The 130,087-nt window shown below is 38.8% G+C and overlaps 2 protein-coding genes across 2 annotated transcripts; one reads left to right on the top strand and one right to left on the bottom strand.

Moving 5' to 3' along the window:
- Window positions 1-48,016: 48,016 nt before the first annotated feature.
- On the top strand, window positions 48,017-93,603 carry LOC140231225 (uncharacterized). Its single transcript, XM_072311370.1, has 13 exons — window positions 48,017-48,484; window positions 66,436-66,487; window positions 80,298-80,369; window positions 81,184-81,219; window positions 81,955-82,008; window positions 86,042-86,128; window positions 87,089-87,886; window positions 88,476-88,946; window positions 89,327-89,437; window positions 89,679-89,807; window positions 90,036-90,182; window positions 92,492-92,664; window positions 93,142-93,603. The coding sequence occupies exons 1-13, from the start codon at window positions 48,017-48,019 to the stop codon at window positions 93,601-93,603; spliced, it is 3,060 nt and encodes a 1,019-aa protein (XP_072167471.1).
- A 7,650-nt stretch (window positions 93,604-101,253) lies between these two features.
- On the bottom strand, window positions 101,254-120,665 carry LOC140231226 (sushi, von Willebrand factor type A, EGF and pentraxin domain-containing protein 1-like). The gene is made up of 18 exons (XM_072311371.1): window positions 120,623-120,665; window positions 119,645-119,659; window positions 117,038-117,220; window positions 116,159-116,335; window positions 115,096-115,353; window positions 113,133-113,321; window positions 112,215-112,496; window positions 111,657-111,806; window positions 110,905-111,099; window positions 109,005-109,184; window positions 108,152-108,184; window positions 107,464-107,553; window positions 105,191-105,283; window positions 104,310-104,500; window positions 103,363-103,757; window positions 102,916-103,012; window positions 102,180-102,393; window positions 101,254-101,458 (listed from the first exon to the last, which is right to left on the bottom strand). Exons 1-18 carry the CDS (start codon window positions 120,663-120,665, stop codon window positions 101,274-101,276), a joined length of 2,970 nt encoding a protein of 989 aa, XP_072167472.1. The 3' UTR covers window positions 101,254-101,273.
- Window positions 120,666-130,087: the final 9,422 nt, after the last annotated feature.

The raw sequence follows: 130,087 nt of genomic DNA on the forward strand, positions 1-130,087 counted from the left end.
ATGAGTTGTACACCAATTGGCTATTAGACAAAATGAGCTGTAGACTATTTTATTCATAGACCTTATGATTAATAGACGAAATGGTCAACAGACATAATGGGTGTTAGACGAAATGTGACTTAGACAAATTGGACATTAGATAAAATGGCTAGTAGACGAAATGACAATTAGACTAATTGGCATATAGACAAAATGGTTGACAGACGAGTTGGTAGTAGACGAAGTGAGTTTAGACAAGATGGCATTAGACTAGGTGGACAGTGGACAGGGTGGGTGTAGACGAGGTGCCAATTTACCAAATTGGGAACGTTTATAAGGTGAAAAATGCATCAGACCACATATCGTAAGGGTGTGCTTGAAATGATAGTGACCTTTATCATTCCAATTGTTGATTTCTTAGTATGAAAACTTTGACATAAAATTTACCTCTGACACCATTACCTCTGCCACTGTTCACTAGGGTTCCGCTGACATTTTCACCTCTGACATTTTTATCTCCAACACTGTTACCTGGCACCTCTTGGGTAATATTAGATTAATCGGCGTCAAGTAACGTAGAGGAAGTCAATACGTAGGTTTTACAGCCAGTTAAAAGCCTGTTGATATGGAGTAAAATGTTTCAATTCTTGATGTAGGAAGGGGTATTTAGTGTAGGAATAAAGCGTGTGTTACAAAATTTCCAACAGTATTTTGTGGGCCACAGGGTCACCTTCTCTGTCGCTGCAGTAGAATAAAAATGACGTAAAGGGGGGGGGGGGGGGGGGGGGCTTTCCCGATCGGTACTTTGCCAACTGGTCAATGAGACGTCGTTTGGGAATCTCCGTCTGTGCGCATGGGATTCCCACCTCGGCACGTTGCCAATAGACTGATGACATGTCAAAGTCGAAAGGAGGAAAAAAAAATGTTCCAGCTACCCTGCACATCGACAGCTCTTGCTCAGGTCGGGTTCAGAATATTAATATCGACAACGCTGAACATGGAGCGTGTTCGAAGCTCCAGTCATAACGATCTTACAATCGGTTTTCTCTCTATATCAGCAGAAAAGGCTGTAGATCAATTCATTTGTTATGTACAGAAGGCCACACCAAACCTGTTGTGTACTTTTAGAAAACTATCGTCGAATGATCTTCTCGGTGAAGACAGAAGCCACGAACCCTTCGACGCTGTGGTGCTAATACACTCCATCACACAGGGACGGAACTCCATTACAGATGTCGCGGGCGCAAGATACAATGAACTCCTGCCACAACTCAAGAAAGAATTTGGTAAGTCGAATGGCATACTGAAGAGAGAAAAGAGACAGAGCAAGATAAATATTGACAGCGGGAAATAGTAAAGGAAAGAGACACAGAAAGGGGGGGGGGTGGGAGTAGTTTGCAGGCACAAACCCTTGTCGGTCGTAAAGGAGTCTCCGCCAAGACTATTGCATGCGCCACTTCGGCACTGTCCCATCTACCCTGTGTTGTAGTTTCTCCCATTGGGAGAGGCTGCAGTGCGAATCACTTTTTCATGTCGTCGCTCAAAATAATTCACTCTCTGTGAGGGATTTCGGCGCACGCTGCCTGCAAAGTCTGAAACTGAAGATTTATAGTGATCTAAAATTTCTAGCTTTTCCTGGCCAATTTCGCGCCTCTTTTAGTCCTATTCCTTATTGCTGAATTCGATTGAATAAGATTTAGCCTATAGATAACATGTTCAGTATGTCAATTTTATGATCTCTTCATTCCGATGTATTTTAGAGCATTCGGATTTAGTACCTCATTCTAATCAACGCGTTTTAACTGACATTTGTAAAAAAAAAAAAAACACCACAATTTCGCTATTCGTTTATTTTATTTATAGTCAGGTGATCACATATGTGCTGCGCTATAGTTCATTCGAATGCATTTTTCGGCAGCAAGTTTAACATGTACTGCAGTCAATTTAGCAGACATTCATATGCTTTTATTCTTTTTTGATTTTCATTCATCATAGTTATTATTTTATCATCATAACATTTAATATTTCATTCATTGTTCTTATATTACCTTGGCAACAGTTCTTCCAATGTTCTTGTTGCGTCTCCTGGTCCGGAGCTATTTGACCACAAATGCTCTGGCCGTTGAACGCTTTAGTCCGAGTGTGTCGATTCGGATAAGTTGTAGGTAGTCAAGGTTATGACCTTCAAATGTTTCAACAATATTCTTTCTCTGTCTTGACTCTTGGTGAGATATACGCCTGTATCAGTCTTGTGCTGCTATGACTGTAAGTAGATGAAGTGAATCTATAGCACTGGTTCCAGATAGTAGGCCTTGTTTCGTGTATATGAAAGAGGCAGGGGGTGCGTTCCTGAACAACAAACTCGAGTTGGACATGCTGGACATCGCTGGGCATGCGCGGCTTATTAGTCCACTAAGTTAAGCTTTATTCTCGGATAATGTGGCTGAAATGACGCCTGAGAAATAGCGTTCAGCCTGGCGTTGACGATGTCTAGCATAGGAAACATCGCATAAGCGCTTTTACCACCAATTTTGTTTGGGTACCTCAATTCGGTTGGAATTTGTGAAGACGCTCACGAGTAATGAGTTCGACACCAGGCAAAAAAGAAAGAAAGAAAAGGAAAAGGCTCAAGAGACTGGCACTACGAAATCAAACTATGCAAAAGGCAAAGGAGGCTCACGAGATAGACACAAGGCGAAGAAGAGTCACAAGACCGACACTAGGCAAAGAAGACCCATGAGACCAACAATGAACAGCGTCGTCTTATTATTATAATATATGTCAACTACAAGTATGTATGGTTACAGCTCGTTATTCCGAAGGTTCGTTATTCCGAAGGTTCATCGTTCCGAATTTCATTTTCGGATTAACCAATCTTCGGAGTAACGAACCTTCGGAATAACGCCACAAATTTTCGGATTAACGAACCTCGAGGTATAGGGAATTTGCGTGTTTCGGATTAACGACCCTTCGGAATAACGAACCTTCGGAATAGCGAACCTTCGGAATAACGAACAGCACCCGTATGTATCTGTGCAGGATGTTACAATGATGTAATTAAAGGGGAAATGGGAAAAATAGCAAGAATGGTGTATGGCCTCAAGATTAGGTCTTTCATGATGGAATTGTACGAAATTTAATAGGCTTTTCCCATCTCTAGCTAGAGGATATATTGACAGGATGAAAGATTTTTCCCTTTTTCATCGCTTCAATAGTTAAGTATTTTGATATCCCATCTGACTGCTAGAGAAGTTTTAGAGTACCAATATGTCTCTGTAACGAAAATGTATGAAATTCAAATGGTGAAAATTATATCCCAATGACGCCTACTTGATTTGTGACTTGTGTTTGTAATATCATTATTTTCCTCAAACGGTAAATTTTTGAATTAGTAAATAGCTGTTTTCATGGATGCATTTTCTTTTCCGAAAATCATAACAAATACCTCGATAGACCTTTACGTTATTTTCCGTGAAGCATACTAAATCAGCACTTTGCTGATTAATACGCCCCCATCACCCATTATGTGAAGTAAGTGTACACTGTGACATTGATAATTTTGTGAAATATCTCCTTGTGAACTTGATTCACAACTTATCGGCTTATTAATTGACTGACCCCATTTTTTTCCAGAGTGAGTTTATGTAAGCGGGGACAGGAAGGCTTCGGAGATACATTCCGATAATCCTAAAGCTAAACAAAATAAAACAAAGCAAAACAAAAATCAAGAAAAACAAAAATTAACTGCGAAGGTACAATTTTCATTTTATTTAAAACTAGCACGGGAAAATTTAGGGAATTTTGATATTGATAGCAGTCACATTTTCTTTAAAGATCCCACTAGACTGTAATAACCATGGCCATACACATCATTTTTTTATTATTATCAAAGGGAGGCCATCGGGGAGGAGGAATATTTAAAAATGTCGATTGTGGTTTTACAAGGACATGTAAAAAGATCTGGTTTACGCTTTTTACAAGTTTTACAATATTTTTGCACAAACACTCACACAAGCACACACACACACACACACACACACACACAAAGATCTTGAAAATTCGAGGGAGTGAAAGCTACTTTCCTTTCCCATCACTCATTTCTTCCTTACGCCACTATGAGGACACTTTAAATAACTACGCACGCTTCATTGGTTTATAGATGGCGCTGTTCATCCTGTCGGTCTCTGACTTGACAGGGCTCACACGGGTAAACAATTCCCCATAGAGACGTGTGTAAAAATAAAATAAAAAATCTCTTAAACAGCTGCGAGAAATGACGTGTTTCATCTTCACTATCCTGGATAAGTGAGATATACCCTTTCATCTATCAAATTTCCAAGGCGGGTTCTTCAGCTCAAACTCTGTTCAAGCGTCCGCAAAGCCAGACTATAAGTTCTTTTCACTAAAAAAAAAAAAAAAAAAAAAAAAAAATCACCTCTTTTCTGTACATGCACCCAATGAAAATGTGGTCCCTTCAAATTCCATGAGAAAAGCTTTCATCTTCCAACCAAACTGCAGTTTGTTGAGGAATTCATACTAAATATATGCAGCTATTCATTTTTTTCAAATTGTATTACTGATTTTTCATTATTTGTTCTTTATTTATTTTGGTATCTTTGGTACGATTTTGTGAAGGGGTCTGGGACATTCCATTTTATTTACAGGTGTGAGCACTGGATTTTTTTTTTTTGGCCAGTGCCCAGTGTCCGTTTGGTGCTTACTTTCGAATTCATGGGCGGTATAAACTCTTGAGCTTATTTTACCTCATGCCGAACTCTGACACTAAGAACAAAGCCCATAACTCGTGGGCTGTATAACTAGTTGGCTGTATGACTTGAGGGCTGTAAAACTAGTGGGCTGTACGACTTGAGCTGTATAAATCACGGGCTGTATGACTCGTGACCGTCTGTCTTGTGACGTGCACCCGGCAACTCTGGTGTAGATGTGGGTTCTATTGGTCCTGAAGGAAGTTTAGCTGGTCAATCAACCGACACCACGGACATTATTACACCAAACGTGATATCGGAAAAGGAGCTGTTACCAAAATGCTGTCATTTCTAGAGTTGCAATGACAACAGAAATTCCGGTGAGCTTCTTGCCCCAAGAGATGAAAAATGCTTGGATAACAACTATCACAATGAGACATTTAGCCATACTAAAACAAATCCTATTCTCAAAATATTCATCAGCTGAAAGTATGGATACTGATTCAATAATTTCAGTGCGATTTGAATTCAGGGGAGTGTATGTTTCACCTTCAACTAAACTTTTTCTATTTGGAACCCTGATTTCAATAAAAATACCCTCAATAATTTCTAACATTAAGTTAAGTTCATATTAAAAAAAAAAATCATAATTCAGGTTTTGAGTGACATAAAGCTCAACTCCACCACTTTATTCTTACTTGCTCTGTTGTTGGTTAATAGTGTGAAACCATTGATGGTAAATAGAGAAGAAGAGATGTTTCCTTTAACCAGGTTTCACTGATTCCGATGACTGACTGTCAAACTTGGTGTGGTTCACAAACAAATTGAATTGATCAAAATTTTTGTTTAAACTATTAATGTCAAAGTGTGGAATAATGAAAAAAAAATGGTTTGATTTAAATGACATGACGAAATTATGTCGTTTTCAAAGTGGTATTTTGTGGGTGGCATTTGAGGATTGGTGTCATTTACGTCAGTATCAAGTATCAATTAGTGAGTTTGTGAGTTAAGAAAAAAAAATTCGGGGTTATCACCTTCTTCGGTTTTTGTGGTATGTTCCAGTATCCTCTTTGTCTGGTGCATAAGTAGACGTAACAACAATTTTATCACTCATTTTATTCACACTATTTGACATAGCCATTGTGAGAAACACTGTAAACAGTGGGTATTACATAAGATCTGCAAGACTCTGCTCTGGAACTTGTTTACTTCTTGCTGTTTAGAGACAAAGAAACATTCGGCTGGTTGACTTATATACAGCTGTAAGATGCTTAGATAGCTGACAAAAGAATTAACGTTTTGTCCATAAAGCTTGATAGTTAGGCCATTTTAGAAAATTTCTGGACCATCTGTGAAAAAATTGCTTACCAATAGCTTTCTTCACCAGTGTGTTCATAAAGGTGTCTACTAACACCTCTCAATTAGTTCCAACCCAAATCCTTGTGGAAAATTCTTGGTAGGCAATCAAAGTTGGGCATCCGGAGGGGGGCGGGGCAAAAATTGAAAAATATATATTTTTCCCAATATAGGCGTGTGAGATGTCTAACTAGGGGTTTCTGGGGGTGCTGAATCGATTCCAACCATTAGTTTTGAGTAAAAACTACTATTTAACAGTAAAATAGGCCACGCCTCCTTTTTGCCCCCGCCGAAATACGTAAATATTGGTATTTTTATACATATCTCATTAGGTTGATATAGTGGTTTTTTAGGGTGCACTGAAAACATTTATGTGCAATGGGAAGTAGTCGTTCCCATTTTTCTTATATCCATTACACCAAATATAATCCTATTTCTGCTGTAAATACTTATCAAATGTTTGATTCTCAATGAGTTCGAACCAACATCCGTGTGGAAAAAAAAAACTGGGGGGGGGGGAGGGGTAGTTAAACCTAGGCAACAAAGGGGGGGGGGGTCAAACAATGGGAATATTTTTTTTCCATTGTTTAATAGTAAGTGAGATGTCTAATTAGGGGTTTCTGGAGGTGCTGAATGGATTCGAAACATTAGTTTTGAGTAAAAACTACTACCTGACCATTAAAATAGGCCATGCCTACTTCTTGCACCCGCCGAATAATGTATTATTGGTATTTTTTACGTATCTCAATGAGTTTGTAATTAAAGTGAGTTCTTTAGAATGCTGAATTGAGGTCTATCATTGAATTTGAGCTATACCCACTCTAAAAACAATGTGCAAAACACTGCAGCATAAGTGTGCAATTGGAAGTAGTCGTTCCCACTTCTCTTACTTCCATTATGCCCCATTATAATCGTTCAGAAATGTATCTCAATATTAAAACCATGCTACTTTTCACCCTACTCCCCGACATCTCCCTTACTGCTCTCATCAGATGTTTGGCTGATATTCTGGCAAGAGTTACCATGACATGTGCCGCAAGCAGAAAAATACTGGACTCCTTGCTTTTTCCAACAGCACCTAAGTGTGCTGCAGTCCCCTCACAGTTGCAGCTGACAAACTTCAGAAGATAGTCCTTTGCGATGGGGTCTGTTGAAGGGACCGGTGCGTAATCTTGGTCACCGAGCTTCCATCCGTATTCCAACACATCCAATGATGGAGTTTGCAACATTGGCCAATCTCTGGTTTGGAGATAAGCTCGTAGAGAAAGCTGCGTTGCTGCTTCTGTTGTCAGGGGCAGTTTCTCAGGTTTGATGCTCCCAGGAGCAGCCCACTTGCTGAAGATGTCAAATGTCAAGTCTCCCAAGTCTTTGGGTGGTTTCCATGGAACATGATGTCCAGAAACATATCCACGGCCCTTTCCGCCTTGTCAGTCTCGCAGAGCTTGTTTATCAAAGTTGATTTGCTGAACCCAGAAATCGCTGACACTGTATCGCAACCAGAGTAGCTGTGCAAGAAGATCAGATACTTTTGGTATCTCTCTGGGAGGGCCTCCCTGATCTTTGCGATATCATAAGATGTTTCTTTGGCTGTTGTGAGGAAGATGGGATGGTTTGCAGCATGATGAATCAGCAAAACCATGATGTCGGTGTCCTCAACCCTCACCTCAACAGGAGAGTATTTTGCCTCATCATCTAGAGCTGCCCGAACTATAGCAGTGTCTGCATCATCGTGACATTGCTGTACACTGATCCCATCTCTACTAAATGTCTCAGCAAGCAGCAGAGTGAGCTGGGCCTTGTTGCTCTTGTTGTCGTGGAACTTTTCTCTTGGAACGAGGCTTTTGATGTCTGGGCGAATCAGAATGTCGCAGCATGCATTCTTTGTTCGTCTCAGGTGACCATGGTCCTCAGTGGAGCTGCCGTATCCATCAAAGACACAGCGATTTGGAGAAACTGGCTCCCCATGGACTTCACAAACTGAAGGTAGCTCTTGGCAATGCCCTTCCAGGTGAGGTTAGCCTCCCACTTGACGTTGTGCAAGAGCCACCCGCCATCAATCACCAGACTCGTGCAGGGGTTTATTCAATGGGTTCCACAAATGCCTTCAGAAATCTTGCTAGGGTAGCCTTGTCTGGCTTTCGCAACTTCTGGTCTTTGTTAAATAGAGACATTGGTGTTAACTCAAATCCAGAACCAGTTCGTCCATTCATCTTGGTAGCACTTCAGCAGCACTCCAGAGGACCCAGTCAACGCTGATCAAGCAGAGGAGGTTGGCAGAGCCATGCAGGCCAAGATGAATGAACGAACGGTTCTTGATTCAATGGAAACTTAGCACAAGGTGAAGTCATTAGCCTCAGAAGTGGACCCAAAGTCAATTGAAAGAAGCTGGTTATTGACTCACCCAAGCTCTTCAACAGTCTAATCATCATCAGTGAGCGTGAATTCAAGACGAAAGAAGCTCTGTGATTTGAGTTGACGCCAACACCAATGTCTCTATTTGACAAAGACCAGAAGTTGCGAAAGCCAGACAAGGCTGCCCTAGCAAGATTTCTGAAGGCATTTGTGGAACCCGTTAAACATATCTCCTGCACGAGTCTGGTGATTTATGGTGGGTGGCTTGGCATGCATAACTTCAAGTAGGTGGATAACTTCACCTGGAAGGGCATTTGTCGAGAGCTACCTAAAGTTTGTGGAGTCCATGGGGAGCCAGTTTCTCCAAATCACTGTGGTCTTTGATGGATACGGCTGCTCCACTAAGGACCATGGTCACCGGAGACGAACAAAGAATGCATGCTGCGACATTCTGATTCGCCCAGACATCAAAAGCCTCGTTCCAAGAGAAAAGTTCCTCGACAACAGTTTAGAGCAACAAGGCCCAGCTCATTCTGCTGCTTGCTGAGACATTCAGTAGAGATGGGATCAGTGTACAGCAATGCCACGATGATGCAGACACTGCTATAGTCCGGGCAGCTCTAGATGAGGCAAAAGATTCTCCTGTTGAGGTGAGGGTTGAGGACACCGACATCATGGTTTTGCTGATTCATCATGCTGCAGACCACCCCATCTTCCTCATAAAAACAGCCAAAGAAACATATTATGATAGCGCAAAGATCAGGGAGGCCCTCCAAGAGAGTTACAGGAAGTATTTGATATTCTTGCACAACTTCTCTGGCTGCGATACAGACGGTCGGCGATTTCTGGGTTCAGCAAATCAACTTTGATAAACAAGCTCTGCGAGACTGACAAGGCGGAAAGGGCCATGGATGTGTTTCTGGACATCCGAGCCAAGAAAGATGATATCATTAAAGTTGGCTGTGAATTAGTTAAGCTCATGTTCCATGGAAAACCACCCAAAGACTTGCAATGGGAGACTTGACATTTGACATTTTCAGCAAGCGGGCTGCTGCTGGGAGCATCAAACTTGAGAAACTGCCCCTGACAACAGAAGCTGCAGCGCAGCATTCTCTACGAGCTTATCTCCAAACCAGAGATTGGCTAATGTTGCAAACTCCATCATTGGAGATCTTGGAGTACGGATGGAAGCTCAGTGACCTAGGTTACGAACCGGTCCCTTCAACAGACCCCATCGCAAAGGACTATCTTCTGAAGTTTGTCAGCTGCAACTGTGAGGGGACTGTAGCACACTTAGGTGCTGTTGTAAAAAGCAAGGAGTCAAGTATTTTTCTGCTTGCGGCAAATGTCGTGGTAACTCTTGCCAGAATATCAACCAAACAGCTGATGCGAGCAGTGAGGGAGATGTCGGGGAGTAGGGTAAAGTACCAAGGTTTTAACATTGAGATACATTTCTGTTGGATTATAATGGGGCATAATGGAAGTAAGAGAAGTGGGAACGACTACTTCCAATTGCACACTTATGTTGCAGTGTTTTGCACACTGTTTTTAGAGTGGGCATAGCTGAAATTCAATGATAGACCTCAATTCAGCATTCTAAGGAACTCACTATAATTTTAAACTCGATGAGATACGTACAAAATACTAATAATACATGATTTGGCGGGTGCAAAAAGTAGGCGTGGCCTATTTTAATGGTCAGGTAGTAGTTTTTACTCAAAACTAATGTTCAGAATCCATTCAGCACCTCCAGAAACCGCTAATTAGGCATCTCAGATGTTAATACTGAAAAATATTTTTCCCATTGTTCGACCCCCCCCCTTTGTTGCCTATGGTTTATCCGTCCCCACCCCCATTTTTTTTTCCACACGGATGTTGGTATATTTAGTATAATGGATGTAAGAGAAATGGGAACGACTGCTTCCCATCGCACATAAATGTTTTCAGTTCACCCTAAAAACCCACTATATCAACCTAATGAGATATGTATAAAAATACCAATATTTACGTATTTCGGCGGGGGCAAAAAGGAGGCGTGGCCTATTTTACTGTCAAATAGTAGTTTTTACTCAAAACTAATGGTTGGAATCGATTCAGCACCCCCAGAAACTCCTAGTTAGACATCTCACACGCCTATATTGGGAAAAATATATATTTTTCAATTTTTGCCCCGCCCCCCTCCGGATGCCCAACTTTGATTGGCTCCCCAGAATTTTCCACAAGGATTTGGGTTGGAACTAATTGAGAGGTGTTAGTAGACACCTTTATGAACACACTGGTGAAGAAAGCTATTGGTAAGCATTTTTTTTTTCACGGATGGTCCAGAAATTTTCTAAAGTGCCCTAACTATGAGTTAACACTATGCGTTAACCAAACTTTGAATACGAGCACAATTTTTCTCTGGAGCTAAAAATTTCGCGGAATGGTTTACAAATAAGAACATCTGTGCTGATGAGTGTAAACAGTAATAAAAATGCGTCAAGGGCAGGCAGAGATACTGAAATTACTATTTTTTCCTTTGAAAAAAAAAGAGGCACATTTGAATGGTAGGCTTCCTGTGATCAGTGGTAACTTTCAATTGTGAAAGATATTTGAATGGTAGGTTTCCGGTGGTCAGTGGTGATTGCTAATAATAGTAGAGCGGTTAAAGGGTGTGTACAGTTCTGGTCGAGGTGACAATTTAGCTTTTAACGTTTTGTGAGATATTCGGAAACCACTCTATGAGATGTCAAAGAGCATGCAGTTCTAAGGGGTATCAAAAGTTTATTCGATGAAAATCGGTTTTGAAATGGCTGAGATATCCAAAAACAAGGTGAAACAAAGAGATACTAATAAAGTTGGGGCATGTCGCCTTTTATTATTAGCACTTTTTGGGATATCTCAGCCATTTGAAAACCAATTTCCATCAAATAAACGTTGAATACTTCTTAAAATTACATGCTCTTTTTTATTTCATAAGAGGCTTTTCATTATCTCACTTAGGAATGTTCAAAACATGAACGCCTACCTCAACCAGTACTGTACAGTCCCTTTAAGCCCTCAAAATCACGTGAATTGTGCAAAGTTTGACTAAAGCATGAAACTTTCATACCATAAGTATTATTTTAAGATCGGGAGGTAAGTCTGATTTGACCTCTGATGACCTCCAGAGGTCAATGTACTTTAGATATCAGAATATCGATGTTTTTAGACATTTGTGAATGATATATGTGGTTATGTTGTACTAAACATGCATTTATACCACAGAGAAATCATTTCCAGATTCAACAGAGCACTGACAAGTTTTTACCTTTGACCTCTGATGACCTCCAGAGGTCAATGAACTTTAAATATCAGTATATCGATGTTTTTAGACATTTGTGAATGATATACGTGGTTATGATTCACTAAACAAGCATTTATACTTCAGGGAAACCATTTTCTGATTCCACAGAGCATTGACAGGTTTTAACCTTTGACCTCTGATGACCTTAAGAGGTCAATGACCTCAAAATATCATATTGATCTGTGATGTCATTGGTTAATGGTACCGGTAACCATTGTTATGATGTACAAAACAAGCATATCTGTCTTATAATGAAATTGTCTTGATATTCTAAAGAGCAGACAGGTTTCTACCTTTGACCTCTGATGACCTTGAGAGGTCAATGACCTCAGAATATCAGAATATTGAACGATGACATCATTGATGAAAGGTCAAACATGGTAAAGATGTACAAAACAAGCATATCTGTGTACAATGACATTGTTTTCATATTCCAAGGCACACAGACGAGTTTCTGCCTTTGACCTCTGATGATCTCGAGAGGTCAATGACCTCAAAGTATCAGAATAGTTTGGCTTCATCAATGGTAAACATGATGAGAGCACTCGTAGGCCCTGCTTATTAACGAGCCATTGCCTTTAACCTATGAAAATCACACAAGGTCAAATACCTCTAATGAAATGTGAAAATATTAATATTGATATTGCGATAGTTAGTACATGTAGTTAATTGTTTATAATGTAGGGCTTACAAACCAAGCATTTCTGTTACCAAAAAAGTGGCTACTCATTCCAAAGAACTTTTCAGGTAATTATCTAAGTCGGGTATGTGCACAGAGCATGGGGTGTCGATCTGTTTTCACGTGGGGGAGGGGGGACTTGGAAAATATGTGTAAGCATGCATAAGTTCATGGTGCAAAGGAATGAAGCGGAGGGGGAGGGGGAGGGTGTGGATGGGGATTGGATTTTTGCAGGTTTAGACCTGAAATCAGTGATTCAGTGTAGCTCTTGTTTAACGTGTGCGTCATCACTTATATGGAAGTTGATAGGGTGTGGGCGCATCTCACCTACCCCCCTCCCAAAGGCGAAGTTTTTGATTTTTTTTTTTTAGAATCTGATGCATACGTTCTGGGGAATATTTGGAAAATTATGGATCGCCAAAGTGTACCAAGTCTATATGGATGGGAACCCGGCAAGGGCAGCGTTGGCGAGGTAGGGCATTCCACTCCCATTCGAGAGAGCTCTTGTATTTTGAGAAATGAGATTCAACGACCTGACACACATGCACTTTTGAAGGAATACCTCGAAATTTGTATCAGAAAGGTGTAGTAAGTCAGCCATCTATGGAGGGAGACCAATTAGTCCGGGAGCCAACGGGGGTCAGCCTGGCTGGTCATCGGTGGTGGGTGTGGCCAGGAGGGCCACAAAAAGGACCCCCCAAAATTAGGCTAGCCTAGCTGGAAAAGTAACCCCATGAAAACCACTGGAACTTGTTCGTTACACTTACAGGATAAATGAGTGACCATTGCCAGACGTTTTAAGTGGTGGGGGGTAGCCGCCAGACGCTCTTAAAGACCCAACTCCAGCTAGGCTAGCCTAGCTGAAAAAGTAACCCCATGAAAACCACTGGAACTTGTTCGTTACACTTACAGGATAAATGAATGACCATTGCCAGACGTTTTAAGTGGTGGGGGGTAGCCGCCAGACGCCCTTAAAGACCCAAATTTTTCCAGCTAGGCTAGCCTAGCTGAAAAAGTAACCTAATGAAACCCACTGGAACTTGTTCGTTACACTTACAGGATAAATGAATGACCATTGCCAGACGTTTTAAGTGGTGGGGGGTAGCCGCCAGACGCCCTTAAAGACCCAAATTTTTCCAGCTAGGCTAGCCTAGCTGAAAAAGTAACCCCATGAAAACCACTGAAACTTGTTCGTTACATTTACAGGATAAATGAATGACCATTGCCAAACGTTTTAAGTGGTGGGGGGTAGCCGCCAGACGCCCTTAAAGACAAAACTTTTTCCAGCTAGGCTTGCCTATATAGCTGAACAAGTAACCTAGTGAAACCCACTGGAACTTGTTCTTTACATTTACAGGATATATGCATGACCGTTGCCAGACGTTTTTAGTGGTGGTGGGGGGGGGGGGGGTAGCCGCCAGACGCCCTCAAAGACCCAATTTTATCAGCCCATAGACTATATAGCCTATAGCTGGAAAAATAACCTCCTGAAACCCACTGGAACTTGTTCTTTTGATACACTCAAAGGATGATTGCCAGACAATAGCTGCAGGCCTGACGCCCCAAAGACCAAACTCTTACCAGCTATAGGCCTAGGCTAGCCTAGCTGAAAATTAAAGTAACCCCATGAAACCCACTGGAACTTGTTCTTACACTTACAGAATAAATGCATGACCGTTGCCAGACGCTTTAAGTGGTGGGGCGTAGCCCCCAGACGCTCTCAAAGACCCAATTTTACCAGCTATAAGGTTCACATATTTCAGAAATGATAGCAGTGTAATCCCATTACAATACTGCTTGCTTGCGAGTTCACCTGTCTATAATCTATGCATGCCTTATTCTTTTGGTCTGCTTCCTTGAGCCCCAACTCATGCATTCTTATGGTGACTCTCCCATGTCATCATCCTCGTTCATTGCAGTTTGTTCTATTTTTTGAAAATATTCTTATTCTTCATCCCAATTATCACAAATTCTGAAACTCTGTCCTCAGTATAACTAATTCATAGTTGTACAAATGAATAATCTGAGAATCACCCGGAGGTCTCCTTTAATGGGGGAGTTTCTTGAGCGCACAGGGGATATATGCTTTGAAATATCAATAGGGCAAGTGTTGAGACGAAATACTGTAGAAATATGAGAATATACAGTGCTGTGGTTTTGGTAGTAGAAATAGGGTATCTGTATTTGTCCTCAGTGATAACCCAAAAAACTTATTTTGGAAAGTATAATAGACAGCAAAAAAGAATTGCCCAATCAAACATGTCGGGATTTTTCTCAAACATCTGTCTTCTCATTTTCTTTGCAGTGTAAAACAAAAATAAACAACAACGAGAGATTGTAATTTGTCATCACTGACAAATTAAGGTGATCCGATTTTTTTTTATCAATGATTCGAGTCCTGATCGCAATAGGCATGACCATACAAGTTTCATCTGTGTTTAGAGACATTGGCCGTGTGATGTTTGGATTCTCATTTAGCAAAGGGAGTCATATCTGCCATGTTTGGTACGGTACCAAATTCTGTATACACTATAACGAAGAAACAGCAACATTATGACCTTTGACCCACCTTTGCACTCCCAAGATGGCATCTGATGAAATAGTGGTTATTTTGTAAAATTATTCTTGCGACATCGTCTATACGTGTGAAAAATATGGGAAAGATAGGACAGGTATTCACTAAGATACAAGATGAAACATTTATGACCTTTGACCCTAATTTACATACCCAAGATGTTGGCCGATTAAGTAGTTGTTATTTTATGAAATAATGTACCTGACATGAACTAAACATGTGCAAAATATGGGGGTGATAGGGTTATTTTCTTGAGTTATTGCAAAGAAAGTAGCAGAAAGAAATATCTCAATTCATAGAAGATAAGCTTTAATTTCAACCAAGTTTTTTAAAGTGATCCCGACATCGTATGAAAAACGAAGGGCACCCTAGCGATAGCGCAAAGTCTTAGCTACAACATATTAAAATCTGGGAGAAATTCACCGAAGGGTATTAAAGTGAGCTAGTGCTCGATTAAGACAATCATGTCAATTTACACATCTAGAGAAATATCTTCCCATAGAGATAACACGTCATAACGAAAATACAGAAAGAAGTACATATGACCTTTGACCCCAATTTGCACAGACAAGATGGCATCTGAGCAAAAAGTGGTTATCTTGTGAAATGATTCTTGTAACATGGTCTTTGTGTGTGCAAAATATGGGAAAGATAGGACATGTATTCACTAAGATACAGGATGAAACATCTATGACCTTTGATCCTAATTAACATACCCAAGAGGGCGTCTGATCAAGTAGTTGTTATTTCATGAAATAATGTTCGTGACATGAACTAAACATGTGCAAAATATGGTGGTGATAGGGTATGTTTTTCTTGAGTTATTGCACATAAAGTTGCAAAAGAAAGAAATATTTCAATACATCGAAGATAAACTTTAATTTCAACCAAGTTTTTTCACGTGATCCCGACAACGTATGAAAAAAAAAAAGGGCACATTACGATAGCCCTACGTCTCAGCTACAACATATTTAAATCTAAGAGAAATTCACCGAAGCATAAGTGAGCTGGTGCTCGATAAAGATAGTCATGTCAATTTTCATTTCCATAAAAATTGCACTCCCATAGAGATTACACGTAAACTGGTCAAATTTGACAAGGTTACTTTCAATCAATTTTTTCGAGGTGATTTCGTCATCTAATCAAAATTGTGTAATTACACTCATGGAAGAACATTTCATAAGCTACAACATATTGAAATTTGGGTGAAAATTAACTAAGGATAAGTGAGATACGCTCGAGTAAACTTGAAATTTGATGACGTCATTTTAAAAATTTACTTTTTTTTACTTTATTAAGAAATTTGACATCTTTTAATCATTTTGTCAGCATAGCCAGCCCATGAAATGACATGTACAACTCATCAGCTTTCAGAATATGTCAAGAAAATGGGGGGTCACCGTCCATCCTGACGAGTAAAATCGAATTTAAAATTGGCGGTTTTTTGGCATAGTTGCACTGTATATCCCCATTGACGCACGCGCGGAATTTTGAATTTGACGGGCCCGTATGACGTCATATTGAATCGGATCGACTTGAAACTTGGTAGAAATATTTCTTGACATTTCGGACATCCCATCCGTGTGAAAAAATTGAAAATTTCTATTTCATATTAGCTGTGCGTGCGAATATGTGCGCGCGCGTACGCGTCCGTCCAATTTTTTCAATTTTTCCAAAAAATGCTCCAAATGATCTGAAACGTCTGCAAAAAAAAATTTGAGCTCGATTTGAGCATACAAATATTTCAACGCGCGCGTACGCGCGCGTTTTGAGATAAAAATGAATTTTGAGAATATGAGTAGAATCCGCTTGACTCGAAATATATGTGACGTAAATTTCATTGAAATATTCCATTCCATTAATGAGATATGCGTGAAAATGTGTTTTCATATAATGACGTCATGGTGACGTCACGGTCGACTGATCACTATGATTTTACTTGCGCTGCCGTCTTTGCGACATGATGCATGTATGGTATAATTTTGACATTGAGAGGCAATGAACTTTCTGAGCTAACCTCTGCACAACTTTTGTCCAGAAATAAACAATCAGTACAGATACAGAAGGTGATCCGAAGGATATTCGGATCACCTAATAAAAAACTGGGTCGGGTACCGTATCCAGATGGAAATTGGTGGGATGGGCGTAAACCCGCGGGTATTATAACATATAATACTGACGTGGAAAAAAAAGGGCAAAAACTGCTTTCCTTCTGTGCCCTGGGGAGAAATATTCATCAACATCAATTGCATTTTGGAAATGTTGAAAATCACAACTTTTGATGAAATTGTGTCCTACTGTATCTCTTCTTATATGAAGGCTTTTTTTAATAATTAAGTTTCTTTCCTCTATGACCATGATAAAACAGACCCCTGATGATTAAAACAAAAGACAATCAAAACTTGGCAAATTAACTCTTTGGACACTAGCAAAAGGGAATACATTAACAGTTTTTGCAAACACTTGATACAATTGTCTAATACTCCATCAAGCTCATAAAAAAATACAATTCTACTGCAACGAGAAATCCATTCAGCAAGACTCGTACTCGGTGTACATAGCTTAAAATGCCAACTTTTTAAAAATAATGCCCCAGCTCTTAAATTTACTTTAAAAAGGGGAAGTAAAGCTCAACACCTTTGGCCTATGACTTTTTAGGTACCGTATCACCTTACGGTTGAGGAGACGGGTAAAGAAAAATTATTAACGAAATAAAACTTCTAGGAACATGCTTCACATGACCTCACCGTTTTCTTCTCTTCAGAAAGAAACGAAAACTGAAAAATTTTCAAGAGTGTTTTTGAACATAGTACATTGCAAAAGCAGAAAATGTCAGTGTTTTTAAGAAACATAACTCACAACAACAATGAATTCCTGTCGTGTCTAGTATTGCACGTTTTTGGTTTGGAGGGTTTTGGATGCTAATATTTCAAGACAAGTTTATGCTCCGGCACTTCAATGAACTTAAATGTAAAGTAATGATCAACCTCTCTTGCCAATAAACCCAACATTTGCTGTTCTTCAGTAAAGCATATGACAGAAACATATGAGAAACATGTCTAAAATTCATATGAATAAGCTCACAGCAACAACAAAAATATTATGTTATCTATAAACTAATACTGCATGTACTTAGTTGCGAGGGATTAAGATGCAAAATGTTATGACAAAAGCCCCTACGTGGCTACCAGCAATTAAACATCCTTCAACTTCTTTAGCAAATGAGCTCATGTGTATCATCTTCTTGTTGAGAAGACGAAGATGAGTAATGATAAAATAACCAAACTATCAACTTTCCTTAATATGTTTTACATGAAAGCATTATTACCTTCTCGTAACGAAATTGAAAAAAAAAACCAGAACATCTGAAATTGTTCAAAAGCGCTTCTTGATAACGATGAAAGCAAAGGAAACTTAGTGTTTGTAACCACTATGACACGTGTCTACAGATCTGTCATGCTCATAAGAAACGTAACTCACAGGAATATAATTTTATACAGTAAGTACGTGGTTTGGTGGACATTTAGATGCCAACTTTTCAAGAATAATACTCCAGCACTGACATTAACTGATGAAAAAAAAAAGGAATGCTCAGCTTCTTTATCCAATTAGCTCATAGGTAATTCCTTGTAGTTGAAAAAAAAAAACGAGTACACATAAAAATATAGCCTTCCCGTAACATGTATCACAGGTCATGATCTCCACATTTGCTCCTCTTAACTTAAAAGAAAGAAATATATATAAATTTGTTTTAAATGACCTTTAAACAATATGAATAAAAAAAAATTCTGTGTCTGCAAAGGCTCATATTAAACGTAGCTCACAGGAACAAGGTGTGTATAAAATAATACTGCAGAGAGGGTGCAAAGTTGAACCCTTTATTGAGGGTGCGAAAATGTTCCCTTGGGTACATCTTTCCACCCACACTAAATGGTGCTAGATTTCACCTCTTCTTGACGGTGCATCTTTCCACCCACACTAAGTGGTGCTAAGTTGCACCTTTCTTGAGGGTGCGATCTTGCTTCCTTTACCTTTCGGCGCACCTTTGCACCCAGTGTATGCCTTTACATCTTGGTGCAACTTTACATCCTTTCGTGAGGGTGCAAAGAAACACCCAAAGTTCCAAGTTTGTGCCTTGTTTTGAGGGTGCAATCTTGGAACTTTGGGTGCTGCTTTGTACCCGCAAGAAAGGGTGAAAGTTACATCCTCGGGAGCAACTTTGCCCCCTTGAAAAAGGCGCAACCTCGTACCTTTAGGTGCAACTTTATACCCGAAGGTTGCAAGAATGTGCCCTCTCTTGAGGGTGCAATCTTGTGCCTTATTGGTATGATGTTGCGCCTATGTGGTGCTTATTTGCTCCATGACTGCTGCAAAATTGCTCATTTAAAGGAGCAAGTCAGTGTCACTGCCTGCTCCTTTATAGGGGCAATATTGCCCCTCATCTCAAGGTGCAACTTAGCATCACATAATCGGGTACGATTTAGTTCCTTAACTACTGTAAACCTTGAATAGTGTGAACTGATGTAAGCCTATTTGCTCAGTATATAACTTATGTTGTTGCTGCACTCTGCAAAGTATATTAAGGATTAATGTAACTTGGATTTTGTGAATCATGAAAACGTGTGTGCGTGTGGAATTTGTGAGTTGTGAAAATGTTAATGTAAAAGTTAACTTAGTTGTGAAAATGTTAATGTAAAAGTTAACTTAGTTGTGTATGAATAATATACTGAAACCAAAAATTTACCCAATTACCTTTTCAATAAGGTGAGCACTATATCTATCAAACAAACCTTCTCGGCAAGAGTATACATCTGCATGAAGGAAGAGGTGAAAATATGATATGCAGTTGTCTGCATACGTTTTATTCAAAACGTTCTTGAATGCGTACTTATTCACATAATCTATAAGAATAACATATGCTTCTTACCAGTACTCAAAGCCTCTAAAACAAGAGCATGCTTCTTACACTTCTAAAGTATACACCATATCTTAAAAACAAAATGTAAGAGGATTTAAGAAGATGTTTGTATGCATTCAAACGAATCCATATTTTTATCTAAAATCTAAAACGTGTCTTGTAAAAGGGAAATTCGTTTTATAATGACGATGCCAATTGTCTTAAAGTCCTTATCACGACATGTCTTGGAGTTCACGCTTATTGAAAACATGAGATTCTTGGCACGTAGATTACAACTATGGTTTAAGGAGTTAACTGAGATACGCATACCGTATACGGCATTTCGATGAAAACATTTAAATATAAGGTACTGTAAATAATATGAAAATCAAACTTGATACCAGCCCTTATCGGCAACCAATAGAGACTATGGAGGACTGCAGTTATGTGTTCAGGTATTGTTTTGGGTGATACACGCATTCCGACTGATTTGGGATCAATTCGAGTCCCTCGAGCTGAGATTCTGGAACTGCAATGAGCTAACCATCATTATGAATAACAAAGTGACTGGGAATAATGCATGCACCAGTCTCTGTTTCGTTGTTCTATACACAGAAAGTTGTTTCGTTTTCCAATCCTGTGCAGGCACACAGAGATTTACAGAATTCAATCATCTTTGGCTGTAACGCCATGGTCGCGTGCAAAATAAATGCAGCTTATCTAACTTAACCTGTAGTTACTTAATGGGGGACTACTGTATATTCAATTTATACATTATTAATCGGATGATAGAACCTGTCAAAGAGTAAATTGCGGATATCATATACCATTGTCAAATTCACTTTCTGTTCTATACATAGTATCAATGGAATGTTATGAACCACTTTAGCATTACCAAATCATGAAGTGATATACATATATCATAATTATTTCCCTGAAACGGCTGCATTTGTATGAGCGGGAAGAGTTTGGCATCATACATAGCAAGAGTCGTGACTACAAGACTAAATACATGTATTATACAAGGTTTTAGGACACTTTGAATCATGCCCCCCCCCCCCCCAAAAAAAAAACAAAAAAACAAAAACAAAACAAAACAAAACAAAAACAACAACAAACAAACAAACAAACAAAAAACAAAAAACAAAACAAAACAAAACAAAAAACAACAACTAGTGAAATGTATAGCCTACTTCCATTAACCTATGATCTTTGACCTTTGAATACATGGCCCGCATTTTTTCAACGAATAGGCATTTGGATGCAACGTAGGTATATATAAAAGAAAAAATGTTTTAGGAAAATACATTTAAACACTTCAGAAATAATTATGGAACAAGTAGCAAAATATTGACACGTTCACATCTTCCGTAATGACATGACAGAAAACTTTCCTCACCGAATCGTTCTGCCGTAATTCATGAGCAAGTCATGGATATAATTATACTTAGTTCGATTAAAAGTATACATTGAGTCATTGCAAAAGTATCTAATGAAAAGTATGCTTCAGAACTACATCATTGTCATTTATTCTATAACACTAATAATATAGAACTATTGGTCCGCCATATTGCCTAAGAGATCGTTGTCCTTTTACGACGTTTGTTCAGCAAATAAGGCACAGAATTCAATTTTGCACTTCGGCCAAAGACTCTAATCTTCTTTACCGCTATTCTCAGACATGACAGTATGCTGGTGTCGTATGAATTAGAAACGGAAGCTTACAAATATTCACCATCTAACAAGGCAAAAGCGAAATGATGTCTCGTCCACGTATCGACTTTGTGATTACAGAGATTTTCAAATGGTATAGTTCATTGACTTTTTGACTGTTGACGTAGTCGGACTTCACCAATATTAACACTTGACAGCAATCGTTAGATAATCTGAGGAGTCAATTTGGAGGTCACATAGCTCAAAATTTATTGAAAGAACACCAGAATACTATGTCGACAGTGTTTATCAGGTGAGATACAAACATAGAACAAGTTCCAGTGGGTTTCAGGAGGTTACTTTTTATCTAGGTTATTGTATATAGGTTATTTTTTTTTAGCTAGGCTAGCCTAGCTGAAGAAGTTCCTGGCGGCTACCCCCCACCACTAAAAACGTCTGGCAATGGTCATGCGTTTATCCTGTAAGTGTAACGAACAAAATCCAGTGGGTTTCATTAGGTTACTTTTTCAGCTAGGCTAGCCTTGCTGGAAAAAGTTGGGTCTTTGAGGGCGTCTGGCGACTACCCCCCACCACTTAAAACGTCTGGCAATGGTCATTCGTTTATCCTGTAAGTGTAACGAACAAGTTCCAGTGGGTTTCATTAGGTTACTTTTTCAGCTAGGCTAGCCTAGCTGGAAAAATTTGGGTCTTTAAAGGCGTCTGGCGGCTACCTCCCACCACTTAAAACGTCTGGCAATGGTCATTCATTTATCCTGTAAGTGTAACGAACAAGTTCCCGTTGTTTTCATGGGGTTACTTTTCCAGCTAGGCTAGCCTAATTTTGAGGGGTCCTTTTTTTGACCCTCCTGGCCACACCCACCACCGATGACCAGCCAGACGTGCATTTCCATACTCAGGGGCATATGTACTAAATTGCTATACACATAAAAATTGGTAACCTTTTCAGCTAGGATGACCCCCACTGGCTCCCGGACTAAATCGACAGAAGGATGTGGGTGGAGGTATCCCCTCCCACATTATGGAGCTTTTGCATTCTTTTGTTTGCAATTCAATGATCTCGTGCCACTCTTGGTTGAACTACCATTTTGAAAAAAAAGTCCATACCCAAATGTGTAGCCATAAATCAATGCATGGAGGAGAGGTTGATACAGCGAGAGGAGGGTATGAAAGGGGCTGTCCCCCAACCCTTCCCATGGGAGGGAGCCTTTGCAGTAAGAATAGAAATGTAACAAAAAAAGATCTTGTGTACACATTCATGATGGAATATTTGGGAAATTATCAGTAAAACGAGTGTACTAAATCTAAGGGTAGAAACCGAGGAGGGATTGTTAATTGAAAGATACACTACCCCCTCCAACAAGAGGGATTTTCTTTAATATGTTGGAACTGAAATTAAAGATCTAGTACATACTTTTTGATGATATAGAACAAAAATGGGACAAAAGCACTGAGCGTATATGGAAGGGGACCTTCCGAAAGATAGTGTGGGGGAGGGGGTATGCACAGGAGATTTTGCCTTTTAATTTGGCGCATACTATAGCTGAAATGTTCAGTGACAATTCATTTTCTGTCAAAAACGTGACAAAAAAAAAATCTGCATCTTAGGAAATACTTGGAGGCAAAGTTTTATGTTCCCACCATTCCCCTCCCATATTTTCTCAGGAGGCGGGGCAAATGTCTCTTGCCCTCCAAAATGAACACTCGTGCATATATAGGAAAGCCTTTTCATCTTTAGAATTCAAATAAAGATATCTCTTAAAAACATTTTTCTTAGAATTAGGGAAATTATCATTCCCCAAAGCATGTTATATCTGTGGAAGGAACCAAACAAGGGGAAAGAGTCTATTGAAAGGAGATATCCCCTCTCACAGAAGGGAGATTTTGCATTTCAGAATTAAATTTCAACAATCCGATGGACACTTAAAGTGAAAAACTTGGGCAGTTTTCTGTCTAAAAAGCAAAAAACAACAAAACAAAACAAAAACAACAAACAAACAACAACAAAACAAAACATAGTCCACATCTCAGAATTTAATGGGGTGGGGGTCAACTATCCCTGCCACCACCCCACCCCTCCTCCAAACTGATGCCCCGGTATGTGCATGTGTTTTATTCCACTTGTTGAAAAGAAGAGAAAGTTTTAAGAAATAATATTGTTCAGTGGTCGCTATCCCAGTCAAGTAAATTGTTTATCAATAAGGTGATTTCCATCACCTGTATACCTTAAGACGATGTAGGCCTGGTATTTGCTTTGCACGTTATTACATCTATTTCTTTTTTAGTATTCTCGTTTATATTTTGATGTGAAAGTTGTTTACTTTGCCATGATTTTATTTGTACATAGAATTAAATATTCCAAGACTGAAAATGAAACTGATACATTATTTGTGACCGTGCACCTCAAAACGAACATAAAGTCGCACACACTGATTTTGCGTGAGGACTGAAAATAAGTGAAATGGGTCAACCTAGCCCAACTTGACTTTTTCATATTTTCTGAAAGAGCGGGTCTTCTTCTACATTATGCTAAAATTTGGTATCATAAAACGGGCAGGAAAGTGTGTTTTTTAGCAGTTTATCTCGAACATTTTTGGCAGAATAGAGTGATTAGGTGCGTCTTTCGAATCCCTTTTTCATTTCTGAAAAACCTTGTCCACACTCTTCACTTTCAACTCTAATAACTTTTGAAAAAATGGTGCCACTGCTTTAAAAGTTGGCATTAATTATGGACAGAATGTGTTAATGAGGCATGCCTAATTTCAATTTAATCTGATAATCCCTTCACTGTTGTTACTCTGGTGGTTTACTTCCTGTTTTTTGTCCCATTCATCGCACAGCCAGCATGGTTTGATAAAGATTAAGCGCTTGAATAGACACTGTATACTTCAGAGCCTCTTTTCTCAGTTCACACTTTTCCTGAGTTTGTGCTTTCTTTCCAATATTTAGATAGGTTGGGAGAGTCCATTTGATTTGAGTTATACATCATTTTAAAGCTTAAAGTCTGGTCTTTCAGAATATGGTCTTAACTAAAAATTCATATCTGGCGACTTTTTGTTTGTTTTGAGGTGCACTGTCACATTTAATGATTGACTTGATGCACATATTGTGTATTTCTATAGCAATAAAAGTGAGCAATTCAAAAGGCGTGTACTCATTTCACATGAACATTAGCGATGATCCTCTGACCTCTGGAGGATATTGAAAGATATGCATCAAAATGTAACAATATTGATGTCTGGTCTCATTGGTTTGTAATGGCCAGCTGCTTATGAAATGATAATTATACCCCCCCCCCCCCAAAAAAAAAAAAAAAATGCGTTGTGTGTGTGTGTGTGTGTGTGTGTGTGTGTGCAAACTTGTATGCAGAGTATTCCACATACAGTTCAATTTTGACTTCCATCTAGGACAATGAGCAGTTACTCTTTTTTTCTCAACTACACTGTGATATCAAAATCTATTGAAAAAACACGGTGATGGCTGGGTCTAACACATTATCATTCTTTTTCGTTGGAGATCCATGTCGGACTGTCGGATGGTCAAAACAAACATTAAAAAAAAACAGATATCTCAACCCTAATTCTTATAACAAAGCATCATATCCTCATATATCCAACCCAATCCTCTATGCCCAGACAATGTAAACCAGCCCATGGACTTACTTGGAGCTTTAGAATATCCTTTGCCAACAGAGACATCCGAACCTTTGCAGTGCCGACTAAGATCTACCATGGAACTGATTGGTAATGGCTCTGCATCATTGACAGCAGATTTCGTTTCCTATTCTCTTTCTTCTACTTCTTCTTTTTACTCTTCTTCTTCATTATACTGTGTAATCTTGTAATATTCTGCCATGGAGCCTTTTCTTAATTGGTTAAAGAAGGTATCCAAGAGCTATATGAAGCAAAAAACAACAAACAAAAGCAAAAACAAAAAGAGAGGCATCTGTATCTTTAGTAGCAGAGCTAGATGTTGAGTATCTCTCTCCTGAAGTGTTTCAAAGAGATTCAAGAGACAGTGGCCTAGAGTAGCGGCCACCTTTTTTGGGAGTAGGCCTACTTTGTGCTCTTGCAAATGATGCCTGACATATTTGGTCATTGGCCCTTTTTGAAGAATGCAGCAATGGAGCCACAACTTGCTGCGGAGTGGATGTTGTGGAGTTCTTGATGCAGAACATCATCGCTGAATTTGCCTGTGCTGTACTTTCTTACAAGGATTGCCATTGTAGTTTTGTTTTGTTTTGTTTTGGTTTTTTTTTTTAAGTGTGGCTGTAACACTGCTTGTTTTACATGTGATGGTCATTCAATTCAATTCAATTCAAAGGTTTTATTTTCAATTCTTTCAACAGAATGTACAAAAAATATAGATTCGACATACGTTTGAAGGAATGACACATAGATAGCAAAGGATAACATTTGTCAATAGTCATTACAAATTTAGGCATTTTTCATACAGACATATTTATACATTCTGCCAAAAAAAGTGGAGGTACCCACTCAAAAGACTATGCTTGTACAACGTGGGCACCTCACAGGAAAAAAAAAAGTGAAAACTTAACTACAAGTGTGCGGGATGAAAAAAGAAGTGGAAAAGGGGAAAGGGAAGAAGCATAAATACAAGTAAAGAGACGAGACAAGTAAAAACAAAAAGCCTAGATCAATCGGTACATTCAAGATCAAACCAACAGAGACTATTAGTCATATTAGAAGTGTAGAGCCTTAAAAGCGACGAGAAAGTGATATATACAATTGTATGGAATTGCTGGTAGCAGAACACATTATCTGTTCTGTGAAGGCACGTAAGTTTGCAATAGGAAAAACAGGGGATGCGATGCGGAATTCCGCGAAAGACGCGACCTAACAAGTCTATGAAAAATCAATAGCATCCTGGTGCTTACAATACCTACTTACTGAAAAAGATAAACAAACAAAATTAATTTCTTTCTGTTACATTATAAGACTTAAGAAGGAATGATTTCAATCTTTTTTTGAATGAAAACAAAGAAGGAGCATTTTTTATATCTGGACTAAGGGAGTTCCAGAATCTTGGGCCTGTATATATAAATGTCTGCTGAGCTAAAACCGTTCTAAGCAGGGGCAAATGAAATTCATTAGACTGTCTTGTTGGGTAACTATGGTATGTCAGGTTACGAGGAAACATAGAATCGAATATAAACGGAAGACAGTTATTATTATAACTATACATAAATTGTCCTAAATGAAATAAAAACAAATCCTTAATTTTCAGAATCTTATTTTCAGAAAACAAAGAAGCTGTATGAGAGCAAGGAGCGGCATTACAAATGATTCGAAGTGCCTTCTTTTGTAACAATAAAACCCTATCTAATAATGTTTGATGCGTGTTTCCCCATGCCAAGATTCCGTAATTTAAATAAGGTAGTATCAAAGACGAATACAGTATGAATAATGAATGTTGGGGAAGAAACAATTTGAACCTGTTAATGACGCCTATATTGCGCGAAATAATTTTACAAACATAATCTATATGAAATTTCCAAGAAAGTTTATCATCTACTGTGATTCCAAGAAATTTTGTATATGAAACACTTTCTAAAACAGTGTCATCAAAATAAATATCCATATTCAAATTATCTAAAGTGTTACAAAAAAACATATACTTGGTTTTATTGATATTCAGGGACAGCTTATTAGCTCGTATCCAATCTCGTAAATTTTGTAACTCCGCATTTACTGTGTGCACAAGAATATTTGGATCTTCATGTGAATAAAACACATTTGAGTCATCGGCGAAAAGTATGAATGATAACACTTGGGAGGAAGCACATAAATCATTAATATAAACAATAAACAACAACGGCCCCAATATACTACCTTGTGGCACGCCACACATTAATTCTCTCATATCAGAGTTATAATTGTTTATTGAAACATATTGTTTACGATCAGTTAGATAACTCCTGAACCACTCCAAGGCCTTCCCACGTATACCATAGTGGGACAACTTATAAAGCAATATATTATGATTAATAGTGTCGAAGGCCTTGGAGAAGTCCAGGAAGATACCGATCAAATGAGAGTGATTATCTAAAGCATGTGCTACTTTATCAATAAAATTCAAAAATGCATGAGAGGTGCTATGCTTTTCTCGAAAACCAAACTGGGAGTTTGTCAGAACACAATGCGTCTTCAAAAAATTCATTGTTCTTTTATATATAATTTTCTCTAAGATTTTTGATGTACAAGATAATAAAGAAATAGGTCTATAATTACTAATATCCAGATTGTCACCATTCTTAAATATAGGAATAACTTTTGCTATTTTCATTTGTTCCGGAAACTGACCGTTTGACATTGACAAATTGAAAATATACACCAAAGGATCCACAATAGAATATATTGCTCCTTTTAAAATCATATTGCTTATATCATCATAACCTGCACTTTTTTTATTTTTCAAACCAGAAACAATATCAATAACCTCATACCTAGTGGTAGGAGTAAAGAATATAGAATGTGTATTATACTGATTCAAAAAATCAGTTAAATGTTTATCAGTATTGGGAATTTCTTGAGCAATATCTTCTCCAATAGTTGTAAAATATTTATTGAAAATATTTACAATATCTTGAGAATTATCAATAATCTTGTCATCAAATCGAATTTTTGATATACCAGAGATTTCGGTAGATGTATTCATAGCTTGTTTTAACACATTCCACGTACTTTTTATATTATATCTATATCTCTGCAATTGCTTATGATAATACTTTTTCTTTTCTATACGTAATATTTTTGTGAGGGTATTTTTATATGATGTGTATTTCAAACGTGCTTGCTCAGTACTTTTCATCTTAAATGAATAAAACAATTTATTTTTTCTGTTAATAGATCGCAAAATGGACTTTGTAATCCAGGGAAGCCTTGGTGTTGTTTTATAATTCCCCCGTTTGTGTTTTCTTTTGGGAATACATATATCCAAATGATTATTCAAAACATCAAAAAAATTATTCAAAGACAAATTAATGTCATCTGTATCAAACACACATTCCCAATTAGCATTATCTAAAGAAGCACAAAAAGAAAACAAGTTTTCTTGAGTTACTCTACGCCTTTCCTGACGAAGAAATGAATTAACATTAATATGATTATACTTAAAATGCGTCATAACAGGAAAATGATCAGTAATATCAGACAAAATTATAGAAGAATCTGGGAGAGTTAAAACATTACAAAAAATATTATCAATCAAAGTAGCCGAATGACTAGAAACACGAGTTGGTTTGGAAATAAGGGGTAAAAAAGAAGAGGATAAGAATGTATCAAGGAATTCACCCGGTATATTGTCTGTTGTATGTTTTAACAAATCAATATTAAAATCACCGAGTATAAAGGACTCTGAGTTAGCAAATAAAGGATCTGTGAGCAACTCGGTGTGATATGATAAAAAATCTTTATTATTAGAATTTGGGGGTCTATAAATGATACCTATCACAATATTTTTACTACCAGGAACATTAATTTGAACAAAAAGGGACTCCACAATGTCATTCATTTTACTCAACTTTTCACAAACAATACATTCAAAACTGCTTGAAACATATAAGGCAACCCCACCACCAGAACGATCGGGTCTGTTATTCACAAAAACATTATATCCTTCAAGCGAGAAAGATCGTTTGGGGCATGAAGATAACCACGTTTCAGTTAGTCCTATCACAGTAAATAAAGGGTTATTTGGGTTATCCAATAATAACTGTAATTCATCAAAATGCTTACTTAAACTTCTTATATTCAAATGTATCAACGAAAATGTGTCTTTACATAAACCCTTACGAATTTCTTTAAATTGATTCATAGTAACATAACTACATAATGGGGCTTGGGTTAAATCATCAAGATCATACTGCATTTCTTCAGCTGTTGAGTTCATATTATCGGCAACTAACTTATCATAAAAAAATGTATGCGAATTAGAAACATCATCTAGGAAATCAAATTCTGGTGTAGTAGGTCTAAATAGATCAAAAAACTCATCATCCAATACGGAACGAAAAGGCGCATTTATCCCCTCAGCCATTTTGAATGAGAAATTCTCTGACAATTGAGCGCGCAAATGATGCTAACAGGAAGAAACCAGCATAGGCATAACAGCAAAGTCGACGCGGCAGATACCGCACCGGATTCTGCGCAAAGTGAAAAGGTAGGCTGGCGCCATGTGTGACAATGAAGGGTAAGTGCCTCTCACGGGCATACAAACAAAATGTTCGGGCTAGTTGGCTGTCAGCAAAACCAGGGGTACTAGAGTAGTTAGAGGCAAGGAAATAAGAGGAACAGTGAACAATCAAGAAAACATAAAACATGGCTAATGTCTCTGTAGGCTTACACTTCGTTATAAAACACAACATACATAGAAAAGAAAAGAACAAAATGTTGAGAATACACATAATGGACAATGATCTTACACGATACACTACAGTACAGGTAAATTTCTCGTATGAAACGAGGGTGTAATCCCAGTTGCGGGTAGAGCTCCCGCCAATAAGTGCTAAAAAAACATCAACAGCTGATTTATAACGAGATACACGGAATGAGGTAGGCCTTTGTGAAAAGGATAAAAAAGAGAGTGGGATAATCGATCAAGAGGGTGAATAGTGAGCGAGCATTATCAGAGCACCTTGTATTTTGAAAAGAAATAAGTGCGGCGGGGAGAGTCTCGTCTCAGTGGACTTGAAATATGCAGAATGAAACCGAATAAACCCAAGAGCTTCAAAAGGGTAAAGATTTGAGAGACTTTGACGTATTCAATAAAAACAGAAGATCAGGTTAAGAAAGATGTGCATATATCATGAAATAAAACATGTACATCGGAGCAATTTATCGACGTGTTGACATCAATCAGCGATTTTTTAATCAATGTGCAGCTGTTCAAAAACTTACTCAACATCAGGGTCAAGGACTTACGTAAGACATAATATGAAGAAAGAAAAAAAATAAGAAAGAGAAAGAGAGAAAAGAATGTGTAAAGGGAAGGTGTCAGCAAGTAAAACGTATAGAACCGCATACTTCCGAACTGGGTGTGGACAAAACAACACCAATTGAACCCGGTAATCTGCTACATCGACAAAGACTTAACAAGGATAATGAACTGAGGGAATTTGATCTGTTCCTAACTTGTAACAAGACAAACAAAAATCGGAGAAAAATTCCTGTGACAGGGAACAAAACGTTTGTACTTGAACATTGAATCTATTAAAGGGAATGTGTATCGGTTCAAAAACTTGCTAAGCATTAGCGTTTAGTCAGAGGACTTGCGTAAGACAAGAAACTTGCATATCAAAACGAGTGGTAAGTGTAGAATGAATGCTAGACAAACATCAGCAAGAAAGAGAAAAAATGTACATATTATATTTTGTGATAATGCACGTAAAGCTGAATATTCTGTCGATGTGTTGACATAAATCAACGATTATTCTATCAGTGTGCAGCTGTTCAAAAACTTACTTAACTTCAGGGTCAGGGACTTACGCAGGACAAGAATATCAAGAAAAACAGAACAAAAGAGAGTGAGAAAAAAATGTTAGAAGGGAAGGTGTCAACAAGTAGGATACGTTGGTATGAATAGCCAGAAAAGAATAACCATTTTAAAATTGCAGAACCACATACTTCCGAACTAAGTGTGATGGGCAGAACAACTCCAAGTAAACCCGGTAATCTACGACATCGCCAAACAAAAGACTTAACAAATCTGGGACAGGGAACAAAAAAGATTGAACCTGGGTATTGGGTCAATTAAAAAGAATGCGTATCAGTCATGTCGTTTCAAAGACTTGCTAAGCATTTGTTGGAGGGCTTACGTAAGGCAAGAAACTTACATGTCAAAAAAGCATGTAGGAAGCATACATGACAATGAAAGCTAGAGCAACAACAGCAAGGTTGGAATTCTGAAATTGCATACGTTGAAATGTGCGTAGGAAGTGAAAAGTACTGCTTGCCGACATGTTTACAAAGAGCAGTGACTTAAAAAAGAATTGATACGTTTTCTTGTGTGTAACAGAAGGCTCGCTCAAAAGAGAACTGCATTCGTGAAAAAATATAGCGTGTGCTAAAAAGCATTAATGACATGTATACAGAGACGCAAAAACAAAAAAATGTGCAGCAGTTCATGATGGGGTAACAGAAAATTCTTATCTGAGCTATAGTATGCGTAAAGCAGCGAGAAATTTGAAAGGAAAACACACAGATACACACCAAAATTTGTACATTTACACGACCCGAAAACCAAAATCCAAAAATTGCAGCTAAAGAGTGCATATCTTCTCTGGATCATTCCAAACTTCATGATGTTTCCCTGGGTGAATGGATCCCAGATGATGCATGCATATTCAAGGACAGTCCTGAGCGGCATGGAGTAGCAAAACACCTGAACTTTATGATATCTTCGTCTGGAGAGAGTCTTTGGTTGAAGTATAGCCTTTTTAAGCTGCTGTGGCGATGTGATTCCAGTTGAGCTTCCTATTGGAGTAGACTCCAAAATATTTTGCACAATCCGCTTTCTCCATGGTTTGTCATGAATGCTTATCTATTCCCTGGGTAGGTCTCGGATGGCAATAGCTAGTTGTAATACACAGGATTGCTTCATGTGGAATGCATGTTGGGCCTCACAGTATGTCGAAGTTTTCAAGATGGTCCATGATGTCGCAGCTGTGGACTGTATACTCCAGGACCATGAGTCATTCATCGCAGTCATACTGTAACAACCCACCAGCTTTACACCAGCCAATACAGGCCCACCAGCTGGAAACTATGCAAATATTGCCCATGAGCTTGACATTTAGGCAAACCAGTCCCATAATGAGTCCGACACATGGGGGAAAAGATCCATGACACCTACACTTAGATTAAACGCTCTGTATATCAGTCTCGTGGGCCTTGTTTTTCTCGAGTGTCGAGATAATGGCCATATTTGCCTATATTCAGTCCAAGCAAGTACCCTGTGAGGGATAAACCTGAAATACCCTCTCAGGGCTATTCAGCGGCTCAACGAAGCGTTGCGATCCTTATCTCTATTCTCATTGCCGGTCGTTCCGATTTATGACTAGAAATTCTGCGGATTTTGCTGGCTCGTGCGAGCGCTGCACGTTCGCCATGAGCTGGGTGGCCCTGTACACCCACATGCAGGCCGGACAAGTCGCAGCGTCACATACCAGCCGGGGAGATACCACACACAGTCTTCACATCCACCAAGTATTGTACAGTAACTCGCGCTAAGATGGATTGCAACAATTTGCACAATTCCAAACTAATTTAAACTACACTAAGTACACGTCGTTGCAGGATGATATAAACACAAAAAATAAACAAAATACACAGTTCCCCCACACTCATGTACACACACAAGCACAAGCACCCACAGCAAACACAAGGATGTCAACAACATCAAAAGCAAAAACAAAACGAAAACTGGCATCATTCAGAAAGTGTTGAATTCGAGTATCTTATATGTTATCAAGATAGTTGTGAATTGTTTCTTGAGAAGAACGTATAACTATTTTTTTTTCTTTTCAAATCATTTCATGATGTATCAATTATTAAATCTGTATTTAATAGTCACATCTTGTATCATAGGCAGTGTGGATATTAGTATAATATACGCATCTATAATATAAGAGTAAGAACATCTTCTATAGACGATCGAACGCAATTTCAAAACCCAGTTTTGGCAACTGAATGGATTTCGTTCTCCTACCTGCCCGTGGCCGGTACACTTGCAGAACTGTAAAGACGATGGTATCACACATCTCCTCAACTGGAACTACAGCTGTATTTTCAGTTATGATTCTCTCACAGTCCCAAGTAGATATAACACAAAACGCCATCTTAGTCTTCATAAAATGTTATCGGTGCAGTCATGGCAGCGTATATTCCATAATTCAGGGAGGTGGAAAGAGAATTGAATAATTATGCCTAGTTAGTGCACAGGGATAGACTGTACCATGCTAATGTAAGGTCTCAGTGGCAGCTGACTGGTATCGAGGAAACCCCAATAAGGAATTAAGATAAAAAAAAAAAACAACATCACTCCCACACCCCATCGAAGAACCCTGGCTGGTATATGTACGTAACTTTCCACAGCAGACACTCTGCCGAGCGAGACTGCCTTTTCAATGTCACAGCACTTTCCCAACGACGCAGGGACGTGATCAGTTCACATTTGATTTTTCTGATAAACTGCGTTGATACCATCTTCTAATGTCCCCTGAAGTTCATACTATAATGATGTAAGCATCGATTTCATTCTACATAATTCATTTCCAAAATTTACAGTTGTGATTACATGTACATTACATCAAATGTGAGATGAGTGAGGTTCCTTCGTACAGCAGCGAACAGCGGCAACCAAGCAAGCAACGCGAGCCAGAGAGCAATACGATAACCATTCCACGTGGGCTAACAGCACGGAGGCACGCGGTGTGTGCGCGTTTTTCTCTTTTTCAGTAGCGATAGCCTGACAAAATTCAGACCGGATTGAATGAGACTAGGTGGACAAAATTTTCGAACATGTTGTGCTATGACAGAGAGCGTGTGAATTTTGCTCCCCGCGGATTATCCTGCAAAATGGTCTATGAAATGAAAGACTAATAATCTTCACTCTGAGGGAAAAGGAGCGCAATCCGCGGGGAGCAAAATACACCGTGTGTGTTTAAACACACGCATGTCGAAGCGGTTTTGTCGGTTCCCATAGACTTTACATGTGAAGGCGATTCGCTTGGCACTGAGCCAGGTTCAGCGAACTCGCTCGGTTCTCCCGTTTTATCCTCTATAGGGTATTTCGGCGTTATCCTTCACAGGGTAGTTGCCTGGACTGATATTTGCTAGTCTGCATAACTAACCCAAACATAACATATATTTGAGGTCACTGCCATCACTCAAGAAACTTTAGCTTTATTTCTGAAGTAATTGACCTCTCACATTCCAGAGACCTGTTACTATAAACCAATGCTCTGTGGAATATGCATACGTACTTTGATCAAAACGTGAATGCGTGATTTGTACATGATTAAGCATTTACGATTAAACCAATGAAGCCAAACATCAATACAGGTAAGCCTACACCTATTCTGATATTCCTTGGGAATTACAGTAGATGATAAATTTTCATGGAGGCCACATATTATTAACATTAGTACAATAATTTCACGTAATATTGGTATCATTAATAGACTTAAGTTTCGTATTTCATTGTCTTCTTTGCTGACGTTATATTTCTCTTTAATTTTACCTTATCTTAATTACGGTCTTTTAGCATGGGCTAACGTTCATCAAACTTTATTAGATAGATTACTGTTATTACAAAAAAAGGGCACTTCGTGTTATTTGTGGCGTCCCGCCACGTTCCCATACAGATCCATTATTCACTAAATATAAGATTTTAAAAATTAAAGATTTGTATTTTTTTCAACTTGGACAGTTTATGTTTTGAATAATTTCAACACAAATGTACTTCCCTGTATATTCAATTCAATGTTTACGAGGAACCAATTTTTCCATAATTATCCCACCAGACAATCTACTGAGTTTCATCTACCCCTTCTGAGAACATTATTGTCTCAGAATACATTTATATACACAGGCCCTAGATTCTGGAATTCATTAAGTTGTGAAATAAGTCTTCTTCTTTGTATTCCTTTAAGCGTAAGTTGAAATCCTTTCTGTTATTAAAAACCCTCTCTGATGTTCGTTTTTATTAACCAAGTCCCAACAACCACAGGGTTCATCATCCAACCATCAATCAATTAATCTCTGAACTCATTAATTCATGAAATAGCCATCATATTCTCTAGACGGCTGTATGCAACCACCGGCTGTTTAAAGCATCTCTCAATTCCCTCTTCAATTCCCTCTTTTGTTTCTTTGATCAGCGTGTAGGCATTCTCTTTCTTCCTTCCCTCATTCCATTTTCCACCTTTCTGTCTAATCGTGTCTTGTTATTGTGTGTCTCCTGTTTTGTTCCGTCTTGTTTAAATCATACTTGTGTTTAGCATATACAAATAAGTATTTCGTTAGAGTTTCTTGAGTGGTTCACAATCTACAAGCTTGCTTTCTAGTGGACCTCTCAGTTCTTCTTTTTGTTTTCCAACTGAAACATAGACTTGTATTATTTTGCGTATACATGCATATATATGTAACTTTATTATTGTATCATTTGACATCATTTCCAAGTTGTGTGTATACGATTGTGATAATAACCTAATTCATACTGTGTTGTGTTTTATTGGAAAAAAAGGAGAATGAAATAAAATGAAATGAATGAATGAATGAATGAACGATTTGCGAAGGACGCGAATGGCAAAATCCAGCATTCGTATTCTAGTCTGCAAAAGATCGCCAAACTAACGTGAGGGTTCGGATGCGTCGTCAATTGTTCGCGAATGTCGTTTTTACTTCGGTGAGAATTTCAAAAAAGTTTGAAATTTTTTGCGAACCTTTTCCGCACATTTTTGGTCGTGATTTGCTCGTGAATTATTCTCGAAAGTGTCTTTAAAACCTCGTCATATGCGCAAGATCTTCGCAAGACACGCGCGATGGTCGCAAAATGTTCGTGAAACCCCAAACAGACTCCGAAACTTTGGAGAATGTCTCGCGTATGTTATGCGAAATCTGCGAAGTTTTTACGATCATTTTACGACGTAATCCCAAACTGTTCGCGTACCTTTTGAGACATTCTCGCGAACGTTTAGCGCATGTTTGGGGGATGTATGACCTATATGAGAGGGGATGTATGACCTATACGTTTTCTACAGATAAAAATCGTAGCATACATCTAAACAACAAACAATTATTAACAACTACAGTATCAAAAGAAATTAAAGACTAGCAAAGAGAAAGACATGTTTAATATACAAAAAAAAAAATCGCAGAATACACTTAATATTAATCTAAAGTTTGCAAAATTTCATTTGAAATATAGTGATTATGTGTTGGAGGAACTGAAAAAAAAATCAAATGCTTTACTAGTGGAGATGGTTCCTAGGGAAAAAAAAATGTACGCAAGCACACGATAGAAAAATGAGAGAAAAAGAAAGGAGAAATATAGGAAAGAAAACAGAAAATCAACTCAAGACAGCTTCCACCTCTATTTGGGTACATGTCATCCCATGATTATTGAAAATTTTTCGTTATTCGCATTTCCGTCGCGTGTTCTTCGTGTACGTAAGATGCTGTACTTTAGCAATGATACACACGACATTCGCACATACGTCGTGGAAACTTCGCACAAATTGCGCAAGAATAGTTTTCGGTTTCATTGTCGGAACGCATTCGGAGAAAAACTTTTCCAAATGTTGGATTTTGTCATTCGCGTCCTTCGCAAATCGTTCGCGTGCTCCGTGAAATCCCACCATAAGGAGGCAGTAGAATCCGTTCTTTGTAATGTCCGTTACAAGTCGGACGAGCAGTTTGTTGAATCCACATATACTTTGAGGTAACTGTCTCTGTATATAAAGAGCTTGCTTCCCAAAGGCGCTAAATCCTTGAAAACTAATGGATTAAGCGCCTTTTTGAAGCAAGCTCATTATCATGATAATATGGCATGAATTTTCTATGCGATGCGATGATGGGTTGCTGGCATAATTATTGTAGAAGTCCTCAGTTGAAACGATTGTTTAATATATCAGTCCCGGCGAATGTTATTCATAATATACACGAAGCATCACACAAACACAGGAAAATACGTCTACTACTAATACAACTACTACTACAACAACCACAAGAAAAAAAAGACATAGCAGCAGAAATGAAAAAAAGAAAGAAACAAAACACACGACAAGAGATTATTGCTGGTATTGCAATCATTGTTTTCCCTTGGCGTGTTTTGTTCAAAATTATCGAAGGTGTGTTTCAACCTCAAACAATTTTCCTCCTCAATCATGCAGGACCCAACCGAGTAGGAGTCATCGTTCATTCCATGCCAAGCTTTAACACTGTAACCAAGGATGCCTTGATGATGGTATTCAGGAAATCACAACCGACAACCTTCTACTGCTCCTCCTGCGTCATCCAGTGTGGTAACCCAGCTGAGATGCCTGTAGAAGAATTCACCAGATTGATCGATTTTCTCGACAACATAAAAAACCACCCTCTGCCTCTGGTGAAAGAATCCACTGTTCAACATGAGGATAATTCAACTAAGGGTGCTTCGGAAATATTTCCAACTTTCCCTAGGAAGGATGAAACGAACTCATTTCATTCTCCTAGCCCGGTCCCCCATGAGTCTTGTCTTCCGGTAGCCCTCATAGACCTGTCACGGCCTTCGCTCGGTGACACTCTGGAAATCAAGCAATTACCTGCGAGGTGTATAATATCTTCTCCAGATCTGAAGGTATTCTCAGGCAACTGGCATTTGTTTGAAATCGTCCTTGTTCACGTTGGTGTCAGAGGCAGAACTGATGACCACGAGATTCATTTTATTGTGCAAGCAATCATCAAAGAGCTGAACCGTAAGTGAATTTTTAAGAAGTAGTTCTTTGGTAAACCTTTATTCTTAAAATTTATCTTTAAAATTTTAAACGGTGTTAAAGTCAGAAAAAAAAAAAACCGCCGTTACACGAGCTGTTAAAAATGAATAGTTTGATTCTGAAGTTAAGTCCCGTATATCTAAAACTATCTTAATGATTAGTAATCCCCTTCGTTTTGATCCTTTATAGGTTGATTCCTTTATTTCATTCAGGGCATCATTTAATAGGTTTATTGTGACCTCGTCTACAGCCACTCGGTCTATTTTCCAAGTGGTCTACTGGCAAATCGTCTATTACCGAATCGTTTAATACCCATTTGGTCTACAACTTGTTTTGTCTAGTACACATATTGTCTAATAGTCACTTTGCCCACTACCCGTACTGTCTAATACCCAACTCGTCTAAGGAGTATTTCGTCTACTGAGCAATTGATCTAGTAGCCAAGTCGTCTATACTCACAATGTCTACTTGTCATGTCGTCTAATATCCATTTCGCCTACTGCCACTTTGTCTACTCCCACCTCGTCTACAAGTCATCTCGTCTACATTCACTTTGTCTAGTTATCATATCGTCCAACCCTTAGTTCGTCTATACCCAACATGGTCTATACCCATCTGGTCTACACCCAACTGGTCTACACCCAACTGGTCTACTCCCAACTGGTCTACTCCCAACTGGTCTACACCCAACTCGTCTACTCCCAACTGGTCTACTCCCAACTGGTCTACTCCCATCTCGTCTACTCCCAACTCGTCTACTCCCATCTAGTCTACTCCCAACTCGTCTACTCCCAATTGTCATAATTAGAACCAAGAAAAAAATTAAAACCAAATGTAGCACCAAGAGTATACAAGTTATTTCAATGGGAAAGGAAACTGGATGAAGTAGACTTAAGTAAGGAGGTTGGAGTAGACAAAAAAAAAAAGCCTATATAACAATTAGACCAGTTGGGAGTAGACGAGTTTGGAGTAGAGCAGATGGGAGTAGACGAGTTGGGAGTAGACCAGTTGGGAGTAGACCAGTTGGGTGTAGACCAGTTGGGAGTAGACTAACTGGTTATTAGACCAATTGAGTATTAGACAAGGTGGATGTAGACCAATTTGCTATCAAACAAAATGAGCTGTAGACTATTTCATTCATAGACCTAATGATTAATAGACGAAATGGTCAATAGACATAATGGGTATTTCACGAAATGTGACTTAGACAAATTAGAGATTAGAATAAATGGTTAGTAGACGAAATGGCAATTAGACTAATTGGCATTTAGATAAAATGGTTGGTAGACGAGTTGGTAGTAGACGAAGCGAGTTTAGACAAGATGTCATTAGACTATGTGAACAGTGGACAATGTGGTTGTAGACGAGGTGCCAGTTTACCGTTTAAAGCAGAATACTAAAGGAAACGCATATTTTGTTGATTATTCCCCCATTTCAAGCATAGAGCATGTTAAACACACCGGCCTTTAATTCATCCATTTAGAAAATTGCGTCTTGGAGAACGGCTGCTTAGAAAAATTGTATCCTGAATCATGCTCAATCGGAAGATCCGAGGTTATTTTGGGGGCGTGTCCATGACGTCATGGGATGAAAGGCAAACCCGGAAGTATCACACAACAGCCTAAGCTTACCTACGTATGCTCTCGATGAGAGCGTGATGTCGAGGCTCATACCCCGAAATCCCAAGACATTTTTTTTTTTTATCAGAATGTCACAAAAAATGAAATAAAATTGTTTTCTACTTCAAGTCTCCTGTGAAATCACACATTTCCTCGTTTAAATAGAGTCTGTTACGTGTTATTTAGGCCACGAATACAGAAGCTGTCAGGCCTAGTGCTTGTACGATGGTGCTTCGTAGTCGATCAGTCACATGCATGCGCCCATCACCGGCGGCGTATACGTATGTCGCAGTGCAGTAGCCTCCGTGTATCAAAGAGCGGGCGAGAAGCCTGAGCTTCGTACCTCTTTGGTACGTACAATGTATTATATCGGCAGTTCCTCGGTAGTACTTCAGCTGTGTACGCCATATACATGTATTTAGCGAATCTATTTTTTCGCGAATAGGGACTTGCCAATAATTTCGCGAGTGCTTAAATTCGTGGTTGTGGAGTACACCACGGAAGGGGGAAATATATAGGGAAAGAGAGTTAATATTTTCTCGTGTTTTTAAATTCGCAAAAAGCACCAGGTTCGCGAAATTGGCGAAAATAATAATAATAAAAAATAAAAAAAAAAAACTCGCGAAACATTCGGCGTACGTGGATCGCTAATGCTAGATACCACGCAATCAATGCGCGGGCATCGGCTATAAAGTCGAAGTCTTGACTAGGCCGGCCGGCCTATCTGGTGATAAAAATTATTAAACGATACAGAGCACTGCGATTTTCATCGATAGTGATAAAACTTTGAATGGACTCGGTGAAGTAATGAATGGATCTTGCAGTACCTAGCTCTTGCTAGATAGAATGCTGATGAGCTGTAAACGGGAGTACGGAGTGAGTTAGCACGATCAGACGCTGTAAGTACGCTGTGCGAATACAGTGCACTCCCGTTACAACGAACACGGTTATAACGAAATTTCGTTATAACGAAATTTCGTTATAACGAAGTAAATCTTCTGGTCCCAAAATTATCACCATTAAAGTCTATGGTACGAAATTCGCTTATAACGAACACGGTTATAGCGAAATTCCCGTTATAACGAAGTCTTTTCCGATTGCCACAGACAAAGAAAAACAAAAGAAATGTGCTCCGTTATAACGAAATGCGAATTGCTTTCGAAAATACGTAGCGGCACATGCATTTATAGCGTTTCTGCATGGGTGAACGCTTCACACCACTGTGTGTTCGCTCCTTGTGTCACGCACAGTCTCTGAGGGGAACTTCGTTTATTATTGTAATACAGTTATCCCATCACATTTCATATAGCTTTCCAGTGTTTGATGAGTATTAAGCAAACATAAAATGATATATATACGTGGTTCCTTGTTTTCGTTATATATTGTATTTGTTCGGTTATAACGAAATTTCGTTATAACGAAAGAAAACTGCCGGTCCCGAGCATTTCGTTATAACGGGAGTGCACTGTACCTGTCGCGACGTACCTACATACAGCGACTGGGCTGTGTATAGTTAGGAGTGAGTGTGATGTGATTGATAGTAGCCCGACCAGACGCTGCGCTACTTACAGCGACTGGGCTGTGTTCATTTAGGCCTACTGCTGCTTTGAAGTACGAGATCAAGTCAGCACTAAGCTCGGTTCATTTTCAGTTCAGAATAAAAAAAAAAAAAAAAACTCTTACCCATCTAAATTTTGAAGTCTACCTGGCATTGGTCCTGCGTCACCAACATTGTCCCCTGGCCTGCCGTGTGGCAAGGGCTCGTACTGCCAATCTCCACTATTAAAGTCCGTTCGCTTCAACCGGACCGCCCTGGGCCTTCCCCACTAGCTCGCCCGTAGCGTCTCTGCGCCCCGCCGTGCGGCTCGTCAGCAACATCTATCTCTCCAACTTCACCAGGATCACTAGTTTCATCATCGTTATCATCACTAGTGTGTACTGTATCACTCAGTTCATCATCGCTCCCACATTCAAATTCCACCAAGAAATCATCCTCATCATCACTGCATCGGCCTTAACGTACGATGTCGTGCATTATCGAAAAACAAACTTTTAAACTTTGTATGCAAATACTACAACAACTTGTATGAAACAATGCAAGCATTATGCGCGCGGGGGCCTGCGACCCTCGAGACCTTGCGCGATTCCTTTCATCCCATGACGTCATCGGCAAAGCCTCGAAATTTACGCTGTGACCTAGATTTCAGGGGGGTGACAGGTGTACATTTTCAAAATCCTCTAACTCTACTTCAAAAAGGCCATTTTAAACGATGTAAACGACAAATTGTTCTATGTGTCCCACTCTTTCACTTCATTATAATTCTATTTCTTTAGTATTCCCCTTTAACATATGTAAAACTCAATCAAATAATGGTGACTGAATAAACAATGAAGATTCAAATTAACTTTTACACATAACCTTGATAATGCGAACTAGTGAGGAAGGCTAAAAGCGCACATATGGCCAGAACGCCTTTGACACATTGGATGATATTGATTAGCAAAAGAAATTTTCCGTCCCCGTACATTTGTCTACATCAACCTGGAAACACAAATGAAAAGAAAAAAAAACTGTTAAAAAGAGAACAATCGGCTAAAATGATACTTTTAAATGACGTTTTTACTTTTCTCAGTAATATAAATAATGATAATAATAATCAAAATAAAAAGTAGTGTATATTATGTTCGTCTAAATGTTTCATTGTTGATTTACTAATTTCGCCCTCTCCAGAATTCAATCTATTCGATGGCAGCAAAGGTAATTCTCGCTATCGCCAATGACGTAAAAAGTACCCGGATGTTGATTAAAGCGTCATTTACGGTGCATTATGGGATAGTCCGGTAGCAAAGTCACTTCCGTTCGTACGCGCGTGATACGTGACTAATGCTATTTACACACACAACCGACTGTATTCTACCTGTACTTCCGGTTTTCTCGACTTGAATTACAGCTTTAATATGATTTGAAAATTCTCCATTTTTAAGAAATTGCTGTTAATACGACTATTGGTTGTTGCTGCGAAGCTGCCATGTGTTGTTCGCACGACAATAAATGAAAAAAAATCTGCAGAAATAGGACCCTTACTGGCATGCGAGACGTGACGTGGCCGCGTGGGTGAAGTTTGCGGGTGACTCCACAGCGCAGTACGTGCACGCGAGACTTACTATAGTGGTAGTATTATAGTAGCACTAGGTAAGGCCTAGTGCCTACGTACATTGTACGTACTTACTTGGAAGAAATTGCTTCGGAGCCGGGATAAGTTCGAGATCACTGTTCGTTCCCGATTGTGTTCGCGACATTTCGACAGAGAACAAATAAAAAAAAAAAGACTGGCATTCCATGACGATATACTGTATATCCTGGTGGGTGAATATTTTCCAGCATATTTTCAGGGTATGCAAAGATGACTGATCTGTGATGTACGCCGTACCGGTATGTGTTAGCTTATGCGCTGCGTGCAGCAGTACCGCAGTGGTGCATGCTAATGCAAGGCCGCCGGCCGCCGGCGGCGGGGACTACAGTGTACGAGTATGACAGGCCTGGCCACCACAGAACTCTTCAAGAGTTCTGTGCTGGCCACTCGCTGGCTCGGGCGGTACAACGGCCTACTGTACTAGTATCCGTGGTCGGCGCTGCGCTATAGGTAAGGTACACGTACGCGCACGCTAGCGTTGTGCAAATTATGACCCGCGCCGGAAGTGCCCTTGCTACCAAGTGCACTAAATCTTGACGAAAAAGCCACATCCGGGTACTTTTTACGTCATTGGCGATAGCGAGAATTACGATCGTTCTCATGATGCAAAGGTAGCCATTGGCAGTTCAAGTGGTTGGGTCAAAGGACGATGGTACTTTACACCACCCCCCCCCCCCCCCCCGGTCAGTGGCTCTTCTGTTAATTCTTTATTCCAGCAAATTTGTCATTCTTGTAAAGAGCAAGATTTCCCGCAGAATACTTCACTGCGTTTTTGACTGACTGTGTGTTGCCAGGAACATTGTTCTTACACTGAAGAGATAGCAGTTTAGTGGATTATCATTTAATAATAATAACAGGTTATAATGTACATCTCCTGCAGATGCTGGCCATAGTACCGAATCCGAAAACGTTTGTGTTTTACATTCAGACGATTCTAAGAGACTGTCCTGCCAGCAGATATTAGGTAAGCTGTGATCTCATTAATACATTTATCTCGAAATATTATATTAACGTGAATAAGATATGCTTACGTGATGTTAGTCAAGTCATTGGTCGATCATATTATTATCTCCAATATTTGGACTTACAATGTTTTTTTTTGTTGGAAATTGATTGATTTGTAACGTTTCCTCGTTTCAAGGAAGATAAATCGTGCACATGCAAGAAGTGTTCATGGGAACAACACAGTTATTTTAACTGTGGTTGATCAATCTTGAGACACTTTATAATATGAGCTTACGATCAATTAATGACTCTCATATACAACTTGCAATTCCGTTATATTCTATCCATTGCCTACAAGATCTTGCCGTGTGGACACTGCTTCATATTCGTGCCAACACAGAGTGAATTACATGAATATAAATCAATACATTCTCCCTTAATTTGCAGAACTGGAAAGGAACTATGGAGTGCGAGTATTTACATACAGCAGAGCCAAGTCTCCCTCCCATCTCGTCGTCCACAACCTCACTGAAAATACCTTCGAAATGTGGGTACAAGACTGCAGGGAGAGGATCAAGCGTGAAAGTTCAAAGGAGAAGACATTTTGGAACATAGTCAAAAAAGGGTTTCCATCTTTGTAATCAAAGAACTGCAAGATACTGCCATTAGATATCATGCACAGATAACAACTATACATACTTTTGATTAGTAGGCATATTGTGATCTGTATTTTTCCGGCACTTGTTTTGTATTATAATGAAAAGGATTTGGCAGTTTCACGGTCGTCTAGTTCTGTTTGATATTACTGAAACCAGGAATACATCACAGAGATTCAGTGGTATGGGTAGATAATGATCTGAAAATCAATGAAAGGCATGAGTGGAAAATGAAATCAAGATACATTACGCGAATGCAGGAATTCTCTGTGTATTGTATGCATTCATTTTGCCTAACAGAATATCGTTCCTCATGATCACGGTTTGCTACAGTAGATGCGAGACGTATCTTTATGTAATTATACAGCTGGCGTACTCTGACATACATGTAGTTATTCTAGAACGGATATACGTATTACGCTTTCAATGCTTGGTCAATTAATTCGCCATTTGAGGTGAGATGGTGTAACTTGTGAATGAAAGCTACGAAAGTTATCCTCTTCTTTTCATACACGAAAAGCCGTATCTCGTGTCTGGAGTTTGAATCGTTTTCCAAAGGTTATTAATCATTTGCTGTACATACTTTTTTTTTTCTGATTCACATTTAGTTTAGTTCAGTTATTGATTTACGCGGTGCGCTATATCGGCCTTGTAACATAATATTATGAGACAAGAGTTCAGAGTCTGAAAATACGACCCCCTCTTAAAAAAAGAAGACATTTTTCATTTTTAACCAATTTAACCATTTTATCTGGTAATATTAAGCATTGTGGATTTTAACTTTATCAAGTTTTTAAGTTGTGTGTAGCAGGACAGTGCATAAGCAAGTCATTATGAATCTGATTACTGAAGAGTGAGGAAACAATTAACAAGTGTTACATGTTCCCACCGAAAAGTTTGAAATGTTTATGAGGTTATAAAAAATTCTAAATTCCAGACTAAAAGAGCCATTATACGTTTTGTTGTACAAAGTGTATATAGTAACATAATAGCTGATGAGAGTGAGCACCTTTCACTTCGCATATTTTTGGTGGCCACGACAGCGGAATTTTAGCGTCTTCTGCTAGCAGTGCACAGCTGTTTTAAGTCATAAATCCACACGGGTCGCATAGTAGTAGTTATTAGCTTTTAGCTTTTTTTTCGAGGTAATAAAAATCATCGTACTATCTTTTTTCAAAGATCTAAAATTTTGTCATTCGTTAAAAGGCAAGTTTCTCATAATATGTACATGGTAAAATATATGAGAATGTTTTGTCAGGATAGACGATTTTGAATGATTCATTTTCATGCAATTATTGTGGCACATAACGAAGACTTTTATTTAAGTCCTCGTTATTGAAGGTATCATCCCTGCATTGAACATGCAGATGACAGAAATGTCAGAAATTTGTCAAAATTGTCCAAAATGAATTATGATTACCAGCGCAGGGACGGCGCAGCGTTTTCAAAAGTGTGGGGGCCCACTTCCGGATTTCATGAGCTAACAAGCAAAAAAACAAAAACAAAAAAATAACAAAAAAACAAAAACAAAAAAAAATATTAAAAAAAAACACGTCGGCTCATCTCTTCTCCCCCTCCACTTCCGGGTTTCTTCAGCTGACAAGCAAAAAAAAAAAAAAAAAAAAAGGTCTTCATTGACCTCTTTCTATTTCTATTTTAGTGCCACTTACGTACTTCCGGGTTGAAAAAAGTGTGGGGGCCCAAAGTGATGACACCTTATGTATTCCTTTGTATGGTGCACAAAAAGTGTGGAGGCCCGAGCCCCCACGGCCCCCACGGCTGCGCCGGCCATGCAGCGTATACAGTCTGTATAAGAACAAGAGGAACGTCTTTCTTCTTCTTTGAAATTGACATGAAATCGACTAAAAAGTGAATTTGTTTCTTCTCAATGACTTGATTTAGACATTCTACACGTTCATTAAAAAAAAAATCTGATAAGCGACAGGCAGTAATTACATACATTGCAGATTAGGTATTTATGACTTCTATTGAAAATGAAACGCGGGAGTCGTCGGAAAAAAAAAATCAGTATAAACGCAATATATTACTTTTCCTTCTTCATCCACTTTTCATCTTTTCCGTCCTTCTTCCCGTTACTCTTGTTGCCTTCCATGGAACTGTCAAACTGACTCTGATGAGAATTTTCTATGGTTACATATTGCATAATAATTGCACGGCATATAGGCAGTGTTGTCATACGCCGCAGACCCGGCGCAAACGGGGGGGGGGGGGGGGAGCGGGGGCACCTTTCGGTAGAAAATATAAGGTCCGCTTCCGTTATTTTTCTTTATTTTTCTTTATTTTTATTTTTTTTTTGCTTGTCAGGCAAGTTTGGGAGGGAAGCAACTTAAGAATTGTCATTTTTTTGTTGTTTGCTTGTTTGCTTGTTTTTTGTCGTTATTATTGTTATTCTTTAGTTTAGATTCTTTTATTATTTTTCTTTTTTTTACTTGTCAACTGATTTAGGTAGAGAAGTGGCAGCAAAATGTTCGCCCACCCCTCCATACCGAAAACGAATAGCATCCCTGTTTCCATAAAGGTGACCATTCTTTGAAAAACGTAGCTGCCGCCCGTGTGCAGTGTAATGTATATACTACTATATAGTACTTTGCAGTGTAACGATGATAACTGTGACAGGGCTGCCTCAGTACACACATTTCAAAACTTCATGAGTAGTCAGACGTCTTCATGAAGAGGCGCCACCTACGACAGCCCTTTCACACTCTGCATTGTTGTGACATGCACAGTTCTGTGGTGACATGACATGAAAGAGCAACCACAAGTTAGCTAGTCCGTTCGAACGAACACACATGAACAATGAGTAAACCATTGAAGAGGTCCCCGAATTCAAAACTGGAGCAGAATATGTATCCCCTGCATGGCTAGCTAATCAATAAAAAATCTCATTGACAAAAGAATTAGACCTATATGTGTTTCGTCTGAAGGTATTTAGCTTACTATTTCACATATTTTGAGCCTCTGGATATGCATAATAAGACTATCATATCCGTAGGGATTCAGAGGTTTATTCATTTATAACGAAGGTCAATATCTGCTATGAAAACCATATCATAAGAGATTTATTTCGTTAACATTTTACCAAAAACTCAATATCTGCGTTATCAATATCAATGTAACATCAATAAAGCATTTTCAAGCTTTCCTTACCCGAATTCCTTCCTTCCCCTTCCCATTTCCACGGGCCAGTCTCCCTCCCACCCTCCCCAGCCACTTTACCCCTGTTTCTTCTCCCTCAACATCCCACCTGATCCCTCCTAAAGCCATCCCCTGCCCCCCTCACCCCTCTAGCCCACCTTCTACCCCAAACACTTCCCAATCCACGTCGATATTCACCCCTTCCCCAGTTTTCCCCACCCTCCCTACCTCTCCCTTCTTTTCCCTCCTCTCCCAATAGGTCGCTCCGCTTTGCATCCAGCGACCACTTTAAAAAATGAGAAAGAGCTCATCTGTTTTCAGAGTGCTGGTTCTGTCTTCCGTGGAACGCAGATCACTTTCAGAAACAGAGGTGTTGCCCAAGTCTCCTCCGCTGAAACCAAGTGATTCAGTATGGCGAAGGCCAGTCAGAATGTGTGTCCGTGTGCACTTCATATCAAAATTCTCTACACTGCATTCGCTTTTCTTTGTCTATTTACAATGGCTATGTTCATGCTGGTTTTCGGCTATGTTTCCCATTTGCGCGACACCGAGAAATGCATCCCCGATGCTCCTGGCCGTGCACTTGTTCAGGGCACCGCGACCTTACACCAAAGTCTGCACAGCAGTGACGCCAACCACGACGCGGTGCGTAATGGTACCGGAAATGCACGGCGCGCGATAGAAGGGCTGTTCGATACTGATGATATGTCAAAGAACTTTGATGGGAATAAAAGGATCATCGAACTCGCATTACGGAAGGACCACTCTAACCAAGAAAAGGAAGCTGGGAAGTCGGAGAACAGTCGTTCTAAAAGAGATGTCGGACGGTCGGATGAAGGGAGAAGCCACGTACTTGCCACTATTCCCATTTCCATACCGGTGAGTTTCGGGCTTCTACGATATTCTATCAGGCCAGTCAGGTATTATGTATAAATATGGCAATTATAGTTAAACTATTAAAAGTTATAAAATTAAGCTGGGTAATGATAAAAATCAAAATGAAAGAGCACTAAGCACTATGATGCTATATTAGATAAAACATACGATAAAGTACAGTTTGTAGTAAAATGAAATAAAGTAACATAAAATAAAATCCAATAACGTACATTAATTTCCTATATTGACATTAAAGGACAAGTTCACCTTCATAAGCATAAGGATTGAGAGAATGCAACAATATTAGTAGAACACATCAGTGAAAGTTTGAGGAAAATTGGACAATCGATGCAAAAGTTATGAATTTTTAAAATTTTTGTGTTGGAACCGCTGGATGAGGAGACTACTACAGCTTGTGAGTCATATGCGTACAACAGTATAAAGAAAATGTAAAGAAAATTCAACATATTTCACTTTTTTCGCATAATAAAAGAGCACTTAACTTGCCTCTTTCTAAAGGCAGGGGGAATAATATTACCCATAACATTTGTCGATAACGAGTCGGGGGAATGTGTACTTCTCTTTATATTTTCCTTATATTGTTGTACGCATGTGACATCTAAGTTATTCACACATTGCAGTAGTCTTCTCATCCAGCGGTTACTGCACAAAAACTTCAAAAATGCATAACTTTTGAACGGATTGTCCGATTTTCCTCAAACTTTCAATGATGTGTTCTACTAATATTGCTACATTCTCTCAATCCTTATGTTTATGAAGGTGAACTTGTCCTTTAATTCACGTTTTCGAAATCGCAAGCGACCCCACCAGGTGCTTTTTATATTGTTTCAACTACATTTGGTAGAAATGTTATAAAGGGACAAACTTTATTAGAGGTGAATTGAGATGTTCATACAAACATGGACTCGTCTCTTCCCATAAGTTCCTTTCTTTCCATATAACGAGTCTGTTTTTCTATTTTTCTTATCCCTGTTACATCTTTTAATGTACGAATCTCCGCCAATTTTGCGAAGACCAATCTCAAAGACTACAAAATGTTGCTAGAAATGTGAATACTCATACAGTTTATCTTGCTCCAATGTACAGAAAACGAGGCTTTTATGTAAATAGTCAACAAAAATAATGCTAAAAAGAGAAAAGAATGTAAGGGTCTTCCTTTGACGGAAAGGGTCAATGTGTCAGCTCAACATCGCGAAGTACAGTACTTAGAATGGTACCGAATAATCATAATAATTATCATCATGCATAAAATGAACGGTGAAAAAGAAAAGCATGTGAAAGAAAAAGAATATCGCGTGTGGTTTACAGTTTCCATCTTTTTTTTTTGTTTCTTCCTGAGGCGGAAGACCGAGAATAAGGTCATTCACCTCTGTCATGTTCGACTGAGTTCTTCTACTATCAAATCCAGATGTAGATGCTTAAGCATTTAGGTGTTTGATTAAAAGAAAAAAAAAAACATGTTTTATTTATCTATTATTCCAGTCTGAACCTTCTTTCTCAAGAGATACGTTAATAGGCCTACAGAAAGACAACACAGTCCAAAATTATATCAAGCGAGTGTGCCTTGTAATCTTATTCACCTTTCTTCCGTTGCGGGTTTAGATTGCAATGAGAGCAAAGCTGTCGATTGGGTTGTCCTGCAAACTTGAGAAACGAATTGTGTTTACTGAATGAGGCCGATCAAGAATATGCGTTTCCATGACAACGAGATAACGTGACCACCTGTATGATGATACTTTAACCTTCTACCTAGACCATTGCCAGTGACAGCAAATAGGACGAGGCAACGTCGAGTCATACGTATAGCTAGATCTTTCTTCATCGACAAGCGGTATACGTAGTTGATGACCCAAATCCTGTCCAATAATATTCTCGCACGTCATTGAGACAACATATCAAAGCGAAATTTACTTGGCATCTCATTCTGGTAAAATTGATTACAAGATGTTATTAACGAGTTATTTCAATACTGTTAAAAAGCAAAATTCTCGTTGAGTTATACACTTTCCTTTTTCTCTTTCAGACAAATACTTTTCCCCCACATGATAAGTCATCGTTAATAATTTATCAATATTGGCATCTGTAAAAGGCGAGGGGGTGAACGCACAGGGATACAAATATAAGACATACTTCCTCTAATGAAAAACAAAACAAAACAAACAAAACAAAACACGAGAAAGACATCGCGTAGGAACATCCCAACAACACCACCTCCCTTCCCTCTCCTTCACTTTTCCTCTCCCTCTTTCCTCCCACCCCTCCTCCTTCTCTCTCTCGCTCCTTTCTACCTCAATGAATGTTTTATGTTTCCGGTCTGTGCCTACCAAAGTTACCGTTATTCTCATCTCACCTTTGAACCTTATAACCCATCTCATCCGAACTGGGGTCATGAAGAAAGGACCGGCTTGTCTGGGATAGGTTGTTCGGGAAACGACTCGCAGGAAACAATCGCAGCTGAGGATGAAGGAAAGGTTGTGGATAGAAGCTTGAAATAGTTTGAAAAAAAAAAAGAGAGAGATTTATCGAGGAAATGTTTTCTGAAGACTGGTTCATGTTATCATCCAAGGGTATGACCTTGACGGTACACGTTGCTAACCGAAATGTTTCCGCACGATGCGAGTATAGTCAGAGTTCATAGCAATATTATGAGGTATGCCACTGGAGAATTACTGGTAAGTTGTTTTCAAAGGAAGTAACGTCACTGAGCGTGACAGCAGTCAATTCAGAGTTGGTTCATATGCACATCTTTGTGATGGTGAGATTATGGAAGTACTAGTTATGTTTTACCCTCGACAAAAAGAAAAAAAGAAGAAGTAAATGCTTTTTCAGTACATATTTTTCATAGAAGATTTTGATAAAAAATTTTTGTGTCATATACCATATCTGCATATGAAAGGTTATCTAATTGGCTAGCAACCTGGCAGGTTAATACAAAGAGATATCTTATGCATATGAGAGTGAACACATTCGTTTTTGTCCTCCAAGGCAGGAAAGTGACAAAATATTTCAGAAATTGACATTTTGTCATTCATTTGCAAATGCCTTTCAAGATAGCAACGATAACAAAAGACCAAGCTAGACCAATAAAAGACACGAATGACTGACAAGTATAAGTTTTCATTACCTTGTAATCTCTTTATATCCTCAAACAAAAAGAAGGTGGGAAGTAAAGGGGGAAATAAGAATTCTCTGTCAACTCAATTTCAAATGTAGCAGCAAAAGTCATAAAATGGACAGAATTTCTGTATTTCATTCTTTCCACTGATGAATTTTAGAATTCATTAGACAAATTTAAAAACCAAGTACTATACTTTTTATTTGAAAAAAAAAATTTTCTGCCATTTTTTTTTTAAATATTGCCTCTTTTCTAATGTCATTTGAATCTGGATTTGACAGAAGACATTTATATAATATTGACTGGCCTCGAGGGAGATACCAGAAAATATTGCCCAAACTGAAAGAATGTTGCCCAAGTCGAAGACAAGGGCAATATTCTTTCAGTGCGGGCAATATTTATCTGGCATCTCCCTCAAGGCCAGTCAATATCATAATTATTACCTATCCCCTAGTTAAATTAGGAAAATATGTGAGTACGCCTATACGGTAAACTGGCACCTCGTCTACAACCACACTGTCCACTGTTCACCCAGTCTAATGCCATCTCGTCTAAACTCGCTTTGTCTACTGCCAAATCGTCTACCAACCACTTTGTCTAAATGCCAATTAGTCTAATTGTCATTTCGTCTACTAACCATTTTCTCTAATTTGTCTAAGTCACATTTCGTCTAATACCCATTATGTCTATTGACCATTTCGTCTATTAATCATTAGGTCCATGAATGAAATAGTCTACAGCTCATTTTGTCTAATAGCCAAATAGTCTACATCCACCTTGTCTAATACTCAATTAGTCTAATAACCAGTTAGTCTACTCCCAACTGGTCTACACCCAACTCGTCTACTCCCAACTGGTCTACACCCAACTGGTCTACACCCAACTGGTCTACTCCCAACTCGTCTACTCCGCGGTGGACCCAGCTGGTCTACTTGTTATATAGGGGTTTTTTTTGTCTACTCCAAACTCCTTAATTCTACTTCATCCAGTTTCCTTTCCCATTGAAATAGCTGGAACACTCTTGGTGCCCCATTGGGTTTAAACTTTTTGTTCTAATTCTGACAATGTTATTACTTTTTATAAAAAAATAATGTCACAGTGTGAAAAACTTGCTGTGTTGCATTTGTACTGGATGTGTAATTTATATCAGAAGCAATCATGCAGCATTTATATTTCCAAACTTCAACACTCCATCTATTCACCTTTATTTTTACATCGACAGTGAGATGGACTGGACACTAGACAAAGTGTTATATTCATTATTAGCATGACCAGATGGGAATGATCAGTTTGGGCAATTGGGTAAAGTGCTGAGAGTATGCCAGTTGGGAGTAGACCAATATTGGGCATAGACGAGTTGGGAGTATAGACGAGTTGGGAGTAGACCAGATGGGAGTAGACGAGTTGGGAGTAGACGAGTTGGGAGTAGACGAGTTGGGAGTAGACGAGATGGGAGTAGACCAGTTGGGAGTAGACCAATTGGGTAAAGACCAGTTGGGTGTAGACCAGTTGGGTGTAGACCAGTTGGGTGTAGACCAGTTGGGTGTAGACCAGTTGGGTGTAGACCAGATGGGTATAGACCATGTTGGGTATAAACGAACTAAAGGTTGGACGATATGATAACTAGACAAAGTGAATGTAGACGAGATGACTTGTAGACGAGGTGGGAGTAGGCAAAGTGGCAGTAGGCGAAATGGATATTAGACGACATGACAAGTAGACATTGTGAGTATAGACGACTTGGCTGTTAGATCAATTGCTCAGTAGACGAAATGCTCCTTAGACAAGTTGGGTATTAGACAGTACGGGTAGTGGGCAAAGTGACTATTAGACAATATAGACAAAACACGTTGTAGACGAATTAGACGAATCGATAATAGACGACTTGTCAGTAGACCAACTGGAAAATAGACAGAGTGGCTGTAGACGAGGTCACTATAAACCGCCTATACACCATGATATAGATCAAGCCACATTTGACTACCTGTAGATCATCGCCAACATGTCGAATAATTGAAAAATTGTTCATGAATGTATATCATTAAACTCCAACTTCAAAGATACAATGTAGTTGTAACAGGCGAACTTCAAACATCTATTTTTTCTTTCTTTATTATCGGGGGATACAAAGACATGATAGTGATCAGTGGGTAATTTTCGCAAACTAAGTTGTGTTTCTTCTAATGTTAAATTTGTCTTTGGTTCTCATTGTTATAAATGGAAAAGCACGTATGCATGAATGAGAACTTGCCATATTTGCAATTCTTACTTGTGTTCCTTGGAAGAGAAAAACGAATTTGTTCACTCATACGTATAAAAACTTCATTTTTTATTGATCTACCAGGTTGATAGCCAATTGACATCACCTTTAACATTGTATAATAACATAAATATATAACCAAATGAAGTATAAACTTTCTTTCTTTCTTTCTTTTTTTTTTGCTGAGTGTATACGTGTACCTGTTTTCACAGAAATAGTGATGCGTAGCCTACATGTTTTTTTTTTTCTTCAAAAGGACCAAATCTTATTAAGTCTAGATTGTCCTTTTTATGTTCATTAAAGTTGAGCAAATTCAACACGCTCCACTCTGAAGTAGATTCTACGTAATACATACTACACGTGACTACATTGCACACTATTACATTGTATACTAATTGTTGTGTATACGCCTAGTGATGAAAGCATGAGTTTATTTATTTATTTATTTTTTTTGTTAATGTTTGCCATTCATGTCATTAGCGTTTGATTTATTTCAACCGCACAACGACAAATGGCGTACCATTAATGTATTTTCCCGAAATTAGCCTTTCCAATGAGATTTTCTTTTTGAGCTTACAGGACAGAGGTAGTTCAGGTGGGCCTTCTCACTAACACACAAACTATACAAAACAGAAAAAAAAAATTCTTGCCCGTCACATGCGATATAATACAACGTGAGGTGGGAAGTCGCAGTAAATACAACATGGGTGATGTTCGTTGCTCCGAAAGTTCGTTATTCCGAAACGCACAAATTTCCTATACCTATAGATATTTGCTTTAAATGCAAAAATGAAGAAGAATTCATAAATCCGAACACTTGCGGCGTTATTCCAAAGATCAGTTAATCCAAGAATGAATTAAGGTTCGTTTATGCGAAAATGGATAAAAGTTCGTTCATCCTAAAACAATTAAAAAGATGCGTACTAAGGAACATTCGGGATAACGAACCCCATTTCATTTTGATATGGATCCTTCGAAATAACAAACCTTATTTCAATTTCAGATTATAAAACGGACCTTCGGTTCTTCGAAAATACTCAACCTTATACAAGCAGTAAAAACACGTGCACACATAATCATTCTAAGGTGCCCGGTCATTGCGCCATTACAAATTAAGAAGATAACTATGGTTGTTTGAAAAAAATAAATAAATTGACATCAGTAAACTTCCCTCATACTCAGAATCTTTCTTGTTTTCCTCATTCACAATAAACCTCCCACACGTCAGTATCTACTTTTTGGTAACAATGAGATAGTTGCTTGATATCCAAGCCTTTATACGCAACGAAATTTGATGCACACCTACTAGACTGACAAGATATGACAGCGGAGGACTTTTCTTTCATTGCTGGATTGTGAGACTGCAGCGGTTTGTGACGTCACTCCAGGACACGATACAAAAACAAAAAATTATAAGGAGACTTTACGCATTTTTTTAATGAAAAAGACATTCCCTTGTCAGTATACAAACACTAGGCCCTCATGGAAGACCAGCAAGTGCACCTGAATAATGGGCTATGCAGCCATCTTCTCAGAAACAAACAAACAAACGTACAAACACACACATATCTAAAATAATAACTATTGTTCCCCTTGCTTTCTCGAAGAGGTAAGTCAAGCATCTTCTTTCATTTAGAAAATGAAACATGTTTTTATATGTTATTTCTTTCCTATTTTGTTTCTTTGTAAATGGTTTTCCCTTTAACTAAGGTCATATTTTCCTCATAACACATGAATTGTTGAGCATGCTCAACTGATGTCAGTATGTTAAGTTATACATTCGAAATACGGATGACACTGAAGGCGGACCAAGAAATAGATCTGGAAAAAAAGACATGACGCAGAGAAGGAGAAATCATAAATAGGTTTGGAGAATCATTACAGACCTATGATGAAGATCTTTCAATTGAAATTTTGAGCATACTTTGCAAGCAACATTCTGACTTGTTTGTATCTCTCGACTCGATAACATATCATTGCCTATCATGGAGAAAGATGTGGAAGAGAAATCTCATACACAGACGACAACAGTTGCCAATGATACATTTTCTGTTTAAGACCCAGTGGATACGTGTACAAATTTAAGTAAAATGTCTTATCAACCTTCATTCCTGCACGAGTTAAAGGATATGTGCAAACGTAAAAGAGATGGTGATAAGCAGTGGGCCAAGGTGACACGATGGTATCATCACTGGGAGGTGAGATGAACCTCCCTCCGTACCATCTTCTCAAAGGGAACGCACAAAGGGCATCTCTGTTTACGATTTGCCTCCAGCCACCCACCTTGCATGGAGGAAATACATCAAGTGCAATGTCTCGATAAAGAGTTTAACGTAAACAGTGATCGACTTGCCGTCGTGGTACTGATATACTTCACACGATTACTCAGTAGTCGATATGTTAACGTTTCTACGACGGCCAAAATCACCACGTTCATGGCGTACACGGCCTTCCTTTTTTTTTTTTTTTTTTTTTTTTTTTTTTTACCCCGAGGGGGAAAACATCCCTACATCCGTATACATGTACATGTATATATTTTACTCCCAGTGTTCATAGACGTTTGTAATCTGGTTTATTTCAAATGACTTGTAAGCACATCGGCGTTTCTAAAGAGTTAAGAATTACGTTACATCATAACTCACATCCATTGATCTATCTTGAATGAGCATCGGAGAATCTAACTGTATAGTGAATCCATTATTTTCTCTTACCTTGCAAAGTGCTAACAGAGTGTCAAGGTAGGCTTTCCTGAATGACCTTCTTGTTCTGACTTTGCAATGGAGTTAATTCATTCAGTAAATAGAAGAAAACATGTATGATCTCCATTAAAACTTCTGCCATGATCACATTAATGTTGTTTTCCTGAAATAAGGATGATGAATTGCGGAAATCACATTAAATTGGCAACAAATAACATCAACACTTCAGCAGGTATACAATTCTCTGTGTCTTCAAATGACCGTTTTTATAAGTTACTTAGAGAAGATACGTCAACACGCGAATCATGCAGCGATGGGTGATGATTAGATTTCTGTGTCCTAATTTGTCATTCCTTCTTTTTAGCAGCATTAGATACTTTGCAGAAAGAATATGTGTGCCCAGCCAGTGCGATATGTGGGGATAAAGCCAATTCTTTCGGTGACACTTCATATGCTGATATCCTTAGCTATACGAGAGGCTGTAATTTCCAAGTCTTTGATGGTCAACGCACAACCCAAAATTGACATGGTCATTGTGAAGATACATTCTTTATCCACATTATCTCTAGTCCTCATTAGAGGAGGATGTATGCGAAATTATTTAATGACACAGTTATTAATCTTGTCCGAATTCTACGCTCATACATTCTTTTTATTCCTAGACAGATTATAGCAATTGTCTAGTTCCGAGATAAGCGTCCTGTGAACTTAAGCAACGGAGAGGAACGGCTTACTTTTAACATTTGAAACCAATATTTTGTCCCCTTCTAAGATTCCGTGTCATGTTTTAACCTTTCAATTTCCATTAAAAACTGAACAGGAAAATCATACATAGTGTTCTCTCCTATTGGATTGATGATGGCTCTATTCTCGTTTGTAGAGTAGTGCTGCGAAATCGTTTGGTGGCTAAGAAAATAAACTGAATTTGTTGTAAGAAATAATGAGCTGCTGTTCCTGTGAAATTAAAAGTTCATGTACATTGTCATCGAATAAACGTCATGAAATGTCAATGACAAGAAAGAAACAAAGAGGTTAAATTCTTAGTTCAGCTCTGACAATGTATTTGACGTATCTTTTCCGTGTTTTTTTACCCAAATGTTCATCCTAAATTGAACCACGACCCTTGTTTTATAACATCTTGTCTCACAGTAACACAACTGTATATCCCTTTCTACTTCCTCTTTTTAAGTCACAATGCAGACCTCTTGTTATAGCTCCGCCCCTTCTCTCTTCCCACAAGCTGGTTATAGCGTTAGTTAGGTTAAGCATCCTCTACTCATCCGATATTTATTCGAGTCGTAAGGTGAGCAAACACGGAGTGGCTCCTGTAAATCCAGCCACCATACTAGCGGATCCAATTAACATTCCCCACACCAAAGGATGGTGCTCCTGGGATGATGTAAAAATCAACACCCGGCGCAGAGTGCAGAGGACATATCCTGTGCAACACGCTTGCTGTGACGGAGGTTTGAAGTTTGAGTGAGTACTGTTTTAGTTTGTCGAAGGGAAGCAAGTTACATGCGCCAAAAGTAGTACTGTAATTGCTATAAATGAGCAATTGGGTATCCCATAGGTCGTATATGTTTGTATTGACATCTGTGCAATGTTCAGTGCTGACCTGTATCCGTCAGTAGGACGAGTGATTCGACTATCGCAAAAAAACAAAAACTCCAGCATTAAAAGTACAGAAATCTAAAAACATTTATATCTCGGATTTTCTTGATTTGTCATGTGCTTCCCTTTGCTAGACAGAGTAAGAGCAAACGAGTACTACGAGATCTTTCTTGATTTCTTACAAATTCGTTATCTTAACCCGTCTTCGTGTTCAGTGTAAGCTGATAATTTTTACACTGTCAGTAAATAAAGTAACTGCGCAATTTGGTTACATGGAGCTTGGTATTACGATAACTGGTAAGTAGACAAAATGATGTATAAGATTCATATGCAATGTCATAATGCGTACGAGTTTTGGCGCTTTAATGATGAGATATATTAATGATCCTATAATCATTAGTCGTGTTTTGTTACAATTGTAATGGTAAGTCAATTACGTATCGCTTTGTAGCAGTAAATAATAGATACAACAATGCAAATATGATTTTGCAAATTCACAAACCTATAACATTTAGCTTCGTTGAAAGGCTTTCTCGCTCTGTCTCTTTTGGCGACAAAGAGGGAGATTGGAACTAAAGAATTTGACATATAAACAGTTGCTTGAGATAAAAGACAGAGGTCTGCAAACTCGTATCCGAGCAATTACCCCCAGAGGGCAATTACCCCCCGGCTAAGTAATGGTTGATGGTTAGGTTAGAGTAACGATTAGGGTTAGGTTTAGGGTTAGGAGTTTGGGTTAGGGTTAGGGTTAGGGTTAGGTTCAGGATTAGGATTAGGGCTAGGGGAAGGGTCCGGGGTAATTGCCAAGGGGGTAATTGCCCTAGACCCCTTGAAACTTGAAAGAGATTGCAGGTCAGTAGGCTGGTGTTAGATGCGAGATTTCAAGACAGGGATGAATGCAGGTGGGAAGGGGCAAAGCAGAATTGTCAGAAATTTCTATCCCTGACATATAATCATCATGAATGTCAAAGGACATGTCTGCAGTTGTCGATTGGAGATATAACAAGATATAAATAAGAACATTTTAGGTATACTACATGGTCACTTCAAATTCGACAAATTGTTTTGCCATTCATGTGGCTTAGCGAACAAATTGCAAGAACGCCCTTTTGAGTCGGATCAGATTAGAGCTTATTATCAATGGACCAGTGTTTCCTATTGTTTCTTTACTACAGTAGGTGCAGATTGTCAGTCATTACAGCACACACATGCACGCACGCACACACAAACAAAAACCCAGAACAACAGCAACCACAACAAACCTATCCAGGGTAATCTTTCGTAACTTTTGCCTTCGAGGCATAAGACAAAAGATTTCCGCGACACATTGAAATCGTGTATGCAATATTCGTCTGTGTCTGAAGCCAAAGTTCTTGCCTCGAATGAAAACCAAAAGGAAGACCCATACCTACCTTACAAACTGTTACACAGATCCTCTCACTTCGTAAACTAATTGTGTTTTTTTTTTCGCGTTTTCTATTTCCTCTATCCCTTCATCTGTCTTTCTCGTGTCCATGTCTTCAGCTAAAGGGGTATCTCACGGAAAGGCTGATGCTTGTGAACTTAGCGACTTTGGGATTTCGCCAGGGTTCGTAAAAGGTTGCAAAAGGATCGTTAAAAGTCGCAAGAAAATTCGCAAACACATTTCCTTGTCGCAAACAGTTTTTCTTATCGCAAATAAATTTTGAACATTTTCAGAAAACAGTTGCAAGCGTTTGCAAGACAGTCTTTGCAAATGGTTTAAGACGGTTTCGCTGAAGTTCTTCTGCTTCGTCAAAATGCTACCGACACGTGACCATAATTATGGTTACGGTATAAAATCTACCCATTGAGAGAAATTTTGCTGTAGGTCAAGATCATGTAGTTGCTGCAGGAGCCTTTCATAATTAACCGAAGTCTGTTCTCTGCAGCAACCACTCTCTGGCCCAAACAGGATTTCTTTTCCTCGTACTTCGTCTTTTCTGTTATTTTTCCTCATCTTTTAGCAGCAGGAGCTAGGCAAAGCGGTTCTTCAAGGGCAGCACGGAGGGCCGCTTCGTGGCAGAACTTCATTTCGGATTCTGGAAATCCATTTTGAAAATATTCTTCGATTACAGTCAGAAGAAATTGGAATGATGGAGAAGGTTTGCTCACCCTTTGTATGGGGTTGGGTTCATAGATTCGCTTGGGACTTTTCCAGGAGTTAGTAAATCTTACAAGCAAATCTTACAAGCAGAAGTTCCCAAACGTTTACAATTTATAGTGGCAAATAGCTGCTTATCTCAGCAAAAACCGTCGCTAACATTTGATTACGGTCGCTAATAGTGGCCAACTAACTTTTGCATACACTTTCAGAAACATTCGCTCAAATTATGCTAGTTGTTGTTAAAAATCGCCAAAAGTCGCTTAATGTCTGTAATTTTCGCCAACATTCGTCAGAAAATTGGCGAATCCAAAATTCGCAACGTTCGTAAGCATTCGCCGCTCAGTGAGATATACCCCTTTAAGGGTACGTATAAGTATGTCCTCTGTAACTCTCTTTGTAAAGTCAAACCATGATTTTGTTTGTGTAAATTAGATAAAACAAGACATTTTGCTGAAGCTGCATACAGCCAGGTTTAACATTCGGGAGCTAGAACTGTTGCGGGACACGTACAGGGTCAAGAGAAATAGAGGTCCCGACTCAATTTTCCCCCGCAGCCCTCCGGAGCCTCGGAAGCGAGGAGTGAAGTCCACTCACTCGTAGCAGTCATGCACGAAGGGCACTGAACATGATCTCTACGCGTTGCCATGACGACGAGGAAGTTATGATACGTGGGTTTGTGACTGTGAATATGATGGGCAGGTTTTGGGACCAATATCAACACACCATACATAATTCAGATATGCTGAGAGAGGCCTTCTCCTGCATACCATCTGGTCTGCCATGGTCCACTACTAGTAACTGACTTTCCTTTCTCGGCTTTCTGATCTAACGCATTTTGTTAATACAGACCAGATCTAACATTCAAATTGGATCATAGTTAAAACATTTTGTCGTTCCTTTTAGACTTAACAACATAATAAGATAAGTATTCAAGAACCACATACAACTAACTGTCGTTCCTATCATGGCTCAACTGAAACCAACGTCGCACTCTCATTGTGAGCTACATCAAAGCTGTTACATCAATTTCCATAATATCTGCTATTGAATATACACAATGTGTTTTATGACATCCATCCAAGAAGGAGGGGGAAGAGGCCAATTACACTGACATTTGGTGGTAAAACAACATCTATTCGGACATCATTGTTAGCTTCTATTGTCATCAATATAAGTTTTTATGACATCTTGCAGCCTCCGTATCTGCTTTTGCTCTATACAAACATTATCTGCACAGAGGAGCGTCGCTGCAACGGGTGCACGTCACGAGTCCGACAAGGCATACAACTCACCGTCGCGGTCAAACAGCCTACACGAGCTCGACACAACGCAAGTAAGGCCCGAGAGTCCGACAGTAGGCAAACAAGGCCAATGAGTCCGACACTCAACGAAAAAAAAAAAAGGCCCACGAGTCTGACACGAGCCAGACCGACATTACATCAGGGGGCTAAATATAAGCATTGTCGGTCTCCTTGGCCTTTCTTATCTAGTGTCGGACTCGTGGGCCTTAATTGTTTACCTAGTGTCGGACTCATTAGGGAGGTAGCACCTCCTTTGACTCATGGACCTTATTTGCCTAGTGTTGAGCTCATGGGCTGCATGACTCATAGACTGTATGACTCGTGGGCTGTGTGACTCAAGGATTTGTTTGTTTGTTTGCTTGCTTTTTTTAATGTTGTGCTCGTGGGCCGTATAACTCGTGAGTGTCGGTCTCGTGGGATATGACCCCGATGTAACACATCTATAATGATCAGGTTTGATAAAAATAGTCGAATCGAGGGTAAATTAAAGAGAATCTGTGTGGGGAAAATGAATTTCTTCTCCTGTCTCTGGAGGTACAGATATGCATTATGCAAGAGGAGTGGGGAAAACTCGCGCTGTGTCTCAGTATTGAGTAGCTGCAAGGAGACCTTATTCTATTGTACTTTGAGAAACGTACGATGATTGAGAAATTATGTAACTCCTATCATCGTGCATAAATTTACTCATGATTATGTTTATACATTATTTTACAGTGCATATATACCTATTATGATCACAGGGATACGTTGCATAGAGTTCTTATACTGTCAAAGGAGCGTACTGAGATCGTCAACTTTTGTACACATATAATATGCACAGGCATAAAACCCGCTTGCTAACAATATGAAGGGAAATGCACTGTATTAGGCTCTCCACTGAGACAGAGGCGCCAGCATTCGGATTACTGAGTAGATGGTGCAGCTGCTGTAAAGCATTTGGAAATACACTGTACCAGTAATCAAGCACCTTTGCCAACAAGTCCACCAAGAGAGTCTACGGAACTTCGGACAGTGTTTGTTGGTGCTTTTCTTTATTGCCATCGAACAACGCAACAAGCGGGCAGGCAGCTTCGGATCACCAGAAATTAAGGTGTAAACTCGAATCCCTTTGAGTCGTGTATTTTTACCTTAATCAACGCTGTAGAAACCATGAATCTTACATGACCACTTCCGACGCAGGGAACAATCTGATGTGTACTATTCATATACAATCTGTCACTGTCAAACAATTTCCGCCAGAAAACGCTTGTCTTTCCCCAGAGGGAAACTATGAATTGCAACACTTCGTTTTTTATGAAACAGGCCTCTTATTCAGACATTTTGCTTTGAGCTTACTACGTTTTATATCACAGGTGTGCTTGCTTGTGTGTGTGTGTGTGTGTGTGTGTGTGTGTGTGTGTGTATGTGTGTGTGTGTATGTGTGTGTGTGTTTGTGTGTGTGAGTGTGTGAGTGTGTGTGTGTTTACCTAGTAGATGCTGAATTCACGCACTTATATCTGGTTTTGGGGCTGGCAGAAAAAAAAAATGATGCTTCAGGCCTATATTGTGTGTACTCAATCACAGTATGGAAATCAAAGATGTTTCTTCGTACCTAAATTTGATAGATGCAAAGCTTGTGCTATTTAATTAGCCTGCGGTGTATACGTTACCCCTCCCCTCTCTATGTGTCTGTCTGATATTACCTTTAGTAAACATGTATATAAATTATACATATATAATTATATATATATATATATATATATATATATATATATAATATAAATACGATGTGCGTGTGTGTGATGTGCGTGTGTGTGTGTGTGTGTGTGTGTGTATGTGTGTGTGACAGCGCAGTTAGGTGGCAGAGAGCGTGTTCAACATTTTGACGTCACAAAAATTAGGTCGATATTGCTAGCGAATGTCGGGTCTTTCGAAGATACACATTTTTTTTTTCTCCCTCTCACGTAGACCGCAAAAAGGTACAAAGAAAATGAAGAATGATCAATTATCATACGCTTAATAAATCACAGTTATTATGATAATCTTCGTAGCAAAAAGTGTACAATATTACTTTCCTCTGTTTAAATATCGATTTCGACAAAATAAAAAAATCAATGAAGCTCCTGGTTCGTTTACAAGCTGTTCGTAAGTTGTGAATTTGTGATATTTCATTTGGATACTCCGATAAGCCGCTATTATACAGTAAAAAAAATGAATGCTGCAAGAAAACGATTCAGAAGCTATAGCATGTTGATTAAAAAGGAGACCTCCAGATGATTGCGTGGCGCAATTACAAACATTAATCAATGAATGCAGTGCCTACATGGACATGTCGCTCGAGAGAACTTCGTCAATCAACCAGTTTGTCAACTACTGTGATCCTTATACGTCACAGCGCGTACACCTCACCCGGTATGATTATTTGAAATTTTGAAATGAAAGCGCAACTGGGTAAGCATTTTTATGAAACCACTGGACATTACCTTATATTCTGTATCGATAAAAACCTTGATAAACCCTAACCAAAGCATTATACAATGTCATGCATCACAAACGGATTGTCTATTTTCCCCCAAAAACTCCCCTTCAGTAAAGGCTCACCACATGTATTATTGCGCAATATCTAAGATGAATTTTTAAAGATCTTTTCATGGTATTTATCTTTTATTGAGCTTCATGCACATTTCTATGTGTTCAAACTGCAACAACAAAAAAGAAGAAGAAGAAAAAAAAAACGGTCCGCAATTCAGCCTGCGCGCTGCTAAGGATGAGTTAAACCAAAGATAGTAGAGATAACAAGATACGAAGGCGCGCGATAACAATGGACACAAAATGGCTAACCCTACCTGACGATACAAAAGAGAGCTATGTACAAACTCAGTACACCTAGAAACATCATTCATTTCCAAAGACAGTGGTATTTTTATTATCTTAAAAAGATTTAAAAATTATAGTCGTAGCTTTTTTTCGATTAAGGGTATTATTTTGAAGAACGGGATTTTAAAGTAATAAGGATTATTTCGTGGAGGTAAAAATTTGGCAACAACATGATCTCACAATCAAAGACGCTTGATAAACAACAACATCTTCAAAGACAGCGCGTCTCAGGCAAAGACGCCCATCACCTGAGACGCGCTGTCCTAGAAGCCGCTGCTGTTGTTTATCAAGTGTCAAGACAGCGCGTCTCAGGTGACGTGCGTAATACGCATGAGGACCGCGCGCTGTCCACTTGTTTTGTACAGGATTAGCGCGCACTTTCGTGTCTTATTAGTTAAGCGTCTTTGGTTAAACGCTAGTCTGGTTTCCAGACCCTTTGCCAACTGGACTCCGCGGCGACGAAGTCGCCGCCTTTGCCGTAGGCAAAGGCTGCGCGAGAAAATCAACTTAAACTATACTAGTTTTCAACGTTGAGGGCGTCAATATCATGGATAGCGAAATAGTATGGTCAGAGGGTCTGGAAGCCAGACTAGTTAAACGCAAGCCCCGTCTTACTGTTCCGAAGTTGAGCATCCATGGACACATGATAAAGGAAATGTTCCAGTTCGGCTCTGATCGTATAAACATCGTCTTATTCGTGAGGACATCTTCACTACATCGTACAAACAATGAGCTAGTACCTCCTTGGTATTACTGCTGGTAGAGTTTCTCGGGCTGCTACAGCAAAAAGCCGTACTTGCTCTGGGTATAATTGATCAGCTATTAACTAGGTTCAGAACGAACTCCGCGCGAAATTGAATATTCGATATCCGTATTATGTTCCTATTTCGGAACCCGCATGACGCCAGCTTTAATGAAATAATTTTCCAAGCAATCAATTCAGATTTGAATGTAAATTTGAATTTGAATTTAAATTTATCCTTCCAATATCTTGAAATACACTGAATTCATGGTTTTGGTGTAAGTTCCTCTTTAATATTTGCAGTTGCATTGTGTCTAAAATTTCTTGAGCGAGTTAGTGCGCAACGTAGGTTCTCACATGTAGTTCATAATTATATCATGTATTTTGAAGTGAAATGTGAGGCATTGCTGCAAACAGTTCCTGCGGTAAACCTTAAATCTACCATATTCAAATATGATGAAACACGAATGAACGTACAAAAACACACATACACACACGCATACACACACACTCATACATACATGCATATTTATATCAATTCGATCAACACTTACATAAGGCCCATGATAATGATGATTATGATATAATAATTGGTTTTGTGGGCACAGTCACGAATTTGGAAAATGTATATAGTGTTGAAAAGTAACGTTTAACACTTTGATAACACCAACAGGAGGCCCATAATAAACGGCAGCAGCGACTACGAATTAATTTCATCACTATTTCATCCTTTTAAGCATTTTGTTTGTTTGTTTGTTAGTTTGATTTATAATTGTCTTCAACATTTAGCATTGTAGAGCTCTCTTTTCATGAATTCGTATCCATGAAAGAGTGTCTCCCTTTCTGAATTTCTCTCTCTCTCTCTCTCTCTCTCTCTCTCACTGTATGCTAACCTTTATAAGAGCAGAAGTGTCAGAGTGATCTATTGACAAGAAAACTATCCTGGCATTACATGTTTGTCCAAATGTCTTGGCAACTCTATATCAATCAATTTGTTGGCATCCTATGCACATATCCTGCGGGAGACGGACTTCTATTTCACAAGTGGTAATATCATATTGCCGAAGGGAAGACATCTCTCTTTCAGGCTGAACGTATCCATTTTCCTAAGTTCACACACAATTTGTAAGATCGTTAGCACAATAGACATGATGTAGTCCGACACCGTTTCAGATATGTTTGTAATATTTTTCCTTTTTCTTTTCTGTCTATTTTGCCCAGCTCTCCTCCATTGCAAACGTGTGTAACTGGACGAATGAGGGATGCCCCAGTGGTAAGATGATCTTAAAATTCTTCGGGCCGTCAAGTGTCTGGGAGTGCATGTGTGTTCCCTGTGACTTAAAATGAAAAAGTCAGTAAATAAACTGAAAAGGTCGGTAATGACGAAGGTTAGTGAAGATAAAAGGACTTTTTTATCCACTTGTTTAATTGATTCATGTGTTTGATTTTAGTAGTGTAAAAAGTGCGATTGTTCTTCAAGGCGGTGAGTTGGCTCAGTCGGTAGCTCGTCTGCCTCACGATCCTAACAGTGCCTGAGGAGCTGGACTGAGCAATGTTGTTTGTAATCATATCGTCCCCTCTATAGCAAGAGGCAAAACACTCTGTCCCTCGGATAGGACATAAAATGGAGGTCCCGTGTATGAGAGAGTCACAACTCATGCACGTAAAAGATCCCGCTTCATTCATTCATCGCAAAGAGCAGGGTGTTTAACCCGGTGAAGTGGTCCCACCCCACATCCAACTGGACCCCATGGAAGACCAGCTTAGCATAGCTGAATATGGGCTATCAAGCCATCTTCTCAGATGGAAATGGACACATAAACAAACAAACAAACAAACAAACAAACAAACAAACAAACAAACAAACAAACAAGGCTGCCTCTGAGCATTGTCAGTGCCACACAGTTTCGAGAAAGGCTTGTGTAGGTTTTTGTAATGTATATGCAATAAAATGTAAACCAAATCTTATTGAACTTTCGTTTCCTCTATACGTCACCTATCAAAGAATATCAGTAAAACCAACATTGGCGATGCCTCATCCCGCCGTAATTACTATCTTTGTCCTGACCTCCATTATTGTTTGACGTCATATATTTATGTACGGGTGTGAAAATCCGACATCTTTGAGATATCATGGAAAGTTGGCTGACTTAGCATTTCGTTATTCAACGCCAAAATATAGACATTGGTAGGTAAAACTAAAGCAGGATTTAGTCAAGCTTCAAACGTTGTTTCCAAAATATCTTGTCATCCGCAGGTCCATAGAATGGTGTTGTCATAGACTTTGTACTAATATTCCACTTGCGAGAAAAATAGGGAATCGTTCAGCGAGTTCATCCTTAGCTTGACGGAAAAAAAAAATGACGTTCGGGATTTCGTGCGTGTCCTCCTGCGGGCGTTACCCTGAACAACGCATGGAGATCGCATTTATCTTTGGAACAAGACATCTCATTTTTCGGGAATTTACGCGTCACTGCCTGATTTCTATCGTCCAGTAAGAGGCCATCCTCTTCAAACCCAATTTAGAAATCTCTTCTGTCTAAATTAGACGCTCTTATGGTAGGTAGGTCGAGCATCTTGATCCTCTGAACGGGGCTTATCTCCCAGCAATGCCTATTTCATTACCAGGTTAAGGCGTCGTGTCGAGTTGTATTACCGAATACGACTCGCAGCGAAACGGATGTACCGATGTGTGCGAAGGGGCTTTACCCATTTCACTCACATTATTCCTGCCTGCACGTATCTATCTTATCTTCTCCAAAGTACAGAGGGAAATGAATGAGCCTGGAAAGTGGGTGCAGATAAGGTTTGGCTCCGTTACGTCGATCGCAGTTAAGAAGCCCTAAACTTTGACTCTTGATATTAACATGGAGTGAAATTAAAATCTGTGCCATGGTTCGTATTTCTTCGCGCTTTGTGGCGCGAGTGTGATAACACAACGTGGCATATTATTATTCACCTCTTATACAGTGTAGAGAATCACACAGATCCTGAAGAGTGTCATGATTCTGCATCGTTCGACGAATACGAATCGTCCACAAACTGGCCGATTTCGCATTATCGCGAGCGGTGGAGAGGTACATGGATTTTATTTCAAGCTTTTGTAAGATAGCCCTATGATAATCATCATAATACCCCAGAATGTATGCCTATATTATATATATACACATACATGGATTTTATTTCAAGGTTTTGTATGATAATCCTATGATAATCATTATAAAACCTCAGAATGTATGCTTATATGTGACCGTGCACCTCAAAACGAACATAAAGTCGCACACACTGATTTTGCGTGAGGACTAAAAATAAGTGAAATGGGTCAACCTAGCCGAACTTGACTTTTTCATATTTTCTGAAAGAGCGGGTCTTCTTTTACATTATGTCAAATTTGGTATCATAAAACGGGCAGGAAAGTGTGTTTTTTTTTAGCAGTTTATCTCGAACATTTTTGGTAGAATAGTGTGATTAGGTGTGTCTTTAGAATCCCTTTTTCATTTCTGAAAAACCTTGTCCACACCCTTCACTTTCAACTCTAATAACTTTTGAAAGCATAGTGCTACTGCTTTGAAAGTTGGCATTAATTATGGACAGAATGTGTTAATGAGGCATGCCTTATTTCAGTTCAATCTGACAATCCCTTCATTGTTGTTACTCTGGTGGTTTACTTCCTGTTTTTTGTCCCATTCATCGCACAGCCAGCACGGTTTGGTAAAGATTAAGCGCTTGAATAGACACTGTACTTCAGAGCCTCTTTTCTCAGTTCACACTTTTCCTGAGTTTGTGCTTTCTTTCCAATATTTAGATAGGTTAGGAGAGTCCGTTTGATTTGAGTTATACATCATTTTAAAGCTTAAAGTCTGCTCTTTCAGAATATGGTCGTAACTAAAAATTCATGTCTGGCGACTTTTTGTTTGTTTTGAGATGCAGGGTCACATATATATATATATATATATATATATATATATATATATATATATATATTACCTGCACAAATACCATAAGATTTGCTCATACAACAAATAAGAACTGTCCAATATGAAAAAAAAAAATAGTGCTATTTTTTAAAGAAAGATGTTTCATTGCAGGGGTGTTTCTACACTCATTGACTGACTTTTTTAATGTAAAAATGAGAATGATCTGTAAATCTATGCATGAGTTGGCACACATTAAAAATAAGAATGGTCACATTTCAAAAGACACAAGAGTTATGTGGGATCAGGGGGGGGGGGGCTGTGAAATAACATTGTTAAAATTTTGTTTTTTAGTACTATAATCATTCACGTGCTGTTGTTGTCTTATTTTCAATTGGTTGATCCCCAAATACATTTCTGATACCTTTGTTTTTAAACTCTTTATAAAGTAAGCATAACTTTAAGGGGGAATGGCTGTATTCTATTGTCTTAAAATCGCAAAATGTCGTTCAGGTTATTGAGAGAAATGACATCAGATATTGCTATCATCATGGAATAGCATATGTGAACGTTATACGACTTAGTCGTTATTTGTTGTTGAGTATTACAAAGCACACTTTAAAGATAAAGCAAGACATACAAAGATATACTATTAATATGTCATGAAATTTCAATTATGCTTTATTTAGTGATTCAATTTGTCGATTTAAGCACAAAACTAAACTCGTTTCACGTCGTTTCACAGACTCCCCGAACTGACTCTTGTGACGTTTGAAACTTCATTATTTCATCTTTAGTGAGTACACATTTTTTTTTTTCATGTTCCATATTCCACATTTCATATTCAGGTTTCATATTACATCTGATTTCGAAGTGAAATATGTTTAACACAGCAGTCAATTTTAGACATGATTTCACAAATGTACACTGCAAAAAGTCCGGTGTTAAATAGTGAACGCCGAGCTGGTGTTAAATTTTCGGTGCTCATTTATGGTGTTAAATTACCACCTCCGGGTGTCATTTCCAAATTTTAAACTGTTTTTTGAAGAGTTTCTTAGTAACTGCACTTCTTGTTGATTTTTAATTTAAACAAGACGATCAAGAATTTTACATTAAAATACTAGATTTTTGAAAAAATGTGAAAATAAATTTACACCAAAGTAACATCAGCTGGTGTGGTCTCTTATTGAAGCTGGACGGGTGTTAAACCATTGATATTAACACCAACAAATATCAAATCAACACCATGTGGTGTTATTTTTGAATTAACACCAGTTCAGTGTCAAAATAACACCAGGTAAAGTATCAAATTAACACCACGAAGTGTCAGGTGAACACTTTTCAACACCATTACAGTGCATTTTTAACACCTGTGGGTGTGGTTCTCTATTGAAGTTTGATCGGTGTTAGATAAATCTAACACCAATGTTTTTACAGTGTATTAGGACACATATTATAATGATGTGTAATAGGAGGAACCTACTATAGCAAAAAGCAATGCTTGTAAGGTTTCGGTTCCAAAGTAATAATATAAGCGTTTAGTACAACATGCAAATTACGAAAATGATGAAACACATATATTCAATATGTCGAGATTATAATAAAAATGTACGGAATGTACAGAATAGTTTATAATGTTCATGATAAAACTCAAGGTTTCAATGCTATATAAAGTTGCCATATTGATCAAGGAAATGTAGTCATCCGAGCGAGGCATCATTGCGAATAAGCACAGATTTATCAAATAATCACGGCAAGTAATTAAATATAGGATTAAAAAAAAAATAACTTTTAGATTTTACTTAAAGGTTTTCAGCGCAACTTGTGATGCCACTTCCGGGTTTCTTCAAGACCTTGGCGCGCTCATACTTCAAAGTTTCGTTCTATTTCTAGTGCCATGCATTTCAGAGGTAAAAAGAAAAAGTGGGGGGGGGGGGGGGGGCAAAGTGGTGACACCCTATGCATTCCTATATGTATAGTACCTCCTTGGTAAGACTGCATGCTTCATCATCACGTAGGCAATTGGTAGGTCTGAACCTTTAAGCGTGAAATCAGACTGGAATTCCTCTTGGTACGCAACCCGTTAAGGTCAAGTGCTTGCAGCGTTTGTGATGCCACTTGCGATCTAAAGCTCAAGGCGAACAGACGTGACGCGTGTATATGATACTTGGCTCCTTTCATTTTAGTCATTTCTTTGTATGTGTGTCTGCTCTAGCTAATTGACAGCGCCTGCGAAAACCTGTGAGGGGAAGGGGCGTTTGTCGTTGGCGACTCGAAGAAGAACGAAATCCGATCGCAATTTCTTATCATGGCCCTCAAGCATACAATGGCCTGAAAACGTTTTGTAACGATCGGTCTCGATAGAATCCGACAAAATCTGACGAGAGCGTTCTCCCTCCCTCCCTCCCTCTCTCGCTCTTTCATCTCTCTTTCTTATAATGTGCGATATGTGTGTGTATATATATGATTATATAGATGACACTGTATCTGAAACATTAAGGAGGAACAAACTCTCTCTTTGTATAAAGGTGACATCCAAAGATATAGGGCCTATATCATGGTACCTCGCTTTCTCTTCGTCATCCTTGAATCATGTTCTCTTCGTTTATGGTTCATCACAGCTTTTCTTATTTCTCTATCGTTTTTAATGCTTGGTACGTGAATTCTGCACTTCCTACTTATCTGTATATTCATCAGCTAAGAAAAAACAATGTTGCCATGGCCTTCTTCTTAAAATCAATCATTTATGACATCGAGGAGGAGCCACGCCTTTCCCTGAAGTGATGGACTGTTGTTAGTTGCCAATCAAAGTACGGTTATCATGGCTCATACTTGTAATTTTCTTACTATCTGTGGCACTGGCAGCAATTTTGACAGAAGCAACAACAATGATGACGAAGATTTGATATACATTTGGTATCATTTTAACACTATGCCGTTGATTCTGTTTCTATTTTAAACTGCAACTCTTTTTTTTTGACGGTCGGCTTCTGTGAGAAAGCTTTGGTTCAAACATGGCAAAATTTTTCATAATAAAATGATACATCTCCAATTTTTCATATCAGTCACAATCACCGTTACTGTGTGGTTCTCCACATTTATATGGATATCTCCAAGTGGAAGCACTTTTTTTCTTTCTGTTATCTAGATATCGTGTTAACAGCCTCTCTCTGTCTTATTATGATATCGAGAATTTTGAATATCAGAAGGATCTTCCTTGGTTTTTAGTCAAGCGAAGGACGTCGTCATGTGACCTGCAAATCGGGTTACAGGGAATTATTATATTTTTTTATTTTCCTTTGAGCGAGAATCTTGGCTTCACCACTTAGAAATTGGGTTACGGAGAGTCCGCACTAATGGTATCCGTCCATTCCATTTATTAGATCACGAATATTTGTGACAGATACTTTTAGATGCGTGTATTAACGTGACGATCGGAATCCCGCTGTGCAAAAGCTACCACCACTCACCATACACGCCAGATCACGCCAGTGAGCAGCTATACTTGCAAGCGCCACTAATGAGTAACTCTGATTCATATTTCTACCACGCAGCGCAGCTAATGAAAGTTTATTCCAGTGCACGCAAAGGTCCCTCAGTATGTACCTTTGACTAACTCACTCACCTAAAATATTGGATTTATTATTTCTAAAACAAGCAAACATCGCACATGTGTGCAAAGATGTGACGTTGACCTTTTCGAGTGTATCCATGCAATTATCTGGCCTCTGAAACATGTATGAAAACAATCATTGAGCCGTGCCAGCCTATACGAAAAGACGAAGAAATAACTACTTCGTTGGAAACTAAATAATTCAGATTCCACGCTATTCGAGGAGTAGCATGGAATATAGATTGCTATTATGCGAAGAAAGAAAAATCACAGCATGCATGACCTTATATACATGCTACTTTTTCTCTTATTTATCGTTTGTTTTCCTTGTGTACAGCAAGTCAAACTGCGAGAGGTTGTTAAAACTCGCACGGACTTCGGGTTATTGTAATGTATTTAAGGGTATCAAACGATAATGTATTTTGTCAAGTCCCTTGATATTGATTTCATGGTTGCTTAAATCACGAAACATATACATCTGAAACACATTTCACCCTTCCATTTTTTTTACTTAATTGCCCAATTTAGATTTTGTTTGCTGTTGTTGTTTTTTTTTTCCATTTCTCACTAATAACGCTTTCATCGTTATGTCACATTATATATATATGATATAGTGCGAGAAGATTAGAGCATTCGTGGACGAGATTGTCGAGCTTTCGGTCTTTTAAGACCTTCATCAGGGCTGTGAAATGATACAAAAATGACTCACTCATATGGCTGACCTCGTAACAATATAAATCTGACTAACGTGAGTCTATAATAACTATGTCATCAATAAATCCGTAGATACATAATAGAATACAATAATGATATACATATTCTCGCACTGCATAAATAATGAAGGAGCTACACTGGTTCTATACACGGTCGGGACTCCTTCTCTCCCTCTCCCCCCCCCCCTCTCTCTCTCTCTCTCTCTCTATATATATATATATATATTATACTGTATATATGAATATATATGAATATGTATGTATTATAATGTATATATACATATATATATATATATATCTATATATATATATATATATATATATATATATATATATATATATATATATATAATCTTTTGCAGAATGTGAGAGAAAGCTAGTGGCCTTCATTCTCCCTCTAATTTTCGTCGAAATAACAACTGCCGAGCGGATGATAACACCCAGAATCACATTTTTTTTTGCTCTGATAGACAAACCGTAAATCTCTCTAGACGTCAAATCGGTTCAAGGGGCATGACAGGAACCAAATAATTTTTGGCCCTTATTATGACAATGGTTTTAGGAAATGATATATCATGACAAGGAGGAAAAAACTTTTGTAGTCTCCCATCGAATTGTTCACTTTTTTTCCCTCAGCGTATTTAAGGCCTTTATAGAGATTGAAATAAAACAGGCTTGTATGAAGACTTGCAGCCCAAAATAATTACCGAAATGAATCCTTTTATACGAATTATAGTGATTTTGTCCGAGTTACGTTAAATTATTTTCGCCATTTATCGAAAACACGAGGAAGGAAACAGCAAACAGAGCCAAGGTACAACAAGAGCACAGTTCGAATTCATGAAATTCTTCATTCGGGTTGTTTTTATGCAGCTGATTAACAAATTGCATTATTTACGCCGATGCAGGGCAGTTTGTTAATCAGTTGCAATAAAAGAGAACAGTTCTCACTATCATTGGAAGAATGATGTGGACCTTTAGGATGCGCATGATCAAACGTCAGTGTGTAAGGTATGCTGTCCCCTCCCCCGTGCTCTCGATATGGTCTGTCCTTAGAACAGAAGCATTAATAGGCAAATGAAAGGTAGACACATTTTCACGAATCGTAGCAGATGTTAAGCGGGGTTCCCACTATCGTGCGATCCATTGCGAAGGCCACGATTGGACATTCGTAACTGATCGTGGAAAATTTGTTGAACCCGTCTGAAATTTCACGTTTGGATACGAGGTTATGCGAGTCAATACGTGTTGGTACGCTGGATGCGATATGGTCACGATTGGTCTATTTCAAGCGATACGATCTGTCACGATCTGGTCTGCCGTTCAAATACGATCCGACAGGATTGTCCTGATTGAGTTCACGATTGGTACCGATCTAACATGACCATTACGATCAGGATCCCCGACCTGGTACGTGCAGCAACGTACTGATACGTTCTAATACGAACACCGCGAACCAATACGGGCTGCTGAGATAAGATACGATATCTTTTACGATCGGGATCAGAAGCGACCCCCATTTAAGGCGCGATTGGACCCGAATGGGAATATTATAGTCCGGCTGACGATGGATTTCACTGTTTCCCTTAAATTATGCAGAGTGATTAGGCCTATTAATTTTATCCACAACCATTGATGATGGCAAGGCTTGACAGGTTGACGATGATGACAACGTAACCTTTGCAGTATTGCTAATGACGATTATGTTATCAGAGAGAAAGCAGCACCCAGGCCAGCCATAACCTCAGACATTCCCTCGTCTAACATTAAACGTAAAGAAATTTATAGATTATTAAATCGATATGCTCACCCTCCCCCCTCACAAAAAAGAATGAAATAACGAACCCAAATACATAAGATCAGATGATTACCCCTCTTCCCCAGAAAAAAAAAACCAGCAAGACAAAATGACCTTTCTCTCCAATACATGAAGAAAATAATTATTTGATGAAATGGAAGCTAAGAAAGAGGATGGGATCATTTTAAATATTATGTAACATAGTATTATGTGTTATATACGCTCGATATAAGAAAGTTGGCCGAATGGATAGTATTGCTTAAGTGTTCGATTACATATTCGCAAAGTGTATGTATCATATGCCTTTTTATTTCAAAATGTCGCGATCTCATGGGTTATTAAAAGTTTGGTTTATTCGGCTTGATTTAGTGTTTTACTTAGCAACGTTTAACATAACTGATACACACACATAACAGAAAAGTGACTCCCTAATCAAAATGATGTCACTTTCTAACAAAAAAGGAGGTTTTACGCAAAATTATTTCGCAGGGGTATATTGCTACACTTATTGAATAACTAACTGTGAAAAATAATAAGAGTGATCTTCATTGTCATAATCATACGGGTAATCTCACATCCACGGCAATGGTCACTTTTACATTTGCAGTAATAATGAGAGTTGAAAATAACCATTTTCCTCTAAAATTATGCTCTACCAAACATACAAAAAAAGACATTGAAAAGTGTCAAAATATATGCAATGGGGTCAAACGATGGCTGATGAAACAACAACTCTTAATTACTATGTACAATACACAAACAGCAGGATATAAACTGCACCCCCCAAAAATAGTCTGTAATATACTTTTAAAAATTAACCATTTGCCTTTGATATGTACCCATTCAAGCACGATTCATTAAATTATTCTCATCTTTGTACTGGCGTTAGTCAATACGTGCAGACAAACAATTGCCATTTTATTTTTGCTTATTTTTTTGTTTTCGTTACAAAAGTTATCCCATATCCTGTTTTGTGTGTCTGTATAATGGTAATAACAACTCATTAATGAAAACATCATTAACATAATGTGTGAAAACATCTAAAAATCTGTAATACAACTTTCATTTTATGAAATCATTAAAAAATGATTTTGATAATGTACCTTAAAAATTACGACAATTAAACCCCACACCGTCATACAATTTACCGTTTGGAAATAATAATCTAAAGATGCAGGCTACCACCTATCAGAATACAAAATAAATCAATTTATGAGTAAAATAAGGGTAAATAGGCCAAAAATGATAATAATAATAAGCGGAAGTGAAGTGAAAAAGTCGATCCCGATCAACACGATTAAGAAACACGATTAGAAGAGATTTGCTGAGTTTGGATACGATCCTAGACGATCTGATGCGATGATCACGATCAAAAACTAATCGTGTTAATCGTAGAAAATTTTTGAACCGTCCAAAATTTTCTTACGATTAACGCGATTGCCACGATTGACCTTAAGATCTGATACAATCTGATAAGACCATCACGCTTGCTGCACGATTAAGACCACGATTGCAATCGTGGCGCCAATCGTGATAGTGGGAACCCCGCTTTAGTTAGACTTATTAGATTCACTCTCTCGTCCACCTCCCTGCTTGTACCCGCTTTCGCTGGAGTTGCGCATGTAGTGTTGTCTGCAAAATAACGTTATGAAAATATTGCTGGCGCAAGTGCACAATAATTGGGTCATTTTTTTTTTGAGATATGGAAAAGAAATATGTAAACATATATGTAATAATATTAAACATTCCGTTGCTGGAGTGTCTTTCTTCATAGAACACTAAGAGAGAGAGAGAGAGAGAGAGAGAGAGAGCGAGAGAGAGAGAGTAGGGGTGAGAGGGCAAACAGATAAATTGCTCTGAAAAGAATCATTTCTTCCTCTCTTAAATACAACATTTTTATGTTTTTCTTTTTTTCAGCAGATGCCAACTTTCAGCCCAAGAATGTTTTCTCCTCACAAAGACATTCCTGTTTTCAGATTTTAAACACATTTTATATGAGCTGGTGCAGCGACATGAGAAGTAATGACAAAAACCGGTCACATACCTCTTCTTGAAGATATTGCTAACTTCTCGAGACCTTCACGTCTGCAATATACCAGGCCTGACTTGGGCATGTGTTTACGCTTGTAGTTGTCACACGGGAGTCGAATGTTTTTTTCAAGAATGTTTTTCATCTGTTCATCTCCATGGTTTCGTCAGCCATCAGAGTTTGAGCTTAAAGGACAAGTTCACCTTCATAAACATAAGGATTGAGAAAATGCAACAATATTAGTAGAACACATCAGTGAAAGTTTGAGGAAAATTGGACAATCGATGCAAAAGTTATGAATTTTTAAAATTTTTGTGTTGGAACCGCTGGATGAGGAGACTACTACAGCTTGTGAGTCATATGCGTACAACAGTATAAAGAAAATGTAAAAGAAAATTCAACATATTTTCACTTTTTTCGCATAATAAAAGAGCTCTTGACTTGCCTCTTTCTAAAGGCAGGGGGAATAATATTGCCCATAACATTTGTCGGTAACGAGTCAGGGGAATGTGTACTTTTTTCAAAAGATGGAATTTTGTGAAATTCTCTTTATATTTTCCTTATATTGTTGTACGCAAGTTATTCATACACTGCAGTAGTCTTCTCATCCAGCGGTTGCTGCACAAAAATTTTAAAAATTCATAACTTTTGAACGGATTGTCTGATTTTCCTCAAACTTTCAATGATGTGTTCTACTAATATTGCTACATTCTCTCAATCCTTATGTTTATAAAGGTGAACTTGTCCTTTAAGTTTAGTATTTTCTTTTTTTTTTTATTTAACCATTTTGGTTCACTCGCTTCAGCATATGGCTGTTCATTTGTGAGTCATTGTAGTTAAAAAGTCACTTCCTACATGGTAGAGCAGACAAAAAAAAATACAGAAATACGTAACAACCCCCCCCCAAAAAAAAATGAATCCAATTATGAGTTGAGGCTACTAAATGAAATAAAAAGAGAAAAAAAAAACACATAATGATCGTATGGTTTAAAACATAACATCAAAACAAGTATGATCCATTTATCATGTTTTTAAAAGCGAAAAATATTTTTTTTTTACATCATCTGGAAGACTGTCCCATAGTTTGGCACCGCGATATTTTACATTTTGTTTCCTTCAAGTCTGTCCTTGGATGTGGTACATCTAATTTTGATATTCCTTTTCTCAGATTTTAAGCAGATTGCTCAACTGGAAATAACGTTCGTGTCCACAAAATCGCGGTTAATGGAGGTTATTCCTTAAGAATGTTTCACTTCGCTGAATGTACTGAATTGGCTGTATTAAGCCACTTATTTCGGAACAAGTTAGAAATCCCTCGAGTAAGATCAATCGTAATGTAGACCTTATTAAAACTGTGATGCGCAGAAGCTAAAGGGTGAATCGTTGCCGCCAACCAGGGAGACGGGAAGAATTCCCACTTCTCTGCGCCAACCGTAGACGAGAATGAACTTTGTGTTTGCCAATCACAAACACGACCGAAAGAAATTTTTCGATAACGTCATTATTGGAGGAGCGAAGATTCATTGTCAGCTCAGTGCACCATGAGGGGGTTAATGTGGAACTAATTGCTTCTAATTGGGTTTAAATTAGATTGTTATGTAATAACTGCGATGAGTTAATACAGAAGCTCTCAAACCGTTAATTTTCTTGGACAGCCATGGTTAATCACCAGCTTTTCTCACACTCCATCTATTTAATCGCCATTTGTGCCTTCAACAGTACTACTCCATGGTCTATTACAATGTATTCTTCTTGACCTGCAGGAGGGAAGTGGTCAACGAGACCACTTAACTCCTTAAAGTGGAGTGTAGCCCAGAGCAGCTCATTAGAAGCCGTTTGTAGACACACAATTGAAGTACACACTTTGATTGACACAGATTTTAGCGGAGAAACCAAAGAATATAATCGTTAGAAGTCCCTCTCCATCCACACATTCTTGGGTAAATATCTGGTGCAATTCCTTGGAAATCCATGCCACCTTTCCATATTTTTATTCATTTTTTTTCTTCAGTTTCCGTTAAGTGTTGGGTCATGCGTGTGTATGGCTGAGTTCTCTTCATACCTGCACCGTGACCGTCGTTGAGCGGTCAGAGACATTCCTCGACGTCTTTGTTTGAATGTGTATATCGATGCACACTGCACGGGTTCCCAACCACCCCGAGGTACCACCTCACTACCTGAGTTACTTGACGAATATGGGATATTGCGGCATTACTATAAAATTGTGAATACTTCAAAATTTGATTGTCAGGCCGGAAACAACATATCTCCAGAAGCCTCCGAGGAAGATATGTAATTTTGGCGGAATATCAGGGTGTTTAGAGACAATCAGATTAACGTTGAATTTAGATTACAATTTTATGAGGCAGGAACAGGGTAAATCATTGTATAAAGATCTGAATGAAACGAATGCTCGTCGTACATATGCAGCTGAACAAACAAGAACTTTGGAGCGGTTTCCTTACTTAATTCAAAACGTTACATGATCTGCGAAGAGGATGCTGCATGGAGTTTAGGGATTCTGTATCATTACGTTTAACTGGAAAATAAGAGTCAAAATTTAACAAATTATTACTAGTTATCTACCATGTCTGTTAATTTAGTTACAAAATTAAGTCCACAAAAACTTGTCCAATGCATCATATATATATATATATATATATATATATATATATATACGTGTATATATATGAAGCAAGCAGTTGATTTAAGTGCATGTTGGACAAAAAATGTTCTTACAATTAAGTTATATTCGCCTTACAAAAAAAAAGTTTGCATTTCGAATGAAATGATTGACAGTTCACTGAAAGATGCCACAGGTTGCACTTTTCAGCTTTTGGCAAAGTTCAACCTGATGCAGAAATGCGACCGTCAGGTACTGCAGAGGAATGCCGAGGTCATTGCCATGAACCAAACGAGCGACTCGTAAACTTGTGATTGAATGTACACTGCAACTCGTAGCTGAACTTGTGCGGTAAATTGCAGACATATTTTTTTTTTAATCTTCAAATTACAGGACCACAGGGTGAACCAGGACCACCGGGTCGACAAGGACTACCTGGACACAGGGGTCTTCCTGGACAAAAAGGTAAAGTTCAGCCCATCAAAACGGCATATTGTTTCCATCCATAATAGACAGGGACCTGTCAATTTTTTTTATTCGTTGATTCTGGAATTGGTCCTATCTTAGTTGGAGAATGCTAAGAGTTGCAATATTATGGTTCTAAACTGTACTCATTTAGCCTGCGCGTCTTTGCTTGATAAAAATAGAAAACAAAGCGAAGAAAAAAGAAACACTTTTCTCCAGTTAAGAACCGGGCAGCGGCGAGTAATCATCGAACACTTGATTACTTTATGATTTTCTATGTGTGGAGTGAAACGAACTGAATATTATGACACAGGGAAAAAAGGGGGAAAATTAACTCGCAAAGTAAAAATGTTTGGCGATGATGCCCGTATTTTCTAACTTCGACAACATTGACCAGCCATTTCAGGCTGTTGCAAAGCTTTTCACAAACTTATGTCCTACCCAGGTTCATGGCTTTCCTTTCGTTTCAACCAGCAGGGCTGTGAGTGTGACGTAGTAAAGCAAAGAACGTTCATCTCTGCGAACACCTCTTTAGAAATAATGAGCGTACCTGTTTCACGACCGCATTGGACAATCTGTACGTAGTAGGGTATCTATGATGTGAGCGTGCATTGTCATCATTTAACATTAATTTCTCTTCATTCAGTTATTTATTATTCGCATTCATTCTCTGCAATTCAGCGTGTAGTCTCCCCGTGTCGTCACGATACTTACGCACGCACACACTTCTCACACTGAAATATATTTATCTTTTAGTCACTTTATATTCCATATGTGATAATGATGTATTGTCTGTTTTGTTTCAAACCACCAGGTGAAACGGGTGCTAAAGGAAGAAGAGGCGAGAGAGGTTAGTAAATGTACCACCTGCCTTTTTCACTGTTTAATATAACTTTTTCAATGCTCTGTTTGCAATGTGGTTCGTCACTATCGGGTACAACGCATACTCAGTCTCAATTACACCATTGTCTTACCACTACCATTTTTTTTTTTTTGGTTGTAAGAAAAAACACTAAAAAGTCTAACACTTTTGGCATGAGATTGCTATTCTATCGCATATCGCAACCTATATTTAGATTAAATGCTGTGATGTTTTAGCTTTGATAGTTCTATGGGTTTTCATGCAAAGCTGCCTACATTTCTAAGAAATTGCTGGGACATTTTCAAAACACAAGTTTAGTTTCTATAGATAAACTTGTATTTATGTGTCTTCTTGTGAGTTTGTTTCGATATATCAATACTCTTTATGAATATACTTGCAAGTCGTATAAAATTACTTGTCCTTTAAAGTATTTAGTCTTCCAATTTTGCTCCTAAATTCCTGCCAGATTCTAGCCAGATTCTAGCGGTTTTTGTCAACTTCATGAAACGTGCTTACTTTCGTGTATGGAGTCTAATCCTATAGCCAAACAGCCAAAGTGACTAAAACGAACTATAATACTCTAACGACTCGGTCTATAAACATCACTCCCCGTCTCTCTTTTGTCGAAAAATTTGCCATTTTTTTCTTTTTTATTATCAACGGCTTCCTCAGTTTCTTGAGATTTCGTTTCATCAACTTTCCATACCTCTTCTTTTGCCGCAGGACCCATGGGCCATCCAGGTGCGCGTGGTGACAGCGGAGATCGAGGTGAAAAAGGTAAACGTGGCTTCAGTCTTGCGCTCAGAATCTTTTAAGAAATAGCGACTGTAGCAGAAGCTGCTATTATTACGGGCCCCAAGGGTCTTGCGCGAAATGTGTCTCCTGTCAGTGCGCTGTTCGTGCGGGTTCGACACGACCTGTTTGTATCGAACAATTACTACATGTAAAAAGCACTTGGAAGCAAGGAAGCTGTCTAAAAAGCAAACAAACAATGTACATCACGACAGTTATATATATGATTGCTTTTCAAACTTTTGCCAACAAGTGTTCCTGTTTCTGCTTTGTTCGTGTGTAGAAATGTAGAGGTAGCAAAAGAGGGCTGACGGTTTTGAAAGGTTTAGCGTGCGAAATATGTCATTGATGGCCTGGCTGTCTGAACTTCTTATCGCATTAGGATATTTTGAAACTGTCGCAGTAAGCCTATGTATTATCATGAAACACTTTTCCAAATCCATTGCATTCGAAAGCTCCAGTGCATCATAAAATGTCGTCCGTTGTCTGGTTTCGATGAAATAGAATATGTCTTGTCAAACAAAAGGCTCGCGTATAAGTGGAGATTTAGATCATTGGAATCAGACCGGGTGACAGGTTCCCTCATGGTATCGGGAACGAGCTGGAACTTCTGCCTACTCAGAGAATCATTTTGTCTTTTGGCAAACAAAAAATGTACAATAGATGCGAAGGATCTTTTTGGTCACAATTCTTACTTTTGCTGTATTGACCTGATAACAAAGCTTAAATGCTCCAATAATATCAGACTTTGTTGCCGAAGGGAACAACCTCGTAATAATTATACTGACTGACAAAGCTCATCATAAAACAGTTTGGAACGAGGGGGTAAGGGATGATATCGCATCAACCAATGATGCCTGCAATAGTCTTGCCCTCTGTATTAATCAAAATTCAATTTATTGCACCAAACAAGGTACTTAATCGAATAATTAGATATCTCTGTACAAATTTGTACTAATTTGTGCCATTAAATTCCAGGTGTTTCTATTTCTTGTCATTTTAATCTGCTTTTCTCTTTCTCTTGGTCAATCTCACCTTCCCTATGCACAACCAGTATATACGCACATCATGTTCTCTCGCTCCCTACAAAAGCTGCGATGTGCAAAGGCCGTGTAAACGAGGGAATTGGTCAACTTTATTGGTGCCAGTTTATTCTGTTTTAGTTCTTACTGAAAGCAATTTGCTCTCCGGTGACGTCAGTGTTGTTCCAAAGGCACCAGACCTGCAAGCTGATATTCTTACGAAAATATACAACAAAAGTTGGCCTGTAGGCATTCTGGGTTTTTACTGATTGTGAAAACAGTTTTTTGTGTGACTTTCCTCCGCCATGACCCAGGTTTAAATGCAAACACTCCGCCATGTTTGCTGGAAGAATCCGTTCAACGACCAGGCGATCAGAAGCTCCTTACCTACATACCTGCGCTCCCTGGACACTCGTCTTCTCTTAATTTGGTTCAACAGCAATTCGCATGTTTGAATGAAAGCCTCTTAAAGTATCATTTTTTTTTTTCTTCAGCAAAACGACACTCTACACATTGCAGTTTGAGTTTCTTCTTGTTGATCATGGGCGACACAAAAAACAGCCAAAAAATAAGATCAAAACAAGGGCCGAAAACAGAGTTACTTTCTAAATGATATGTTATTGTTGTGGTTTCTTACAGGCAGTATTCTACTACAAAGCGCTGTAGGCCTATCTAGAATCTTTACTTTCAGAGAAGGAGAAGTTCAACAGCGTGTGAGGTTGAGGAAAGAAATCGGTTTAATTCCTCGTTACCGAACAATACGAAGACCAGTACTGGGTACGTTAATTTTACGGAACTCACAGTCTTCAGCTAGCAATTTACATGTATCTTTCGCTGTCAAGTCAACATCCTTCAACCATTGTCAATGAAAATATCAAATTCAAATTCAAATTTAAATTCAAATTCAAACTTTATTTTCACTTTTTCTTTCCAACAGCATGTACAAGAAACAATATTATGAGTTTGACATGGGAGTAACACAATATACATAACCAGACAGGATTAACAAAATGTTCATGTCTACGTGATCAGTACAAAAAAGATACATGCATTCTATATACACTCTGCGAAAAAAAAAAATCAAGGTAGATATGAGTGACATACATTACTATGTGAATGAATTAAAGTGTCTTGTGAAGAAGATGTATATTCGAAACCCAAAGTTTGGAATGTGAGTATACGTTTACTCCTGGTAAGTGAGGAAGACCAGATTCTGTCTTCTGTTCCCCCTGAACGCCTCATGACAAAAGACAACTTGTTACTTATTACGGTACTTTTGTTTGTATATCGATGTGATAGACGGTCGGCTCCTGACACTACTATTAGTCTTCATTGCAGGAGTTACTTTTTTTTAGAATTGTAGAAGCATTGTACGGTTGAAATCGGTCGACGATATTACTCTTTCTTGAACAGTGAGGATTGTTTTTTTTTTGTTTCGACCGAGTGCTATGATTCAGTTCGACAATAGCCTTGCAGCTGGTTATTAAAGAAATCCAAATAGCAATGTGGATTGAGTGAAACCAGCGACATTAGTAAAACACATCAGTGAAAGTTTGAGGAAAATCGGACAATCGATGGAAAAGTTATGATTTTTTTTCCAAAGTTTTGGTGTTGTAATGACTGGATAAGGAGACTACAAGAGTTCAAAAGAGAATTAAACAAATCTTTTTTTCCCCTGAAAATTTCACATTCCTTCAACTTGATACTGGCATTCTTATGTTAAGGGTATTGTAGTAATTGTTCGCCTTGCTTTCTGAAAGCAGTTAGCGAAGTGCTCTTTCATTACGCTATTAAAAAAAGTGAAAACATGTTGAATTTTCTTTTATTTTCTGTATACTGTTGCCCACGCATGATGTCGTAAACTCAAATAGTCTCCTACAGTGATTCCAATATGAAAATTTTTAAGATTCGTAACTTTTGCATCGATTGTCTAATCTTCCTCAAAGTTTTACTGGTGTGCTGTACTAATGTTGCTGCTTTCACTCACAATTCGCATTTCTCTTTGGGTTTTGGTTTTCTTCAAGGGTTAAGTATCACATAAGTCACATAAGGAGAAGTCGATAGTGTTACAGATAGTTCGTTGGTTATGAATACGTTGTTCAATAAGTATGATTTATCCAAAATTTAGTGCACAGCAGAATCAAAGACACTTTTTATATATTAATCTTTTCATCTGTTTTTACAATCGAAGCGTAATCATTGAATTAATAAAAAAATCAATCAAAATTATAGTAACGCTTAATGTGTTTGGACTTTTAAAAGGAATAACATAGGTATAGATCCTCAGAACTATGTCTCTCTAAGCTTGTTTGCGTGATGTAAAGCATTACGATGAATGGTATACGCAAAATTAACTCTGTGATATCCGTGCGAGAAACCAGCCGCTCACACCTTCTGTTCATTATGGACTAATACTCATATTTTTTTTTTATTACCGAATATCTTTCCCACAAAGTTAAAGCATTTGGTTCAGGATACATTTCGACTTCCGTAAATTTAGCAACGTCAGAGTATAATATGTAACTAACATAATATTATGTAACTAATTTGTTTTCCAGCTTTGTTCTTCGTAGGAAAGACTGATTCAAAAGCTGACTGAATGAGAAGATGTTTTTCTTTTTTAAGATTCGTTCTGAGAGTTTCTCGGTTTACTGTCTTAAAACAACTTTTTTTTAGACAGTAGTCACTAAGCAAAATTACTGAAACAAAATCACAAAAATTGACGCAGAATCCTACTTTTGACCAAAGGAAGTCGAAGATCTGAATAAGGGCTATGGATATGCTGGATGCGCATTGTCACCCATCTATGCTCCAGTGAATACAAAAGATTATACCAGATTGACGGCGAAGATGTGACAAGAATCATTTGCCTCGAGAAAGTCCACAGTAGTAGCCGAAAGATAGTCAGTCATATAATTATTAAGGTTGGTTGAGGATCTACTGTTGTTGTTTTTGTTGTTGTGACATTCGTTTTATTTCTGATTACATTTTGACAGGAGACATGGGTCTACAAGGACCTCAGGGTCCACCCGGATCTCCCGGCCCGCCCGGGCCCAGCGGGGTGCACAACTGTTCATGTCCTGGTACGCCGATATTTTTTCCGTTAAAATTTGCAGCATAACCCCACAGTCCATTCTCCTCTCCCCGCAATAAGGGGAAAAAACGAAACAAATCACTGAATAACAACCGAGATCGAAAACAAAAGCAAACTTTAACGTTGCAATTTTACCTGTCAAGGGTTTTCTATTTTTGTTCTAACGTTTCCATTTGTATTCGCCGGCTTATCTCGTCTGTGATAATAAACGTCGAGCTGTCGTCATGTCACACCATCTGAATCTAAACGGAGGGGGTAAAACTGCTGAAAATTGCTTATCTAAGGGTGGCGAGTCAGTAGAGTACAAAGGAGTCAAAAGGGGGTCTGAGTTTTTGATCCTTTAGCTCAGGCCCTTTCTGATAGCATATATCTGAATTTGTCACAATATAATCTCTACTTGTAGCACTGTTAGTTGACTAGACATGTTCTCAATATTGCTGAGTAAACCAAATACTGTTATTTGTACAATGTACTATCATGTGGATTCAATTATAAAAAGACATCATAAGTATCTCTTCTTTTTGCCATTGTTCACACAAGGAAAAATAAAGGAAAAACTTTCAAACCCTATACAATGATAACTACCATTGCACAACTTATCATTGTATCCTTCCATTTTGATTGTAGTGCTAAAGTTGTCGTTTTACGCTGATTGCAACTTTGTTCGAGATGATGATTCTCTTACGTGTGAAATGGGATATCATCTATGTTGATAATCATTGAATGTTTGTCTTTTAATATTTGACATGATAACACAAGCGAACTTCTGTGATATATATATATATATATATATATATATATATATATATATATATATATATTATGTGTGATGAGGACAAGCTCATTAACACAGTCGGCACAGATACGCTTTCATCAAGCTTTTTATGTGACGATTGCAGTGTGTCATTGAGATCGGTCCTATTACAATGTATTATTGTTGTGTTTTCAGGACTAGAGCGAAGGGCATATACACCTCAGCAGGAAAAGGGCCACATCAGCCTGGGCGAGCTGGAAAAGAAGATGCGAAAACTGCTTCTCCAGTCAGCCATCTCTTGCACAGTGGTTGCCAATCATTCCTCCGAAGACACAAAGGTTCTAATTGATGACTGTAAGAAGTGTGGGAGGCAGAACACTCAGGTACCAGGGGATCCAGCATCATCTGACCCAAAAGGAGATGATGTTGATTTAAGATCTACCACGCAGTCTGATTTTGTCTTGCCTGGATCGAGGGGAGATCAATCCCGACTTGAACGGGATGGAGATGAATCAAGGGATGCTGCGAATCACGAGTACTCCAGACTGCATGATGACGGTAACTCGGGTATGAAACATTTGCCCAACTTGAACGTTTCGAGAACCACCGACCGTCCACCTAACCACCAACACCGCCACCGCCACCATCATCATCGCAGTAATCCTAACAATGCGAGAGGCCGTGGCTCTCCGGACGACGTGGGGAAGATACAAATGAATGACTCCTTTTCGTCTGGAGGAATTTTACTCTCGGCTCCAACGGCTATGTCGGATGTCTCTCCAGGTATAACGGAGGAAGAGGAAGAGTTTACCCGTAGAGACCCAAATGATCTAAACATTGCTTCAATCTCCCAATGGGGTGCCCTCAGCGCCGACAGTGAGGATGACACAACCGAAGAAACCAAGATGCATTTTACAAACGCGACGTCGAGACCCACGCAATTACTACACCGACTCTCTGGCGGGACTCATATGGAAAGCGACGAGCAAAGATGTAAGAAGCGTGTAGTTGAGGTGTATGATTGGCTCGAGTAGTCGACTAATCTGAGATCGCAATTATTGTGAGCATTATCACCACGATTTTTTTAAATATTCATGTCATCTAACGAAAGGTGCAGTTCTAGTACATTTGCACCTGATCATCAATCAACTACCAAAATCTCCTTAATCAAGACTAGATAGGTTTAACCACATCGAGCATAATTTTCTTGTGCTTGCAGTAGTTCAAACACATGTGTAAAGAAAGCGGCACCAAAGTTAGATTCAACAATTTTATCTATATATTCCGTCGTCTTTCTTTGAAAGGCACGGTAGTCCCATCATAGCCACAAAATTCTACTTTACAAGGGAGTCATGCGTCAAACATAATTATGTTAGAAATAAGTTGACCTGGTTAAAATGGTAAAAGGTGTCAGCTTAAATATGTCGCTCCATAAGATAATGACAGATAGATGAATCTAAAACGTTGGACCATGGAGGTAAAACACAACCAGAAGATACAATTGTATGATACTGTAAGTGAGAACATGATGTCTTGAAGTGTCACCATCTTAATCGTCCTTACTGTATCTACTTCCTTGCAGCAATCAATATATCCACGCTTCTTGAACGCCTCACCGAGTTGACTGCCAACAGAAGTATGGAATCCCTTATCAACCTCGTGCACATGTCCATTTCCTCCAGAGGCCATTGTGGGTGTCCCTGCCCGCCAGGACCGCGAGGCCGTCCTGGGCCGGCAGGGATACCTGGCCTAAAGGGTGACAAGGGTGACACTGGTGAGAATGGTCTGAAAGGTGCTGCTGGAAGACCAGGGCCACAAGGACGCAGTGGGGCCCCGGGCACATCTGGGTTACCTGGGATGCGGGGGTTGAAAGGAGAACCTGGAGAAATGGGACCTGAGGGTATGAAGGGAGATGACGGGGAGATGGGGCTAGTGGGGCCGATGGGTGAACAGGGCTTCATTGGACCCAAAGGACCAAAAGGAGAGTCCGGCGTCATGGGACCAAAAGGTTCGCCCGGTCCAACGGGACCGTTTGGGCCACGAGGAGAGCCTGGTAAAGAGTCTTATTCGTGAAATCATCAAGATATAAATAGATGTAATACATGTAATTCACTGATGTTTGTTGTTTCTTTGTTACTTATGAATGTATCATTGACAAGTCTATGATAATTATGAAACGTGAAACAACAGCTGTCCCGACAACCCTTGTCACATGGAGAATACACTTAAATCCATTGCGTAGGCAACTTCTAATACATCAAATATTGATACTGTTCGTAGGGAACGAAATGTATAACTGAATCGTATTCTTCTTATACTCTTCTTTGTTGTTGTTGTTGTGGAAACAAGTACAGTGTAGTTTCCATGCGTTCTGCGTGTGCCACTCGTAACTTGGATAACAACAAAATCATCCTCATTTGTGTTTCCCGGTAGGAAGGATCGGCAAAACTGGCCCACGTGGCCCTCCTGGGGAACCATGCTCGCACGATTCACCCGGGGAACGGTTGACAGTCAATATGGGACAGGATGACCGGGGCAGAATCGGTAAGTGGAGAAACAAAGCCATGAAAGCTTAACAAGTTGACGTGACTTCAGCTTCGTTTTCAAAGAGAACTAATGGTGATTGGACAATGTATCGTGAACCTGTGAACACGTAGTGCTCTGTGATTTTTTTTTTTTTATTGTGGTCCACCTTTGTATTCACCCTTTCATGCTTGCGCATTACGCATTCCCTGAATGAATTTTCCCTAAACTAATATTTTCTCCTTTTCATATTTCTCGTTAGTACAAGGAACTACTGCTACACCGTCGGTGACCATGGGGATGCCACCTGCTGCAAGTCTTACGACAAAACCAACAATCATAGATCCAACGGAAAAGATGTTGAAAATCGACGAACCATTTGTGAAGTCACGTGAGTTCCCGTGATATCTGACGGCCGGCAACTGTTGCGGTGTTATACATTGTGCATTTTTTCGTATTGCCTGTAGAATGCAAGCATGCTAATATGACTATGTTACTTTGATTACGTATGTCAGTGGAACGTTGAGTTATGAATTTGTGTCATTGACTGCATGTGGTGCTTTCTTTTCCCCATATTGGTATGCTTCAATTTCGTAAAATGAGTACTTTTAATACACAGAATGCCACTTGACGCAAATATCAGAACCGAACGAGATCCATACGATGGTGCAGTTCTACGGGACATGGATGAAAGATACGTTTGTCAACACCACGCAACCGGACAAGATATGGGTAACCATGCACCACAAGGGAGCTGTAGTACTTGGTAAGTATATACACCGTTACTTATCAAAGCAATAGCTTGGTACTTATCACACCGAAAGGAAAGTTTTCACGATTGTCCGGTCAGTAAGGTTGCTAGGTAAGCGTAATGAACTGTATATACATTGTACGCCCACATGCCAACAAGAAGAATTTCCTAAATGGACAATAAATGAATCTGAATCTGAATCTGAATCTGAATATAGCGTCATAATCATATGTGAGCTATGCGCATGCGTTTGATCAATCCCCGCCCAATTTCACTTACTATCGACAACACGCTAAAGGTAATTCGTAAGTCGGCAACCTGACTCCATGTTATTCTTTTGAAACGAATGTCGAATGTTAGATTGTCAATTTGTTATGAATTACTGCATTCATTTTTGAGGAGATTACAGAAAATATCAGTGCATAGTTATTTCCTTTTCCTTATTTCACATTGACATCTCTGTTTATTTCGTGCTAATGTTACACACATTTGGGCGAAAATGAGATAGTTATACAACTACCTGGATTTGAATGGACAATCTTACCAGTTTACATGGGGTCTAAACACAACTTAAAGTTTTGAGGGTACTTTCGAAAATATCGGCACATTTGATTTTGCTTCAACTTAACAGCAGAATCTTTTGTCTCATTTCACTACCTGCATCTCAGCCGGGGAAACTGAGATCGCAAATAATAAATGAATGATTTCCTTGGTATTGATTTAACTGCTTCCTTAATTTGCATTGAATATATTTTCTTTTGTTCTGCTGTTTAGCTATTCGTCGTACATGTCGTAAGCGAAGAGATAGGCATGCTTGCTCAGAAGACATAATTTACACAATAACCTACTTAATCTAGTCAATGTTCCCTGAGTATCTAACTTTGTGGAGTTGGCGCATTTCAAATTCTCCATCATTATTTTTATACGTCACGAATAACACTTTCTTAAACTTAACGTTCATCCCCCTTATTCAGCACCAAGGAATGCCAGTCTTGTTGTTCGTCTATTCAATAGATTTATGATACAAGAGGAATATACATACACATGGGTTTGATTGTTGTTGCTGTATAGCATTTCGGAGATAAAGATCAAAGCAATCTGTCATAGATTTGAAATGGAAGGAAACCATGCCGCCCTTCCTTATCCCAGCGATTATCTCCGCACAAGGTTCCATCTTAGACGCATGGTGGGCGTGTGTTTGACTCACCTTTCGACCCGCTGTGCCCCTTCACATTCCAAATCACACCACTCTAGGGAAATATAAAATTTGTAGGTTGCATTATTTTGCGACTTAAATCGTGAATGTCTATTATGTTTCGAAATACAGATTAACATTACAGTGCTTGTGTTGTGCGTTATCATTATAATCTAGTAACAATTCCTATAGCAAGATTGACATCACGTGTATTGCTAAGGACGTACACTCACAACCGTGAAATTGATGACTTTATGATGCAAATCTTATCATGAAAATGTTTGGTCGCCTGCTGGGAAATAACTTTTCAACCATATGCTCATGGACTTGTATATCAACAACTACACTTGGCAAATATTATATATATATATATATATTATATATATATATATATAAATATATATATATATATTTAGTGAACTTCAAGTTGCTTCTGTACAGATGATCTGCATCCATGACTTTAGACCTACATGTATATTGTTCTGTCCGGCTTTTTTTCCTTATATCTCTCTTTCTCTTTAGTTGATTTCTAAGTTTTTCGTTGCATGTGTTTAACTTCAAAAGCCGCGCGGTAATGTTTTCTTCGTTAAAGAACACCGCGAAGGTCCTAGTCTTTTAAAGACTGTTCGTAACCGAATAACTCATACATCACCCTCTGTCTCACTAATCTTTATGGTTATGAAGGTTTCTCCTTCTTCATTCTTTATATCTTCGTCTGTTAGCTTTTCTGTGTTATTTCTCTGTGTCAATTCTCTTTTGTTGTGTTCAGTTATTGGTTCGACCGGACCTTCTGAAAAAAAGGCTTACAGCTCTTCCATAATTATCATGAAAATATTGTTGTAGCATATCTTTTACTCCAAAAATATTTTTCCCTCCGAAATGGGTACAAGTACATCTTAGTGACAGACTGCATTTCTTTAAAATGTGTCCTTCTAAATCTGACGAAAAAATTGAGTTTTTTTTTTTTCGTTTAGCCAAATGGTCTGAGATAAGAAAAAAAAAGACACGCTATTTTAAGTTCTTGACAGAGTATAAAAGCCTCACTGAGGTTACGACAGTATATCAACGACGTGAAAAGAAAGAAAAGAATATGATATTTCAGCATACCGAACTCCATATTTCTTTCTAGAATATAAAAGCCTGGCCGATGTGAAAGCCAGTCGCCCGTTCGCCACCTTCTCACTTCCCTTCCCATGGGACGGCAACGGCCACGTGGTCTACAACGGCTCGCTCTTCTACCACCAGCGAGACACAGCCTACATGGTCAAGTACAACCTGCTTAATGGTGTTGTTGCCACACGGGTAAGGAAAATACTTGCAGTACCCCACATCCACGCGACCCCTTCCCCCACTGCAATGTAAACTTTGACTGCAACATAAATTTCGAACATTGGAAGTATTGCTGTATGATGTTTGTACTATCTGTCGCAAAAGTCGAAACGCATAATGCTCCATAGTTATAGCATTCTGGATTGGTTGACATAATAGAGATAAAAGAAGAGAAAGAGAGAGAGAGACACAAACACACACTTACACACACACACACACAATCAAATTTGACTATTCTTTCGTCAAATCATAACAGAACATTTTGTCTTCATCATTCGTGAATATGAATCAAATTATGATGACGATGACGATAATAATACATCGGTCTACCTGTAGGCCGATGAGTTTTACATTCTTGTTGGTTACGCGTTTAAGTGTATATAAGTACAACTTGGTAAATTTCTGTGCAGCCATTGATTATACTTCTGTGTTTTTTTGACACATTTGCAGAGGGTGATACCGAACTTAGGCTATCATCTAGAGGGGCCATTCCAGATGTCTTCAGGGCATACGAACGTCGATTTCTCTGTGGACCAAAACGGCCTCTGGGCGGTGTACCCACTCGCGCGCGGCGGACAAGTCGGGAAGCTTGCCGTCTCGAAGCTGGACCCAGACACCTTACAGATTATTACCACCGTGACAACAGATCACAACTTCCAGTCAACGGCAAATGCATTCATCATATGTGGTGTTCTCTACACCAGCAAAGGGCCGAACAGCCGACCGTCCAAGATCGATTTTGCATACGACCTATTGAGAGAAGTTGAGCTCCAGAATACGGGGTTGGTAGTCGCCAACAGGTACCGCAAGACAGTGATGCTATCATACAACCCAAGGGATGGACTCCTGTATGGGTGGGATAAAGGTCGTATGGTCACTTTTCAGCTGCACTTTAATGAACAAGAACGCTGATCCCTACAAGAAAATTTGAACTGCACGGTGAAAAAATTTGGTAGTGGCGTCGTCATATTAAAAGTGGAATGTACATGTAAGTCATGCACTTTAATTGTTAAAAGAAAGCTGTACTGACATTTTCTACTTGTCTGATAATTCTAATCTACATTTTTTGATGCCTACAACTGGAAAGAGAGGATTCTAAAACCCAGGATAAGCCTGTAATGATTTTTTGAAAAAAATGAAAACGAGCAAGCCAAGGAACGATCCACACAATTTGGCATACGTCACAGGTGCCAACCTCCGACTTTAGCAAAACGAACTACACATGTCAATTTGCTGATGAAATCTCACACGAAGTACTGCAAAAACTGTTATTTAGTAAAATTGCAATATGGAGCTGAAATAAACATGTTAGACAATATTCATTAATTTTTAAAAGGAATCTCTTCAAAAGCTTTTTATTTAGATCAATTTTTTGGGGAATATTCCAGATATGCAAAATGAAATTGGCATCATTATCCGAACGTGCTGCCCATAGAAAACTGTGTGTAAGTAACGTTGCACTAACTATGCATTGATGATGAGCGATAATGGTTCGACATCACAGTTCAAACTATCTAACGAAGATGAGGACTGAGTGATTCTTAAAATCTAAATCCAAAATATAGTCAACGGCAATCACGGTTTACGCCTAGTTAGAAGAAAACGGCACTCAGTACATATAGACTCTAGACTAGAACTAGGACTAGGACTAGTGAGCAGTCAAGGAAAGAGAAGATTCTACTGACTTAGATCTAGTTTTAGTAGGACCCATAGCACATACCTCGGAAGAGTGGCCTGACCACGTAGATACAAACAGTGCCGCCGCTTCGCGATCCAAGCGCTGGTGTAGACATAGTGCTAGAGTACTTCCGTATCCATGTAGATATCTCAAAATTCACTTAACCAAATTGCACCAAAATCACAAGAAATATTTTATGACTCATGTCCATTTGCTCACGCTAATTGGAACCAAATCGCAAGTCGGGAAGCGTAAGTGAAGTTGTCGATTTTCCTGTCGTCGCTAAAAACAATCTGCTCTGTACGACTAAACAAGAGTGATCGCGGCGCAGTAGCCCTACTCAGGGGCGGATCCAGGAATTCTGTAAAGGGGGGGGGGGCGTGACTAATATTTCTGGTGCCACTTCCGGGTTTCATTTCATTGTTTTTCTTTTTATTTCTTTTGTTTTTACGAAAAATAAAGGGGGAGGGGGCGTGCGCCGGTTGTGCCCCCCTCTGGATCCGCCACTGCTACTTGCCTGCGCACGCACAGACTGAAGTTAGCCATCTAATATCATGAGACAAATCTTTCAAGTAATCGGGAGCAAAAAATCAATTTGTGACCCTGCACCTCAAAACAAACAAAAAGTCGCCAGACATGAATTTTTAGTTGAGACCATATTCTGAAAGAGCAGAGTTTAAGCTTTAAAGTGATGTATAACTCAAATCAAATGGACTCTTCTAACCTATCTAAATATTGGAAAGAAAGCACAAACTCAGGAAAAGTGTGAACTGAGAAAAGAGGCTCTGAAGTACAGTGTCTATTCAAGCGCTTAATCTTTACCAAACCGTGCTGGCTGTGCGATGAATGGGACAAAAAACAGGAAGTAAACCACCAGAGTAACAACAATGAAGGGATTATCAGATTAAACTGAAATTAAGCATGCCTCATTAACACATACTGTCCATAATTAATGCCAACTTTCAAAGCAGTATCACTATCCTTTCAAAAGTTATTAGAGTTGAAAGTGAAGAGTGTGGACAAGGTTTGTCAGAAATGAAAAAAGGATTCTAAAGACACACCTAATCACACTATTCTACCAAAAATGTTCGAGATAAACCGGACAAAAAACACACTTTCCTGCCCGTTTTATGATACCAAATTTTAGCATAATGTAAAAGAAGACCCGCTCTTTCAGAAAATATGAAAAAGTCAAGTTCGGCTAGGTTGACCCATTTCACTTATTTTCAGTCCTCACGTAAAATCAGTGTGTGCGACTTTATGTTCGTTTTGAGGTGCACGGTCACATTTATGAATTATTTGAGTTAAGTTGAATGAAAAATATAGTTCGTAAATCACACAAATCGCCAAAATCATGACATTTTTTAGTTTAGTTCCCGCGCAAATTCCCCGTTCGCACAGTACTAGTTGGCTAACTTCAGTTGTAGATTGTGCATGTCGCGTTTACCAAGATCTCTCGCGAAGAGTGAGGTTTTTTAGAGTGACAACTTGAAAATCGGCGTCAATATTGATACTTCTCGATTACCGATTTCATTCAAATATAATACAGTATTTTGAAATATGCTTAGAAGTATATCCTGTAATTTTGGTGCGATTTGGTTCAGCGAAATTTGAGACAGCTGCATGGATAGGACAGTACACAAGTGCCGCCTGCTAGCTAAATTGGGCCTAAGCGTCGTCTGCTACTCGGCACGATTTAACGCACGCGTATGCGAGGGCTTGTAATCAGTGATATATTTGGCACCTGTGACATCACGACATCCGGGCTCGTCAGCTCATTTGCATAATTCTCGCCCCAAAATTTCCATTTTCAAAATGAAATTACGGACTAAATCGTTACGAAATTTTGATTCTGTTTGCACCGCTGGGTCTTTTAGAATGAAAAGAACAACATATAAAAAGATAAAAAAAAACCGGTACAATGCCCTTTTAAGGACGGATAAAGGTTTCCGAAGTTTGTGATGGATACCAATGTTGCCGAGCTGATGCTTTGTGAAGTAATGGACTAATGTAAAGAAAGCAAAGTTATCGCATCGTCAAAAGACATGGACGTATACCGTGACTTTTTTTTTGGGGGGGGGGTGGGGGCTTGAACTCTAAATTGCCCCATTCATCAGCAGCTGCTACCCTTCTGCCATATTATTCTTATACGTCTACATCTCAATTTTCCGCATATTCCTCGTACGGAAGTAGAATTTAATAAGCAGATCATGGTTGCCATATATTCGTATTATTATTGAAAATTTTTGCAGCACTTCTTCGATCAATCGAGTTCTAGCTACCAGCGTCGGGGGCGTCACTATTATAGAGGGACGCACAGTTCATTATATATTGACACATTCTCTCACGTCGGATCTCGAACTGTGCAGTGTATTGAGTGGGAATTACAGTCAGCGGTCAAGGGCCAATGACTACAAACAGTGAGCATAATATGCAGGTTCGCCTCGAAAGGGTTTTGAGACATTCTGTTACTAAACACTTGCCTGCATAAATCATTAATCTGTTCGTTTGCGATAAGCATTCCAGAAAAAAAAAAAACACCTTACTTTTATTTACCTTCTTACTTGGCAGAAGGAGTTATCAGTGCATGCGTCAAGACACGACAGTAAATGTTCCATTTTTAAAAAAAATATATAAGTCGGACACTTTTGAATGTTTGTCCAAACTGGCACCCTTTTTACCCTTCGTATATATTGACACATTCCCTCACGTCGAATCTCGAACTGTGCAGTGTATTGAGTGGGAATTACAGTCAGCGGTCAAGGGCCAATGACTACAAACAGTGAGCATAATATGCAGGTTCGCCTCGAAAGGGTTTTGAGACATTCTGATACTAAACACTTGCCTGCATAAATCATTAATCTGTTCGTTTGCGATAAGCATTTCAGAAAAAAAAAACACCTTACTTTTATTTACCTTCTTACTTGGCAGATGAAGTTATCAATGCACGCGTCAAGACACGACAGTAAGTGTTCCATTTTTTGTTAATATTAGTCGGACACTTTTGAATGTTTGTCAAAAAACTGGTACCCTTCAATGGGTTGAACGGATTGGTTATTAAATACTTCAACGACATGATCTCAAACAAAGTAATGTCATGATACAACAAATTGAGATTATAGAGTGAGTTTGTCATAACGTCAATTATTATAACCCCTCGGTGACTGAAAACAAGAGGTACCTTCAATGAAGTGATAACAATGAATCTTCCTATAGAGCAAATTCACTATGATTTCCCGTAGCCATTTGCAAATTTGGACTGATTGTCATGTGTTTACTCTATGGGTACTTAAAGGGTGTGTACAGTTCTGGTCGAGGTGAGGATTTAGCTTTTAACATTTTGTGAGATATTCAGAAACCACTCTATGAGATGTGAAAGAGCATGCTAAATTCTAAGGGGTATCAAAAGTTTATTTGATGAAAATCGGTTTTGAAGTGGCCGAGATATCCAAAAACAAGGTGAAACAAAGAGATCCTAATAAAGTTGGGGCATGTAGTCTTTTATCATTATCACTGTTTTGGATATCTCAGCCATTTGAAAACCAATTTTCATCAAATAAACGTTGAATCCTTCTTAAAATTACATTGCTCTTTCATATTTCATAAGATGATTCTCATTATCTCACTTAGGAATGTAAAAGCCATGAATCCCCACCTCAACGAGTACTGTACAGTCCCTTTAATGATCAAATCACGACTTATAAAACTTGCGTCTGCCTCATCAGTATTTAGGAAGAACATCATCTAATCGTGATTAACGCTTTGAAAATGAAACTTGGTGTACTATGTGTTTACCCTTTAGAAATTTATCAAATCAAAGAGACGGAAATACGAAGATGTGAAAGCACATTGCTGGTACATCATTTCTTCTGGTGCACATCACAAGCGGGACACCAAGAGTCATACAGCCCACGAGCCATACTCCCCACGAATCATACAGCTCATGAGTCATACAGCCCAAGAGCTAGTCACTATGGTGGACAATTCACACCTCGAGCTCTACGTCGATTAAAAAAAAAAAGCTCACTAGCTACACTATACAGTCCACGAGCTTAACACAAGACGAAAAGACCCATGAGCTTGACATTAGGCAAGAAAGTCCAATAAACTCGATATTACACAGGAATGAGTTTGATATTCGTAGTTTCGAAGTAGTGGACCTTTTTTTTCTCACGTAGTGTCGGTCTTTTGGGCCTTATTTGCCATAGTTTGTGTCTATCTTAGGGTCCTGTTGCACTTGGTGTCTTGCTCGTAGGCTGTATGACCCGTGGGCTGTGTATGTCTCATGGATATAGGCCTACTCATAGATCGTATGAGACGTATGACTCGTGGGTTTCTAGCTCGTAGAATGGTATCTCGTTTCTTCTTCCAGCGGAGTTGTCAGCCCGTGCAGGTGGCACTGCATGTGTAGTGCGTAGTTTAATCCTCTCAGAATTGCCATCGTAGAATCCTATTGACATTGCAGAGTAATGTCTCCTACGAGTCTGCAAGAGTTAGCGTCTTGTAAGTCAATCGTGTGACTGGCTTTGGGCAGTGACATTATTTATGTGATACTGCACATTACATTGCTGGCCTAAGGATCCTATCATTATGTAAGCATACTACTAGTAATCTGTGATCTTTGTTACGCACGTACTTTTTATCACAATAACTATCACTACCCGGCTGTGTTCGATTTTTCATATTTTGTATGTTCTCTTGAATAGACAGTACATGACATGTCATCTGTCGTATAGCCTGCAAACACTCTTCACATTTTTTATTTCATGTATATACCTGATGTTACATGTGAAGCTGCTTTGTTCTCCAAATTGACAATGAGAAATTTACTCTTACGATAGAGTGTAAATATTTTGCAGTTTGGTCATGAATGTAATACTGCTGGCTAGTATCATAATTCAGTATTCAGCATGGTGTATTCATACAGAGATAATGTGAAAAGAAAGAAAGATAATGTGTAGACACGTTTATTATTATCTTAGCATAATGTGATATAAGGTGTGTATGCTTGTATGGTTTATCTCTAGGAGATACATGTAATAATACATTATTCACAAATAAAATCGCCACAAAATTATTCTCAAAAGTTTTCACTTCGCTATGTGTTTTCTGTGTTAGTCTTTATTTTTCTTTGCCTTTCTAAAATTAGAAAAACATGTATCGATTTTGTTGAATGAAAGTTGTTTACCTGAGGTCACTCAAATCAACACATAGTGTTTTTTTTTTTGTATGTGTATGTATGCATATGTATATGCGCATAATAGTATGTATGCATATACATTTATATATATATATATATATATATATATATATATATATACATATACATATATATTTATATATATATATCTAATGACATAATTTCAGGCACGATTTCTCGGCACATTGCGGCTGATGAGGATACCTCTTTGACATTTCCAAGGAGGTATCACACACGTCTTTTGTCATTCTGGTGATAATATCCATTGCAAAGAATGAAGAAAACAGCAAGTTGTCAAACTTTTAATAAACTGTGGTGATTCAAATGTTATTGTGCATTATCATTTCCATTAACACTTCCCTTTTAACTAAACATTCATGGAGATCCTTTGTACAGGGAGGAAATAGCCTTTGCAAGGTTATTCTCAGTAGCCAAATGTGAGTCCAGTGTGCTGCAGAACATCGTCAGCAAAGTGATTGGCTGCAACAACTAGCTGGGGATTAAACAACTTTTGCTGCTGTTTTATAAAGGGCAATCATTCACAACTAGTGAGATAACTGCTGGCATTTATACTCACCTGCTACAGAAATGTAACTTATATTTCTATTCACGTATTTTTACATAAAAACGTCACTGTCTACAGAACCGGTGAAGACTATATCTCTGTCTGTTATATTACCATTATTAAAACCACTGGTCACTCGTGGACTATTATATTTTTGCATTCGTATGTGTCGACAAATGTTGAATACAAACCAGGAAATTGAAAGTTTGCTACCTTTTTTTTTGTACAATCTACAAAGCACTACAAAACATTCAAACGTAGCCTTTTACAAAAGTAGTTGGTTGAACAATTATACTTTATCTTTTTTCATTCATTCATTTATTTTTCATTTCCAACAAAAACATATAGATATATTACAAAAATTGAATACAGTGCATAAATTTCATTATACAAAGTAAAGGATGAATTTGCAGAAAACTTGTTGGTATAGGAAAATGTTGGAAATGGGGAGGAATGCTAAAAAGCTGAGCTTGTAGGCTGCATTCCCCCCACACGTAATACAAGAAATTATATGATCGATTGACTGATAAACATTGAAAATGGATGAAACAAAGAAACTAAGACAAAAAGACCTATAACCCAACTTATCCGAAACAAAACCCTGAACAAATCCCTACACTAAGTCGCTGTCATGCCGGAAAAGAGAGGAGAGAAACAAAGTAGTATGTGTGTGTGTGTGTGAGTGTGTGTGTGTGTGTGTGTGTGTGTGTGTGTATGAGAGAGAGAGAGGGGGGGGGAGAAAACAGCTTAATGCGTGGAGTGAAGATAAGAGAAAAAAAGAAGAAAAAGAGAAAACTGCTTTCCTTATGTTTCCTTACTGCTTTCCTTATGTTTCAAAGTAACATTTTTTTTTTCAAATAGAAATAAGCCGATGAAAACGACATTCTCTGATAGGGTATTATTGTACTTAGTTCGCGTTAGAAGTGAAAAAAAAAATGAGTGCACGCTTCTCAAAAATGACGACTTATCAATACGTTACGTGAAATCAAAGGTGCATCATAGCATCAGAACAATCATTAAAGACTATGGAGCGTTGCTGATACTAAACGCATTCGTACCATGTGTGTGCAAACCATGGATTGGAAATCTCGAGGCGAATTTTGAAAGCTCCTTCCCATTCTCTAAAATGCAATGGACGCTTAACATTTATGTGTGACGTCACGGTCCTCCAGAAGAAGTACTTCCGAGGAGTCTTTGCTGCGTCGAGGAGCAAGCAGAGGCGCCATCTTGTGCAGGACCACTGCAAAAGCAGCAAGCAGGATGAGGACAGTTGTTGCCAGGGCAACCGAAACCAACATCCACGGGTTGAAGCGAAGAGAGGTCTCTGAGATAAAAGCAAAGCAAGCATGACGGACAATGACGGGCAATACTGATCATCTTGCTTTATTCATTTGCTGGTGTTACTTTGAAACTGTAGATTTGTGAAAAACATTGATGCGAAAACTTATTTAAGTTTCTTTGGATTCAGTTTTGGTTTACGAATTAATGAATGTTTGAATTAAGTCTGAAATATGGATTGCACTGATACTAGCACCCTCTTTTGCTCTTTTTATTCTCTTTCTCATTTCAGAGTTTCGTTATCTGTGTTCTATTATGTACATACAAAGTGAAAGGAGGTATGGCATCCTTTTTTTTTTCCACATATTTAAAATCTGCAGATGTGGTCGGTAATCTGGATTGTCATGTTTGAATAATGCCTCAATGTGAAATGTTCCTAAACTTCCCATCAAAGAAATATAAAATGTCAATTTCATTAGTGTTAGTAGTCATGAGGTGGCTTTAATTTAGCAGTGCCGATGTCATGTATATTACGGTGTCCATACTGTCAAGCTAAGACTTTGCGTGACAGTATGGACACCGTAATACACATTACATCAGCACTGTTAAATTAAAGCCACCACATGACTACTACCATTAATGAAATTTACACATTATTTTTATCACTGTCAAGCTTTGCATGACAGTGATAAGATTATACAGCAAAAAATTACCACAGTACCCGTATTTGAAAACAGAAACGAAAATGATACCACTATTCAGCGTACCATTTGGAACTGGACGTCTGTGCCTGTCTTGTTCCCTCGGGCTGCGTCTCAGTCTCACTGGTCCCTGTGTGACTCTCTTCTCTGCTAATCTGGGAGAGTGGATAATGTCACGTCTGTCGCGGTTCTGCAACGCTTTGAAACACTCGGGTTTGCACTCGGATGGCTCTTCCTCGCCAACGGCTGCGCACACCAGCAAGTCACAGTGGATGTACACCTGTGGATGAAGATATTTTTTATAAAGTATATGGGTTCGCCGCTGTCCTTGAAGTAAATATCACTGAACTTGAACCTGACCCTTTCTTACAAAATCTGTCAATCGTTCTCTTCCTTACGCAAATAGATAACTTCCATATGTTATGTTCACACTTATGTTGGCTTTCAATGAGGGTAGTCGATGGAATATGGATGAATATCGGCAAGACAACATTGCAGACTGGAAGAATGTCGTGCAGATGCAGTATCAAATTCAACATCAAAGAAGCAGCACGAACGACCACAGGGACAAGCAACCTCACCACCATCACAGCAGAACAGCAGCACAACAACGGTAGTCGTAACTATAACAACAGTTAAGCAACTATACAACGACAACAACAACAACAACAAGAACACACATAAACCTATGAACTTGTTTAACTGTTAGATTAATTTGCCCACATTACATTTGGTTTGTCCTTAATACGTACATCAGGTGTTCGTTCATAATGAAACTGTTTTTTTTTTTCTTCGTCCTCACCCTGTTACCAAGTCCAACAAATCTGAACGCGCTCATCGTCACGCCGACAAAGTTAAGCTCGTCAGGCCATATGCTAACTGTGGAATCCACGGCACACCTGAGATGATTATGAAAAAAAAAAAACGAAATGTGAGTTTGGAATAAGGTAAATATAAAAGAATCCAAGAAAAAATGTGTCACCCACAAGGGCATGAATCATCATTAGTTCGAGTTTAAAACAAGCAAAGAATTGAAGCATTGAATTGCCTCTAAACTTCTAAAGTTTAAGAGTTCCTCTTTATAATAGAGACACCCTTTAAGGTTGTTAACTATCAATACGGACACATTTTGCCAACCTGTACATACATGTAAAAGCTGGAATGGTAACGTTTCTCTCAACACGCCTCGACAGAACATTATTATCATTTATCTGCCGTTAGCAAGCACAACGCTTGAACTCATATTCACCCTTGTTGGATAATGGGGTACTTCTCGTCCTCGTATGAAGTAGATGGTGTCGCCACACAACTTCCAATGCTGAGGTCCAGTGTGCCATCTTGGGATGGGACAGAGGCACCGAAATATAGATCCTCATTAAGCTCTAAATCTATGGGATAATCCGTTTCGGCGTATTTCTCCATGAACCCTCCGTCCTTGTAATAGTCCAGCGAGAAGGCGTACATCCCAGCAGAGGATTGATTGGAAGAAAGTCTGTAGTTGGATATCTGGTAGGAGCGCAGACCGACTCGGGCCGAGCGGTTGTAGGAGCACTGAAAGGGTATGTATACCTCGGCCAAGCGAGTTACGACATGCGATTTCTTCTCCACCACCACATTGCCGTATACTTCAACATTGTCTTCTTCCTGAAATTACGTGGATTTATAAGAGTGATAAGTGGTAATCAAATACCTCGTCGGAGGTATGGGCCATTTTCTCTGTTTAATGCAGTTATTTCTCTAATCAAAATTGGAAGTAGGTACATTGCATCATTGCAGATGGCAATCATGATAATAATTTGAATTATAACCCGTTAAAACTATACGTATAAAGTTCAGAAGTATTGCCAGTGACTGAAGGAGTTGCCAGAGGAAGAAAAAACAAAGATAATCTGAAACCATTACTGACATTCTTATACATCAAAACTTATTTTTGATTAGTAACCAAAACTTATACACTCTACTATTGCATAAAATTCGTATGATAACCAACTGGACAAAGGACACACGCTTCTCTTCATTGGGAATCGAAAGAAGGATTAAGGTGATGTTGGCAACCAAGATCCATAGTGGTACTTCAAACATGTCGTCTCAAAACTTTTTTTTCTTAATTACACCTCTCAAGAATAACAGACTCAAATTCCATCAATACGAGCAATGTAGTTTTGCTAATGGCTGTGAAAGGAGTAACTACCGTACCGAGATTGTGTTGTTGCAGTCCGTCAAGTTGGTTGCCACGGTGATGAACAAATTGTCCTCGGATATTTCGCCAACACACGTCTCGTCACCCAGGAGATGAAGATCGTCAACTTGGGTGACTCCACCAGCCAGAGCAATGGGGATCCTTACAGCCATGCTGTGGTCATCGCACGTGAGGGTGATTCCGTCCGCTTGGAGATTAGGACAAAGAGATCGATTAAACAACTTATACTGAAAGCTTCGATTATGATCTTATTTACCCATCCCTACTGGAAAGAACGCAGTGTCCCACAGTATGGGAAATATAGAGTGAACGTAATGTGAACACAATGTGAACACATTGTGAACACAGTGTGAACACAGTCTTCACACTGTTAGATTTGAGCTGTAACAGTTTGAACACATCATGAATTATCAATTCACAGTGTGACGGAAAATATTACCATGTGAATCCTTTGTGAAAACCAAACCACAGTGTGAAATCATCTCGACCGTTTTCACACAGTCGACAATTGTGATCACACTGTGAACACAATGTGGGAATATTGTTCTTTCCAGCATAGGGATGGCAGCCTATTCATTGTTACCTCGACCTTCCTGACGGCCCTGCCATTATTTGCTCCGATTCTTAAACCTCGATCAGAGAGGGACATGGTGAGCGAAACATTTGGTTTATGAATTCGAAGGTAGGATATCCTGAGCAAGATTTTATTGTAATCAACTGACAGAAATAACAGTATTGTGATATTTCAAATAGTATATTCCTGATTTTTTTTTGAAGAAAGATGAAAATTAAGTGTTCCACTGTGTTACGTCAACAGTTATCACCTAAATGCACTTAATTTGACTCTCAAAAAATTGTTGATTGATATCATATCTACCGGGTAGATTTGTAACTGTAATTGGGAAGACTGAGGTCCCTCCACCGGCTGTCATGGTGTCTTTGGGAGTTGATGTTTGGTATTCGCTGGTACCTGTGGAAAGGAGGTTGAGAAATCCGAAAGTATAATGCCACTCCATGTTCAAGTTGCCTGAACGAATAAAAGTAAAATCATTCAAATAGAGTGGAAGAAGCATTCTCGCAATCCAACATTAGACGTGACATATGGAATTTGAAGAATTCATGTGATCACATTCACATTTACACGAGAGAATGAAATGGTTGCAACCGCATACAGCACACTTGAGGTTTCCTCATCCCTGGCCTATTGGTTTGAAACATAGAACATTCATAAAGAGCATTCATGATAGCAATCATATTTGTTAATAGCAAATCATCACTCCTGGAGCCCCTGGTATCAGGTTCCCACCACATTACAATGATTTGATGCGAAAGTTGTAATCATTCTCTTTCTTCTTCAGTCTTGTTCCAAAAAAGGGATATCTAGTGATTATTCGTGTGTAGGTCCACTGCAGACTTTCCAGGAGGTAACATCTTGCACCTGGCAGTGACTGATCTAATCTGCAAGTATTATTGCCGTCGCCATCAGTGTTTCATGACAGCGTGTATAATTTCGCAATCTCTAAAACAATTTCGCGCTTCACCATTAGTGTCCAATTGTCATGAAACTATATACAGTGTAATCCTTTTCAGTCTACTCCAAAAGAGCTGGCAACTAAGAAATGAAGCTCCTTTGTCAGAGGACACTACTGCCAGGCCGGGACTCGAACCTCACGTGTGCATAAGCCCATCGTCTAAGCCACGAAAGCTCCTGCTTATTCATCTGAAAACATCACAGAAGGGACGAGCTTTAAAACCAATCTCGAAACGCTCTTACTAGGCTTCTTTGAAGAGGTTGTTACGATGGGCGTTGTCCCTCTTCCATCGGTCGTGGTATTTTGAGGTGATGTTTGGCTTGAAGGGGTTGTTACCATGGGTGTTGTCCCTCTTCCACTGGTCGTGGTATTTTGATGTGATGTTTGGCTCCCCCTAGTACCTATGTGAGAAAATGCATTTTTAAACGTTTTGTCGTGGGTCTTGTCCGAGGTAAATACGATTACAGTTCATTATGCGAAAGGTTCGTTATTACGAACGTGCCGAAGATTTCTTTGTATGTCCGACAATTAAAAAAAAAAAATCTTGCGAAGATTCTACAGTCCGAAAATGAAATAAGATTTGCTAGTCGAACTCTATTTTCATTTTCGGACCAACAAATATCTAGCTATATACGGAATTTGAGTGTTTCGAAATGACGAACTGTAGAAGGAACTAACCTCCCTTATATATAATAACATTGCTCTGGCGTAAGCTGCATTGTTGGGAAAATACGTTTTGTGTACTTGATTTCTGGGATATTAAACAGGCATTATTCAACTTTACTTTATACCGAGTTGTACTCTGATGTTAAATGCAAGCACAAATACATCGACTTACAAAATAGTGAGGTTTATGCGGCCGGCGTAAAGATATCATAAACAAATATCAGCATGCTAATAAAGCTATCGCAGATAAATTTATTTCAACGATACTCTTTTTCTTTGGTTTTTAGAAAATTAATTATGCATGTAGTAAATCGGTCTCTCACAGACCTGGTCTTTCACAGATTTGCACCTTTTGACTTACACGGAAACAAAAAATCTGGTAGCATGCAGGGCCGGCGCAGCCGTGGGGGTCGTGGGGGCTCGGGCCCCCACACTTTTTGTGCACCATACAAAGGAATACATAAGGTGTCATCACTTTGGGCTTCCACACTTTTTTCAACCCGGAAGTACGTAAGTGGCATTAAAATAGAAATAGATAGAGATCTTGAAGTATGGCGGCGATAAGGTCATGTGTTTTCTCTGAAGATCTTTTTTTTTTTTAATAACACCCAGAAATGGGAGGGGAGAGGATGAGCTGAGGACCTTTTTTTTTTTCCACTTGCTTGTCAGCTGAAGAAACCCGAAAGTGGACGGGAAGAGATGAGCTGAGAAGCTTTTTTTTATTTCTTTATTTTTTTGCTTGTTAGCTCATGAAACCCGGAAGTGGGCCCCACACTTTTGAAAACACTGCGCCGGCCCTGGCATGTATGACCATGCAGCGTGGGATTTTCAAAGTGGAAACACAATGTGTTTTAGATTGAACGCCGAACACATAGAAGATAATTACCGCTGTCCTTTTTTGATAGTCAAAGGCACAAACCAATTACATGATAAAGATTAAGACTGTCCTTACTTGGCGGGTTTGAAACTGTTGTTGTGACGGGCGATGTCATCCCTCTATCGGTTGTACCGCGTGGAGATGCTGTCTGATAGTTACTGGTGCCTGTGGAACAGAAGTAGAGACATTTTGAAAATTAATCACGGGATGAATAACATTCGCAGTCGTTTCATTGTGCTTTTCACAAAGCGTTCCAAAATTATTCACTTCTTTTCTCCGTATAGGCCTAGACGAAACAATTTGCCAAGCAATGGTTTAAATCTTGTCAGCATACGTTTAACTTTATTGTCAATCCCTCTCACAATATGTGTGTCTACATGTACCAATATAGGTGACATATGATAATGTTTAGATGTATTTATAATCCTCTTGTTGGTAAAATTGTAAAGGGAAACAGAAAAGAAAAGAAAAACCTTGTTCCGAGAAAAAAGACAAGAAAACTAGTCCATTATTAGTGCTGGCTACATCTCATTTTGGTTAATTGTCTTTTTAAATTGAGAAACTCAAGAAGATAATTTAGTTGAACAGTTTCCCAACGAATCATGACACCATGGTAACATGGTAACAAGATGTCAGCCGTATTTATGTGCCTAAAGGTGCAAATTTGCTTCGCCAATAAATCAACCTCCCATGAACATTCCGTAAGAATGGTGCCACGCGAGTATAGTGTCAAACCAACACTGCATTATGGTGAAAGCCTTACCTGGGGAATTTGTCGATGTCGCCGAGGGTAACACTGTGCGAGAATAATATGAAGGAAGCAAACTTGATCAATAGCGATCTCTGGCAGTGATGTTACGACACTTCTGTTTGTCGATAAATTCGTAAGCGAAATAATTTTTGAATATTATTCTGACAGACTTACTATCTACAATTTCCTAGAAATTGGCAACCATAAACATGCTCTGTGTACAGTATCTTGCATTGGTAATGCTGTTGTTGCAAACAAGAAGTTTTGTTCACAAAAATGCAGTAAGTGGTAGTTATTTCATGCTGGCCATTTGGGAATTTCAAAATAAGATTAGCTTGTTGAAAGCGGTATGATAGGAATGTTTGGATTTATTATTGCAATCACGTTGTGATGGTAGGAAACTTTAAAGTAGTCAATCTTACTGAGGAAAAACTATGATTGAGACATTCTAGTTTCCAATAATCTTCCAGTTGACTTCTTTTCCTTCTCTTCTCCCTCTTCCAAAGATTACTTCTTTGTTGTTCTACCATATTTTCCTATATCCTCTTCTTCTTTTCCCAACTTCGACTAACTACATACTTGTATGGTAAACTGATAGTGACACTGACATACACCAGCACTTCATCAAAGCCATATACAACGACTATTGTTATTGGTTTTCTAAAAAAAAAAAAAAAAATGATGTTTTACCCTCAAAACTGATTTAGAATGCTATAGATTGAATTAAATTGTATTAAAAATTATATATATATATATATATATATAAAAAAAACCAAAACAAAACACAACTCCCTTTTTGAAGTACTAGACCTGCAAGTCTGATGATAAGAGAGGTCCCGTGGTATCAGGCAGGACGCCCTCTTACCTTCGCAGGTACCAGTGGGCGTAGTGAAATCTCCGTTTGCTTGGCAAACTGACGTGACGTCACCACTTGGGTAATATCCCTCGTTGCACACATAGACTACATGCGAGCCGTAATAGTTTCCGTCAATGAGCACAGGCTCAGAATTGTTCACGTGAGGTATGTCCGATCCGCACGTTATAGCTTTGGGGAAAAGTAACCAAACAATGAAACAAACATTATTATCCTCCGCAGTGAAAAAAAAAATGTAATTGACACCTAGGACTCCGAAGAGATGAACAAAAATTGACACCAAAGGCCGTGTCACACCTTTCCGGGCAAGCCTTGCATGCTACTTGCGAAGAATAATTTTTACTACCCGGAGATCCCCGCAGATGACCCGCACACGACAGTTCCTCGCACGTATCTCATCCGTAGTCGCCCGGAGGTGCGCACGGAGATCTTTTTACCGCAACCCTGTTTAGACCCTGTCCCACCTTTCCGGGTAAGCTACGCGGGCTTTTTGCTTGTGGGGATTGTCCAATATACCGGACAATTTCTGAGGGCGGACTAGGATTTGGGCGAGTCAGTGCATGTGTCTTACTTGATGGACGCGTTCTACTTAAGTTCTACTTGCGGGTATTCTGTGTGACCTGTGTGCCAGACGCGTGGGGGCTGACAACCCAGAGAAGGAATTCCTCTGAAGGAATGGCAGAAGTCCCACAGAATGTCATTATCTCGGCCGCATACGGAGACTGCGAAGTACGTACCTGCGTGGGAGTTGCCTTCGAGGTGCTGCCGCTAAGGGGCCTCCTACTGGTGTTCTGCATGGACCTCTGCGGGCAATCCCCGCGACACACCCGGAAAAGGTTTTGGTCATGCTCAAAACTTGGCTGCGGATAAATCGGACTTGCGTGCGCATCTCCGGGCAACTACGGGCGAGATACGCGCTAGGTACTGTCAGGTGCGGACCAACTGCGGAGAGCTCCGGGTAGCAAATTTGTTTCCCAGCAAGTCAACCCGCAAAACTTCCCCAGATACGGTATGACAAGGCCTTGAGCATGCTCCAAACTTGTTCCGAGTGAGCCGTGGGGGTTCGCTCGCAGAGGTACACGCAGAACACCAGTAGGAGACCCTTACCGGCAGCACTTCGCAGGCAACTCCAACGCAGGTACTTCGCAGTACCCGTAAGTCGCTCGTAATAGAAAACGGATCTGTTTCAACAGCTCTCACGCAGGTCACACGGGATACACTCAATTAGAAGGTAAGTAGCGCGTCTAGCAGGTAAGGCACAAGTGCGAAACTCGCAAACATTCTTGTCCGCCCGGGGAAAATTCTCCTGCGAGCTGGAAAATCCCTACTCGCAACAAGCCCGCGTAGCTTGCCCGGAAATTTGAGACACGGCCTTTAACTAAACAAAATGCACTGACAAATTTTTGTCACAAATGTAGATGAGTGGCGAATTCCTCTTTAATCTTTTCAGCACGCCAAAATGAAATCTATGAACATCTGTCACATTTAGGCCTTATAAACAAACATCATTTCAATTAGAGCTTCTTCTCCCACCCTTTCGGTGACATCAGAGATTACACAAATATACATTGTGCAGTTTTCTCTTGAGTTTTTGGTTGTTGTTGTTGTTGTTGTTTATTCTCGAAGAGAAGACAGGGATGATTTAATGCCAAAAAAAGAGAGAGAGAGAGAGAGAGAAAAAAAAACCCAATAACGTTAATACACATTGACTGGCGGGGTACATCTTCGTGGGCTCGTACTGTTCAACATATTAAACAAGTTGATTACAGAGTGACGACATAATTCGCCATCCAAGTATTGTCCCCTGCGCCTCATGAGAGCAGCCTGTGAGAGGACACTCGAAAACACGAGCGCGGACTCGCAGAGGACAGAACTGTCGCCGGATACATACGAGTACAAGTTGGTGCGGGAAGGTCGTAAGTTCCATCCTGCATGCATTCCAGTTGATCTTCCCCTATCAGATCAAAACCGACGTCACAAGAGAAGGTCAAGGTGGAACCAAACAGCCGATCCGGATGGGTTGAGGTATAACTTCCGTGTCGAGGGGTTCCAGGGTCACTACACTGGACAGGAACTCTGTTGACCGCTGGTACGATAGGGCCATGAAGAATGGATAACGAAGTGTGCTATTTATTACTGACATTGACCTTGTTTTCTTTTACGAATTATGGCATGATATTTTTCCTGATCTTTCGAATCCAACACATCTTGCAATATTGTTTGGCTCAAATTGATTGTATTATCACTCTTCATCCATGTTAGCTAACAAATCTTTACGAACGGAAGAACAATGCAAGTAGGCCTATATAAAAATATGACAGTATCTTGAGAACCTATACCATCTAACATCAATGAACATTATCGTAATCATAATTGTGAGAGATAGCCGCTTTACAAACATTCTTCAATATATTTTAATCCTACGGTAACATTTCAACTGCTATTACTATTTTCTTTTATTCATATTCCGATTGTGCAATTGGAAAATATTTGACAGGATACAAGTCAAACGATGCACATTATTATGGTGATAACAACGGCAGTAGAAATTGTAAGATTGTCTTACGCAGAGAGTACTTCTATTGGACTACCATTATCAACTATGAATGGAAGAGCTAACTAATCCCATCCCCCTTTTCTTACGGTATTGGCAGATATGGCCGGGAGAATTGTCTGTTCTTTCACAATTCTCGTCGTTCCACAAATAGTTGAAATTAATGAGTAAGTCCACGCAGTGCTCACTGACTGAGCTTGGTTCGTCTGGGCCCCAAAATGTGTTGTTGCCAACAAGATCTGTCAAAATGCAATCGGGATTGAAAAACCTTATCATTTCTCTGTCATTGTCATGATCATTGTTTCTATGTTTGTGATCAATATTGCACAGAATTTTAGTATTTTAGATTTTATTTGATAGCCTATTGTGATCTTATAATTTTGTGGCATTTCATTTGATAGTCTATTGTGATCTTATTATCTTGTGGCATGTTTGATATTTGATATTCTGTAGGTTATGTTAAAACATGTATTCTACATCACAGATTGATATCTTGATATAATTCTTTCTTTTTTTAAAATATTTTTGATAATAATTCTCTGTTTCGAATCAAATTATTAAAGGAAATTATGAAGTCCATCAGGTGTAACGTATTGTGTGGAAACATATGCATTCTGCAAAAGCTTGAACTTGCATGCCGACAGTACCTCCATCAGACCATATCCAGTCCCGTTGCGTTGACGTATCGCGGCTACCCCCGATCCACCAGTTCGGTTCCGAGCCTGGATTAATCCCCTCGTTGAGGGCGTTGGCCGTGTCCACCAGTAGCTGCTGCTTCACCTGGTCTTCGATCCTCACCAGCCAGCCCCCGTTCCCCGAGCAAGAGTCCCTTGAGTTATACCAGCTATTTGCTTGCTCCACAAAGGCCATGCACCTGCCATCGAAGAACACCTGAGTAGACCCACTGAACGCAGTCGGGCACGTTATGTCTGCAGAGCCAAGGAATGGAATGGATACTCTCTAGGCTGGAATGGTCTTCTCGGAGAAATCAGGGGCCCGTTTCATAAAACTTGTGATTAGTGACGAGTTGTCATAACTGCTGTATGCTACTGAAATTCCCGCATTTGATTGGCTGAGTGCAAATTTGTCACAGAAATATGGCAGTTGTCACTGATCACAAGTTTTAAGAAACGGGGCCCAGGACTTGCGTTAGCAGTAAATTGGACATAAAAAAAATCACAGGGATCGTTGAAAAAAAAAAGTGCTCGCGGGATTAAACAACGCGTCATGATGGTAATTACTTTAATGAAGATGTATGATGTAACATATATGGGGTTATCAAAGGATAGTGCTCGTGCTTGGATGATGATGCTCCCGTCACCCCTTCCTCTTCCCTTCCATTTTGACGGGTAATGAAGAACTCATGGGAAGCGGTAATAAAAATGTTTTTTTTTTTCTTTGAATTTTTCTTCAGATTTTCCTATATTTCTCTTTTGTGTGTGAGTGTGTTGGTGTGTGGATATGTTTGGAGGGATGGAGGCGCTATAATACCCTGAGTCTGAACAGGTTGGTATTCATTTGAGTACATTACCCAACTCACTTGCTAAACCTGTCAGCGAACCTACCAAACTCGCAGATGTAGTAGTTATTTCGTGGATTATCCGTGGAGGAGCACGACTCATCGTTCCAGGAGTAACTGTGAGCTGCTGAAGTCGGAATGTGACTAAAGCTGCTTAGCTGCAGACAGTATTCTTGGTCAGTCATGCTGTTTGGTTCTCCTGGAGCCCAGGAGAAGAACGAAATAACGTCTCCAGCTGTCATTAGATAAAAAACAGGAAAAAACAGGGAAACAGTGAACAAATCATCCTAAGGAATCCAACTTAGGAGTTCATAGATTAAAATAGTTATCCAGCTACACGAGGAAAATTATAGTAGGACCATTCTTTCGTGTGTATCCCACGCCATGTACTCATTACTGCCTGAAATCAAACAAAAACTAACTTATGACGAAGGAAAGAAAGGAAGATAGAAAAAGCAAGACCTGCGAAACTTCCATTGCGTTACACATTTACGACATGGTGGTGGAAGACCAATAATGTAGAAGGAATTATATACAATGTACTTTGCATGTACTTTTTATTTCAGGCCTTTGTGCACCAAGGGGTGATTGATATTTTGATAGTTGAAGACCTGAATATAAGAACGACCCAAGTCCAATTTTTGGCCAAAGTCAGTTTGACATGGGAAATTGTAGCTTATGCATGAACTCATCTTGTGTATAAATGATAAATCCTAATTACCCCCGGAAGTGCCTTAAATGAATGAGTTAAATCTTAAATTAATGTAAGAATGCAGGACTTGGGTCGTTCTTACATTCATATAATAGCGCCCTCTCTCATCCACCTCTCATCTCTATAGCAGAATATCATGTATATGAATCAAAGAACGACCCAAGTCCACCACACAAAATGGCCTCTCCACAATTAATGAAAATGTTAATTGTCATAATAAGATATGTTCTAATTTGTATATACAATGTTGCCTTCCCATCACAGTTAAATAGAATATTATTGGACAAACAAAAAAGATATGAAGGTTTTTTTTTAGTTTACTCGAAATGGTCTTCCATAATAATAATAATAATATGAACACTTGTAGTGCGCCGGTATTCATCGTGAAAAGATGCTCATGGCGCAAGAAAGAGAGGCAGAGAGAAAAAACCAGTGAAAAGGAGGTATGAGAAAAGGAATAAAGGAAATGTTTAAAAAAAGCTTGTCTAAATAGCCAAGTTTTAAGTGAGCTCTTCCATGGACTTGGGTCGTTCTTATATTCATATACTCAGTTGTATTTTCTATAATATTATGAGCTCCCTCGTGGAGACTTAATGAGCTCCTTTGCGGAGACGTCCATTATGAGCTCCCTTGTGGAGACGATAATAATGACCGGGCGGTGAGTTGGCTCAGTCGGTAGCGCGTCTGCCTCACGATCACGCGGCCCGGGTTCGAACCCGAGTCTGGACTGAGCAATGTTGTGTGTAAACATACCGTCCCCTCTAGCAAGAGGCAAAACACACTGTCCCTCGGATAGGACATAAAATGGAGGTCCCGTGTATGAGAGAGTCACAGCTCATGTACGTAAAAGATCCCGCTTCATTCATTCATCGCAAAGAGCAGGGTGTCTAACAAGGTGAAGTGGTCCCACCCCACATCCAACTGTACCTCATGGAAGACCAGCTTAGTGTAGCTGAATATGGGCTATCCAGCCATCTTCACAGATGGAAAATGAACAAGAACAACAACAACCTCCCTCGTGGAGACATGGTATATTCAATATTCTTGTTTAATATCGCTAAGATTTATAATGTTTGTTTTATGTTAGTATTGTCTGGGGCAAATTATTTGTATAGGGCCCCAATTGTTTTCTCTCTCTCTCTTCCTTTTTCTTTAAAACAACAACAGCACCCAGGGGAATGGTGGTGCGGCATTGAAAAGACAACATGATAAAGCAAATTTCTCCGAATCATACATTCTTGTATTCCTCCCGAGTGATACGTTCTATCATGATGCTTCGGATAAGAGACATACTCACAGCCAACCCATCTCCAGCTGAATCCGTTCGACGCTCCTATCCAGTAGGACAAACCTGACTGGCTCTCCAGCAATCTGTCCTCAAGGAAGATCTGCACGCTCCGATCGGGAATGACGGCCAGCTTGCCGATGGGGGCGGCATTTCCACAAGCGTAGTTTGCAGCGCCCCAAGTACCGCGATTGTCGGAAGCCAGGAAGCAAGTCCTATTGTTGTAGATCCAGCTTCCAGAAGGACATACTTCGGTACTACGAACATCAGCTGTAGAGTAATGATACACTTTTGCAATATCTTACGAAAAAAATCATGATATGTATACATCATGTTTGTGCCATTTTTTAACGACGTTTCACCGTGTCAATGAATCTCGATTGTAATGACTTATACTGCCAGCCGTTCCATGTAAGCATCCGTTTTACCTGACATTTCCATTACATTCATTTCCATTACTGTAGTTTTCACCCACGTCCCCTCCACATCTCCTTTCTTAAAACGGGCTTTCCATGAACGGAGCAAAACCCTGACTTTCATTTTCATCCGGCCAGTCGCAACGAAATTTGTTGTATTTAAATATTCATTACTCTGATAGTCCCTTCGTATGATACGGCATTTTTTCTTTTCAAAGAATACATAGGTGCAAATATCTTAATTGTCATTAGCAGCACATTGAAATTCATATAGTCTCTAATTGCTAAGAAAGTACTAAATATACGCATTTAGAGTGAAAATCCTGACCATCTTCAAGTTCCCTCTAACAGAATATAAATCAGCTCAGGCGATTTTCCATTGTCGCATGCTTTCCAAAAAAGCGTTACCCATTCGCAGCCACTACTGCAGACTAACAGTGGTGATGTAAAGGCGTCTTTAATGTGCTTGAAGATACACGATATTCTTTCTTTTAGTGTCAATTCAATGCATACTTTTGTTTCATAATTCAAATGAGTATTTTCTCCTTTCGTTTATTCAATTTATTGTCTATGAATGTGTATGTTAAAAAAAGGTAAAAGAAGCAAATGGAACGAAACGGAAATTAGAATGGCTTCAATTCAAATGAATCCATGCTCACGTATACAAGCAGGAGTACCGCCTGTCCATTCCCCGTCTTGGCCGCACGTCCTAGATGCCATCGAGTTTGATAAACGGTAGTTTACGTCACAGGAGAAAGTGATGACGTCAAGATATCTACGCCCACTTCCTTGAACTGATCCATGGTTCGGTTTGGCTGGCTCTGGACACTCGAGAGCTTTAGGAATCAGAAAGAATAGTAATCACATTAGCAACACATTATTTGAAATGGAGCTTATTACAATGTCTGCAAATCGACAATAAATAACGTAATACATGATTTAAAGTATAAAATTTATACAAGTTCAAACTGTCGATGTTATAAAATCTTCCAATCACAATAATAACACAACAAACTTAGTTAAAAAACTCTGGAGGGATTTTAAACGTACTGAAGACAGAGAATAATCACTTCACTATCATAAAGTATGCAGAATAGATGGTATGTTCTATAAAAAAACCACCTTACACCAGTTTGTCGTTGACTCAAGTAATTTCCATACCAATATCTGTCCCTAGATTAAGATAATACATTATGAAGACATGATCATATTTCTTTCTCATCAATAGTTGTGATACCTTACAATGCCTGGGCTCCATTGCTATGATTACAGAGGCATATCTTCATTGACCTTCTGCATCATTCTTTTTATTATCAATTTGCTCGCCCATCAATTCAGGATAAAAAATTACGCTACATCAGTATCTAAGCCATGAACAGATAATCTTCGAACTGCGATTTTCCTGCGTTATGGCCATAATCTTGTGTTTCGATGGTGTCGTATCATATCACACAAGCATATCATTAACGTATGTTATAAACAGATAGACTGCCAAAGCATGGGGTTAAATTCAGACGTTGTTAGATCTCGAGTCTCACCGTCACAGGACAAAACGTTCCCTGTCCAATTTCCCGAGGGAACATCACAGACCAGTACCGCTACACTCATTTCCTGAGGCAACTCGTAGCCCGGATAGCACTCGTAGATGGCGTAGTACTCGGTTCCATTTTCCTGGCTAATGCGATGAGCGTTCGGAATCACAGGTGGCTCACTACAAGGGACTGCTTATACAACAGACGTTTTTGAATGTGGTAAGATACAATAAGATAATAAAGGAATGGGCAGAGTACAGTCTTTGGAGAGATCGTATAGAAACTCGAGTGATTTGGTCAAGCACGAAAGAATTTTTATCATCGAGAGGCCCACATTCTACAACCATTTTTTTTCTATGGATCCCTCCATTTTCGCGCAATGTATGAATATGTTTCACTCTGATTACTTCAGTTCTTCATAAAATGTATCGTAGCTGTATAATGTTCCAATTATTGTTGTTTACTCTATTCAATGCACGTTGTCTTGTTTACATTATTTCTGTCACTGAAGAAAGGGAGTTTGTAGAAAAAAATTGGACCCAAAGGCACATCTCCTTCTTAGTGCTTTCTCTGCCATATCCTTGTGCGGCTCCAAATTCTGGTATAGAGAAACTTTATGGCACACGAAGTCTTGATCTATGCAGTGAACTATAGCTGTTTGAAACAAACAAAAAAATCATTCATTTTCCTGCTTTCCCTTACTTTCTTTCCTCCTTTCTCCTGTTTATGTCCATAATTTTCCTTCTCATGCGTTTTTTCTTCTCTTCACTTTCTTCTGCATTTGTTTTATCTTCATCTGAATCAGATTGTTTTTAATTTGGCGGAGTAACGGAATAGGAGGAAGTGGTTCACACACAGGTATCAATATATATTTCAAAATGTCATTTACATTTATGTGTTTTGATATACATGGCTACTCAAATACCAGGAATCAGGACTCTTTTTCTCTTGACCCTTTTTTCTCCTACATATGCAATAAAGTGACACTGCTGTTACTTTGGTCATCCACCTTTTATTGACAACAAATTGATCTGTTGTGAGCTGTTTTGTTGCAAAATAATCTTATCGCAGTATTGACACTTTATTTAGACATCAGAGGGTTTTAGTACTAAGTGAAGGCGCGATTTCATTGATTATCATAGTTTTGTATCCGGGATATTAATCTATGTTACATTTACATGCAGACATCAACAAAATAATAGAAATAAAACTCCAAACTATCAAATAACTAAAGACATTATGAGTATATTATGATAATAATGAAATCACATATGTTCGCATCTTGTTTCGATTGAATTTTCAACGAATTGTTCATTGGTGTGTATATCTCTACCTATCTCTTTCTTCTTTTTCAACCTTCTTATGTACAATTATGACTATGATGTATGCTATTCTTTTCATAATTACGTCCCTCTGCGCCTCAGAATAGGATACTAGATCGAAGGCGCATTAAAAATGCTGTACTTATTATTATTATATTTCATCTCAGTCATTGTCAGTTATTAACGAAACGACCAAATGAATGAAATACATATGAGAAACACACACTGTTCATACGAGGGTTGAATGGCAAGATTATAAACATGACAAATTGTGGAATTGTGCTAAAGTTAAAGCAAGGAGTTAAGCTATTGCCTTTGTCTTTTTCGAAAACAGCTATAATAATAATAAGGTATTCTTTATCCAGAATAGCCTCTTTAGTGTTGGCACTCCTCTACCAGAGGGTCTTGCCATTATCATTACCATAGCGTTACCAGGTACCCATTTCGCGTCTTCATATTAGGAGTCGGGTGTTTTATCCACTTTGCCACAGCGTCCCCACCCACAATCGAGCAGTTATCAAACAGTTCAGCCGATATGACTTCAAGCATGACATTTAGTATAGATTTGAATGGAAATTTCCATTCTTAAGATGCACGCCTTCGGGGCTGACTTGGAGCAGGCTGTTTGGTAGTAGCCTTATTCTACATACCGTTTGGTCACGCAATTATTTTAATATTGAGTCAAAAGTCAAATGCATACTGCTCACTTTATTTTATGGGGAAAAAAAAAAGAGAGAACCATCACGTTGAATTTGAACCTACTTTCATCAGACAACAACAACAACAAAATAATTGTGTTAATAGTTCTCCCAATCTCAAAGATTCGAGTGTTTGTTTTTGATTTGTACAAATATTAATTCTTCCCAAAGCACGTATTCTGGGCACCTCATAATAAAATATTATTGTTTTGTGGACGTGCAGCTTCCATACTTTGTCAACTTTTATTGATGCTGTCTCACGATCAATATCAGTTGACTTGGCACATTTTGTTATGCGATCTGGAAATACAATGAGAACTAAAAGAATTCAAATTCATGAAATTCTTCCGTCGAGATGTTTTCATTGCAACTGACCGACAACTTGCCCTATACATCGACGTAAATAAGCACTGAATTGATCAGTGTTTTAGTAGTAGCCATGATAAAAAATCATGGGCGTACACCCTGCTCGAGTATGTACGCCCATGATTTTATCATGGCTACTACTAAAACACTGATCAATTCAGTGCTTATTTACGTCGATGCAGGGCAATTTGTCAATCAGTTGCAATAAAAGAATTCAGTTAACATACCTTGTGCGAGTGCACCTGTGGACAGGAAGAAGAGGGAAGATAAGATATAAACCAATACATTCCTCAGTCTCTAAACTATTGAATAACAAACAGTCTTACACACTGGTCAATATTACGATCTTTCCATCTTCGTTGCTTTTTCTTTACTTTGGCAGAACAAGACTAGATCTGCTCACAGTTAAATCGATGACAAAAAGACAGTTCCTCGATTTTCAGCGGCTACATTGGCGTCGAAAAACGAAAATATATTTTTATAAATCAGCAGGAAAGGCTAGCCATAAATTGTATTGAATGAACCATCCGCTCAACATTATGACAGTGTCTCTTCCTGGTATATTTTCTGAATTGGTACCCGGTTGTCACATTGTATAAACAGAAACAGAAGTAATTATACTGTGACTGGGTGATCTAAATAAAATCACTTTTGAACATGCGAACATCACACGTGGATACCAAACTTACCCACAAAGTTATCGAATATGTGAAATGTCAAGGATAATTTGCAATAAACATTTTAGTCGAGTTATCATTTAAGGCCACACCACTGTAATGTCTCAAGATATTATGACTAAATGTAAGAAGTAAACCTTTACAACTTTAATATTCTATTAACTAAAAGTTACAGGAGATATCATAATTATACCACATCTTTTAAGAGTCTGAAAGTAGAACTCAAGAAAAGACAATAAATATCACATGCCAACATTTCCGTGCACTCACGAAGTGGTTTTTAGGGCATTTGGAATTATTTCTATGCAGGAATTTAGTCTCCAAATTATCGACGACTTCGGCGCAAACTTCACTGATTGTTATAAGGGAAACAGAAAATTGCCCTGGAGTCGCAAGTGAAAATTACACTAGTCCAAGCATTATCAATACAAACAATACAACCCCCCCCCCCCCAAAAAAAAAAAACACAAAAAAACTATAATATAATGAGAAACCAATGAGAAGAATGCATTGATGTCGCACACTTACCTGTAGAAAGTAACAGAAAAAAGGCAAGATTTCCAACAACCATGATTCCTTGTTTTCAATCTGTCGAGTTTTGAGTTATCGAGGACTGGCGTGTGTATAAACTATGTCCAAAGTAGCGATTTGGTGTCCTTTGGGCCTCATTACCGTTGCACCATTTACATATTCTCGCAATTTGTGTGAGTCTGTTCAGACATCGTTTATTCAGATCGATACCAAGGAGATTTCACTTACACGAAAAAGGACACTGTCACATGAATGGCGAGATTATTATCATCTCACTATTGATTGAGTGAATATAATTTGTTTATGGTCCATTTGACATTATTTTGATAGTTCATTCACGAAAAAGTAGGAAACTTCATTTTATCGTGAGTTTATTTAAGATTTCGACTGAGAAGTTCGAAAAATCTGTTTTTTTACCGCGTTGATCTCAAGACTTCAAGGTCAGTGTGAACGCATTTCGTTTATGACCTAAAAACTATATTCTGCCAATTTACTTTTGATAAGATGTTTTGGTAATGATATCAAAGTCCTCTTTGGCCATTTATCCACCACTGGAATGGACACATACACAAAATGCTCATACTCGCAATACTGAAGCAACTCAATAAACAAATCCACTCCTACCCTACCCTACCCTACCCCAGAACTTGTTTAGATAAAAAAATCAATTCGGCACACCGGTCCAGACGTATGGAATTCTTTACAATCTCAGTCCCGTGCAATTCGCTGAATAATAATTGGTTCCTGGCAAAGATTCGTTAAACACATGCTTGTAATTGCCAAATATCAGTGACCTAATTCACATATTCAGAACATGAATTCTTTTATTACTTGAAGCACCTTCATTCTATGTGATACTCTGCCTTCTGTCGTAGGCATGCCATGGAATGTTTTCTCTATTTTCATGAGCAGATGTAAGTAACTGGTCTGTACGTTGCTTCACCCAGCCGTTACCTGGCAACAGGGTGAATGCACCTGCCATAGTATTGTATTTGCACAGTGTATTATTGTACAGTGAACGAGGAGTCTTTCTATTTCTGTCTCTCCTTTTTTTCTTTAATTATCGCTATCCCTTTCTTCTTTGGTTTTCTGTCTCAGCATCACATTATGTACATGATGGTGTATGTTTTGTTGTATGAAATAGTTTGTGTTTGTTGTAGTTAAGTAAGTCGATAGTTGGTTAAAACTGTTTGTGCATGAGACCCCAATACTAAGCTCGGCTTACTGGGGATCCTCCTGTATGGTGCCTTGACTTTTTTTCTTTTATTATGTCCCCGTTCTCTGTCACAATGATTTGCTTACCTTTCATGTGCAAAATGGCAGCCATGAATTATTATGAACCATTGTGTATATTTTTTAAAGTGATCATAGTTGATTATTAAGTACCATACAGAAACAATGAAATGAAATGAAATGAAACTGAGGAACACTTGTTCTGATAATTGTTTATTGATCTTTTCTGTATATGTAATTCTTGGAAATGTCATTTAGGTATCCACTGCCACTTGTCTGTACTCTGGTGTTTTGTCTTGTTTTTGTTCATTTGTTTGTTTGTTTTTTTTGTTAGGTAGAAAGGAGATGATACAACAACCTGTGCCCACATGACGTTGTCAAAACCAGAAGATTTGTTAATCCGAAAAATAAAGTTTGATAAGGTTTGTAATTCCGAACATTCATAAGCACGTACTTTTCTGTTTAGGTTAAGGAAACTTTATTCATTTCCGAATTCACGTACCTTCGTTCTTAAGAAGCTTATTTCATCTCCGTAAGTGTGAAGCTTCAGTCTCGCATTCATGAACTTTCAGAATAACGAAATTTATTTCGTTTTGAGATTCATGCAATTTCGGAAGAACGAACACCACCCGGTATCCCGATAATCGTATGAATAGTGTCTTTGTCATTTGGGGATGATGTAAGCTTATGTTGTAAATTTGTATGTCACGTGGTTTGATTCTACCATTAGCGAGAAAAAAAAATCGATTTCATTAAAAAAAAATCAAAACTATCAACATACAACATGAAAAAAACAAAACAAAGAAAGAGCAGGAGTAGAATGTATGCTTTATTTTCACTATGCAGAAAACAAACGGAAAGACAATCAAACTCACTGTTAACATAATTTATGAAAGTTGTAATGACGCCAGTGAAATGAAAAGACTATAGCAACAATCTGGCAATTGTGGAAATGTAGGAGATGAACTTAGACACGACCAAGACGTTTGTGTAAGAATAATATGTAAGATAGATGATAAACCCTGAATTTCGAACAACTTTGACATATCGGTTTGATGTCGGTATAGTGAAGGTGTAGTCCAACGCTGTACATATTCTGTGCTATTATGTACACCTTAATGTTTTGCTTTAATTGTTTTTGGTTGAAACTGAAACAAAATAATTTAGTGAAATGGAATCAATGAATATTAATGAGTAAATCACTTCGGGTTTTTTCTCTCTTCTTTATGGGCCTTGCATAAAATGTATGCCTACGTATTCTTACAAGGCTGCAGCACCTATCTTGTGTGTGTGTGTGTGTGTGTGTGTGTGTGTGCGTGTGTGTGTGTGTGTGTGTGTTTGTTGAGGGGGCGGGGGTAGGATGGCCCTCATGATGGTAAAGAATTGGTTTCATATTACTTTATATTCTTCTATTATTTACGACTCCCTCTGCTTACATTTACACTAACATAACTACTATACATGACACACGTAGTCCATAATCACTAGTAACTCATTGGCAATAATGGTTCTACGTTATATGACCGAGAATAAACTCGACCTTTGGCCAACAGTCTTGTAAACGCCCTCCAGTACAACATACTGCATATATACCATAATTGTTTGTCCCTGTTCCGCTTTGACGTCATTGGGTAATACGTAATATTATTGACGTTTCCCAGGTCAGTGTTTAGGGAACAATGCAGAAAAAGTAAAATAAGCTAATCTACAATAAAACCAATGACGAAGAATAGATGAGAAGACACATGACAATCTAAAGTGATGGGATAGTACTGGTTAAAATCTAGCTCCAGATTTCTAACTCTTTAGGTGAGATAATGAGAAACCTCTTCTGAAATATGACAGAGCGTGTAATGCAAAGTGGCATTCAGCGTCTATTTGATGAAAGTTGGTTTTGAAATGGCTAAGATAATTATTCAAAATAAAGTAATCCTAAAAGTTTGGACCCACTTTTTATTGGGATCGCTTTGCTATATTTTTTTTTAATATCTCAGCCAATTCAAAACTGATTTACATCAAATAAACTTTGAATTCCTCTAAGAATGGTATGGCTTGTAACATTTCATAAGTGGTTCTTAGTATGGAGCAAAATATTAAAAGCTCAATCATCATTTCTACCAATACTATACCATCCGTTTAATCACTCAAGCATTTTTCAAACCAGTCGACACTCTTCGACAACCGGATTAAACGTCTGGAAAGACTGGGGACTACACAAATATTGTAAACGGTGCGACACCTACTTAATCAAAGGGGCATCCCAGACGATTTCTATAATTTCGCATAGTCATCAAATCAACAGTTCCATGTGTAGATTTTTGGACTTTATTGTGGTCTTTGAGCAGAGAAACCCATACTCTGAAAAATCTTAAACAAATCACACTAGGCGTTTTCACATCAGCCCGATGTTTCGAAATAGCGCGCTATCTTCTGACGTGGGAAATTAACCCGATTACGAAATAGCTCGCTATTTGATAATGTGAACACAAATTAGCGCGCTAATTGTATCGCTCTGATCGAGAAAATTTCTCCAGTCCAACTCGGGAAATTTCTGAAATAGCGGGATAGTAGCGCGCTATTTGATAATGTGAAACCGACTCGAGAAATTAGCGCGATGCATCCCATCATGCCTAGCGTGTGTGACCCGATCGATCGAGGCAAACTGCACACCAATCATGAGGAATTTTTGAGAGGGCACACACATTACTGATGCTGTTTGCACATACTCAGCTGTCGAATTAGCTCGAAAAATATTCGGGCTAATTCTCTTCGGGCTTATGTGAATAAGAAATGAGATAGCGCGCTAATTCGCAATCGCGAAAAATATCTCGAGCTTGGATTTTTATCGGGCTGATGTGAAAACGCCTTCTGAACAGTCTTGATTACATAGAGCCTCAAGTATTTTAGAAATGTAGCACTGTAATTCCATTACAATACTTCTTGATTGACAAGTTCACCTGTGTAGAAAGTATGCATAATGTGTACCTTCTTTTTTGGTTCTGTTTAATTGAGCCCCAACTAATGCATTCTTATGGTGAGGCTGCCATGTCATCATCCTTGTTCATGGCAATTTGTTATAAATTTTGAAAACATTCTTATTCCTCATCCCAATCACAATAAATTTTGAAACTCTGTACTCAGTATAAGTAATTTATCGTTGTTCAAATGTAAAAATCAAGAAATCATTCGTAGGTCCCCTTTAAACCTATCAAGCTGTTTTGATATACCTTTGTTGATGCTGTTGATAATGATCCAAATTATGACTTATTAGGTAATGATATATGGGGCCTCTTCAAAACGAGTGAGACAGGAAATAGTTCCTAACAGATTATTTACAAACTATCACATATTGAAATAAAAATGCAATAAATATAAAAAAAATCAAAACTGACACAAGCAACAACAACAACATCAAAATGAAATGTCCTGGCGATGTCAAATCAATAGCACTTAGTCGTCATTCCAGTCCTGTAGAAGCTCGACGGATTCTTCCGTTTTCCCTTTTGGTGTCTCCTTTCTTGTCGCAGTTGTTCTGAAGATGACGACCGACGCCAACGAAGCAAGAAGGACCACGATGGTGATGGCCATCAGAACGGCAATTAGGACCAGAGGGTTAAAGACTTTATTCCCCTCGAAGTGGTCTGGTATCAGAGAGTTAGATACATTGGTAGGCTTTATAATGAGATACATTTGTTACCCGACTGAAAATAACGAATCTACTATATTCAGTTTGGAGAACTAACGAACCTTTCAAGTCAGTCTCTAATCAATTCTACTTTTTTTTTTTTCAGTTTTCATTAATGATTATGTCTTGCACACCCCCTACGAGCCTTTTCCCCGTCAGGAATAAGTCTTGTTATATAGGTGACTATGAAATTTGGCATCATGAAATAAAAAAATATTTTTGTGCTAAAAAAAAAAAAAAAAAAAAAAACAGCTTTGGAAAGCAGTGTATCTCTCGCGGAGAGTCCGTTTTGATCGCTGATACCAGGAGGACATTTAAAGTACACTTTTATTCTTTTATTTTATTTTTTCAGTCATTTCGAGTATTACGTCATTCATTCTTTTCAGTTACTGAAATGATAGAACATTTCTAGCAAGTTTAAAGCTTTTATAAAGGGTCTGCGATTCAAGATATGAACAAATTAAGTGGAATACCGTGTATTTCTGAAATAAACTAAACTGAAGGTGCAGTTAATATTGCTGAGATGGATAAATATGTGGACCATTGATTACCGTTGCTTCCGACTGTGGGGTAGTTTTCTGGAGCGCGTCGGAATAGGATTGGTCCGCGAGTCAATCGTTTGGTCTCTGGAACCGAGTCCTCTGCGACATCACGCCGCCTTCGAGAGGAGGGTAAGTAGCTGCGTGCACAGGCCTCTCTGCAAGTCGACGTCTCGTCAGTAGGGTCACACACGTAGAGATCGCAGTGTATATACACCTTTCGCGTGCGTGGGAATGATAATACGAACAGTCATGTTCTTTCCAATGCAATAATGATATCAGGTCATGAGAATGTGCCTAAGGAGTAGTTCCTGTGACTCACAACGTGCTGAAATTATCATAGCAGAAATGAACGGAAACCTTCACCCTTTTTAAAACTGGCCAAAATTTATTGTCTCGACACTCAAATTCTTAGTAGCGTTTTAATGCAATCAAGATGAATTGGATTTCTTGCTCCTGTTGCCATCGTAATCTCAAATACAGTGCTATCTTCGTCTGACATTGCTGCTTCATGTAAACACTTGAATATACAGATGTTCATTTGAATTCTCAAACAGAGTTTTTTTTTATGTTGAAAGCATCTAAAAAAGGTTTAAAATACAGTCTGAAGAGCATAAGCAAACATTCCAATATCATATTCAACATATGGAACTTTATCTTTAACAATTTCGATGCATCCAATCGCAGAACTGATAGCGTTTCCTGGCGCCTCAACTTCGGGTCTGATCTCAAGACTCCCACGAGTGAGCTTCCCTTAAGCACTTTAAGGGTATGATTTGAACACTTTTACTATACACGTAGTACACCATTCATGCATCTCTTCCTCGTGTTTCAGAGAAGACATGGAAATTGACATATACTGAGTATGCTGGCAAGAATGTGGTAAGGCTATAAAGCATAAGCATTTACTACCATGTCGTGGTCGATCCCGGACTCGACGAATCGAAAGGCATGCGTTTGAACTCGAATCGTGTCCAGCTCGTCGATGTCGCAGTCAATACGAGTTTCCGAATCGTCCATATTAACCCTTTAAAAGGACCAAACAAACAACGTGTTGATAAAACGTTACACACATACTTGTAGCTGAATGAGCATAAATAAATGATAGAAGGGGTAAGTAGCAGTGGTGAAGACAACTCGTATAGTTAAGAAGTTTTGGCGGTGGTTTGAATGGTTAGGCTAGACCACGACCAGAGGGGAAAAAAAAAAGATAGTTGCTATGATGATCATAATTATGGATAATTAAATTGATGATAATAACAAATATTTAGTTATGACGGAAAAAAAAAGCAGAAGTCAACACACAGCCTTAACGTGACAGGACTAACGAAATAAGAAGAAGATTGACAAAACAATTATGAATATTCTGTGTGTTGTTCTGTGCAACTATTTGTAGTATTGATAACCATCCGATTCACATAAGAATTGCCACTCTATGCATAGTACATGCTACGAATACTGTAACCATTTTTACTTTGAACGGTAATCGCATGCTGTTAGTGATACTGCAGAGACACATAGAGACAAGAGAAAAACACTCACTGCTCACAGTAAAAAACAACGAAAAGCCAAAAAAACAAAACAAAAACAACAACAACAACAAAACACGACCATGAATCAATCATTGTATTTCAAAATCCGACTAGCACATAGACTTGTAATTCTGAGCTAGATCCGTTCACATCATCGTTCGCGCACTTGGGTTCATACCTATGTGAACCATAACGCAGTCAACTGCTGCATCATAATGCATTTATTTTGATCTCTTACCACTCTTTGATGATGTCGTAATACACGGTGTCATAATAATCGGAGTTCGTAGTCGCCTTACATCCCTTGATCGACACGTCAAGTAAACCACCCGCATACGAGCGTATAGATGTAGTAAAATACAACATCTGGTTCAATTCGACCAACATAGGAAATGACGTCACTGGGTATTGATAATCGGCATCGCTGTAAAGAACGAGATCGAAGATGTACGAACCACTCTCGCTGAGTTCTTCGTAAATCATGAAGTCGGTGAGCTGATACCAGCCCTCACTCACTCGGCCTGATCTGTTGTACGTGCATGTGATCGGGATGTCCACAAGTTCTAGTCGAGAGATAACGCTGTCAGTTGGGGAATTCTCTACCTTGTTGGTGTAGACCTCATTGAAATCGCTTTCCTAGAATGGTCATAAAATCACATTGTAGGCCTACTATCCGTGAACTGCATTATGGCAACTACTAATCATCATTTGTGACCATGCACCTCAAAACAAACAAAAAGTCGCCAGACATGAATTTTTAGTTAAGACCATATTCTGAAAGAGCAGACCTTAAGCTTTAAAATGATGTATAACTCAAATCAAACGGACTCTCCTAACCTATCTAAATATTGGAAAGAAAGCACAAACTCAGGAAAAGTGTGAACTGAGAAAAGAGGCTCTAAAGTACAGTGTCTATTCAAGCGCTTAATCTTTACCAAACCGTGCTGGCTGTGCGATGAATGGGACAAAAAACAGGAAGTAAGCCACCAGAGTAACAACAATGAAGAAATTATCAGATTAAACTGAAATTAAAGATGCCTCATTAACACATTCTGTCCATAATTAATGCCAACTTTCAAAGCAGTAGCACTATCCTTTCAAAATTTATTAGAGTTGAAAGTGAATAGTGTGGACAAGGTTTTTCAGAAATGAAAAAGGGATTCTAAAGACACACCTAATCACACTATTCTACCAAAAATGTTCGAGATAAACTGCTAAAAAAACACACTTTCCTGCCCGTTTTATGATACCAAATTTTAGCATAATGTAAAAGAAGACCCGCTCTTTCAGAAGGTATGAAAAAGTCAAGTTCAGCGAGGTTGACCCATTTCACTTATTTTCAGTCCTCACGCAAAATCAGTGTGTGCGACTTTATGTTCGTTTTGAGGTGCACGGTCACATTTGAATACTTTTCGCATACGAATTTGAACACATCTGTTGATTCACATTTAACTCGCCGCAGCAACGAAATGTATAGAGAAAAACTGTGACAAGGATTAATGCAGGAAGTAGACTGCTAGTTGTACTTGAAAAAGAAAGAAAAACAAAAGAAATTCACTGTTGTAAATGTTGTCATATTGGGGTTTTACAGTAATACCATGTCGACAAATGATATAAGTCAGTCAATATGTTAGAAGTATGTCACTACTAAAAGTGAAGTGTGCATCTTTGTAGACATATTGTCCCACGTCAGCGAACTAACTTATCCTTGCGTTTCGTTACGTTGTTCCATAATGATAAATTCACACAGGCAATGAAAAGAGAAAAGAAATGGAACGTTCTTGTTTGTGTCTTTTGCCTTTTTTTTTTTGGGGGGGGGAGGTTGGGCAAGTTGTTTTTTTTTTTTCTGACGTGTAAATAAGTTTGTAAAAAAAATTCTTTTAAAGAATCAGCACATGCTATCTCCTGTCAATATTTCAAGCGACTGTCCTTGCTTTGGATAAGCTCGTGACGCCCCTCCCCCAAAGATAGAAATAAAAAGAATCTATAAAAAAAATATAACATGATAAAAAACAAACAAACTGTATATCAAAGACAAAAGACGTCGAATACATCACTCTTGTCAGTTATATGCTTTTAATCCGAAAGATCACTTTTAATCGTGAAACTATAAGCTTATAGTAAACGTATTTCTGACTATATTGTACAAACAATATGAATTGTGAAACGCATTTTTATATACTTCAAATAAAAAAAAGAAAACAAATTCAAGGTAATTAATTTTGTACTACGTTTTACCATTTTGTTGGATGTAAACACACTAAAATAGAATTACAGAGTAAAATAAAATGAGACTTTCACGTACATTCTTGTACGTTCCACATCCGGTAAGAGGTGTGCTCAACCGTATGACGTCATCTCCCTCGTGATTCAAAGCTCTCACTCCGAAGCACTCCTCTGTTTCCTGGTCCTCGAATCGAAGGTCTCTTCCTCGCACGATCCTGCTGAACAGGTCTGTGGGAATCTCGACGGT

This window comes from Diadema setosum, chromosome 7 (genome assembly GCF_964275005.1).
Source record: "Diadema setosum chromosome 7, eeDiaSeto1, whole genome shotgun sequence".
Classification (NCBI taxonomy): domain Eukaryota; kingdom Metazoa; phylum Echinodermata; class Echinoidea; order Diadematoida; family Diadematidae; genus Diadema; species Diadema setosum.

Excerpts from the sequence above, each read along its gene's own strand:
- LOC140231225 (XM_072311370.1), top strand. The coding sequence starts at position 48,017 with ATGGCGAAGGCCAGTCAGAATGTGTGTCCGTGTGCACTTCATATCAAA. Across the intron at positions 66,488-80,297 it reads GAATGAGGGATGCCCCAGTG|GACCACAGGGTGAACCAGGA; the intron begins GTAAGATGATCT and ends TTCAAATTACAG. Across the intron at positions 86,129-87,088 it reads GCACAACTGTTCATGTCCTG|GACTAGAGCGAAGGGCATAT; the intron begins GTACGCCGATAT and ends TTGTGTTTTCAG.
- LOC140231226 (XM_072311371.1), bottom strand. The coding sequence starts at position 120,665 with ATGGTTGTTGGAAATCTTGCCTTTTTTCTGTTACTTTCTACAG. Across the intron at positions 115,354-116,158 it reads CGGTACTCCTGCTTGTATAC|CTGATGTTCGTAGTACCGAA; the intron begins GTGAGCATGGAT and ends ATTACTCTACAG. Across the intron at positions 111,807-112,214 it reads CTGGATATGGTCTGATGGAG|ATCTTGTTGGCAACAACACA; the intron begins GTACTGTCGGCA and ends GCATTTTGACAG.